Source organism: Mauremys mutica, chromosome 6 (genome assembly GCF_020497125.1).
Source record: "Mauremys mutica isolate MM-2020 ecotype Southern chromosome 6, ASM2049712v1, whole genome shotgun sequence".
In the NCBI taxonomy this organism is placed as follows: Eukaryota; Metazoa; Chordata; order Testudines; family Geoemydidae; genus Mauremys; species Mauremys mutica.
Window position 1 is genome coordinate 116,557,015 of NC_059077.1, and position 144,179 is coordinate 116,701,193.

Consider the following 144,179-nt stretch of genomic DNA (forward strand, 5'->3'; position numbering starts at 1 on the left):
TCCTGTTATCGCTGAAATCAGCAACAAAACTTTCATTTAAGTTAATGGAAGCAGAATCAGGGCCAGCTTTATTACACGAGCTCACCTTTGGCTCGGAATATCCAAACTCACACCACAGTCCATCGTCTCCCAGTAGAGTACTCCAAAGGAGCCATTTCTCATATAAAGGATTCTGGGTCTGAAAATATGAAGGGTTATTAGCTGGGGATGAACAGTTCAACATCTTAGGATTCTTCCTCTGATTAGGAACCATCAAAGACTGATTAGGAACCTTCAAAGGCTGTCTAATGAGCTCTTCCAAGATAAAAAAAGCAGCAGCAGATCTACAGTGGTAGAAAAAATGTCCATGTTAAGATTGAAGCAGAACACCAGCCAGGGCACAATGCTGCTGGGTAGATAGCAACTGATTTTCCACCCTCCAAAGTCATGGTGTGAACTTTATTTCGGTTTATCCAGCAACTGAAGCTTACACCAAAGTAGATTGATTTTCAGTGCAAGATTGAATGTGAGTTCCTTGTAGGTTTCATCTTTAAAAATGGCTTGAAAAGAGGAAAGGCCTTTACTTCAAATATCAAGAATAGATATGGATGTTCAAGGCACAGAACAGCATTTAAGGAAAATGACCCACGTTTTGCTCAGTACATAAAACCACCACCATGAGGAGCATTTACTGCACGGACCTAGCAAATAGGGAGATATTTCAATCGTTCTAATTCATCACAAGAACCTGGCAAGTTCCTACACAGCAACACATGTTTTCAATGCACCACCTCTATAATTAATCTGCAACCAGTGAAGCTGAATGCAGGTTAAGTTGAACAAGTGGAACTTTACTAAACCCTGCAGACATCTCTGTCCATGTGTCAGAGTGCTTCCAGCCTAATGCTCCGTGTTCCCTATTCCTCTGGTGCCTCCTTAATAATAGGCCCTTAGGGGAACATGGGCCCTCTGACTCCAGTTCCACTGACCATGATGCGCTCTATTTGAAAAGCCCTGTAAGTTATAGAAAAGGTGGATAGCGCAGCTTTGGCTAGGCTAAAGGGGCCTGTTGCCTCAGCTGAAAGAGCTGCTGCTGTACTCTGTGGACTGCAGAGGATCGTGGTACAAGTCTCCTTGTGGTAACATGCAGGGTACAGATATCGCAGGCGTGTACACTAAGTCAGGAAACCCACCAAGTGGCTATGATTGCATGAAGCCAGGCGTGGCCAACCTGAGCCTGAGAAGGAGCCAGAATTTACCCATGTACATTGCTCAAGAGCCACAGTAATACGCCAGCAGCCCCCCATCGGCTCCGCACCCTCCCCATCAGCTGTTTAGGGGCATGCAGGAGGCTTGGCGGGGAGCGGGAGGAGCAAGGGCATGGCAGGCTATGGGGAGGGGCGGGAAGGGGTGGAGTGGGAGCAGGGCCTGTGGCAGAGCCAGGGGTTGAGCAGTGAGCATCCCCCGGCACATTGGAAAGTTGGCGCCTGTAGCTCCAGCCCCAGAGTCGGTGCCTATACAAGGAGCCGCATATTAACTTCTGAAGAGCCGCATGTGGCTCCAGAGCCACAGGTTGGCCACCCCTGGCATGAAGTGGTTTGATGCATAACTTGTGCTTGCAATGCTTTAATAAGCCCACGTAGCATCCAGAGACAAAACATCTTGCAAGGACAGTCTTACCAGAGCACTACAGGAACTGTGCGTGAGTGGCCAGCACCTTTACTGACAGCAGTGGCTTTAGGGTAACTTCCACATGTGAGCTATTGCTCTGTGGCACTGGGTGAGGAAGGCCTAATGAAATGATGCAGTTGGAGCACGTGTGGTTTCCTGTTCATCGTTCTAGATTCAATTCATTCAGCCATACCTCACACAAGGTCCAAGTCCCTTTCTATTTAGGCTTATAAATCAGCAGCAACTCCACTGAAGTTCATGGGCCTACACCAGTATAAAATTGGTGTGAGGAGAATCAGGGTCACATTCAGTGATAGCTTTCACTTTTCTGCTGTGCTGGGACAAAACTAAAGATGTAGCCCCCAGCCTGGTCCGTGAGAGGTCAGAAGTAAACGTCTTAAGATCTTCCAGGGTCAAGATATTGGTACTAAATTCAGCCAACAGGCATGAGAATGCACTGGTTGTTGAAAAATAGAAAACAATGTCAGGAAAAATTTTGGAGCTGTTTCTGATTTGCAAGGTACAAAACAGAACAAGTTTCAAAACCGTTTCGTGAAATATTTTGAAATTTTTTCTATATTTGTTTTTTTCCCCTCTTTGCCACTCCCCTCCCCCATTTTGCTGTTGAGTGCAATAAAATGACTTAGGTCCTGGGCCGGAGGAGAAAATTTACAGTGGCAAAAAGAGAAATGGAGGAAAACAAAAGAGCCCACACATCATTCATTTGTTCATCCTACTGCATTCAGTGGCAACACGGGTGAACAGGAGAAGTAAGGAAACAAATATTACATTTCAAACATTCAAATTTAACATTTTGGTTTTCAAAAATTAAAAATGAAACTATTTCAAATGGAAATGAAATCAAGTAAAGTTTGGTTTTGAAATTTCAGGTTGAAAAACTGAACAAGTTAGTCAAGTAATGTTTTGCTACAAAAAACCCAACACTTCATTTCTCAACAAAACCCCACTTTGGGAGGAATAATTAAAAAAAAAAGAAATTTGATCAGCTCTGGCACTGGCCACATACAAATTATACCAAGTGCATTGGAGACACGGGTCATTTGGACTCCATTTCCAGTGTGTCCAGAAAGCCAGGAAATAACAGAACACATGACTAAGTAAAGCACTGAAAACATTTTCTGAGAAAAAAGCCCATGTAGCCCTTATCTCTCTTTTCTTTGACTGCTGGAGGGTGTCGTTCATTTGCTGTTCCTGAGCCATGTCTCATGGCTAAATCTGGCGCTGGACTACCTCTGTTGAAGTCAATAGGAGTTTTGCCACTTACTTCAACAGAGTGAGTATTTCATCTTCTACGTGTGTGATTTTAATAGAAAACTGCCAAACAGTCTGTGGAAGATGCAGGTAAATCAGAGCATGGAGATATCCTTTGACCGGGAAGGAAAGCAGAAAATAGGGCACCAGTTCTGTTATAAATAGTAAGAATATAAATTAAGATTAGGGGGAAATATGCATTTTTAACAGAAACCCCACAGACAGTGATAAAACCCCCTGGAGAGGTATGTCAAATCCTGGGCATTAAAGTCAGGAACAGGAAAACCGCAGAGACCTCGGAGGTTTTGTGAACACCTCGAGCTATTTTGGAAGATTTGCAATGTTCAGAAAATACCACTAAGTCTACTTGGAATAGGCTGCTGCATTGCAGCTCCTCAGAAACCTCCTGGCACAGAGATCTCCCACTGCTTTGATCTCCTCCAAATTACAGTACATCGGCTTTGCTGCTCACTCCACACCATAGGCAACCCGTTTAAGCAGCTTTGGTGGCAGCTGGAGTCCACAAATCTTAATTTTTTTTCTGTAACTGAAACCCTTTTTTTCCACCCCCAAGGCAGATTCAGTTAAGAAACAGACCTGCTTTTTCCCCAGCTAATGGGAAGCCTGCTCTGTGTATTAGGATTAGAAAAACCCCACTAAAGCTGGGCTGCATAATCAGTGCCCTTTGCACAAAATACAAACTGTCATTCTCATTTACACTAAAGCCCCCACTCACCTCTCAGATAATCATAAAATCGTAGGACTGGGAGGGCCCTCGGGAGGTCGTCTAGTCCAGTCCTCTGCACTCATGGCAGGACTAAATATTATCTGGACCATCCCTGACAGGTGTTTGTCTAACCTGCCCTTAAAAATCTCCAAGGACAGAGATTTCACAGCCTCCCTAGACAATTTATTCCAGTGCTTAATGCTAGTGTGAGAGAATCAGGCCCTGTATCTCTCTTTTCCCTGGCAGTCTTCTCAGCTCTTTTTTTTCCAGAGTCTCTATATTTGTTCTTCATTCTGCCCATCCTCTGCCCCCGTCTGGTCCTTCCTCCTCTCCCCTCCCCTCAAGTCGTTCCCAAGCAAATGATGAATCCAGTAACATTCAGGAAGGAGCAAAACTTCACCACCCACAAGGATCAAATGGGATCATCCGTACCCTAATTAAAAGTAAACATGGGGTTCGGCAGCAAAGATTCGGTCCAGATTTAAACATCTCCAAAATTCAGTAGTGGATGGAGCCAAGAAGATTCTGGCTTGTGCCCATGTCCAAGTAATATAAGATGGCACCCATCTCTGTACTAATTCAAACCCCTACGATAAAACATTTCAGAACTTTCCCAGAGGGAAGGATCAGCAGCTGTGGACCAGTATCTACGTCTTCGCTACATCAAAGCAATTTAAAAGGGTGGGCTTGATTCACACCTAATAGCAAGGGGATTGCCATTGCACTTCTGAGCTCTGTGTGGTTTGCCATGTCCCTTGCGGGATTCACTCCAGGGGAGGCCAACCTTCACCTGGTGTCCTGCGGGGGCGTTGTGCTGTATGCTGGGGCCTTTAAATTGTGGTTGGAGGCTATCCTGGCTACACACATTGCTCACGGACCAGAACTGTCCCCTCAATCGGCGATAGTTCAGCTACAGGTTCCCTTGAACCCACCACAACCTATCCTCAGGGCAGATTGGATGCTACCAGGGTCCCTCTGCTTCAAGTTGTGTGGCATAATCCAGGGCTAAATCTAGCCCTAGATGAGTACCCTTGTGCCTGGTGTTCCAAAGGATACATCACCAAGCATGTCACTACTCTACATTTTATATGTTACTGGCCTGGTCTTGGACCTCTACCTGTTTATACATGGATCTTTCAGGCATAAGAGAAGCAGAATAAATCAATGCTGAGAAACTCTGTGCCTGGCAGAGCAGGAAGGGGAAAATGTCTGAGTAACACATCAAGAAAGAGGCAAAGAGGTCACCTTATTGATCACTGCACAGCGGAAGCCAACCTTGTATTCTCATCAGGGCCAGCTGGAGGCCGTGAAAAGCACTGGATTGCTGAAGCGGGGCACAATGGAAGGTCATGGGAGCACCGAGGGGGCCAGGTGCGGGAGGTTAGTAATTAGGTGCAAAAAGGGGAGGGGTCATTAGCCTCACTGCTAGAGAGAGGTTAGGGATGGACGACCTCGGACCATTGGGGCAATTTAGTTTCTATAACCCAGGCTCCTGGTGTTTCCAGCCAAGTCTGCTGTAATTTCTGTCGGGAACTATACTCACAAAGTTAATGAGGAGTCAGATTTCAACCCCATTAGGAAGGAATTTATTCATGCCATTAAAGAAACAGCACTGATATTGCGGGTTTCTTGTTGACTCAGCCACACTTAAAGATCAAACATGAATTTCAGGTCCACATCGTATTCTTTCATTTCTCTTCCCCAGTTTTATGCTCCAGGCAGCTCTTTGATTTGGTGAGCTATTTACAGATGATCATTTAAAGGTTTATATAAGAAGGATGATGTAACAGGACTAGCGTATACCTGACCATCTCAGGTTTTCTTGGCAAGTTCACGCCATCTGAACCTGACCGTTCTTTAATTACAAAGTATTTCCATGGTTAATTTTCACCTGTGACAATGTCACACTGTTAACCTCAGTCAAATGAAGACTGCACATAGATCCCTTTCCTCTTTCCCAAGACACTTTGATTTTCTCCCTTCTCTCTTTTAAATGGGGGAACTTGAAGATGCCTGAACAGAAGTGGAAGACAAAAGGGAAGCCTGAGGTTTTTGCGCTTTGTATGTTTATCCGATTTAGTTTTTAGGTCCTTTTCTCTGGGCCTTTTACTTTCTCATGTTCCTTTGGTCTCTTGGACTGTTTGCTTTTTAGCCCTACACATCAAAGTGTATTTTTTTTTTAGCTCAAAGCACTAGATTCTGTTACATCAAAGCAAATCCACTATCTTCAGATGAGTTACTCCAGATTTTCATAGCCATAACTGAGATCTGTATCTGGCTCTAAATATGGAAGTGCAGCCAATTTGAAATATTCCTTTCATATCAAGCTACATTTAGAGGTAGTACAAATCCTTGATTAGTGTGTCGGTATTTGAATGTTTTCATTATGAGATTGTGCAAAACCTATTATCAAATAAGAGTCAAACATCATTTCTAATTGACTTTGATTCAGTATACTGTGGAAATAGACCACTGTAGGTTTGTTTGGAATATTTACAAGCATACTTTACAGCTACAGACCAAATAAATGAATCTATTTTTAAGTTTCCAGTTAAAGGATTTGCTAACCAAAATAATCTATGGCAGAATGATGTAAAATCTGACTAAACTTTTCAAATTTGGCTAGAATGAACAATTACTAACAAAAGGCCTGAAACTGTCGAATGACATTAAGTAAGCTCTACTCATCAAATTCTTCCATGAGAGTGCAGACTGCCTGAGATTGTCAAAAAAGTGACTAGTAATTTTGGCTGTCTAAGTTGACACACTTTAGAAGGGCCTGATTTTCAGAAAGTGCTTGAGTGTCCACACTCTGAAAATCTGGTCTGCAGTCTGTTGCAAGGCAGACTCAAACTGTGCGCTCTCTCCTGAAGCCTGTACTTTTGTTCTCTCTTATTTTGTTCTTTACCTCAGTGTAGCTAAAAAGCCAATCAGACAGAAAGTCAGATTTTAAAAATCCAAAATATGGTGATGCATTTTCATGGTAGCTAGTGAACAGTTAACAGGGGAGTTTCATGAGGGAGTTCTCCAGGTGAAGGAGGAACAAGTACATGATCCTGGGGATAAGTTTGGCTGTAGTGTGTGTTTGTGGTAGTCTTGCTGCTTGACTGAAATATACCGTGAGGTCTGTTTGTTTGAGGGACGGTGTGCAGACCATGTGTGCTGAGCCTAGCGGCTAACAGGGGAGTTTCGCAAGGGAGTTTACAGGGGGAGTGTGTGTGTGGGGAGAGGGGGATAGATATAATTAATATTCTTTAAACGTAAAGCCAAACATCCACTGATAAAAACAAAACAACAACAAAGGAACGAGCGTCAGGAATAAAAAGAGAATGCAGGCAGAAGTCCAGCAACAGAGTGGGGGCTATCCAGTTTATTGCACACAATGCAGCATGTATGATTAGCTGCCCTGTGGGCAGGTGGCATATGTGTGCATTTGATGCAAGGAGCTCCTGTCCCTCAGAGACTGTGAGCAGGCTTTGAAGATGAGGGTGGCTGAACTGGAGGAGCTAAGGGAGACAGAGAGGTGTATATAAATGAGACTTTCCGGGACACAGTAGAACGGTCCCACCCCTGGTCTGACATCCTCTGTGCTGTTGAGGAGGATGAAAGTTTCAGGGAAAGAGAACATCCAACTGGAGCAGAGGGAAACAATCCGATAGTTCGGACACTCCTTCCAGATGATGTCATGGTATCCGCTTGCACTGAGGATACTTCGCCGGGGTCAGGAACTCCAGTTATTAGGAAGAGACAGGTAATAGTTATGGGAGATTCGATCATTAGAAACATAGATAGCTGGGCTTGCAATGACTGGGAGAACCACATGGTGACTAGCCTGCCCGGTGCAAAGATTGCAGATCTCTCGAAACATCTAGATAGACGTACGTGTAATGCTGGGGAGGTCATGGTACATGTAGATACCAATGTCATAGGGAAGGAAAGGAGAGACATCCTGGAGGCCAAATTTAGGCTGCTAGGTAAGAGATTGAAGTCCAGGACCTTGATAGCATTCTCTGAAATGCTTCCAGTTCCACACGCAGGGCCAGTTAGACAGGCAGAACTGCAGAGTCTCAATGAGTGGATGAGATGATGGGGTAGGGAGGAGGGGTTTAGATTTATTAGCAACTGGGGAAACTTTTGGGAAAGGAGGAGTCTATACAGGAAGGATGGACTCCACCTAAACCAAAATGGAACCAGATTTCTGGCACTTAAAATTGAAAAGGTCATAGAGCAGTTTTTAAACTAAGGGCTGGGGAAAGCCAACAGGTGCAGAGGAGTACATGGTTCAGACAGAGATATTCCTTAGGGGAGGATCTATTAATGGAGATTCTCTATGTCCTAGTAAGGAGGAGATGATGGAAGATGATAAAATACAGGTAGGATCTGATGAGAAACAGTCAAATGAAAAAAACTCCCATTCAATTACATCATGTAATAACAGACAGTTAAAAAGGGACAAGTTTTAAAGTGCTTAAACCAGTGCTAGAAGTCTAAATAATAAGGTGGGTGAACCAGAGTGCCTCATATTAAATGAGGCTATTGATATAATAGGCATCACAGACATTTGGTGGAATGAGCGTAATCAATGGCACACAGTAATACCAAGGTACAAAATATATCAGAAAGACAGAACAGGTCCTGCTGGTGGGGGAGTGGCACTATATGTGAAAGAAAGTGTAGAATCAAATGAAGTAAAAATCTTAAATGAACCAAACTGTACCATAGAATCCCTATGGATAGTAATTCCATGCTCTAATAAGAATATAGCAGTAGGGATATATTACCGACCACCTGACCAGGATTGTGATAGTGACTGTGAAATGCTCAGGGAGATTAGAGAGGCTATTAAAATAAACTCAATAATAATGGGGGATTTCAACTATCCCCATATTGACTGGGTACATGTCACCTCAGGAAGGGATGCAGAGATGAAGTTTCTTGGCACCTTAAAATGGCTGCTTCTTGGAGCAGCTAGTCCTGGAACCCACAAGAGGAAAGGCAATTCCTGATTTAGTCCTAAGTAGAGCAAAGGATCTGATCCAAGAGGTGAATGTAGCTGGACCGCTTGGTAATAGTGACCATAATATAATTAAATTTAACGTCCCTGTGGTGGGGAAAACATCACAGCAGACCAACACTGTAGCATTTAATTTCAGAAAGGGGAACTACATAAAAATGAAGAGGTTAGTTAAACAGAAATTAAAAGCTAAAGCACCAAAAGTGAAACCCTGCAAGCTGCATGGAAACTTTTTAAAGACACCATAATAGAGGCTCAGCTTAAATGTATACCCCAAATTAGAAAACATAGTAAGAGAACCAAAAAGGTGCCACCGAGGCTAAACAACAAAGTAAAAGAAGCAGTGAGAGGCAAAAAGGCATCCTTTAAAAAGTGGAAGTTGAATCCTAATGAGGAAAGGAGCATAAACTCTGGCAAATGAAATGTAAAAATATAATTAGGAAGGCCAAAAAAGAATTTGAAGAACAGCTAGCCAAAGACTCAAAAAGTAATAGCAAGTTTTTTTTAAGTACATCAGAAGCAGGAAGCCTGCTAAGCAACCAGTGGCGCCACTGGACGATCGAGATGCTAAAAGAGCATTGAAGGATGATAAGGCCATTGCAGAGAAATTAAATGAATTCTTTGCATCAGTCTCATGGCTGAGGATGTGAGGGAGATTCCCAAACCTGACCCATTCTTTTTAGGTGACAAATCTGAGGAACTGAAGCAGATTGAGGTGTCATTAGAGGAGGTTTTGGAACAAATTGATAAACTAAACAGTAATAATGCACCAGGACCAGATGGTATTCACCCACGAGTTCTGAAGGAACTCAAATGTGAAATTGCAGAACTACTAACTGCAGTCTGTAACCTATCATTTAAATCAGCTTCTTTACCAGATGACTGGAGGATAGCTAATGCAACGCCAATTTTTAAAAAGGGCTCCAGAGGTGATCCCAGCAATTACAGGCCGGTAAGCCTGACTTCAGTACTGGGCCAACTGGTTGAAACTATAGTAAAGAATAAAATTGTCAGACACGTAGATGAACATAATTTGTTGGGGAAGAGTCAACATGTTTTTTGTAAAGGGAAATCATGCCTCACCAATCTACTAGAATTCTTTGAGGGGGTCAACAAGCATGTGGAAAAAGGAGATACAGTGGATATAGTGTACTTAGATTTTCAGAAAGCCTTTGACAAGGTCCCTCATCAAAGGCTCTTAAGCAAAGTAAGCAGTCATAGGATAAGAGGGAAGGTCCTCTGGGATTGGTAACTTGTTATAAGATAGGAAACAAATGGTTGGAATAAATGGTCAGTTTTCAGAATGGAGAGAAGTAAATAGTGGTGTCCCCAGGGGTCTGTACTGGGCCCAGTCCTATTTAACATATTCATAAATGATCTGGAAAAAGGGGTAAACAGTGAGGTAGCAAAATTTGCAGAGGATACAAAATTGCTCAAGATAGTTAAGTCCCAGGCAGACTAAAAAAAAGAGCGTTGTAGATGGGTTGTAGATCCCTGATGATGCGTTGGAGGGGTTTGAGCTGGGGACTGTATGTGATGGCCAATGGAGTCCTGTTGGTTTCTTTCTTGGGTTTGTCTTGCAGAAGGAGGTTTCTGGGTTTCTGGTCATCACATACAGTCCCCAGCTCAAACCCCTCCAACGCATCATCAGGGATCTACAACCCATCCTGGACAATGATCCCACACTTTCACAGGCCTTGGGTGGCAGGCCAGTCCTCGCCCACAGACAACCTGCCAACCTGAAGCATATTCTCACCAACAACTGCACACCGCACCATAGTAACTCTAGCTCAGGAACCAACCCATGCAACAAACCTCGATGCCAACTCTGCCCACATATCTACACCAGCAACACCATCACAGGACCTAACCAGATCAGCCACACCATCACCGGTTCATTCACCTGTACGTCCACCAATGTAATATATGCCATCATATGCCAGCAATGCCCCTCTGCTATGTACATTGGCCAAACTGGACAGTCTCTAAGGAAAAGGATAAATGGACACAAATCAGACATTAGGAATGGCAATATACAAAAACCTGTAGGAGAACACTTCAACCTCCCTGGCCACACAATAGCAGATTTTAAGGTGGCCATCCTACAACAAAAAAACTTTAGGACCAGACTTCAAAGAGAAACTGCTGAGCTCCAGTTCATCTGCAAATTTAACACCATCAGCTTAGGACTAAACAAAGACTGTGAATGGCTTGCCAATTACAGAACCAGTTTCTCCTCCCTTGGTTTTCACACCTCAGCTGCTGGAACAGGGCCCCATCCTCCCTGATTGATCTAACCTCGTTATCTCTAGCTTGCTTCTTGCTTGCTTATATATACACACCTGTCCCTGGAAATTTCCACTGCTTGCATCCGAAGAAGTGGGTATTCACCCACGAAAGCTCATGCTGCAAAACTTCTGTTAGTCTATAAGGTGCCACAGGATTCTTTGCTGCTTTTACCAATTCAGTTTCAAGAGAGATAATTCACTGCCTGTCTCTCTGCTGCCAGTTACCAGGGATTTCTTACACTAAAGGCAAAACCAGAAGTATGAACAGCATTTTCACAGAGATCAGCTCAGCACTGCAGAAGCAGCCAGTACACAAAACTGTACATAAGGCATCTGCCTCCACATGAAGTATGGGCCAGATTTTCTCGAGAGCTTAGATCCTATTTAGGCACTAAAATAGGTGGCCAGATTTTTATCAGAACTGAACACACTGGGTTCTGAGCTCTTTTGAAAATATGCCCATTAATTGTCGTAATGGGAGCAGCTGGTTGCTAAGCACTTTGGAAAAACCAGGCACTTGTTTAGATACCTAAATGGGCTTTTCTGAAAATCTGGCTCAGCATCTAAACTGATCACAAAATAGCCACAGGCTCCTACGTGGAGCACCAAGAAAACTAAACACATCAGTTACGCTATTTTCACCACAGAAAATTATATACCCTCGAGCCCCGAGAAGAGAGCCCTCCAGACCAGGGTTGAAGCATGTACTTGCAGTGCAGGGTGGAGAAAATCTCATCTGTGCAGGAGACAGAACTTTCTCTGGGGCTGGTCCAAGACTGTGGGGTGAACTTCTCCCGAAACTGAGGACCATGACAAACCTCACCAACTTCCACTCCAAGTGCAAGGCAGATTTCATTGACCTGCCTTCTCTAACATAAACATACAGAAAAGTGCATATTTATTTAAAAACCCTACCAAAACACCTTCCCCTGCACATGCTTCTCCCTAGAGGAGAGGACGAGAGACCAAGCAGCATGTGACAGATGTGTAGTCACGTTTCTTTATGCATTACAAGAAGATACTCAGATACTATGGGAATGAGTGCAATATTAGAACCTATGTATAACAGAATCCCACATTGCAGCTATCCGTGCTAGGCCCAATCTATGGAAAAATAAACCATTTTGGTCTGCAGGGTTGTTAGGCTGACAACTTTCATGAGCACTAAATTGACCAATTTTTTTAAAGACCTACTGAAATGTCCTTTGTTTAGTGCATTAGAAACCAAAAGGACATTTTTAGAACAGTGTAAACAGGAGGCAGGAGTAGAATGAATAAATGCCAAGTTTTCCCCAGTTGATGGTAGCTAAATGCACTTTAAAATGTTGAAGATAGTTTAGAGGGGCCTGGATTCTTACTGAAAGCCGGCAAGCTAGAATTACAGAAACCCTGTCTATAACTTTATTTCTCCTGTCCATTTAACTCCACCACCTCTTTGCCCATCCTCTTCACTACTTCCCCATATCCCTATATAAACCTCACAGAACCATGAGAGACAAAAGAGGAACCAAAATGATTTCAGCCACTTTGCCAAGAGTATACAGTGGGAGAAGAAACTAAACATGAGGGAAAGATGACACTAAACTGGGAGGAGTGGTTGATACGCTGGAGGGTAGGGATAGGATACAGAGGGACCTAGACAAATTAGAGGATTGGGCCAAAAGAAATATGATGAGGTTCAACAAGGACAAGTGCAGAGTCCTGCACTTAGGACGGAAGAATCCCATGCACTGCTACAGACTAGGGACCGAATGGCTGGGCAGCAGTTCTACAGAAAAGGACCTAGGGGTTACGGTGGACGAAAAGCTGAATATGAGTCAACAGTGTGCCCTTGTTGCCAAGAAGGCTAATGGCATTTTGGGTTGTATAAGTAGGGGCATTTCCAGCAGATCAAGGGATGTGATCATTCCCCTCTACTCAGCACTGGTGAGGCCCCATTTGGAGTACTGTGTCCAGTTTTGGGCCCCACACTACAAGAAGAATGTGAACAAATTGGAGAGAGTCCAGCGGAGGGCAACAAAAATGATTAGGGGGCTGGAGCACATGATTTATGAGGAGAGGCTGAGGGAACTGGGATTGTTTAGTCTGCAGAAGAGAAGAATGAGGGGGGATTTGATAGCTGCTTTCAACTACCTGAAAGGGGGTTCCAAAGAGGATGGATCTAGACTGTTCTCAGTGGTAGCAGATGACAGAACAAGGAGTAATGGTCTCAAGTTGCAGAGGGGGAGGTTTAGGTTGGACATTAGGAAAAACTTTTTCACTAGTAGGGTGGTGAAGAACTGGAATGGGTTCCCTAGGGAGGTAGTGGAATCTCCTTCCTTAGAGGTTTTTAAGGTCAGGCTTGACAAAGCCCTGGCTGGGATGATTTAGTTGGGTTTGGTCCTGCTTTGAGCAGGGGGTTGGACTAGATGACCTCCTGAAGTCCCTTCCAACCCTGAGATTCTATGAGGGAAAGTCATTGGGACAGATCCTCAGATGGTGCAAATTGTTGTAGCTCCATGGAGTTGATGTCGGCTGAAGATTGCCCCATGAGGAAGTAACATCATGTCTGATACACTTCTCTTTAAGCTGAATTCCTTTGGGCTCAGCAGCTTCTATTCAGGTGTCCTAAGGATCTTTGGCTCAAAGACACACTGAACATTTATACCCATGCTCTGAAACTGAGCAGTGTCTCTTAAGAAGATGTTCAGAGAGGTAGGGTATTATAGTTAAGAAAAATATAGTATGGCTCATGCAACTGGCTCAGATGGATGGAAAATTCATGCTGTCAGCAAACCCCTCCCCGCCAAACTTGGTTAAATCCACTCAGCTCTATGACCACCAATTGGGAGACAACGTGCCCTTGGGAAATATCCATGGTCATGAATACTTTTCAAATGCGACCTTCTACCTGGTTATGACATACCAGGGTACAATCCAGACCAATTTGTATTACCCCTGCCCTGTAACTTGCCCTGCCCTGCTGCTCACAAACAGCCTCCAGCATGTAAGTTATGTTTGTCTGTGTGCTGCAGCCAGACAGCCTTACAAATCACCCCAACACACTCCCAGATTTTTCCCCAGAAACATATGTCCTATACTGCCCAGCCCTTTCCCAGACAATACAAATATATTAAGTCAATTATTCCCTTAAAGGAATAATATGCACACAACTTGTTATCCTAAATGGAGTTACCCAGACACTTCAACTTGAGCACACTGAATTAGATAAAACAATAAAACAAGGTTTATTAACTACAAAGGAGGTTTTAAGTGAGTACAAGCAATGAGGCATAACAGTCAGAAATGGTTACAAAAATAAAGATAAAACACTTACAGATGCCTAACTTAACAAACTACATTAGATTCAAAGCAAAGTTTTCTTACCCCATGCTTTCAGCAGTCTTACTGAAGATACTCTTTAGGTCAGGACCTCTCCCCAAGAGTCCATGCCTGCTTCCTTTATCTCTTCAGATGAAGTGAATTCAATAGGCAGGGAGATAGAGAGAAGTGCCTTGGGGTGTTGTCATTCCTTTTTATATCTTCAGTTCTCCTCTTGAAAAAAAAACAAAAAAACATTTCCAGCTGAGACCCAGGAGCCAAAGTGTCTATGTGGAAGGATGTTCCCTGCTGGTTTTTTTCACCTGTTTGAACTTCCTTTGTCTTCCCTTCCTGCTATTTACTACTTAAATGCAAATTACACAGAGCATACACTCCTTTGTTTCAGAGAGACCTGTTTGCCAGTTTCTGTTTGGGCAGGACTGTGGGGCTATAAGTTTTACCAGGACAATACTGACCAGCAAATCATGAGCTTTCAAAGGATACCTTACCAGGAATACTAGAAAGATTATTATAATAGTGGAGGGTATGAATATAGGGGTATATTGTGTCACCCTGGTACCAGCACATTAGTATCAGAGGTGTGGAGGGACAAAGGCAGAATATGGTGTAATCCCTACAGGCAATGGAAGGGTGAAACACAGCCAGATGAATAGTTTACAGAGGACCATGGGAATATAACTAAAAAAAAAGTACATATTGGTAAAATATCAGGAGCCTTTTCCTGACTTTGGGTCCATCAGGACTTCTCACATGCTTAATGATAAGCCGGTGGTTTACTAGATCAAGTCTATATCCCCTTACGGGATCTACTGCTTGATAGGAGACAGGAATCTCCATCCGTTCTTCCACTGGGGAGGGGTGCAACTCATTCTCTGTGAAAACAGCTGAGGTTTAGCCCCGCAAGCCCCAAGACTGACACAGATCTTAGGAGATCCCCGGACCTCTCCCCCATGTTTAGCAGAGGTGGGAAAGCAGCTTCCTCTTTCCCCGGCATCCCTTTACTTTAACCCCTGCAGATACATTCTAAACATATGCAATAACACAGTCAAGTCAAAACTGCAGCATGATATTTGTTCATTTATTGTCTAATGGCAGCTACTATAAATAAGGGCTATAGCTTATATATAAAAGTGCCATTAAATATAAGGGCTGCAGAATGGATTTGCAGCAGTTTATATTGAACACAAGCATATTCAACTTGCAGGCACAGAAGGTGTCTGTCATCTTGCTAGGATCAGAGCAGCTTAAGCATGAAGACACACATGTACCAAACATCAGTTGACCTCATTTCTCTTTCCCTGGGTAAGAGAAAGGATGGCCCAGAAATATAATTCTTGAAGACAGGATCAAAGAAATTATACACATACACAAAGAAAGGAAGGAAGCTCAAATGAAAACATTAGCTAGCTAACCATATGGCAAAGCCACAGGCAACTCTGCATTTCAAAGAAATAAAGGTCAGTAAAACTAAAACGGAGCCCTTGAGAACGATGCAGCCCAGACAGCTCGTCAGATGTAGGCACAGGAGAAGAAAAGGTGTTGGATGCAAGTAACATAAATAGTGTCATAATACCCACTCGTTTGGGGGTCAGATCAGCAGCTGGTGTAAAGGCCCTGTACTTAAGCGTGTGCCTAACTTTAAGCACATTGAAGTCAATGGGGTTACTCCTATGAGTAAAGTTAAGCTCACATGTAAATATCTTGCTAGTGTAACAGCTGGCATGAAATGCTGCAAGGGATCTATGGTACTATGCAGGGAAGGAGATGGCTAAGGCACGCCTGCTTACAACTCTGCCTGGGCTACCCATACCCGTGGTAGCAGCAAGTGAAGGAGAGCAGCCCCTGGGGTGCCACTCCATCCTCGCCCGCACATGTGGGTGCAGACCAAACAGCGATTTAGCTTCCCACCCCAATATTCCAGTCAGCATAACTGCACTGGGGAACATACGCTGCACCAGGTACAGACAGTTCAGGATCTGGGAAACTGGGAGGGGCAGCCATCAAGAATCCCTGTTGTTCTAGGTGCAGAACTCACATATAAAGAACATATATTTTCCCCCCAAAGATCTTACAGTTGTAAGTAATTTAAGATTAGCCACAGTTTCATCCTTGTGCATGTGCTGCTAACCAAGTTGCTATCTTATTGGAAATGTGGCATTTTGCAAATACAAAAATGGCTGAAAGAAAGCTGGATAATCGTGCACTCTTTTGTGGACAATTTTGCATTGCCCATCTCCCCTTTTTATGTTGAAATCCTCATCTCTACCTAACCAGAATCACACTGCATTTCTTTAGTATCTACATAGTTCGGAACATTAATATAAAAACATCAGACTAATGGTTTTGTGCCAAAATAACCTTATAGAAATAACTTCAATTAAAGGAAAGACAGATGCTGGCTGGCCTAATGAATTATAAAACTACCCCGACACCTGTGCAACACTAATTTGTCACACTGATAGATCAGATTTTTGTTAACATATGGCTGCAAAATGATTGCAAGGTTCGAAGCTTGTGTATTTGCTCTGGGTGCGATCTACAGTAATATAAATATACTGCGAGAATAGGTGCAATCATTTTAACCCTAGCATGACAGCTGGGGGAAAATACTATGAAATGTTCTTTTTGAGAGCATTACAATTTAAAAGTGAATTAATAATGAGTAGCCATGTCACCGGTTCATTACCAGTGGAGGTACCTGTTATCTTTAGCATGCATCTGGCCCAATAGCACTGTTAACATTAAAATCTAATGAACTGCACATGGACTAGCTGGACAGCTGTGTTTAGAAATTAAATTACAGGAGGAGAATTGAGCAACTGGTGGAATTATGAGTCTCAAAGAGGCAGGAATTATCTGGGAGGTAAGTGGGTTGATTACGATGCATAATTTTTATTTGTGCTTGTACAGAGTTACAAGAACAAATATTAACCATTACTGGGGGAGACTTTCAAAGGCAAACTAGGGGAAATTAGGTACTCAACTACCATTAAAGTCAATGGAAGATGGGTGCCTAATTACCCTTTGTTCCTTTGGAAACTCCCTGTTACCTTCCGAGTTATCTACTATACTATTGAGTGTTGATGCTCTTGAAAGGAAAAGTGAGGCAGGGTAGAGGCACCTTCCCTGGTGATGTTCATTAAGGATTAGATTTACCCTAGTGCGGTCTCTTGCAGAATGGTACAGGCTCAGACAAAGGCAATTCTCATATACATCAAGGCCCCTTTATACCACTCTGGCAATCCTTTCATTCCCATTAAGTAATTTCGGAAGGGATATTACACCCTGTGTTTCAGGGCTCAAGCCAGTCTCTAGTTATTAGAGACCAGGAGGAGACCAATGTGCGGGGGACAGATTATCCCACAGCTGCCTCCTATGGTGTTCTTACACCTTCCTCTGAACTGAAACATCTGGTGCTGGATCGACAAGATACTGGACTACCTGCACTTGGGCTCTGATCCAGGCTGGCAGTTCCTATGGTCAGTACAACAGCTGCTCCTGGCTCATACTGCTAGTGGCTCTAGCAGCAGTGTGAAGGGGAAGGGAAAGATGAGGAAAAGGCTGGCCCATTGTTCTATTCCGTCCTCACACCCGCAGCCAGTGGGGCTGGTTAGCAGTGGAGGGACAGGCATGCTTCACACCCTGACGGGATGTAAAATGGTGCCTCTGTTCCTTCTGCATGCCTGGGACTGCTTCTTCAGAAGGTGCAGCTCAATGGTGCCTCCAGTACAGCCAGGGCCTTAAGGGGGTGTTTGGTGGGTGCTGAAGTGAAAGGTATGCAGTGTGAAAACCAGCCGTTACCTCAGGATGGGATGTGCAATGAAAGGTGTTGCATAACACTGATCATTTGTACAGTTTGGTAAATAATCTGCACGTGTTTGAGACTGCCATGCCGGGAAAAGCACAAGTGGGCAGTAATGGCATGGGTAAATTGTCGGAAACCCTGTTCCATTCCCACGGGAAGGATACATTCCCAGTCCCCCATCTGAGGCAGCTGGTAGAATCCATATCAACAGCTCTACAGGGAACCAATGCTTATACTATCTATCTGAGGTACTTATATGATGCCTGTTACCACAGTGTCCGGTTATCTCAGAGTCTTCAATGTATTTATCATCACCACACCTCTGCGAAGTATTATCACCCCATTTTACAGAGAGGAAACAGACACAAAATGACTTGCCCCAGGTGACGCAAAGAGTGTGTGGCAGAGCTGGGACTTGAATCCCAGTCTCCTACATCCCAGCATAGGGCCCTAACTACAGGACCATCCTTCCTCTGGTAGTGTAGTGCAAGGAGGTTGGCACATTCAACAGAGAGCGGTTGGTTCTTTCACTGATTGTGCATATGTTATGACCAGTTAAGCAATGTATAGAATATCTTGATCAAAAGAAACCTAATTGGATGGGAATAACCTAATTTCATAACCAAATGAGAACCCGAGGGAATCAAATCTCTTCTCTGAACAATGAGGGCCAGATTTTCAGATGGCCTCACTGGGGTCTGCCAGATTCTGAGTTCTTCTAAAATGTTGCCCTGCAGATTCGGACAAAAGAGGGAGTTCTCCCTTTCTCCTTGCCTGAAAGGAGCAGTTAGGAGATACTGGTCTTGATCCAACTGCACTGTTGCAGGGATGATGGAGGAGGAGGAACAGTCAGGAAAGAAGTAGATAAAAACAAACGAATGAAAAGTAGGTAAGATAAAGAGAAGGCGAACTGGTTGTTTAGTTATGAGTGAGAGCAGATGTTGAGTGTTTTCTTATAGATGATATTCTATTGAGATTTTAACGTTAGCTTTGCAATGTGCTTCCATCTTTAAGGCGCCAATCCTCCAAACATGTATAGACATGCTTAATATCACAAAACACACACACATTTGTTGTCAGTGCAATAGCACTGTAACAGTGGAGACCTAATTTTCTGTGTCACGAAGCATTAAAGAGCCCGGCTTCTAGATGTTTCAAACACACAGGCATGGAAGGACTCTCTTTTTTCTGGGTCCATAAATTATAAAACATATAGGTTTACCCAGGGGTGAGAAAATCATAAAATATTCAGCAACATCTGTGTCATGTTATATGACATGCCTCTTCCATGAAAATATGTAACACATGCAGTGGCACTGTCTTGTTTCACTGGAGCCATTAGCCCAGAGTCGGAAACACACTGGATAAGGACAGGGATTGTACATTCCGTGACTCTCTTTAGCACCTGCTCCCTGAATTATCATTCCTTAAGATAGTCATAGCCATTGACAGGTTACCTGGGTTACTTAATGTGTCCTGTCTCTGAAACAGCTTTACAAGTTGGTTTGCACGGCTGGCATGAATTTCTCATGAGAATAATGAAATACTTTAGAGTAGCCAGAAAAGGTTGCTTCCAGACAATAAAAATCACTCAGATGATTTTTAAAATTCTATGTCCTCATTTTAAAAGTTTTCAAATACTGAAAACTTTCCTGCTGTAACTTGCTGCCTCCAGTGAGCACATATTCCTGCTCCACCAATTCAACACCAGCTAGAGTGAGAAAGGGGGTACCAGTGATTAGGACATTAGCCTGTGATTCAGGAGACTCCCGAGTTCAATTCTTTCCTCTGCTACAAGCTTCCTGTATGACCTTGGGCAAGTCACTTAGTCTCTCTGAGCCTCAGTTCCTCGTCCATAAAATGGGGTAACAGACCTGCACTCCCTGTTCTGAGGATAAGGCCATTACACATTGTGAAGTGCTCAGACACTATGAGAATGCGGGCCATGTAAGAACCTGAGATAGATGGATGGTTGAAATGTTGCCTCTTGTGTCCAGTCAGTCACTGGGAATAACAGTTGCTGCAGGATTTGGGGGCTAAAACAAAGAAATAATAATAATTAAAAGCTGGCACACTTGCCATTCGGCAATGTTAGATTTGTACAATGGGAAAAAAAAGTAAGTGTTTCAAAGGTGTCAGAAAATTCAGATAAGAAATGATGCACATGCATATTTTCGTGAGATGACGTCTTGCTTCTCATGAAGAAAGATGTTGAATTTTAGTCTCAGTCCATTTGAAAAGGCAGCGAAAGCTCAGCTACTGGTAGAAGCCTTATTAAAAAAAAATACTACAGTAATTAGCCCCCAACCGGTAGTACCTATAACTGCAGTGTTTTGGGCCAGAGCTTTAGAATAGAGGTATTGAAATAAAGGGAGGTCTTTCGCTATTCCCAGCCAGGATCCATTCTCTTACTGCAAATGCTGTATTATCTAATATAACTTCCTACTAATGTATTTTAGAGTAGGTTTGTTTGATGCAAGTTACTGCAAGGGAACAGAAAAAACAAAGTTTTGAATGGTCCCTTAGTGGCAGCCTAATTTTCGAGAAATTCTCAACAGTAGCTATTCAAACAGAACAAGCTTGTTTTTCCCAATCCACAGGGATCACCCTCTCCACCAAAGCAGCTTGTTTAAATAGCTGGCACAGCGGAGAGAGAGAAATTCTCAGGGTGAAGCAAAACAAATTAAGTTGTCAGCAAGTGATGGGCTTCTGTCTGAAAACTTCCCTGAGTTAAGTGTTTGCTGCAGTCGAAGGTTCATATACAGCTCAGTCCTACTGATGTGACACTCCTAAACCAGAGGGCTGTCTCAACCTGGAGCATTTTATTCACCTTTTTTCCAGAATACACGCACACAAAAACACACACAGTACAGCCACTCTTTGAGCTGGAGGAGACATACCTGCCTTAACTCTGATCAAGCTAGCGCACTGAAAATAGACACCAATTGGCAATGCTAGGTACACACTCTCTGCGGTTAGCCCGTCCGGCTGCCAGGGCCACACGGCTGCCCTCTATTTTTCAGACCGAATGCAATTGTGTCTCCTTGAGCAGGAATTTACAGAACCAGCTCAAAGTATAGCCATAATCACCATCTACACACACCCCGTAGCTGCAATGCTTTTCCCAGGAGCATCAGACTCTGCGGTAAAGACCATACACCGCTTGCCAGAGCGGGGTCTTTCTGACCTCTTCAGCAGGGTTCTAAACCGTAAACCAGTGGCTAGAGGGCTAGCCTGTGCTAGAATAGATGTGGGTTTGATTCCTGCTCTTGTGCGAGGGCGGGAAATCAGTGGGAGGTAAGCACCAAGCTACCTTTGAGGGTCTGAGCCTTAGCGTGTCTGTCCCTTAGTACCAATAGCACTTCCCCACTTTGCATGGATGTTGAGAAGATAACTCCATCAAAAAGATTGAGGCACTCATGAGAGCCCCATCACCGCACAACAGACAGAGACAGTGTGCTAGGAAAATAGCTGTGGCTTTCCATCCAGTTCTGAGTAAAACTGACTCTCTGCACACACACACAAAAAGCTGTGCATGCACTGACCAACATGTTATAACTTTTGAGTGATGCACGGAGAGCCCCCTAAGGATGCTGACCATGTCAGATCAGACACGCAAGTGGTCTTGATCCTGCTGTCAATGAAGTTAGCGAGAAAAAAAATCTCTTGAGCTAATCTAAGATTACAGAACATTTATTAATTCTTCTTCATCAACAAGTTTTATGAATATTTATGGTTTGATCCCTCTATTGACTTCAGACAGAGCAGGATCAGCCCCTTTGTGTTATGTTTTATTTGTTAGCTTCCCTAATAGTCCGATTAGAGACGCAACATCATCCAGCGCATAACTGGGCAGGGACTCATGAGACCTGGGTTCTGTTCCTGGCTCCACTAGCTAGATGACTGTGGGCAAGTCAACTCATAGCATGTATTTCCTCTTTGATCCTTATTTTTGTCATATCTAGTTAGACTATAATAACTTGCAGGTAGGGACTGTGTTGTGTCTTTAGCACAAATGGGCCATGGTATCAGTTAGGGCTCTGGGCATTACTGAAATATTAAATAATGATTTCTGTTGAAATAACAACATGCTAGAAGGGCAATAACACAGATTCCGTAGCCCATTAGTATCGCATTCACGGTATTTGAACTGCTTGGATAGTTTGGGAGCAGCTAACTGTAGTGATTAGCTGAAAATCTATGATTTGCAGTGCCTTGTGGAAAGCTGTCAGGCTGAGGATTTTAATTTTGTTTTGATCTGGAAACTGAACTCAGCTTCGAGGCAAAGGTCATGTCAATGAGAAGTGGACTTAAATACTTGAAAGCCTCAAGATTGCTCATGTTTTACAGCAAGTCAATGAAGCTTAAGACCTGTTCATGAACCTGCTCTTCAGCAGACAGTTCCCATATACTTTCCTCCCAGCATCATGCTAGATGACGACACCTTGCAGTCAAACAAAGAAACAGTCTGTCTGCATTATTATAGTTAGCCTGGGGAGGACTAGATTTTTTGGTAAATGTCAATTTCACTGTACACACAAATGGATTGAAAAAATATTTCCATAGATAACTGAAATTTACAGGTAGTCAAAGTAAGAACAATGCTGCTTAAGAACTTATTAGAGCCTGATGTAAGGATATTTACTCTGTATATTTTGACATGTGATGTTAGCAAATTGTGTTTTAATGGCTATAAACTTTAACTTTTGAGCCCTCTGCAATTGTCTGACCTCCCATAATTTAATGCAGTTATGCAAACTTCAATTGATAAAAAATTTAAATGCTTAAAATAAACTTTGATATTACCTGTTAAAATCCTTACAAAAAATAAAAATTGAATTCTGCCAAATCTAATTGTGTTTGATATCTGCAGGAGAGAGAGCACAAGCTACAAGATCTGCAATCATTAGAAATGGAGTTACTGAGTTCGATAAAATAACTGGAACCTTCTTCTAAAACTCAGAATAAAGCAAACCCACACTGTGGGTGAGGTTAAAATAATAATACTCTCTCGTTATTTTTGGGAACCTCCCCACTGCCGGATTCTGACTGGCAGAGGGAGTGATGAAACATTCTTTGGTCTCATGCTATTCCCAGCTTACTCAGAAACAGGAAGCATTAGAAATCTTGTAAGTAAAACCATTCTGATAGGATTTCAAGGGTGTTTGTTTGTTTTTTAAATAGATTCAGGCCATGTGGATAGTTCAGATAAGGGGACAGGTTCACGCCATAGAGTCTCTTCTAAATTAGGGCTGGGATTTTCAGATGTCCTAGGAGTGTTAGGTGCCCAGCTCCCATTGTGACAATATTGAGGTAGGCACATAACTCCCTTGGGCCCTTTTGCAAATCCTAGCCTAGATTACTGTAATGCATTCTACCTATAAAGAGCATTTGCAACCTACAGCTAATGCAGTGGGTATCTGCCTGCCTCTTAGGTGCAGTTAGCCACGGGGAACATGTTTCACCAGCCCTCCAACGGTTCAAGGTATTGATTAAAGCCTACTGTTGGTTGGCTTTAATCTAGATGGTTTGGGTCCTGGCTACCCAAATGACCACTTCTCCCCTATACAACAATCCCAGCCATTGGACAACTCAGGCACTGGAGCAGCTCAAAGACTTAACATCTGGGGACATGGTGTAGCTAGTGGGATCCCATATACTGTCACATAGACCATGTCTGTTGACCTCAAATGCCTTGCACAAGGGCCACTTCTCTTCTCTGAGTGGATCAGAGTTTCATTTTTTTGGAAGTGTTGTTTCCTTTTTGGTCCGAGAAGTAGTAAAAATTGGAATTTTTATTGCATAGTCATATGCTGAGTAAGTAGATGCATCTTTCAGATTAACAAATAAAGCAGGCATATACACCACTAAAAATAGGATTATGCCCATTTGTGGGAATTTCTGTGCTGGCCCAGTGGCCAGGAACTGCTGAGACCTATGAAAGTACTACTGCAGCTACTAACACTGGCAACCTGTGTGCTCCTGGCCTCCTTCAATGTGCAGCCCTCAGGCAAACCTCCCTCCCTTTAAAGAGGCAGGTTGCCAAGGAGGGATGTGCTGCCAGCATTTGGAGGGCTAGCTGTTCCCAAGGCTCTGCACCTTGCAGGCTGGAAACAGGCTGGGGTCACATTTGCTATTCATTTTATTTGCGGTATGGAGACAGCAGCAAAGGTGCCACTACATAATACTGGATTTGGTAGGGGGACGGGATCACGTGGGCTGGCCATGTTAGCAACCAAATCACTGCTCTTTAGTAACTGAATCTCCCCTCCTATGCACAGCTATCTGCATGGGTATGGTACTTCTGTGTTAGCAGCAGGCAGCACTGCTAGCAAGGAACATCTGTGACTGTTGATACACAGCCAAACCAATGGCCATCAGGACAGAATGTCTCAAATGTTACTTGACCATTTTGGAACCTTAAGAGGTTGAAAGAGCCAGTTTCTGCCATGCTACAGACTGACGTGAGCTTCCAGCCTTATGCTTCTCTAATTAAGAGGCACGGTCTCAACCTAAAAGCTTTGATAAGCCAGAGCCCTTTCAGCAGTAGCAAGCTGAAGCAATTCTTTTTCCTCTCTCTTTCTGGTTTGTAGGTGTCATGCTTGAACAATGCAAAGGGAGCAATGTTTTTCCAATTATCATTAAAACTGGAAGTGCAGCCTGTGACACACACACACAATTCTTTTAGACATCTTACTACCGAAGCAAGCCAGTCAAGATCTAACGGGCATTCCCCCAGTTTATCACTGAATCCACTCAGACAGGCATAACATTCCTTCCTTCTTCTGAAAACAAAAGCTAGCCCAAATCATTTCCAGCCTGGTCCTTACAACCAAACCCCGGGATCATTGTAAGAGAGGGGCAACACACACCAATGTGCACAGGACCTAGCTTTTGGAAAGTAAGCCTCCCGCCCCCAGTCCAGCAAAGCATACAACTTTACAGCACATGATAATCCCATTAAGGTCAGTAAGACTATTCACATGCTTAAAGATAAACATGCACATAAATGTTTTGCTGAGTTGGGTCCTAGGAACAGATCTGTACAGGACTCATCGCTACATGATCAGTAAAGTCAAGTTCCCCTCTATTTTACTAGGAACGAGCATTTTATACATCTCAGAATTGTCCAGAGGAAAGCCACTAACATTCTAAATACCTCCAATAGCCGTGAGACAGGCTCTTGTCCCTTTCACTGAATAGCGTGGTCTCCCTCAGCTATTGGTTTCCTCTCTGCTGCACTGTCAGTCTGTAACTACCAACACAATGTTGACGCGCGATACTGAAAGGAAAGAGACGCGTGCCACATGCTGCAGCCTGAGACAAGGGTAACCAACGTGTCTACAGGATAGATACTGCTGAGTCACAGGGAGGAGAATTAACCAAAATTGATCAGTCCAGTCCACCAGATGACAGGTGGTCATCTGTATGATTTTAACAGGCATACAATATGGATGTTGCCCAAGATGATTTAAATATGTTGCTTTATATTCTAGGCAGATCCGAACAGACTATGAAGCCTGCTTGGCCAACCTCTAGTTCATGAAAACTCCTCCCTACGTATCAAATCTAGGTATCACCTAGACTTTTATCCAGTACTAATGATTGTAACACTATACTGAAGTGCCCTCAATTAAATGCATTTGCTTTTGTCTCACATAGAGCTGAGACAAGACAGTAACCATGCATGCAAATTCCCTTAACGTTCAGGTGTGGGATTAACGGAACTTGGATCCAAACCATGCTCTGGTTTGAGCTTTTGAAACAAACTTGAATCGTAATGTTTTGCACAACCACCAGCAGTTCCCCCCACACAAACTACACCTCATTTTGACCCTCTGTATTAAAAGTGAAACTATATAAAAATGGACTTTTGGAGTTAAATCCTGTTTGAGCTGAAGGATGGTTCAGCAGTTAGGGTTTTAATCCAGGATTGAGGCAATTTAAATTCAACTCCCTACTCCACCGTAGATTTCTTACGGAACCTTGGCCAAATCACTTAGTCTCTCAGCCTCAGTTCCCCATGTGTGAGTGAGATGGGGGAAATAGCACTTCCCTACCTCACAGGGGTGTTGTGAGGACATTGCAGCTTGTGGAGAACTCAAAACTATAATAATGGGAGCCATGAAGTACCATGGACAGCGACTCTGGTCTTTGTTTACCCCTTAAAGACTCCATCAGTAGTTACCAGACTGTAATCTGGATGAGAATGTCACTAACTTCTGTAGAATGAACTTTTGAGGACTCCAAATATCAGATATCTTTTAAATGCAGGCTGGCAGTCTAAAGCAGGCTTGCATTTTCTATATGGTCCTCCAGAACTGGATCCCTGGAGTGCTGTCTTCTCACCGGAGGTGTTTTTCCAACTACTCTTTTCTTCTTGGAATGCAGTCTTTTCAATGTATCAGAGGGGTAGCAGTGTTAGTCTGGATCTGTAAAAGCAGCAAAGAGTCCTGTGGCACCTTATAGACTAACAGACGTATTGGAGCATGAGCGTTCATGGGTGAATACCCACTTTGTCAGATGCATTTCCACTACATGCATCCGACAAAGTGGGTATTCACCCATGAAAGCTCATGCTCCAATACGTCTGTTAGTCTATAAGGTGCCATGGGACTCTTTGCTGCTTTTTGAGTCTTTTCAATGCTTTCTGACTGCAAAACTCCTACTTCCCAGAAGATTGTTTGATGAAACCTTTGGATAAATTGGGTTGAACTGCACTTTAGTGTGTATTAATGCCCTATTGATAAAATTCAATTAAGTGCACTAATGTTTTTAAGCCTGTGTGAATATGTAATCGCTTATATTCTAGATGATTCAATAGCCACTCCACTGAATAATAATACTGCCTTCTTTCCTATCAGGTAGTGGATACCTATCCACTGACATAGGAGATTTTCTAAATCCTAACTGGACTAATGGCAATAAATTGAGACTGTCTGAGTGATGCCAATGCCACCTCAAGCGAGTTCTCTTTTATAAGCAAAATATTTATCACTTGCTCGCCAATCTGTTATTCAGCGACAACTCTCTTCACAAAGCTAGCAAGAAACAAATCAGTGCAGAGAAGCTAAATAGGTCAAATGTCATTCACTGTCTCGAAAAACAGTTCTTCAAAACATCACAGGGATTTTTACCAAGATATTAGCTTAATTACCATACGAATTGCTAGAGCTCAATAAAGTAATGAGTCTGGTAATGAGAGCTGGCCAGAATGTTTCAATTTGGAAATGCTGCCATGATGCCTCCTAAGAGGTGGAGATCAGATGCCTCATAGTCCCAGTTATGCTCTCGAGCTTTGGGTCCCTGTTTGGGCTAAGTCTCCCATGCTGCAATACGGCCTCCCCCCTTGGAAAGGGGAAGCAGTGCATCATGGGAGTCCCTGTGTCATGGGAAACATGGCATCCTGTGACCGCTTTTCCAAAGAGAAATACTTCAGTTTTTGGCTGAAAAAAAATATTTTTGTGGACAAAAAGTCTATTTTTTTCCATGAAAGTAGAGATGTTGAAAAATGTCGTTTAATCAAATACCTAATTCTCCATTGAAAAGATAGCTGATGGTAAGTTTTTGGCCAGCCCTAGTTTCATCGGTGTTTCCATTGGAATCCTTGATTTTCTCAGAAACGTCTATAATTTGACCATAAATATGTTCTCATTTAATTGCCATAAAATGGCCCAGGATGGGTTTTAATTTTAACATACATGCAAATGTTACAGAAGTGGTTGCCAGTTCTTTCAATGTTACCAGAATATTTGGTATTGCTCTTAAAGCACCAGCTCCTGGAGTCATGTGAGAATCTCTGCTTTTATTATAGTAAGTTTCTAGCGCTCATGGTTGTAGAGAAAATATTGGAAATGTGATCTCTAAAGTCACAAAAAAACAGAAGGCAAATAAGAAACCCAAATGTATTAATTTTTTAAGTCTAGTGATTTTGGGGTCTTGACTCACAATTTTGGGTAGGCAATACTGAAACAACTGAACTAGGTGTGACTGGACTTCCAGTGGGTGAAGCGATTCATTTTAGATATATATATATATACAGAGAGAGAGAGAGAGAGAGAGAGAGAGAGAACTGAAGCACGTGGACTTATCTGTAACAAGTCAGGCCACTAGTCCATGCAAAAATCTATGTTCAGTTACTACTGTTGTATGCAACAAACAAACAGTATCTGAGTGGGCACCTAAATAACTATTTACATTTTCAGTTATACACAGATGTAGGCAAAGACCAGCACGCACAAATGGACCTCCATTTATTTTTTAAACGTTCAATAAGTTTCAAAGCACATTGGGATGAAAGGTCTTCTATAAATACAAGCTGTTATAAGAACACTACATTGTCTTATGTTTTACTTCTATGTATGAGTATTAATATTCATACAGTTTTCCCATACACAAAGGCAGTTAAAGGGAGAAGAAGTGTCCTTGTCCCAAATAGGCAGGGGTCAACAGCACTGAATTCTGGCAATATGGAAAAAATGAAATGCCACCAAGTCTCCATACAAATGAACAAATAACTGAGAGAGAAGTGACCTGTTGGCAGCCAAAAACCTGAAACACTCATAGAGGCATTTTGTATCTGGCTAACTTATATAGTCCCCATTTCCATAGCATGAGTGTCCCAACACCCTTCTGAGTGCACCTGATAGTCCAATCACTGCTGCCGCAACATCCTCATGTATTGGGTGCAAGAAAACACATAACATGCAATACCAACTTTGGCTGGTGTGTTATTCATCATAACCATAACCCTCCGTTAGTATGAAATACCTTTATCCCCATTTTACAGATGAGCAATGGAAGCCTGGAGGGACTGGGAAGTCTATAGCAAGCAGAGAACCCAGGTCAAATAAGTGCCAGGCTAGCCTCCTAACCACTAGACAAGCCTTCCTCTCATAGTAGTCTGTCTCAGGTCCTAAATCCATCCACCCTCTGTAGAACCCATCTGCTTCTACTGCCTGGTGTAGGGTGGGGGAGCAGGATGCCATGATTACTTATGATTACTGGGCAGCAGTTCTGCAGAAAAGGACCTAGGGGTTACGGTGGACGAAAAGCTGAATATGAGTCAACAGTGTGCCCTTGTAGCCAAGAAGGCTAATGGCATTTTGGGTTGTATAAGTAGGGGCATTTCCAGCAGATTGAGGGATGTGATCATTCCCCTCTATTCAGCACTGGTGAGGCCTCATCTGGAGTACTGTGTCCAGTTTTGGGCCCCACACTACAAGAAGGATGTGGATAAATTAGAGAGAGTCCAGCGGAGGGCAACAACAATGATTAGGGGGCTGGAACACATGACTTATGAGGAGAGGCTGAGGGAACTGGGATTGTTTAGCCTGCAGAAGAGAAGAATGAGGGGGGATTTGATAGCTGCTTTCAACTGCCTGAAAGGGGCTTCCAAAGAGGATGGATCTAGACTGTTCTCAGTGGTAGAAGATGACAGAACAAGGAGTAATGGTCTCAAGTTGCAGAGGGGGAGGTTTAGGTTGGATATTAGGAAAAACTTTTTCACCAGTAGAGTGGTGAAGAACTGGAATGGGTTACCTAGGGAGGTGGTGGAATCTCCTTCCTTAGAGGTTTTTAAGGTCAGGCTTGACAAAGCCCTGGCTGGGATGATTTAGTTGGGTTTGGTCCTGCTTTGAGCAGGGGGTTGGACTAGATGACCTCCTGAGGTCCCTTCCAACCCTGAGATTCTATGATTACTGTTATGCTAATCCCAACTGCAAAAGGAGATTCATCCTACCTCCCACCCTTTCCTCTCCTGCACTGTCCCTCCCCCTTAACAAGTCTCAGACAAAGGTCCTCTCCCAACAGGAAGACACCTTCTGCTCCCTGCCACTGCACCTCTTTCTTTTCTATTAGGGTTCCCCTCCCACCCTTTTGTCAGCTTCGCAGGGCAGGGACTGTCTCTCACTAGGTATATGTGCAGCATAATGAGACCCCAGCTCAGTTAGGCTTCTATGCATGATCACAACCACCACCACCTTCAGGACTGGCCAGTCCTTGGGCAGAAAAGGGTTAGGTAAAGGGGTAAGGGGTCGTCTGTGTCTCTGTGCGGCTCCCTAAAACGGGATTGTCCTGTCCCAGTGCTACTGCAACATGCTGATGCATCAGGTCAAGAAAACTTATATCATGCAGTTCCACTTTTGTATGGTGCATTATTCATAATAGCCATGACCTCTAGTTTGCGTATTCCATTGCATCAGCGTGATTTGACAACTGTTGTTTGTTCCTCCGGGGAGCTCAATGCTTTAGTTCTACTTAAGCCATCTGAGCGAAGCTGTCCCCAGGCTTGTTTTTTCCTGTAACCTGTGGCCTTATGCAATGGTGCATGGCATAAATCTCTCCTAAAATGCCTGCACAGTTTGACTTTACAGAGGGGAAAAATCGTAAATACATGAATTTTCTCATATCTTTGTTGTGCTGAATGCTGGGGCTGCTTCTGCAGAACTAAGCTGTCGCTATCGGGCAAACAGAAGATGGGCTGGTCCTTCCTGGTAATATGTGCCCATGGCATGCCCACGACTAGGAGAATGATGGAGAGAAATGAATGACAGTTACAAAACATGCAATTGAATAGTGACGTATGGAGATTTTTGCCAGGATTCAATTAAATATCCATAGCAACCATACAATATGTCATTTAGATAAAGTACAAGACATACAGAGGAAAATGGGTAGAGACGGTGTCTTAAAAAAAGGCATTTCCCGGCTAAGCATTAAATTTATATTTACAAGCTTATAAACTATCTAGGCTGAACAGCTGGAAAAGCTTCCTAACAGCAAGATCTAACCTAATATGGAACAGTCTCCTCTGGGAAGCAGTAGATGCTCCCTACTTCAAGGGATGCACTCTCAAGTTTTCGACTCTTGTGCCTTCAAACACATGAGTTCATTAGGCCCAAAAGATTACCATTTGCATGCGCAGTTCCTGGAATCCTGGGTACTAATACTCTCCAACCGTGATCTTGTGAATACAGGCTTTTGCATACATCCATAAAAAATTTACCCTCCCTACCGTTTCAGATATGTAAGCCCTACATTGTATGGGTAAACACCACCCTTATAAATGAGATTAGCCTAGAAAACCGGACTGGAGAAATCAGTAAACCATATTCTGTAGAGAACAACACTTAATTGTCCAAGGACACAGGGGCTGGACTAGATGACTTAAGGAGGCAGTGTGATCTAGGCAGTGTGCGTGGGGGCTCCACACTGGCAGAGAAGCAGGGTGTGATGTACTCGTGGAGGAGGGTGGAGGAGGACAGGGGGTATCAGGAGGGTTGTGGGAGAAGAGGTGCAGGGGAAGGGGGAGGCGAGGGAGGAGAGGACTGGGGGAGGGTACAAGGGGAGAGGTGCGGGTGAAGGGAGGGTACAAGGGGAAGGGGTGTGACAAAGGAGCGATGGGGGGAGGTACAAGTGAAGAGGCTGGGAGCGGGATGGGGGGTGCAAGGGCTGAGAGGGGCAGGCGCTGACAGCTGCTTCCCCAGCCCCGTGCAGGCAGAGCCGAGAGGACGGACACTGACCCCCAGGTGCCCGAGCCGCGGGGGTCCCCTGGCAGAGCAGTAATCCTGCTGCCCCACTCGGAGCCGGGCTCTGCCTCTCCCCACCCCGGGCACTGTGGGGGCTCGGGGCAGGCAGCGCAGGGCTGAGGCGGGGGAGGTGCGCAGCAGGCTGGGTCTGGGGGCAGGAGGGGGCAGCTCCCTGGCAGCTCGGGCTGCCCAGCCACTCGCCCTGTCAGCGCGCGAGCCGGGATCCGCGCCCCCTGCCCAGCCCGGCGGCGCCCAGCACAGCCCCCTCAGGCAGGGAAACGCCGTGCCGCCCTGGGGAGACTCAGAGCAGCCGCGGTGGTGGCAGCAGGACCCCTCCTCCCTCCCTGCATCCCAGGCCCCGCTTCCCTCCCTCCCTGTCTCCTCACACACTCCGGGAGCCCCTCTCGCTGCCACAGCCTGGGCTTGGCTCCAGGGGACGATGCTCTTGCTCTCCAGAGGCAGGGCTCTGGCCAGGGCCAGCTCCCGGCTTTTTGCCACCCCAAGCACAAAAAAAAAGGGGGGGGGCAGAGTGTCACCCCAAGCACATGCTTGGAGCGCTGGTGCCTAGAGTCAGCCCTGTGTACACACCTAGTGCTGTGGAGCCCTGTCCTTACAAATTAATGTCTGACTGTGTTACAATACAATTAATAAGCCTTCTCCAACTAACTTCTAGAATGTTATAACGCTATGATACTTTTCTCAGTTGATAATATATTGCCTGCATTCCAGTCTAATGGACACAGGTTGGTAGCCTCTTAGTTATGAAGTGTTTAGTATTAAAAACAAAGTAACACATAATTAGCTCATTGTTGCTCCAGCAACAAGAATCAAAGGCAAAAGTCTACTAACACATTTCTAACAGATTTGTAGGAGGCGATTTGCTGTACCAGGATGATCAGGGAGTTCCACGCTGCCCTTACGCATGAAGTTCTTGTGAGAAGGGAAGTTAGAAGAGAGACTCCTACAAGGGAGTGATATGGTCTGACAGGTGGGCAGGGATGGTGATTTTGACACCACCATGTTGGAATGACCCAAGAGAAGCACGATGGGAAGCAGGAAGCCAGAGTGAAAGAACAAACAGTAGTTGAGATAGAGAAGCATAAAAAAAGACCGCTGTGTTCCCTGATATGCAGTAAGCATTACCACACAAACTATTTATTAGTGTAAATATCGAAGATTCAAAGAGGAAATATTAAAAGGTTACTTGCCCTCGGGAGACATAAGGATATTTGCCAAACGTAAATAGACTACTGAACTGCAACCAAATGCTATGATGAAGCTTTCTATTGAATCTTTTGGCAGTTTCATTCCTGTAATGGCCAGATGCCCAAGCAAAACATGCTGCACAGTCATATTTCTCCCAGAAGCCCTGTCATTTAATATTACAAAGTGACCAGTGGTCTCATAAAAATCGTCAAGAAGTGCTGATTCTTTAAAAAAAGATGGTTGATGCTTCCAGCAGCCACTTTGTTATGGCTCTACATAAAATGTTAATGCCATGACACCTGGAGAAGGCTTAAATCATTATAATGAAATAGCAACAATTATTCAACCAGTTCATCTAAGTGTCTTCTATCACAGAAGCTTTTATCGGTAGTTTTAATAAGATTAAATTATTGAAATAAAAATGTATAATTTTCCCCCAGACTTAATCATATCCTGTTACATCTCTCTGTCTAGAAACTCAGATCGTTCTCATCATGTTTTATCGGCACACCTCCCAGATATTAAAAAATAGAAATAAGAATTACTTTCTCTCACACTTTCCTTTTCTTCCTGTAAGAGAAACACTTCAAAGAGATTCTGCTCCCACTGAAATCAATCAGCACTATCAGTCCCTCAAACTATCCAAAACATCACTCCTTAACAACTAGAGCAAGTCTAAAAGAAAGGACAAAATTGTGGAAAATTCTGGCATTGTTTTCATTTCACAAAGCTAAAAATTGAACCAGTTTTTCAGAATTTTTTGCAAAACACATTTTAATCAAAATGTATTGTTTGCCAGATGCCTCATTAGGAAGCAAAATTTTAATCATTATTTTAATACCATTTCAAGTAAAAGATTTCAAATAAATTTCAAAGGGTTTAAAAATAAAGATTTTACAAACACACACAGAACTGAAGAAAGGCTTTGTTTCAAGTATAAAATGCATCTTTAAAAAATTGACCAACTAATATTTTTGCTTACATTTCTTCAAAAAATAATTTCTTAAAATGTAGTTGGCAGTTAGTTTAAGGAGATTGGGCTATGTGAAAATGGTAGCAACCCACATGGGACCAAGAAGAAAAGTATAGGTTGCAGATAGGAAGACTTTGGAGAGGCACCAGGTGGTGTAAATAGGTTCCCAAGAGGAAATGTGAAAGTATGATTATGTATCAGAAGTTAGAGAATTCCACAGTCAGGAAACGATTGGTAGGAGAGTACCACATTTACAGAGAAAGGAAAAAAGCCTGACAGTTTCACTGTCTCTCTTTATGATCACACCCAGAACATCAGAAGTCAATCACATGACAAGCTACAGTGGAAACAGCCCTGTAAATAGTTGCTTTAATATAGAGACAGCTTGTCTTGTAATTACATTGAGTTATCATGTAATTACACAGGTATGCAGTACCGAAAAAGGTAACAAGCTCCTCTTTAGCTGGAGAGAGGCAAAGGGCTTGCCTACACAAACAGATCATTCACAGCAAACTGGGATGTGAATCTACCTCACTGCAGGCTAACTGCCTGCGTGGACCCTGGTGATGTTCGTGAACAGTTAATGAGCTTTGATCTGGTCCTTTTTGAACCAGGATTAAATCAAAGCATGTTAACAAACCGTTAACCTCCATCACCAGGGTTCACACAGGCAGTTAGTCCATGGTGGGATAATGTATGGTAGATTCACAGCCCACCTTGTCATGAACTAATTGTTCATGTAGACAAGCCCAAAGAAAAATTAGGGACAAAACTCAGGGTAATGTCAGGCCAAGTTTACACTACAGAATTACTTTGGTACAACTATGTTGCTCAGGAGTGTGAAACATCCACACCCCTGAATGTTGTAGTTATACTGACCAAAGAACTGGTGTAGACAGGCAGGAGCTTCTCCCATCCACACAGCTACACTGCCTCTCACAGAGGTGGATTAACCAGTGACAGGAGAGCTCTCTACCATTGCTGTCGTGTCTCTTCACTAAAGCGCTACAGCTGCGCCAGTGCAGTATTTTAAGTATAGACCTGCCCTTAGTGATCCATTTTTTTTTCAGATGTCACAACAAAAAACCCACCCACTTTTGCTTTCAAAGTAAATCTAGCAAAAAATAATGTTCCAAGTCAGAGTAAAAGGGAGACTAAAATAGGACTTTGTAGAGAAAACTGGTTGCAACCATTAGTACCTTTTAAGTATTCTTCCACGACTGGGAATGAGGCATTTCTATAGGCCCCCACACTTTAAATTCCCTCGTCCCCTCATTCATTGCTGGAGAAGTTCTAACACTATTTGGATGTTCAGCAGTTAAATCGCTGCTCCCATGAAAGCTTGGGAAATCCTTCCAGCAGGGTCACTATTTAGAAAAAGACAATTATGATGATAAAAGTTCTTGTCAGGCTCCTTAATCTGAGAAGATCTTATCTGAAAACCATAGAGATTTTCAAAGAGAAAACAGATGCAGGCCTTAAGAAATAAGATGGTAAAAAAGCCCAGCGCTTACAATGAAAGCAGCAGTATTAGCACTTTGGGCAACAAACTTTGTGCTATCAAATAGGTTAGAGAGAGATTTAGATGCAGTCATCAGCTACATTGCAGCAATCAGCCAGGTGTCCTAGCCACTGCCAATGGACTCTCAATTCTTCTGCTTGTTGCATTTAGCTATTTAGTCATCCTTTGCAGGAACTTAGCATAACTAAGGCAAGCCGGGAGGGGTAGGCAGCTATCGCATGAGGTGAGTTTGCCTCTACGCCCTCTCCGAAACGCTGGGGTAAGTGTCCGTGAAAATGAACTTTTGGGTGTGGAACTCGAGACCAGGAGGTGGAAGGCACCGCCCCACGCACTCTGAGGTGGATGTCCGGCTCACGGCTTTATGATTGTGAATCCCACTTCTGGCATTTTCCCTAATTGACGTTGGTTCTGTGTTGTGTCGATGGAAAGGAACCCCTAGATATTGAACCCAGCCCTGGTTGCTGTTGGCTCCACCCGACAGAAGGGTTATGCTCAGATAACCCCTTCAAACAAACACATGGGCTGGGGCGTGGCGGAGGAGGAACGCAATATTTTAGGGAAGTTGAATGTCATTAGAGATGCCCCCTCTCCCTTCCAGGGGCATGGAGGAGTTCCCACTTGGCAATGGCACCACCGCCAGTGTGGTTTTCCTGCTGCCACTGGCCCCTGGGCCATGACTTTATGATACGACCCTTTTGATGGGACTATCAACTGTGGATGATGAGCTCTGATTGCTACAGTGACATTAATCTACATACAATACGGAAGGGCACCCTGCTGCACCAAGCACTTGCTTCCCGTCACTTTCTCCCTGGCTACTCCCCCTGTTTTAACACAACCTGTTAGCTAAGCTCAGTCATTGTGGGGTAAACAGCAATGGCTGCATAAAGCAGAGCAGAGCAGGAGGCGGAGGGGGTGGGGCAGGGGTGAAAGTAACAAAGCACTTACCGATACGGGGGCCGGCTCCAGCCCCCAGAAGGGGCGGGGCCTTGGGTGGAAGGGGCGGGGCTGGGGGTCAGCCTCTGCCAGTCAGCCCATCCGCCCTGCCTGGCCCGCACCGCCCGGGGCTCCAGCGGCGATTTAAAGGTCCCAGGGCTCTGGCTGCGGCAGCGGTGGCTGGAACCCCAGGACCTTTTAAATCGTGGCCCCAGGGCAGCTGCTCCTTTTGCCTCCGCCCACGTCGGCGGCCCTGCCGACGGGGGGCACAAAAGGGGCAGCAATGCTGAAGTGCTGCCATGGCAGCACTTTGACGTCAGCTGAGTACGGGCCGGTACCCGCGGCCACTTTTTTACCAGTACGCTGTACCAGTCCGTACCGGCTTACTTTCCCCTCTGGTGCGGGGGAATTCACATTTCCTTCCGTGTTACCCCTGCACCATCATTAGGACATTCTGGGCTGACTCTTCAGCTACTACAAATCAGCATAACCCCATTGAAGTCAATGGAGCAGCACCAATTTACACAGGCTCAGGATCTGGCTCATTGTACCTCTTCAATCCACACAAGGAAAGAGAAAAAGAGGGAGAAAACATATGGGACTGTCAATTTTTCCCAGTTTGTCTCACTTAGAAAGTGACATTTCAAAATTATTCTTAAACCTGGGGCCAAGTACGATGTCTTTCTGACAGGAACATTCATGATGGAAGCTGTCAGAATAAGTTGCTGCCTGTGCCCACCTACTTCCCATTGCCACATTTTTCCTGTTGATTTCCATTCTGTAGTGCTGCTCTGAAAACAGAGTATTTTACTGCTCACTTGCTTGGTTTTCACCCAGTTCACCTATGGCCTCTCAGAAAGTGGCATATAGTTGACTTTCGTAAGAGGATTTCATAAAGCCCAGCAGCAACTAGAACTGGGTGAAGCTTTTCCTGCAAATATTTTTTTCCACAACCCTCCCCCCCCCAAAACAACAGAGATTCAAGTCCACCAAAATGATCCACAAATTTGTGTCACATTCAGTAAATAGTTTCAGCTGAAAAAAAAAGTTTTGGAAAAACTTTTCATTTAAGAAAGACATTTCAGAATTTACCTAAATGTCATTAAAAAACACATTTAAAGTGTTTTAAAAACCCTTAGAATGAAACAAAGCAAAACAAAATGTTTAGTTTGATCCAAAACAAAATTTGGGGGGAAAGAGGTTCATTTTGTACTGAAAAACTGAGCAGTCTTATTTTTGGTTAGATCCGAAACAAAATATTTGTGATTTTTTTATTTGAACACCAAAATGAAAAATCTGTTATTCTCCCAGCCCTAGTAATAACAGGGTTACATTCGCTATTATGTTACGCTGGTGTCATAAGGTAACTCCATGGATGCCAACAGAATTATACCAGCATCAGATCAGAGCAATACAATGGTGAATCAGGGTCAAAAGTCTCTTTGCCCATTGTCTATATGAACTCTTGTGAGTCCACCCATGACTTCTGTACTACATTGCTGTGTGGATCTCTTGAGCACGTGGGAGCTGCAGCTCTATCAAGTTTGAACTTCTTGTTTTAATTTGCACCTAGATTGTTGCTGTCCTGTGGCCTTGTAAGAATTCCAGAGGCTTTCAGAGAGTAACTCAGTGAGTGCAAATGTCAGCAATTGCCCTAGAGACATGAAATAATGTCATCACTCAAGCAATCCATACGCCAGCAACTCCAGTCAGTGGCTAAAGTTAAAGGCACCTGTGTGAATTTGCTACCACAGCGCAACTACACCATTTTTGCTATTGTAGCAGTTAGTAAAATGGAGAGGTAACCTTTGGAGGTGACAGGCTATCCAGTTACTAGTGTTACAAGCTCTGTTAGCACATTCCCTGCCATGTGGTTTTTGTGAAGCCCAGATTCCATGGACAGCCCATTTGTGAGTGTCACCCCAGTGCCAGGAACTAGTGCTTGTAAAATGACACCCAGTGAGCTCTGCAACTTGTGTAGTTAGGCACCTGCCTAGTTTTAGACATATCAGTCATGGGAATAGGCTTGTACTTGCACTATGTACATGGGCACCTCACACTAGTGGCTTTATTCAATCAGGTTTTGTGTTGTACAGATAAGACATTGTGCAGGCTGCAGCTTCTGTGTTTAGACTGCTGTGTTAAACCTGGGCAGGAGTAGGGGAGATTGATTTATAGTGACAAGACTGGCCTCATGACTAAGACAGACACTGCGTACCCTGATGAGTAGGGCACTCATCTGGAAGTTGGGAGACCCAGGTTCCAGCACCCCTGCTCTAATCACATTGTTTATCCACAGCAGAACAGCTTCAGCAGAAGAGACTGAGGGAGGCCCCTGTTAGAAAATCCCATAGTTCAATGGCTAGAGCTGTCTTCTGAGAAACAGGAGATCCCTGTTGATATCCCATCTCCCCATCAGGCAGAGAGGGGAATTGAACCTGTCTCTCCCAAATCTCAGGTAAGTGCTCTATCCAGTGGACTAAAAGTTAAAAGGTGTGTAGCAATAGTGGAACCATGTCGTCTTCTGGCCAGATTTCACATGGGCCCACACTCAGTAGGTGATCTTTGAGCACACCTACGAGATCAGGCCCCGTATGTGAGAGAGATGCCTATCCTCCAGTTCATGGATTGCTTTGAGTCTTAGACAATAGACACTTAAGAGGGAAGCAGAAGTACACATACCCAGAGGCAGAAACTCAGGCAGGAAGGAACTTTTACCCTGAGAATTTAGGCACAAAGGGTGTTCAAGAGCCTAGAGGGTTTGGCGGGATTTCTGCGGATCGCAATGGAGCCTAAAAGCGGGACTTAGGCACCAAAGTCTGGGTTTTAGTAAAAACTCTTGTTGATTTTGGGAAGTTCTGTTGGGTGCAGGGAGAGGTACCCTGAGTACTGTCCATCTCTGATTAATTCTGTTTCAGCTGGGTTGAGCTTGACTACAAGCATTTCTCTTTCAGTGAATGAAAGGGAAAATCAAAGGACCTGTATTTCAGTTTGTACAATTTAGGGAGTCTTGCTCTATGAGCACATTAGCCAGGCAGGCAACACTGAGAACTGTCTATCACTGATTTTATTGCACTAAACTACAAGCTGTTCCAGCACCGCCGTATGTAACCCAGCCTGCAGCTCTTCCAGCATTCTTGACAATTCCACACTCGTACATTCTGTGGCTGAGAGATTTTCTTCTCTATCTTAGTAAAGATTCATCTCACCTGTGTCTGGCACAGGGTAATAGTCAGTAGTAAATCTCCATCACAGATACCAAAATAACGAGAAAGTGAAGCTCAGAAAAGAAAATTGGCCTTATACCTTCGGCTGGATTCCAGTCTCACTATCTCTGAAGAGTCTTTTTTACCAATCAACTAAACTGCTGTAAGAAAGACAAGGTGGATGAGGTAATATCTCTTATTAGACCAATTTCTGTTGGTGAGAGAGACAAGCTTCTGAGCTACATAGAGCTCTTCCTCAGGGCTGCTAAAGGTACTCAGAGTGTCACAGCTAAATACAAGGTCGAACAGACAGAATATATGCTAGCTACTTATGCCAAACTAAGGGACCATTCAAGCTGAAGTGCCCCATAAACACCCCCGTAGTCATAGGGCAAAAACGGGGGTTAGTGGGTTACAGATGGTTGTAATAAGCCATAAATCCAGTATCTTCATTAAGACCATGATTTTTAGTGTCTAGCAATATTATGATTTTAAGCTGCTTGGCTCACCTTTGGAAGTATCGCGCAGGTTTCCATTCAGGATGAGGATTGAATGGTCAGATAGAGTGATCGCTTTGTGAAAAGTGTTCCGCCCCAGGAGATCGGGTGTTTTTGTCTTCTGTCATGTTACTAGGTGAGTTCATTAGAGCATGGAGTGATTGTCTGGTTTCACCCACGTAATTGCTATTGGGGCATTTAGTGCACTGGATGAGGTTCAATTACATGTTGTGATAGGCAGGTGTAGGACCCATAGATCTTCAAAGGTGTGTTTGGAGGGGGTGGGATTTGATCATGGTAGCAGTGGAGAGATGTAAGGTCTGGATTGCAGCATCCAAAGAACACATCATGTGAGAGAGGACAGAGTCAGGGCTGACTAGCAGCTTGAGAAGCCTGAGCTTTGAAAACCACGAGGTCCTGGAAAGCAGCTCCTTTCTCTTCATTCAATGTACCACTATGACCCCACTTCAGCAAAGCAGTTAGATTTAAGCACATGTTTATTCCTAGTCAGCAAAGCACTTCACCATGTTCTTATAGTCAATGGGATGCAAACACATGCTGAAGTATTTTGCTAACTAGAAGGGACTGCTGAATCAGGGCCTGCTTAATCAGAGCCCAAAGAAGCAAAAACCTTTGAATTCTTCCTCGGAGCCAGTTGGGGCTGAAGGTTGGTGCCGTGTGTCTTTAAAAAGGACATTTTCCCTCCATTTGCAACATGGTTTGAGATTTGGGTTATGATCTTCTTGTCACTGCTAATAGTCACCATAGGTAGAATATATGTGTAACCCACTGGTGAGTGTATGTTGCCGGTCCCACTCTCTGCGCAATCTGCAGCCGATATGAGCCTATTACAGCTCTAGGCACAGAGGCTTGGCTCTTTAGCTCAAGCCATTGCAACTTATGCTTTTAGCTCCTGTTTCATCCCATGTATAACCACCATCACAGACAGAAAATAATTCTATACATTTACAGGCAAGTGGAGTCCAGGACGCATGCCAGCTTGCGAGCTGCAGACCTCAATGATTATGCAAAATTATTTGCAAATATCTACAACACCTAAGAAGCCAGAATGAACAATTAAAAGGAAACCTAACTAAATATTAAGCAGCAGGTTTTCAGCAGTGTAGCTCCCGTTGAAGTGAATTATTTTGAGTTTAGGAGTTACTATCTGAAGAACCGGGGCGGCTCCAGGCCCCAGCACACCAATCACATGCTTGGGGTGGAAAGCCGCGGGGGGTGCTCAGCGATTGTATCCAGACATCATTTTACTTCAATCCAACCTGATGTCTGGGACTCGCCCTATTCCGCCTAGAGCTTTTGTCAATAAAGGGACCCATGTCATTCTTAGCATCCTGTACCTTATTATCTAACAAGGCTAGAAAGGAACTCTGTGTACCACTGGAAGGCTAGGATTCTGGAACTCATTTTTAGTCCTCATAGGTCATGAGAGCAGGGCCGCCCAGAGGATTCTGGGGGCCCGGGGTCTTCGGCGGCGGGGGCCCCCCACTTCGGTGGTAAGTCGGTGGCGGGGGGGTCCTTCCGTTCCGGGACCCGCCGCCAAAGTGCCCCAAAGACCCACAGCGGGGACCCCCCGCCGCCGAATTACCGCCAAAGCGGGACCCACTGCCGAAGTGCAGCCCCCACCGCGGGTCTTCGGGGCACTTCGGCGGTGGGTCCCGGAACGGAAGGACCCCCCCACTGCCGCCGAATTACCGCCGAAGACCCGGCTGCACTCCGGCGGCGGGTCCCGCTTTGGCTGTAATTCGGCGGTGGGGGGGGGTCATTCTATCCCGGAGCGGAAGGACCCCCCGCCAGCGAAGACCGGGAGTGAAGAAGCTCCGGGGATCCGGGCCCCACGAGAGTTTTCCCGGGGCCCCCGGAGCGAGTGAAGGACCTTGAAAAACTCTCATGGGGGCCCCTGCTGGGCCCAGGGCCTGGGTCAAATTGCCCCACTTGCCCCCCCCCTCTGGGCGGCCCTGCATGAGAGATTGACCATTAATCACTTGCTGCTGCTCCCATTGAAGTCAATGGCAACTGACCTCCCATTGACTTCAGTTGTCTGAGATGAGGACTATGAAGTTATCATTCTGGTTACTAGCTTGCTTTTTAATCACCACTATCCACCACTTAATTCTGACACGATTTTAGCACCTGAAAGCTTACCACTTGCTTAATGCTTTATTTCATCTGAAACCATTTGTTCACAGACTATGTAAAATGTGGTTTCTCATTCTGACTCTTCATGAAACAGCAGTGGCTAAGATCAAGACAGGAAAAAGGAAACAAAAACCAGGGACCATCTGAATTTTGTATTTGTAAAGTCTTACAACGCACCAAAGCTCAAAGTGATGTAGCAGACAAGTACAAATAACCATGCAAAGAAATTCACAGTGCTAGCAGCAGCAGCAACCAAATCATTTTTGTGCATAACTGCAAAAAAAAGCATAGTACGTTTTTGTTTCACATCCCTGGCAAAAATGAAAGGCACAATGTCAGAAGGAGGGGAAGTAGCCTTTCCCCCCATACAAACGAATTCATTTGACAAGAATACATTTCTCTTTTGGGAATATTTACGAAAATTCATGGTGGTTGCTTAGAGAATGGAATTGCAGGGGCAAATCCTCCTCTGGTGTAAATCACCATTAATATGTTGACTTTAACAGATCTACATTGATAGACAAGCAGAAGATTTGGCCTGGACCTTTTCATTAGAAAACAGCATAAGCCTAAAATGAGTGATTCTATGCAGACTTTTCTGCTGCTGGAGATGGACTCCTGACACTTTCTTCCCTACTGGGTGTAGGTTCTATGATTTCTTGCATGGAGGAGGCAGGCTTTAAATCTATCCTTTATTACACCAGCGAGAGCAAGACAGCACATCAAGGAGAGTCATCCAACAGCTAAACTGAGATATCAAATTATAACTAACTGCCTAAAAACTGGAATACTGTCTCTCTTGTACATTATAGTAACCAGTTAGTAACATGGGATCTGATCCACAGTCTTGGAAACCAATGGGAATACTTCCATTGACCCCCCAGGGGCTTTGGATCAGGTTCATGACGTGTAGAAGTACTGCAGGCAAGTGGTCACCCCACTCATAAATATCTGCTTTCATCTATGCTCAGCTACCAAGGGTTTATGAACAGAGGCAGGAGGCATAAAAAGTATGAAGATTTTAGAAATCAGGTCAAAATGAACCAGATTTCAGAGTGTGGGGGGGAGGGTGTATAGAAATCTCCCTTGTGCTGAATTGTCTCATTAAGATGTTTCCTTTTCATTTTGCTCATTAGTTTTCCTTTAATTTCTGGTTTTTTTCTAAATAGGTTAACTACTGAAGCCCCTGACAACTGAATGGGTTATTAATCAGGATAGCTGTTGTGCTCTTGCATATTAAATATTTTGAAGAATGACATGATAATATTTTTGTTTTGGTGGGGAAAGCCTAATAACAAGCCACACTGAAGTAAATGAGAGTCTTTCCATTTACTTCCACTGAAGCTGGATCAGACCCAATATAAGACACATGGCAAAGAGTTGATTATTGGATGATTTTCTATGATCTAACTTTTGAACCATTAACAGGCTTCTCAAAGAGCATTCACTGTGTAGAAGTACTGCAGGGAACTGGTCTGCCCACTCATAAATATCTGCTTTTATTCATGTTCCTCTACCAACGGATATGCCCCTAAAGCTTCTCAAACAAAAAGCATGGGTTCCCCACCAGGCTCTGCTGCCAATGGTAGCATATGCACAGGAGGGCTGAGAGCCTGGCCAACCTCCCAGCCTACAGACCAAATACCCTAGAGGCTGTTGACCATCAGTAGGCTACCTTATCTCCCAGTACTCGTGCAACAGCAAAAATCTGATAATAGAATATCAGGGTTGGACGGGACCTCAGGAGGTCATCTAGTTCAACCCCCTGTTCAAATCAGGACCAATCCCCAATATCTGTATCTAGTTCTCTTGAGTGCAAAAAGGTGTCTTCTTGCTTCTCCCCGAACTGCACCTGTACACCACAGAGCAGGATTTAATATTTGGCTATGCTAGCATTAAACAAAATCCCATCTGCATTTAGTGACACAAGCTTTCTCCAATTGACTTGCTCTGCTTGGTGTCCCTTTATGTTCCTAGTCGCACACCGTTACCAAAAGGTAGGAAGTCTATGGATCACTCCGATTGGAAGAAGCAAATATAAAATAAAAGGATGAACCAGTGCTTTGAAATGAAAGGAACACTGAGAAAGTGATAAGATGTGAACTGAATGCCCTGGTTGATGCAGAGAGACCATTCAGAGGTTCTCTTATCGGGCCATTTGCAAGAAAAATTGTTATGATTTTTATTTTGCTTACTGTGATTGGTTCAAACATTGCAATTGGGCATAGAAACACTAAAAAATGCTTTCCTCTGTGTGTATGTGTGAGATTATATTTCCAGGGGTAATTCAAGGATTTAATTTTGAGTTATTTGAGTGAGTCTAAAGTGAGGTGCTCCTATGCAATTTTTCCTTGTTCTTTTATTTTGGAGCAAGGCTTAAAGCGATACAAATGAATACTTTGTCTGATTGCCCAGTTGGCCTGGGTAATTTCTTTTCTGCATGGAAAATAATATGTCTGCTTGCTAAACGGGTCATGGAGCGATCTAAATATGTACATTGATGCTGAAGGGTACACCACTCAGACATTCTTAGGTCATTCTGATTTGCTTTACTATAATTTTTTTAAAGCTCCCTGTACATTCACACCAATATGTACATAATTTTAATACAAATAAGGATGTAGCACAAGGAAGAATTTCCATCTAGGTTTTAGACCAGGTGACAGGGACTCTTGGGATCAGTTCCCAGTTCTGACACTCACTCACGCTGAGCAGATCACTTAGGGTCCTGTGCTGCAAAATGCTGAGCTCTGTCTGGGAAGTTCTGAGCATCTTCACCTTTTAGAGGAACAGAGGAATTGCCAGACTGGATCAGACCATGGTCCATCCAGTCAGGGCCGACTCCAGGGTGTTTGCCGTCCCAAGCAGCAAAAAAAAAAAAAAAAAAAAAAGCTGCAGTCGCAATCAGCTCTGCCGCCGCTTTAGTCTTTGGTGGCAATTCAGCAGCAGGTCCTTCCCTCCAAGAGGGAGTGAGGGACCCGCCGCCGAAGAGCCAGACCTGCCTCTCCTCTCCGTTGACTGCCCCAAGCACCTACTTGCTGGGTTGCAGCCTGGAGCTGGCCCTGCATCCAGTCCAATATCACATCTTGAACAGCAGCCAGTCCCAGCCACACCAGAGGACGGTGTAAGAAGGCCACTGTAGGATAATTTGCCCCTCACAGTAGGTCTCAGCCAGGTCTCTAGTAGTTACAGATTGTATTATGAGTATGAGGTTTAATATCACTTTGAACATATCAGTTGTAACTCTGGATATTCTTGGTATCCATATAAATGTCCAATCCCTTCTTGAATCTTGCCAAGTTCTTAGCCTCAATGAATCCTGTAGCAGCGAGTTCCAAAGTGTAGTTATGCATTGTGTGAAGAAAGTTATTTCCTTTTATGTTTTGAATTTGCCACTTTTCAATTTCATTTGATGTTGGCTTGTACTTGTTGCATGAGACTGAGAACAGAAACTCCTGAGCTACCATCTCTAGACTGTTCATTGATTTATAAACTATTATGTCCCGTCTTATTCATCTCCTCACTAAGGTAAACTACCCCAAACTTTTCATTCTCTCTTCCTATAAGATTTTTTCCAGGCCTATGAACATTCTTGTTGCCCTTCTCCAAATACCCTCTAATTCTGCAATATCCTTTTTGAGATGGGATGACCAGTAGAGTTAGCCAGAACATTTCTTACCAAAATGGTTCTGTCAGAAAAAGGCAGTTAACTGGACCCAAAATGTCTCATGAAACTGAGTCAGGTACAATGAACTTTAGACTAATCACAGGCAGGGTGCCAAGAGCAACTTCTAATACGCATTACCACCCAGAAATAACTGAGAAGTATCTTTGCTTCCTAATTGCCCAAAGAATGGGAGACAATAGAAATCAAGACTTCAAGAAAGAGTTAAAAAGCAAATCTTAATGCTCAGAGTTAAGCAACAAAGTCATTAATGATGCATTCTGATATATAATGACATTCCTGTTGACATTTGATGAACCCCTAAACAACTCACCCACTTCTGCTCAGAAAAGAGAAATACCACATATATCATGGTTTATGTCCTTGTTATCTTCCTCATGAGAACTTCACATCATCTGTTTAGTTTACACCTGCCACAAACGCTGTAGTCTGGCAATAAATTAATTCTCTCATTTACACTTTGAATTTAGATAAATAAGATAGCAATGTAAAGGATTTTTTCCCAGGTAATCGGACAGGGAGCTAACGTAAGCTCTGGAGCAGTGTGTTTCTGTCCTAACATTTCCTAGCTATATGATTTATATAAGAATAAGAATCCTGCTGCTTCCAGGTAACTAATAACAAGGCATGGGAGAATGGCATGCTCGTCTGTGTTTGTGATTAAGGTCAGCTTCCCTGTGCCTATTCCATGTGAATGGCTTGCGAGAAGAGTCCTTTCATCATCCAAAAATAGGTTTGCACGTAGTCATGCATCATCAGTAAATATGGTATACAACACTCTTGAATCTAAAATCCCCAAATCCAGATCATTAGAACACCATCTTTTCATTTTCAAGGGGTTTAGCAATATATTCAGACATCAAAACTTAAACGAAAGTCTCGCTCAGCTCTTGACATAAGTAGGCCAACTTTAATGACATGATATAGTGAACGTCTGGCTCAGTGCCAAAGTGTGGAGTTGAAAGGCTAAAAATTTAAACTACTTCTTCTCTCTCCGAGCGTTGTAATTTCATACTTGCACTTATATCTAAGCCAAGTCTGTTTCTTTGTTAACATTCACTAAAATTCAATTAATAGGCTAACCAAACTTAAAGAGAGAGAGCTATTGAATGAGCATACATTATTATAGTTAGGGTATGTCTTCACTGCAAAAAATGGTGTGTACTTACAGGGGCTTGGCTAACCCACATTAGTTAACTCGGGTTGAAATAGCAGTGAAGACATCACAACACTGCTTTTAACTCAGGTTAGCCATTTGAGTTTAAGCCTACAGGGGAGCCTGGGATTAAACTCAAGCTGTTAACCCAAGTACAAAATGGCAGTGAAGACTTGGCAACTCTGCTTTTGACTTGGGTTCAACCACAGGTTTCTCTATAGGCTTTGACTCGAGCTGCTAACCATAGTTAAAACCTGAGCTGTCGTGTCTTAACTGCGATTTTAACCCATGTTAGCTAACTCGAGTTAAGACCACATCATTCTTTTGTGGTGAAAATATCCCCCAAGTGATATTCCAGCCACAACGAGGCTTTTCTAAGGTCTCATCTTACGACCCCTGAAGTCAATGGCAGAATTTCCATTTATTTCAATGGAAGCAGGATCAAGGACCTTGCGACAGGGTGTGTCAGCCCCACACTGGTACAGTTGGAGTTAACCCTTTCTTCTTGGCTGAGGAGGCCACCCCACAGCTCTACTGGGCGTGCTCCAGCTGGAGCCAGGATATAAAAGGCAGCAGAGCAGCTCAGTCTGGGCTGACTGCCGGTGGGGAAGGAGGTGCATTGATAGCCTCTGTGAGAGGACCACCTGCACTCCAAAGAGCAGAGGCCAGCAGCTGGAGATAGACCCCGACACACAGGCTTGTGATGTAGCGGAGAGTGGAGAGACTGGAGAGTCCCAGAGACGGCGAACTCCAGAGACTCAGATAGGAAGTGACTCAGGGAAGCTTTGTGGAGAAATGATTACAGAACCGGACCAGAGCTCAGTGTGGTTTGGTAGAACCCCCACCACACTGGTGGCGGGTAACCCCACCACTGACAGGGCCCTGGGTTGGGATCCAGTGGAGGGGGCGGGCCCAGATCCCCCTATCCTGGCCATCCCCCACCCCTGGGTGGTGGCCCAGCTCACCAATCGCAGTGATTCTGGCCATTAGGCCGCACCGCCCTGACTGCAAGGACTGTAATCTTGACTCTGGCCACTAGGTCACACTGCCCTGTGAATAGGGGCTGTACCACTAACTGGACATTAGGCTGCACTATCCTGACAGCAAGGGCGGCAGTATTGAGTCTGGCCACTAGGCCATACTGCCTTGATAGCAAGGGTGGGGATACTGACTAAGGCCATGGGGCAGCCCTATGGACTCAACTGCGAGGCTGTAATGCATCTCCTCCCTGCCCCCAAGGGGTGACTGGGCGCATCAGCCCCGTGACAGACCTACAGAGCAAACTGCACTAGCCCTGACCCTGACCCTGGCACTGGCACCCGCTGCAATGCAGCAACACAGAATGCTGCCCCGGGAGGGGGCTTGGAATCCGCCCAAAGGAGAAAGGTGGAGAAAAACATTTAGAGAAAGAAGAATCTAGATACTGGCCTAGAGGATGAACTGAAGCTGGGGTAAGAGGTGAGGTGACAGAACAAAAGAAGAACAGGAGACTGAACGTAGGGGACTGGGAAGTGAGAAGGAGACTAGGAAAGGTTTCAGGCCAGGAGAAGCAAGAAAAAAAAAATGGACCCGAGTACGTTAGCAGCCCCTATTAGAGAAGGGAAGTAGAGAGAAGTAAAATCTACAGACCCACCAGAGAGAGAGCGAGAACCATGGGGAAAACTGGAAGGAAATATAATTGATAGAAAAGGGACTTGATCAAAAAGCTATGTTAGTTGAAAACAGAGGTACACGTCTGGGAACAAAGAACGCAGGCCATCCTTACAGGATGGGGGACTCTACCCAGGGAAGTAGAGACTCTGTAACAGATTTGGGGGTCATGGTGGATAATCAGCTGAATGTGAGCTCAGAGGCTGAGCCTTTTCCCTGGAGAAAGGCTCCAGCAGCAGAGAGGCAACAGTAGAAATATGCTGCTAAGGACAGTAGCGTAGATGGGAGGCATGGCTTGTGTGAGCAGCGAGCCATGCAAAGTATGTACTCTGGTACATATCCAAACCCAATGCTTGCCTGAGTTGTGCCTCACTGTCTATACTGCTATTTAGACCCATGCTAGGGGAGGTTCATGGGTAAACACTACATGCCACCAAAAGAAGGGTGCAGTGTAAAACACACTAGATCTCTGCCCTAGCCTCAACACGCTTAGAACAGCCTGAGGGGTGCTCTAATTTGTGCCACTTCGCTACGGTCTCCAAGGGCACATCATGGTCTGGCCACTCCTCTGACATGTTCCTCCCTCACTAACCCAGGAAAGAGCCAGTGCCACACCACAATCTTTTTCAGACCCTTACCTCGGGGCACAGTCCATTACACATACCAAAGCTATTATCCTGACCAAAGCAGGCTGCGAGGGCCCAGAGACCTCTCTCTCCACCCTGGAGAAAGGACATCCCTTCCTTTAAGCTCCTGTGGCAGGCAGCCCTTAACCATTTCCTTGCTGCTCCTCCGTGCTCCACACTTTTGCACTACCAACTTAGGGAGGGACCCGTAGGTGCTGTTCTGCCTGTTCTACACCCACGGAGAGACTGATGCCAAGGAACACCCAGCCGGGGACTTATGGAGATGCCTGATCAGTAAAAGGAAAATGTGCCCTATTCTATGTGCTAAGAATGCATTATGTGTGCTCTCAAAGAAACTCCTACTAAGCATTATTATGGCATAAATCAAAGATTTTACAGCCTGATGTTAAGGTTTCAGATGAGATTCCCTGTAATCACTCCAACACCTTCAATCTAGTTCTATAGCTAGCAGACAATAACTTTAAGAAAAATTCATTAAGAACTGAAGAATCATGTCATGTTGACAGCAGTGAAGATAAAAGATTTAATAAGTATTTTTGAAATAAATCATCCAATTTATTTAAGCAGTGATCTTAACAAACTGACCTCTTTTCTGAGGTTAACAAATAATTAATACACAGGTTTGGATGTAGCCTTGGGCAAGAACTCTAATAAACTGTCCCCCCCCCCCCCACAGTTAACATCTAAACTCTGTTTCAGAGTTATTAATAGCATGGGAATTCAATGCTGCAGATATTGGTTGATTTCAGATTAGCAGCTTTTAAAAAAAACAAAACACAAATTAAATGTTATGTACTAAGAAACTAGGTGATATAGGGGATTGATAAGGACAAAGCCTTTCATCTCTAAGGCCAATGCTGCAAAGTCTCAGGCACATGTTAGTGCCTAAGAACTTCTCACAGTTGTAAACTTAAGCACAGTATTTCCAACCCAAACATTCCAAAATAATGAGTTAGGCCTCAAGAAATCATGTGACTGGCTTAAAAATAAGAATAGTTTAAAATATATATGAAGGTTCTTAATTCACCTGCTAGCTTTTGAGCCTTTAGGGGTACACTTGGATAATGCTGAAATTTCTCCCCACATCTATTGAAATTTAGAAATGTCCTTTAAAAAAATGAAAACAGATTCTCACAATCCCTTGACCCTAAAGTCGAGGCTTTGATTTTTTTTTTTGATGATGATAGACAGACAGACTCATGATAAAGTCATGAGAGTTGTAAACACTACAATAACTTTTTGCAGGATTGGGACCTAAATCATCTGCTTGACTTTGTTGTGGTAGTAAGTGATCAGGTGTTACCATGCAGTGGCTGTTGGTGGCTTATTTGAATTGAGGTGGTATCAGAGTGTCTCCTAGGGCTGGTCAAGTTCTTTCTTCCCCCTCCAAATTTCCAAACATTTAGACCAGCTCTGTAGAGGACTGAAAAGCAGATTAAAAATTCCAGAAATTCAACATTCCTCTCACCCATTTTTAAAAATTGGAATTCAAAATTCCAGTGAACTTTTTCAAACATTTGAAAAATGTTCATAAAATCCTAGAATATCAGGGTTGGAAGGGACCTCAGGAGGTCATCTAGTCCAACCCCCTGCTCAAAGCAGGACCAATTCCCAACTAAATCATCCCAGATGTTGACTTGTTCTGGTCAAGAGATGCCATCACTGTGAGCATACTTGACTGCAATCCCAGAACAGGGACTGAATGGCTAATGGAGACTGAACTGTCACTCCATCTCTTCATGGTGCCCTTCTGTTTCAGAGAGACACTTGCACTGTTGCTCCCCAACCTGTTCTTATTCTGTGGATCGACAAAACTCCAGGCTCCCCTGGTGTCCATCTAGTACCTTTCACTAGTGATAAATCCACTTTAAAAAGAAAAATCAAACACTGGATAATAAATAGAGAACATCTATATGGGAATAGTTCATAAAGAAATGTACACTTGGCAGGAGGAATGTTAAAAAGACAAATCTGATTCCCTAAGAGATTCACATGGTAGCCTACCCTGCATAAAATCTCACCTCCTATTAGATGTAACTAATGGGTCATGTCCTTATCTTGCTCAAAACTGTTTGTCAGAGGGTGGAGATGGATGGCAGGAGAGAGATCACTTGATCATTACCTGTTAGGTTCACTGTCTCTGGGACACCTGGAATTGGTCATTGTTGGTAGACAGGATACTGGGCTGGATGGACCTTTGGTCTGACCCAGTATGGCCATTCTTATGTTCTTATGTTAACTGCCTTTGAAGACTGATTTTTCTCCCCCACTGAGTAGAATTTGACCTTAAAATTAGCTCTCAATAATAATAATACAACCTGTTATAAACAGGTAATTCATAGCACTTTTGTTTACAACTGGACATCCTCAGCTGTGAAACCACATTTTTAAAGACTGATGAAGGTAGAGAGCGCCAAAATATGCATATTTAAAAAAAAACAACCAAACAATCATGACAGGAATCTATACAGACTTCATCCATGCATTCATTCTGCATGAAGCAGTTCACTTCTTTTAAACGTGCTTGTTGGATTAATACTATACCACACTACAGAAAGGTCAGTGTCCATCTGTGCATCATATATTTTAGACTGTCTAAGATTCTATCCATAGGAGATCAAATTCCTGGACTGCCATAACATTACATGGAGTCACCTTGTTTCCAATAGATGTGATGTGACCCTACATAATATGATGTGAAGCAGACTGTAAAACCATTACCCACTTCTGGCATAATCTAATTAAGGGTAATGGTTTGTCTGCACTGTCCACAAACCAGAAGGTAGCCTTAATGTATGTTAGCCAGTAACTATATTAGTCAAGTATTGGCTTTCCTTGGGAGTTTCATTCTCATGTACGCAGGAACCCCACTGCAGATAAAGTCCAACAATCTTTAAGGAAGGTGAACTTGGTGTATTTATACCAGGGCTCACTAGAAACAAAATTTCACTATATTTAAGTGGGATGTTACTGCTGATGACAGAACAGACCAAATGGGTTTTATTTATTTATATATAAATTGTCATTTGGTTTTGTCCAGTAAAAAAAGCCATCCACCCCCATTCCCCAATAAAAAACAAAAGACACACTACTTCGAATATGAAGTTGCCATACATTTAATCTTTACTTTGAGCTGATGGTATTGGGCACTTACATTTTTAAAATTTGTCCAAGTTATTAACATGTAGACTTCTCCAAAGTGTTTTTAACTAGGATTTTGGATTATTAGAAATCAATTAATATTATCATTATTTATATTATACCACGATATCATCATCAAGTGACAAGGCATTATGCCCAACTACAAAATGTGGACTAACTGGTTAGTTGGTAGTACTTCTGACAAGGATCTAGGGATCACAAATTGAATGAGTCAACAATGTAATGCAGTTGTGAAAAAGGCTAATACTATTTTGGGGTATATTAACTGGAATATCATCTGTAACACATGGAAGGTAATTGGGCCACTCTGTTCAGCACCGGTGAGGCCTCAGCTGGAGTACTGTGTCTAATTCCAGGCACCGCTCCTTAGGAAAGATATGGTCAAACTGGAGATAGTCCAGAGGAGAACAACCAACAACAAGAAGAGATGTAGAAAACATGACCTATGAGGAAAGTTTAAAAAGAAACAAAACCAGGGCGTGTTTAGTCTTGAGAAAAGAAGACTATGGGGGGACGTGATAACATTCTTCAAATCCATTAAGAGCTGCTATAAAGGGGATGGTGATCAATTGTTCTCCATGGCCACTGAAAATAGGAAAAGTAGCAATGGGCTTAATCTGCAGCAAGGGAGATTTAGGTGAGATAGTGAGGAAAAGCTTTCTGACTAGAAGGGTAGTTAAGCTCTGGAATAGGCTTACAAGGGAGGTCATGGAACCCCCCTCGTCGGAGGTTTTTAAGAACAGATTGGGCAAATCTGTCAGGAATGGTCTCAGTTTATTGCATCAGCACAAGGGCTGGACCTGATGACCTCTCATGATCCCTTCCAGCCTGATATTTCTAAGATTCTATGACGTTACAATGTAATATATCCATGTATTGAAATCAGATAGAACACTAGCACCTCCAGAGGACATTTAGGGTCAGATTCTACCACGCTTATGCATGCCAAGGAGTACCTAATGTCACCAATGGGCCGGGTCAGATTAAGACAATTCTTGGACCTAGGTACACCCCAATCCACCCGTCATGCCAGGGCCCTGCCCCTCTTTGCAGTTGTAGTTGCAAGGGCCACCCATACAAGTGCTGTCTGCCGGGCGCCTGCAAACATTCATCTTTGGGCTGGGCCTCACCCTCCCTGCGCAATCACAATTTAAGGCAGGCTGAAGCCTGTTCTGGAGGAGAGAAGGCTCAGTCCCCACCCACCTGAGCACAGGACTATGCACCTGGGGACCCTTGCCAACGCCACCTCAGCTGAGCCATGATGGGGTCACAGCAGCAATGGTCCCACACATGCAGAATTCTCTGATGGGATGATGCCCCTACTACAGGAGCAGGTGATTATGGAGCAAACCACCCAACCAGAGTTATTGCTGCACACTGTTGGCAGACTTGGATGGGGATCACGGCATTGTTTATAGTGGGGTCACATTTTCAAGTTCATCTTTGCAACCACAAGGTCTAGAAAGATAATTTTGTTTTAAAATGCAAGCTGAAATTCTGACCGCATCACGTGACTCCGGGAGCTGGGGTCCTAGATGACTATATATATCATCTGTGCCTTAATCCAGCTCTGCTAAAGAAATTTACAGAAACCAGTGGAACTGCTTGTGGAGTAAGGCACAGCTCAGCATGGGAAAGCATGGCAGAATCTGGCCCATGAATGGTTTGTTTAAATAAAATTAAATGTTCTGCAAGTCCTTTAGTTAGCTTTTTTTGGAAAGAAGTGAAAGTAGAAAACGCCTGGGACACAGCTGCTGGGAAGTGCTATTCCAAGCCAAGCAGGGCCAATGCCGCTACAGTTTTGAACCCAGTTGTGGGAAGCACAGAGGCATCCAGGAAACCTGACGATTAAGCCATTGTGTTACCAAAAAGCAACCCAATCTACACATACTATACAAATTTCTCCTTCTTAGCACTTTGCTTTCAGGGTTTACAAAGTCATAGCACTGAATGAACAAAAGCCTTATTATGCATGGCTTGGTGTACGTTGCTTTAGCAATGAGACATGACAGGCAATGAATTTCTGGGAGATTATTAGCACACCGTGGATGGTGTGATAATGCAGAAAGCTGAAGGGCCAAAAGGCAAAAACTGAGACTTTAATCACCCAGAAAGTAGAATAATTGCTCTGAAATGCATTTCCCGGAATGTCTAGTGGCTGTTATGAAGTGGAATGAATTCATACAAATAAGGAAGAGAGTTTGACCTGGGTATTTACTGGGCACCAGAGACATGACATTACTGACAGCCAATCAGCAAGCCCCAATTAGGTGCAGCATTCCAAAGCTGCTTCATAATTAGTATTACATACAAGTTAACCCTGAGAAGATTCAAGTCCATGTGAACGTGACCACCATGAATAGCTGGAATTCTCATACATTTTCTTTTATGTAGCGGAATAACCTATTCCATGGTAACATCCTCTGTTACCTCTACAACAGAAATATCACTAACAAACAATGGCATATACATGAAGGGCTGGATTCACAAAGCAATTAAAGAGTGGTGATACTGAGCGTCACCAGGCCTAACTTCTAGGTGCCTAGAAAGTCACACCAGGAAAAGGGTGTAACCCAAGTTCTGCCCCTCCTGGGGAGATCAACACCTAAATCCGGGCTGGAGGTAGGTACCTCCCTCTGCTTGGGATTCTCAGCTGTGAACCCACTCTTGTTGTTAGGCATCTACACGGTTTTTCAAAGAAGCCAGGGGAGGGAGGGAGGAACCACCCACATAACTTTTATCCTAGAGAGTAGGGTGCTCAGCTGAGATATGCAAAACCTCTAATTTAAGTCCCCATTCCTTTTAAGGGGGAAAAAGAGATTTGAACAAGGCCCTGCCACTTCTCAGGTGACAGCTCTGGCCCATAGGATATTCTGATATAGATTTCCCTCGGTCTGTCTCTTGTTGAAGCTGTTCCACTGTAGACAAAGAATGTAAAGCCATTGGAGCTGGGGGACTGGGTTGCCAAGGTGAATGCTCTGACTCTGGAGTGGTGGTTATTTTCTCGGATTCTTTCATTGTTTATGCAACAGCTTCCAAAAGAGACTGAAGGTGTTTCACATCGAAATATCCCACAGCCCCTATGGTTAGGGCACTCCCATGAGAGGATTTCAACAGCCATCTGCCGCCTTTCTCCCTTCTCCCAGGCAGAGGAGGGACTCAAACCAGATTTCTTGCACATCCCAGGCGAGTACCCTAACCACGGGGCTAGAGGGATGGCCTCCTTCTCCCCAACAATGGAGGGTTTGGGGTTTTTTTGGTCAGGTCACCTACAGGGGCCTGATCTAGTGGGTGAGCTCTGACCCAACTGGTCTCCACAGGCAAGTTAGGTAAAAGAATGCCCATCATTCTGGGGCATAGGCATCTGGACACCTTGTCTGGGAGAGTAATGCACATGCTCAGAGGCAGAAATATAGGCACTCAGGGAGCTTTTACAGCAGAAACAATTTAGGCTTGTTCTACACTGGAAAATTAAGGCAGCTTAACTGTCTCACTCAGTGGTATGAAAAATCCACACCCCTGAGCAGCGTAGTTAAGCCGACCTAACCCCCAGTGTAGACAGCACTAGGTTGAAGAATCCTTCCATCTTCTGTCCACCTAGCTACCACCTCTCAGGGAGGTGGATTACCTATGCTGATGGGAGAACTCCTCCTGTTGGCATAGGTAGCATCTACACTGGAAGACTACAGTGGTGCAGCTACAGCATTTCAAGCTTAGACACTTACAGGGTTCAGCCACAGCTGAGCAAGGGTTTTGCGAATCCCAGTGGGGCCTTCTTCTGAGATTTAGGTGTCTAAAGTGGCAGTTGGGTGCCTAAATGCTTTTGTAAATCTGTGGGATACCAACAAATCCACAACCCTGGATGATGTGTGATAACATCTTAAAATATACCTGTTGACAAGGACTCAAGTGTATGCCTAGATAGATTGATCTGCACTTAAAGGAGTGTAACAAAAACTTCATTGTCATCACCATTACTGCACACTGGCCCCTTGGCACTTCTAACCCTGTTACTGCTGTGGACTCTGATCCTCTGGCTCCAGAAGAACAGGCCTCTCTTACTTGAACTAAAATGTACTGCCTCCATGCATCATGTGATGGCACCGACAACAGTGGCTAGAGGAGACATTCTGATTCATTCCAGTAGACAGCAATGGCACCTGGACACACTCACTAGCAGAGGTAGGTTGTGCAAATGTATGTTTGGGGATTCTTTGGCCAGCTCTACTAATCACTCTGTTACAGTATCTTCCAAGAGAGACCTTTGAGAGAGCCAGCTATGCAGCAAACAGGATGGGTTGTGGGTAAGGCAGTGGTTTCATTTCAGGTGAAGGTGCACCAACATTCATAGCAACCCGAGGTTATAACTGGAGCTGGGGCAACAGCTCTAAGAGAAGGCTGCCCACGCGTTTCCATTCTAAGGATCAGTTTCCAGTTGATCATCAATGTCTGAAGACTTTACCTTTCAGGAGGACATTTTCCAGGTTTAGTCTCTAATGAAAGGTAATTTTTTAAAAGTCTGATCAGCCGCATTTAAGAAAAAAAATATACCCTTGTACTCCACTAAAATAATAAAGTTGCAACATTCTCTGATCAGCCCCAGAATTGAAATGGCTTAGAGTAGAGATGTGAAATCGCAGAGGGAAACATCCCCTTATTGAGGGGGAAATGCCATTGGGCGTTCAAGTACCAATTATTTTTGCATTAGCTGAGTGATATGCAAAAGGTGGCATCCAAAACTCAAGTGTAGTGGATTGGGTACAAATGGTTAGGACTTTTGACAATTTTTCAGATGCTGATAGATTGCTCTGTGTATGCACCCACACCCATGCACACACAACTTGGGAATCCCCTCAGTCTTACAAGGAGCGACTTCTAAATTATTCTAGTATTTCAGGATCTGGTAAAATGGAACCACCACCTCTCCTCATCAAAGTCTAAGGGGACTCATGTGATGCCAGCACGCCAAGTGCCAGCTCATGCCAAGGTCCCCATGCCTTAGTGGAATACTGGCAAATATATAGTTAAAGTCAGTCTGGCTCACCTGTGTGTTAGAATTCTAACACCTCTTTTAACAATACTAAGAATGTGTTTAGATTTTATTGAATGCTTGTGAGTTGCTGCATGCGTTGATCTCACTTATAACAGCTGTAGCATATATTGCAAGGCAATATTTGAGTGGTTGTATTGTAAACCTCTGTGACTAGGTAAATCACCAGATAGGAGAGAGAGACATTAACTAGTGTGAAGTGCCTATCTGCAACAAGAGGTGTTACATCCTGCCCAACAGGAAAGATCCATCAACTCTGGACAGACTATTGTAGGACAATAAAGACAACAAAAGACATGTGGTCTTCCGCCCTCCCCTGAAGATGAGTCATGGAAGTGGATTCCTCCCATCACCTGAGTTGGCAGCTTAGAAGACAAGGCAGGAGAGGGATAAAACCCCCTACACAATGCAACTGATTATCTCTATGCTGCTTGGGCTCCTGGGGGCAAGGTTACTAGGCATAAACAAGAGGTCCCCAGTGCTTAGCCTGAATTAGCCCTAAAGGTCATATAGGGCTTGTGTCTTGTAGAAGCTTCTATTACTTTTTGAAACTTAATAACTAATTTCTTTATCTCTGTTTTAACCTTGTAAATAACTCTCTAGTTTCCTTGTCCTCTTTAGTAAATCTTTATATAGTTGATTATAGGATTGGATACAAGCATTGTCTTTGCTGTGAGATCTAAAATGCAATTGCCCTGGGGTAAGGGACTGGTCCTCTGAGCCTGGGAGTAACCTGAATGTTGCTATGATACGCTCACCTGGATGGCAGGATAAATCACAGCACACCAGGGAACTGTCTGTGATTCCATGGTTAGGTCATAGTGCCTGAGGAGTTTACACTTGGTAATTGGTTGGTGAAATCTAAATATCGTCAATTTGGAGTTCGTGCCCTGGTTCTTAAGAATCTGCCCGGAGGTTGGTACTCACCAGGGGTGAAAGTAGAAACAGGGACTTACCGGTACGGGGCTGGGTTGGGGCCGGCTCTGGCCCCTGGTTGGCGGGGGAGTCAGAGCCAGTCCCGGCCCATCCTGTACCAGTAAGTGCCCTGCCCTCCGGGAGCAGTTTAAAGGGCCCAGGGCGCAGCCACTGCTACGGCCCCGGCCCTTTAAATAGCCGCCGGAGCCTGCCAGAGCCCTGGGGTACCAGCAGCAGCCGGGGACTCCAGCAGCGGTTTAAAGGGCTGGGGCCATAGAGGCAGCTTGGCCTTTTAAATAGCCCCCAGAGCCCTGGAGTAGCAGCAGGGCTCCAGCAGCTATTTAAAGGGCCCAGAGCAGTAGAGGCAGCGGGAGCCCCGGCCCTTTAAATAACCCCGGAGCCCCGCCGCTGCTACTCCAGGGCTCCAGCGGCAGGGCTCTGGCAGCAATTTAAAGGGCCTGGGGAAGCCAGGCCGCCCCAGTAGAGCGCACCGGCTTACTTTCACCTCTGGTACTCACTCTCTCGAATCACTGCAGACAGCCTGACAACTTGTACAGCAGGAGGGGGAGGAGATCCTGAGTTCTAGGCCTTACTTCTTCCACTGAGTGGCCTTAATTTTTCTGCGCACTTTAAAAACATTTGGCAAAATATAATTCCTCCATTTGTAGCACATACAGGATAGATGAGGCCCAGGGAAATTACTTGGTTTGGCTATTCTCACAGGTGTCTCTGATCGCCAAAAAGTAATAAACTCATTTATTTTCCACTAAACCAAAGGGAAATCACGTTTGAGATCTATGTACTTGGTTATGCTGTCTGTAAAACAGAACTGCTAACACAAGCCACAGTAGCAGGGGCGGCTCTAGGCATTTTGCCGCCCCAAGCACGGCAGGCAGGCTGCCTTCAGCGGCTTGCCTGCGGAGGGTCCGCTGGTCCCGTGGCTTCGGTGCCCGGAGCCGCCCCTGCTCAGTACTTATGTTCCTTGGGATCTGAAGACTGAAGTGCTATTTTGTTATTAAGTCTATATTACAGCTAGTAAAATGGAAACACAGCCAAGGCTAAAGAATTTCCATGAGTTGCACTCGGTGATCATTTGTTAGGTCACTGAACTAAGAGACCTCTGTTTAATTTGAGGATTTTCCATTACAAAATCAACCCCAGTTTGTTCCTTCACTGTTACCTAACTATAATATTTTCCAATTAACGTACCTGGTTCAGAAATGGTCTGCAATTCCCAAGATCATACTTAGCTACAAGACTGACTATCTACATTGTGGTAGCCAATTAATTTAGCCTCAGATGTCTTGGAGGAACGTCAGCCAGCCCTTCTAATTTGTTACAGTTTGATATAGCACTTTCTTTGAACATCTCCTCTTTTGAGACCACAATCTCTTGCAGCACCTCATCTTTATTATCTGAAAAGTATAGATACGTCCCCCACCTTGTCTGTGGTTAGCTATGAATAATAAGTCGGCATGCTACTTTTCTTTTCATTAAAAATGTAAGAGAAATGATTAAGTGATCTGTGGTGTTTTTCACATTCGATGAAAGCACTGCATTCAGAACTTGGCTCTCCCACTATAAATTTAGCATATTTCAGATCAGAAAGCGAAACTGAAGGCGAGAAGCATGGTCAAGCTGAAGTTCTTTCCAAAGGAAAAAGAAGCAAGCTACCAGAGTGCAGAGGGTTTGTCTAAGATGTCTTGGCCTGAGCGAAAGGATACCATTTGAAACACTGGATTCTAGAACCAGGTGTGGACATGTATTTGAGCTCTGGGGAAATTAAGAGCTGAACATGTTGCTGGGTCACTCTTGTGAAGTGCTCTCCTGTAATTAGGGTGAAATTATGCAGAGAGCAGCAAGCGCTTCCATACTAGACAACTTCCTTTGTTCTGTCGACTCAGTACACCTAAGACCAGAGTAAACCACCAAGCAACCACCACAGGACTTATGGTGTTGTGCACCACCTCCTCTGGAGTCTCAACTATTTAGCGCCACCAGGCCAGAGATCACTGGACAGCAGTGAACATACTTAGCAATAATCCTTTCTTTTAATGGAGCCAGCTCTTCAGATCCTCTCTGATCTACCATTCCTGCTTTCCCTTAGGCCCGCCACTTTACTCCTGCTCACTGACATGCTGCTCCACCACCATGCGGCTCCAATTTTCCATTCTGTGCTGGCTTAGCTGCAGCTGTTAAACATGCTAGCCAACCAGCTGGTCATCTGACATCCCCTCCTCACCAAGATTCCTCACCCCACCAGTACAGCTGCATCTCCAAAATGGCAACCTAGATTCAGGCCTCAGGAGCCTACCGGTGATCATAGCCCTGCCTGCACCAGTCAGATACAGTTCCTAAGATCAACTGTCCCCCAGCCCACCCCCAAGCCTAGCCCTGGAGAGACTGTTCACTCTAAAGAATAAGTAAATAAATACTTCCCATTATGATAGATACTATGTTATTAGGTAGCATTGTAGCTTATGTTACCTAATAGTTTAGCAGTACTAACCACCTTACCCTCCCTATCTCCCAGGTGACTTATGTTGGGGAGCAAAGCATTAACCCTCTTTTGAAAAGCACTGATGTTGTTGCTCACTTGCTATTGCAATACAGGATCAGAGGCAGTGAAATTGCAGACTCATTTCTCTCCCTACAATAGCGTTTAAAGACAAGTTCATTTTGTTTACTTTAGAAAGAAAACCAGAGATACAGAATTTTAAAAACCACTCAGAGCCAAATTCAGCTCTGGAGTATATGGGTTAAACTTCCATTGCAGTCAGCACAGCTGTACCAATTTCCACCAGGGCTAGAATCACCCCTCTCTGTGCCAAAGTTTTCAAATAACTCAAACTTTAATGAGGTCAATAGCAGCATCCTGGTGTCATGCTAATGGGCCAGCGTCATGTTGCTTACACACTCATCCTTCTAAGTGATTATAATTCATTCTAGCTGAGCTGTAAATAATAGATTTGCTTTTCACCATTTTCTAATATAGCATTTTAGCTATTCCAAGATATGAAAATATTCTTAGAATCTCTCCATTAAGATGTGCTAAGAGACATGAACCTGTGGTTTAGAAATCAGTGCCGCAACTGGTCTATGAGAACAGTAAGTACCTAAAGGATCTATGTATGAAAAGCAAGGGATGGAATAGATGCCATTCAGGAAATCTGTAACCCATTCTAATCAGCCAGTTTAGATATGGAACCTTTCCAGGTTTGAAGTATGTTATAAATGCTGTCTCCTCAATGGTTATTTGGCATGGTGCAGGATGGGGAAGATGAGAGGAGAGGCACAGATCATATACACCAATCACCAAGCATATTTACATATAGCGTTTTTCATTAGTAGATGTCTAATTTGCCAAATCTAAGTGCTTGGCTATGCTATCTGTAATCCCAGCTCTAATCAGCAGACCACATTCACTTCCCAGAGCCAACAGCAGACTCTAAGAATCCTGATATCCGGCATTCCCCTGATGTCTCAAAAATAGTTATGTTACTCACTGGCAAAACCTTCTGCTCTCTCTCCTTTAGGGGCTGGTCCACAGAGGATAACGTACACCTGATTGCTTGAGGTACAGGAGCAGCTGAGAGTTGTATTATGGAGCAGAATATCCTGGGTTCAAACCTTGATGAATACCCTGTGTGGAGAAGAAACAGGTGTTCATGCAGTCAGAGACTATCATAATTAAGTCAGTCACCGAGGTCATGGATTCTGAGATTTTACGAGACCTTCATGACTTTCTGAAAATTCCAATAATTTAGTCCTGTAGAGCCAGGGCTCCTGCTTCTATAAATCTGAGATTTATTGTTTACTGCCCACGTCCTGCCCATGACTGAATAAAAATACTAAGGCTATCGATTAGTCACAGCTAACTTCCGCAATTAACTCAAAAAAATTAATCACGATTAATCACACTGTTCAACAACAGATTACCAATTGAAATGTATTAACTATTTTTGGATGTTTTTCCACATTTTCAAATATGTTGATTTCTATTACAACACAGAATACTAAATGCACAGTGCTCACTTTATATTATTTTATAACAAATATTTGCACTGTAAAAATTATAAAAGAAATAGCACTTTTCAATTCACCTCACACAAGTACTGTAGTGCCATCTCTTTACCGTGAAAGAAAATTTGCTGGCCTTTCTATGAGAGGAATGTGGTGGGGTTCCGGTTCCAGTTCCCACATCAAACTCATCACCATGCTTTGCACTAATTGTCAGAGGTGTGAGGTTATTGAACCTAAAAAGTTGCCCCAATTGTAAAATTAAGTGTCAAAGGTATATGCAGGTTCATAGAACATCACAATAACCTATAACTTCTTACCTACTTGGAAATTAACCACAGAAAATAGGTCAAGTGGTTTTTAATAATTAAAAATATATAAACGGGTGCAAAAAAGACAAACTAGATTAGGTCAAATGAAAAGGGGCTACTGATATGTTTCAAGGATTTTATTGAAATTCTGCTTGTTAAAAAACAAGATGTGGAGCTGGAAGTTAAATGAACCAAAATTGGGTGTGTCAGATATCAGGTCTAATCAGCAGACAAAATAGTGAAGATGAACATGCTGCCATTTTCCCCTTTGGGGGTTTCTTAAAAAAGGACTAAAAAACCCAGCTCTTTCCATCTCCTGTCCCACTTCGCATCCCAGCTCATCTTTTCTCCTTTTCCCTGACTCCAAAATAGAAGAAGCAGACCAGACTGAAAGACTTCTGTCCAGAGAAGAAAGTCACCTGGCCTTGTTCAAAGAATTTTTTCCCCTACCTGTGAGTCCTGCATACCATCATGACGTCCAGTCCTCAGCCCATCAGTGTTGATACCTAACTGCCAACGCTGCAAAACCATGCAAGATCCAGTTCTGTTCCCTTCCTTTTGTGTTTCTTTCCATCCCTTCCTTCCTCCCTCCTACCCTTGGTTTTCATCAGATCCTGGAATCAACTGCACTGCATCAGCACAGTGAGAAAGAGGTGGTCACAGTCCTACCCTATCTAAGGAGAAAAGGCCTAACCTGATGATGTCCCTTACTGGAATGTGAATCTGGTACCATGATCACCCTGCCAATCAAAGTATCCATTTGTGACTAATCAACTGTTCAGTGTTCTAAAGACATCAACAAAAGCCCCTACCTTTTCTGTCCTCTCTCTCCTCCACATTGTGTCCATTTGTGCAAAAGGTCCTCAGTTCTGTGTTTAACATCAGGACTGGAAGTAAAATTAACCTTTTCCTTTGCAAAGAAGGGTTGTTTTGTTTTCAAGGAAAGGTTGTTCTGGAAGAAAAAAAAAAAAAAGAGAGAGCAACATTTTACCCTCAAAATGAGAAAGACTAAAGGTTTTGATGGTTTGTTTTGCGTTATCACTCAAATTAGGTCTCAATATAAATGCTTGTTGTTAACTTGTTTTTCCTTGTGTTCAATCAATAAAACTTTCAATCTGGGAATGAATGCTTTTTGATGTGTGCCAAGAAATCAAGCGAACAAAGATCTCTGTAGAGAAAAGCATCCAAAGAAGTGGGCATTCACCCACGAAAGCTCATGCTGCAAAACGTCTGTTAGTCTATAAGGTGCCACAGGATTCTTTGCTACTTCTACAGAACCAGACTAACACGGCTACCCCTCTGATACTTGACAGGATCTCTTTGTAGCACTGTTTATATGTTGAACAGTGAAAGAGTTTAAGCACCTTTCTGTCTTTTGTCCCTTGAGACTAATCCAACAGAGGCCAAGGGCTGCATAGGCTATGGAGACTGAACTGCCTCTGTTGTTACACAGAGGAAGTCCCTTCCCCAATCAGGACTCAGGTATGCTAGCCGGGGAGTGTGCGCAGGAAGACTGACCTGCTGCTTCTCTGTAAATAAATGGAGGACTGATCACCAGAGCTGCCAAGCCAATGCCTTTCACCAACACTAAATCTATGCCACGTTAAAGCTGAAGCTTATGGTTGCGTGCAAATAAACTCATTAAGTATTTTGCATAAAAATGTCCTATGGGGGCTGCACACAATTTGGCAGCGAGAGACAAGTTTTGTGTTTTTTTAAAAATACAACAATCCATTCATATCAACCTACAAGTTTTTCTTCCTCTCTCCAGTGTGGGCTACCATAAGGGCTTCCCATCTTTGTAACTGCAGGGCTCTTTCTGATTGTTCCTGGGTAGAAGATTAGATAAAGGTGCATGCTGCAAGGGACAGAGGGGCACGGCCCAGCAGCAACCTTTAGAGGAGGTCACAGGGCAGGGCTCCCTCACCCTGAACCCCTCTCTGCAAACAGTCCGCAGCAGGCTCACTGGTGGTAAGCTCAACACCAAGTGATTTATTCACAGTGTGCTACACAAATCCGTGTCCCTCCACAACAGATGTTTTTATCTTCTCCTGAGGCACGGAGGGGGTGGAAATCTCACTCCGGAGATCCTGGGCTTCACTGGCCCTTCCTTTCTCTCCTCCTTCCTCTTCCTGTCTCTTAACTGTCCTCAGCTGACAACCAAGTAACAAGGTGATCAGTTTAACTATCCAGTCCTTAACCAGTTATCACCTCACGTTGGCCCACGTGGGGATGCTTGTCAAGTGCACAGAGCAGGGAGTCACAGTCTTGGGCTACTCACACGGTCACAAAGAAATAGAATCACGGTACACAGAAATTGCCATGAGCATCAATATGCTCAGACAGGTTGGATGACATTCATCCCCACTTTAAGAAGAGGAGTTCAACTTACCAATCTAAATGGCTATATTGGTTACCAGCCATTAAAAAAAAAAAAAAAAAGAATCACAGCCTAGATAACTGTCCCCCCTCTGTCATTATTCTTATTGGAGCCTCACTCTTGAAAATAATTCTAGTAAAGGGCATTCTGCTGTAAATGTCAGCTGTACTGTCACCTCCCATTCCAGTCACACACTCAATGCCTGGGCTGATCTCTCTTTACATAACAGAAGAGAGGTGAAACAGGAGACAGGGCCCATGGAACATAAAAGAGGCCCACAACCCTTGCGGAGCAGAGGGCACATAAAATGAATCCTGTGGGAGATGCGAAAGCATTTGGGTTGGTTTTTAATCTTCATTTCAAAAGATTTTCTGTAGAAGTCCAAAAAAACTAGAGTTATGTTTTCAGAATTGTTAGCACTATGCAAGATGACCTCCTCATCCGAGGAAGTTATTCAGAGGGCCTGATCACAACCCATGAAAGGGTTTCTGCATCTGATTCATCAGTTCCACTAACAAAGTAAATGAATATTTGGCAAAACAAAACCATTTTGCTTAGAATCTTTTTCCTTCCGCCATTAAGTCTCTCAGAGATTAGCCAAATTCACTTTCTTCACACTCACTAGATACCAGATGCTAACCTGGAAATTCTATAAGAGAAAAAAAAAAAACAGTTACTAATCCAGATATTAAGACACTGCTCAATGTCTGAAAAAAAATTTTAAAAAATTATTGCAGTGCTTTAAAAGCTAGATAAATCAATTAAGCCACACTATTGTGCTGTGTAAGCTAAAAGCAACACACAGTGTATATATCAATTTGAGATAAAAATAGAACAGACAAAGTATACTTGTAGCACTGAAAGCCAAAATGATAAATCTTGCATATTTCATGTCAGATGCAAACAGTGTCAATAGAAAGTAAGATCAGGTGTAAGTTCTCATGCTGTGAAAATAACCACAGCATAAAACTTGTCAGTATTTTCTGATTAAACTCTTTGTCAGAAAACGCTGCTGACTAGTCTAAACTGAAACTGTTCAGAAGTTAAGATCAGTTTCAACGAATCTCCCAATTTGAAGAAACAAAAAAAGGTGTTGGCAATTTCAGAAAATGTTTCAAAGTGCCGTTTTGACTTTTTCAAAATGAAATAAAACAACTGTTTTACATGATAGTTAATTTATTCTAAAACAGATTAAGAAAGTCAAAATAAAAAACAAACACACATTTTGATTGACTCAATCCAAGATTTTTTGGGATGATTAATTTGTGAAATTTGAAACTGGGGTTGTGTTCCAGTTTGGGATGGGAAAATTTTTTCTGTTTTTTAGACATCTCACAAGTTCTCTGGGGATGGGAAAACCATTTCCTGCCCAACTCTACCATAGAATTTCAGGAGTGTCCGAGCTGAAGTCTCGAGCTCTCAACTGACAGTTATAGGACGTGAACAACTCAAACTCAGTTGACATGGAGTCAGAGACAACATTTAGGGCTAGATTCACAGAGAAAACTCAGGCACGTCGCCATGTCTAATTTTCAAGCACCTAGAAAGTCATTGGGATTCTCAGAACCCGAGTCTGGTGCCTGGGCCCGCTAAACAATGAATGAGGAGAGACAGGCACCTCACAAAAGCCAGCACGCTACGTAGGCCCTTGCCTAAACTAGCCAAGCTAAACCCTACCCATCTCTCAGAGATGGATGCCCAAATCCAGGGTGCTGGGAGGCACCTCCCCCGGCTTGGGATTCGCAGCTGCAAATCCTCTCTTGGCATCAGGCACCTATGCCAGTTTTGCAAGAGACTGCAGGGGAAGGAGGAACAGCTCCCTCATAACATTTAACCCAGTGGTTAGGGTACTCACCTACAATGTAAGAGGTACCCAGTTCACCCCCCTACCCCCCCCCCATCTGTTAGGGAGAAAGGATTTGAATAGAGATCTGCCACCTCTAACCTCTCGGCCATGGGACATTCTGATGTGGGGCTCCCTCAGTCTTTCCCATTGAAGCTGTTTAGACGCCTAAAGTGGCAATTAAGTGTGTTAGCCCTTTTGTGGTTCCTGCCTACAGATCCTCTGAACATGTTACCATCATATGTTGACAATTAAGCTCAAACAGCTCATGGGATCTTGAATAAAGCAGTGCAAGAACCTGGCCTAGTTTTCTTTGCAATGTGTGTGGCTTGGAAACAGGAAAAGGAATGCTTAAAAAGGCCAGCCAGCTTCCAACTAACCGTGACCTAGTTTCATGTTAATGGCAGTGCTAGCACTGTATCCAAGTTGACACAGTTATGTCATGAAGCAGCCAAAGCTGCTCAGATTAGTATCATTTCAAGCTGTAGTGATATCTTCAGTGTCTCTAGGTGCTCACCATTTCTGAGGAAGTGGAAATCTCTGCCAGTTTGCCCGTAAAAAACACGATGACGCACAACTGCCTAGCCAGTGAGTTATTAGCCCCAGAAGCAACTGTTTGCTGTTACTACAGATGTGGGAAGACAACGAATAATATTTACAAATATTAATCTGAATTTTAAAATCAGCCTGATCACAAATTGTTGGTGAACTTTATAAATATTAGAGATAACACGGTTAGCAAGAGAGGTGCAGGAGGAGAGCTGGGATCAAAAACTATAGTAATTTTATGACTAAACCAGAGTATACTATCGCATTTTTCTGTAATGGCGGGGGGGGGGGGGAGTTTCTGCGCCAGCATCAGCTGCATAATGTCCCATGCATAATGTCCCTGAGGCTGGAAGGTTATTCTAAGGACCTCTTGCTCTCTGACCCTTTGCATAGTGTCTTGCCTTTCCTTAGAAGAGTATCTGATTGTACATGCCTAGCCATGGCTGATGAGTAGCCTGAATCCGAGTTGCCCCTAGAGACTGGGGGTCGGCACATTGTAGCATTGCTTTTGCAGGATTAGAGTCTCCAACCAGGAGACGAACTCCCAGACAATTCTGTGTCTCATTTACAAAGGAAAAAAATCAATCAATCAGAGGCCCTTGTGCCTAAGCCAGTCCTGTTCACCTTGCAGTATTCTAGTGAGGTCAAGGAATATGCCAAATAGATCACTCGCCAGATTTAAAAAAACGCTACTGCAAAGGGACTCCCAACACTACTGTAATCAGTAGATTTGTGCACAAATCAAAACATGAACTTGGTATCCATCCCATCCCTAGTCTCACTGTATAATGCAATCTATTGTTCATGAGCGTTGGCTTAATGGTATTCACTGACACGGCAGGGACCCTTTTTTCCCCCACCGCAGAATACGAGTAACTCCCATTGAAATAAATGGGGAGTATTTATATTCTGCAGGAGCAGAATCAGACCCAGGAGACCATCTTTGATGATTAAGTAAGAATCTGCTTCCTATGATCTGATCTGCATTAGGTGAATGCAGTGGAAACCTTTATGGGGAGGATGAAAAACAATCCTTGGTTGAACTATGAAGAATTCTTAGCCAGGAGATTGATATAATGAAACCAGTGCTGTGGAGTGCGCCCAGACTGCCTTTCACCTGTCTGCTTAAACAGGCCTGATGCTCTTCTCACTTCAGCCAGTTTTACACTCATGTGACTGCGTCAGGCTAGGGGACTCCTGATTTACACCAACATAAATTGGGCTCCTCGATCCTTACCAAATACACATAATTAAACTCACTAGTATGGCATTACTTTGCCTAAATTATAACGTTAGAGTCATTGAACAGGCATTTCTGTTAGATAGCATTGCCACTTCATCCATTCATCATCGCCTTTTACTAGCCTAATCAGAACATACAAGCTTGTTACCATGGTATTCAAGTTCCTTCAGAAGTTCTGAGAAAGGAAAGCGAAGAAAATGAATGAAATAACCTATCTGAAGAACCTTAATCGGTTGCCACACTTCTTTGCTGAGCACTCCTGCAGTTTCTGTTTTGTACTGATAGATTTACTCCTGTTACCCACTCGGTGAAATTCTGCCTACAAACACAGCTGCTGCTGAACAATCTGCCTTGTAGAGAGGCACTGTGGTTCAGTGGCTAGTGCACTGGACTTGGCCATCACAAGATGCAAGCTCTATTCAGACCTTTGCTATGTGACCATGGAAAACTATGTCACTACCGTTTCCCATTCTTTATTTCAGTTGTAAGCTGTTAAGGGCAGAGGTTGTCTTGCACCAGTCTCCGTTGAGGAACTGTCCTATAACAGTCCAGTTTGTTTGGGTCAGCCTTGGAGACATTCTGCAAGTAGTTTCTTGGCTTCTGCACTTGGTTGAAATGTTGTGATATTGGTTGTTTGATAGTGGGGTGAAGATTGGGAGGAGGGGAGGAGAATGATCAAACCTTCAGAATACTGACCCAATTTATATGTCCTATCCTCAACACTGACTTAGGCCTTGTCTACACTACAGGACTATTTCGAATCTACTTAATTCAAATTTGTGGATTCGACCTTATGAAGTCGAATTTGTGTATCCATACTAAATACACTAATTCGAACTTCTGAGTCCACATTCACGGGGCCGGCGTCGACTTTCGAAGCGGTGCACTGTGGGAAGCTATCCCACAGTTCCCGCAGTCCCCGCTGCCCATTTGAATTCTGGGATTTCCCCCCAATGCATGCTGGGGGAAAAAATGTGTCGAGGGTGGTTTTGGGTAACTGTCGTCATTGAACCGTCAATCACGCCCTCCCTCCCTCCCTCCCTCCCTCCCTGAAAGCGCCTGCGGGCAATCTGTTCGTGCACTTTTCTGGTCAGTGACAGCGTGGACGCCACAGCACTGCAAGCATGGAGCCCGCTGCGATCCTCGCCGTTTTCTCCTCCTCGCACTTTATCGTCCACCTCTTCCACATTCAGCTGCTGAGAAATTGGGCTACTTTTCAATGGTTCTGCAAGCACTGGGGGACCATAGGGGACGTTTTACCAACATGAACGTCGGATGGCCGGGCAAGGTTCCTGATGCATGTGTTCTCAGGAACTGTGGGCTGCTCAGACGCCTGCTGGAAGGTAGTTTCTTCCCGTACCACGAAATAACTGTTGTGGATGTGCATTTGCCTATAGTGATCCTCGGGGACCCAGCCTGCCCGCTAATGCACTTGCTCATGAAGCCCTATACAGGCGCCTGGGACAGCGACAAGGAACTCTTCAAATACCAGCGAGCAGCGAGCAGCGTGACCTGTGACTGTTCAGTTTCTTTACAGAGAAGCTGAACCTGCCCCTGTTTCTTTACCCAGTTACTGTTGACTCTCCTCTTCGGTTAAATACCCCGTTCTCCCCGTTTCCCCCACTTCCAAGACACGTGTAAAAATAAAATACATGTCACACTGTTACTGAGGAGAGGTTTCTTTATTCATGACTTTTCGTTAAAGGGTCGAAACTGGAACGCAGACTGCGGTGGGTAGGGTGTGCGCTGATGTAAAGACCGCCTCTAAACTTAAGGAATGACAGGCTCCTGCTCCTACAGCGGTCCGCATTGCCGGACTGCTTGTTTCAACGGAGCCTGCCATCCCTCCTTTTTGGGATTCTGTGTGCGGGCGGCTATGTGGCCTTGTGGCGGAGGAGGACGGATACAGATTCCTCTGCTGCGTGACTCAGCGGTCCACAACAAGGACCGCTGTATAAGATCTGTACCCGACCTCCCCCGCTAAAAAGTCACATCCCCACCGCCCACACAGAACCTGGAAACCACCTCCCATACCGACCACGGTGCCTGCTGACTGCACTGTGTGTGTTACCCGCTGCTGATCCGGCCCCCGTGTCTGTACCCTGCGAAAGGTGCCTGTCCTATGCAATTAGCAACGCACTTCACCACGCACCCCATTCAAACACAGTCTTCAGTGAGGAAACATGACGGAAACAGTACTTAACAGCAAAGTATTTTTATTACTTAAGTACACAGTTATGGGATGGGACTGGGATTGGGACTTGTTTGAGTCCAGAAGAGAAGGACTTATGCAAACGTAGGGTATGAGAGCTTTTGGTTACTTGAGCACTCTGCTGGGGTGCAGTGACAGTATTCACGGCCCAGGGCGGGCATCCTCCTGGTTATTTAGGGTGAGGGGGGTATGTGACTTTGTGGCGGGGGAGGGCGGTTGCAGAGATACTGCCGGGGGCTCTGTCCTGCAGCGGACCTGCAGAACATACACAAGTCGCCGGAGCGTGTCCGTTTGCTCCCTCAGTAGTACAAGCATTGCTTGAGTCGCCTGCTTGTGTTCCTCACGCCACCTCTCCTCCCATTCGCTGTGTGAGCGCTGGTACAGAGAGACTTTCTCCCTCCACTGCCTCTGCTGGTCCGCCTCGGCTAGGTAGCAGCCCACACATTCATCGAAAATCGTGTCCCTTGTCTTTTTCTTTCGCCGCCTAATCTTCGCCAGCCTCTGCGAGGTGGATGCTGTGGAAGGTCTGGAGACAGTGGAAGCTGTGAGATGGGAAACAGTTAGTTAATTCCTTGCAATGATACTTTTTTGCGAACAATTAACTGAGTCTAGGCTGTCTCTGTGAATTTTTTGTTGAGACCCCTGTGCCTGCTGTTGCACAAATCATTTGCGCGGTGGATTCTGGGTAAATGTCGCCAGTCATTCCTTCCTCCGGGAAAGCAAGGGCAGACAATCATTTCGATCACGTTTTCCATGAAATGCCCTGGCACACGCCATAGCGTGGCAACAATGGACCCTATTTTGCCTTTTGTGTATGTCACCGTATGTGTACTGTATGCCACTGATAGAGGCGGACCAGCAGCGCTACACAGCAGCATGCTTATGCTTTTGCATGACAACAGCGATGGTTACCAGGCATACTGCACCGTCTACCATACCATGAACTGGTAAGAAGACGGTAATAAGATGGTCATGGTTACCTGTCCTTTTGCACTGCGCCATTTGGTGCTGTCATAAGTGCCCCTGGTCGATCAGCCAGGGGCGCAAAAGCAAAATTTGGGAATGACTCCCCGAGTCAATCCCTCCTTTTTGGGTATCTAAAAATAGAATCAGTCCTGCCTAGATTATGGGCAAGTGTACTAGAGAACCACTGTATCATACAACCAGAGACCACAGCTGCTCTCTGTCCAATCCTGCATAAATTTTGAGCTGAACGCTATTCACAGGGTGTGCTCCTGAAACAACCCCAGCTGTTCATTCCGTTCTTCCCCCAGCCTTCCTGGGTTCCAATACCATTGTCCCCCCACTTGTGTGATGAAGTAATATAGAATGCATGAATAAGACACAGGTAGTCGTTTGTGAGAAATGAGTGGAAGGAAGCCTCCAGCTGCAATGATAGTCCAGAGATGACATTAAGGGGTGTGGAGGAGGGAGCCACTCATCCCTCTGCTAGTCCAGGGGCAACTGAATCTTTTCTTTACAATGAAGGGTGGGGGCTGATGGATCTCAGCCCCCTGTTGCAATGATGAGGACGGTTACCAGCCATACTGCACCATCTACCATGAAAAATTAGCAACAGGCGGCCTTGACCGACCGGTCCCAAGCAAGTTGGTACGGTTGTCATGGTTACCAGCCCTTTTGCACTGCCCCATGTGCCAATAGGCTGATGATGAGGATGGATTTCCATCGTTTTGTACCATCAGCCATCCATAGCGTGGGGGGAGCAAGGATGTTGGTGTTGAGTGCTGCACCATCGCGTCTATCTGCAGCATTCAGTACAGATACGGTGACATGTAAAAGAGTCAACAGAGGATTGTTTTCCCTTTTACTTCTGGGGGTCGGGGGGGTGCGTAAATTGCCGAGCTATGCCCCGTCCCACCGCGGACACTGTGTTTGACCCTAGAAGCATTTGGAGATCAGCCAAGAATGCAAATGCTTTTCGGAGACAGCAGGAACTGTGGGATACCTTGCGTCCTCGTTCCCCCCTCCCTCCATGAGCGTCCATTTGATTCTTTGGCTTTCCGTTACGCTCGTCACGCAGCTGCGTGGTGAGTCTGTGCTATGCCGTCTGTCCGTTTTGTGGCAAAGTCCCGTCTCAGTCTCCCCAGCCTCTGCTGTTTTTAGCTCTGGTGAGACCGGCTAGGGTAATGCAGTCCCCCTTAGGGCTCAGGGGAAGTCTGTTCCCTGTCTTCTCACCAGTCTTAATTAAAGTATTTTTTACCCTGCCTTGTAGGAGAGCGTCCTGCCGCTCTGCCTGGGGAGGCTTGCTGCTTCAACACTCCTGGTAGCCAGGCTCCTTCTCTCTCTCTGCTTTCCCCCCTTCGCTTCCTTCCTCCCAGGAAGGGGTTTAAAAAGGTCTCAGGCAGCTCCAAGTTGGAACCAGCTGATCCTAATTACCCTCAGGTAGCTCCCCTCAGCTAATTCTAATTTGCTACCTTGGTAACCCTTTCTCAGCTGAACCTGCTTGACCTGTAGTTGCCTCTCAGTTGATAAGGAGGAGGGTCTTTTAACCCTCTGGGACTGACTCCTCCCCCCCCCCTCCGGCAACTGTCTGTCCTGAGTTTATCACACATCCCCCCCCCCCCTGCTCAACACTACAGGGTTGGGCTACTTGGGTCGGCAAAACAGTGTACCCTTGAAAGGCCATCCGCGTTGCCATGCTTGATTCCAGATCTATGTTGCACTCTGAAGTGGAAGGGTTGTAGCGACAGGAACCACCTGGTCACTCTCGCATTTTTCTCTTTGTTTTGGTGCATCCACTTCAGGGGAGCATGGTCCGTGACAAGGGTAAACTTCCGTCCGAGTAGGTAATAGCGAAGACTTTCAATGGCCCACTTTACGGCCAGGCATTCCTTTTCAACTACGGCATATTTCCGTTCCCTGGGCAGGAGTTTCCTACTGAGGAACAGGACGGGGTGTTCTTCCGCTCCAACCAGTTGTGAAAGCACCGCTCCCAACCCAACTTCTGAGGCATCCGTTTGCAAGATAAACTCCTTCTCCCAGTCTGGAGCTACCAGCACTGGGTCAGTGCAGAGCGCAGTCCGCAGATCTGCAAATGCCTCCTCAGCAGCGCTAGACCATTTCACTATATCTGGGCCACGGGCTTTCGTTAGGTCAGTTAGCGGGCATGCCCTGGTGGCGAAGTGGGGGATGAACCGCCTGTAGTACCCCACCAGCCCCAGGAATGCTCTGACCTGTTTCTTCCGGACAGGTCGGGGCCAATTCTGTATTGCCTCTAACTTGTTGAGTTGGGGCTTTACCACACCTCTCCCCACTATATATCCAAGGTATTTGGCTTCTGCTAGCCCAATTGCGCATTTGGAGGGATTTGCAGTCAGCCCTGCCTTCCTCAAGGTGTCCAGGACTGCTTCCACCTTCCCCAAGTGCATCTCCCAATCCGGACTATGTATAATGACGTCATCAAGATAGGCGGCCGCATACCTGCCATGTGGGCGTAACAGTTTGTCCATGAGTCGTTGGAAGGTGGCAGGAGCCCCATGTAAACCGAACGGGAGGACAGTGTATTGATACAGTCCCTCTGGAGTTGAAAAGGCCGTCTTCTCTTTGTCGGCCCTGGCCAAGGGAATTTGCCAATAACCCTTAGTCAGGTCAAGGGTGGACAAAAATCGTGCTTTCCCCAGTCGGTCAATTAGCTCATCTATCCGGGGTATAGGGTACGCATCAAATTGGGACACCTCATTCAGTTTCCGGAAGTCATTGCAAAACCTCATACTGCCATCCGGCTTAGGTACTAGGACCACTGGGCTTGACCATTGGCTATGGGACTCTTCAATGACCCCTAACTTCAACATTTTCCTGACTTCTGACTTGATCTCTTCTCTTTTCGCCTCTGGGATCCGGTATGGCTTTACATTCACCTTCACTCCAGGCTCTGTGAGGATGTGATGGTGAACCTCAGTAGTCCTGCCTGGCTTTTCTGAGAACACGTCCTGGTTGCGTTCAATCATGTGGATCACCTCCGCTCGTTGGTCAGAGGTCAATTCTGGGGATATTCCCACTTGGCCAGGCAGGTTGCTCTCGGGAGGGGGTGACCCTATAGTGACCACATGCGCTTCTCTGTCTTGCCAAGGTTTCAACAGGTTCACATGATAGATTTGTTCCAGCTTCCGGCGTCCGGGCTGTCGGACTTTGTAATCGACCTCTCCAACGGCTTCTATTACCTCGTATGGCCCCTGCCATCTGGCCAGGAGCTTGCTCTCTGCTGTGGGTACGAGTACCATCACCCGATCTCCCACCTGGAATTTTCGGGTCATCGCCTGGCGATTGTAATATGTTTGTTGGGCCCCTTGTGCTCTCTCCATGTGTTCCCGCACTATGGGAGTGACTTGGGCTATCCTGTCTTTCATCTGCAACACATGCTCGATGACGTTTCTCCCTGGGTTCGGCTGTTCTTCCCAATTTTCTTTGGCAATGTCCAGTATGCCGCGGGGGTGGCGACCATATAACAGTTCGAATGGGGAAAACCCAGTCGAAGTCTGAGGCACCTCCCTGATCGCAAACATTAGATACGGTAGCAGGGTGTCCCAGTTCCTCCCATCCCGGCTCACCACCTTTCGTATCATGTTCTTCAACGTCCTATTAAAACGCTCGACGAGGCCATCAGTCTGCGGATGATAGACTGATGTCCTTAGGGTCCTTATGTGGAGCATTGCACATAGATCCTTCATTAATTTAGACACAAAGGGAGTTCCTTGATCTGTCAGGATCTCTTTGGGTATTCCCACTCTAGCGAAAATTTGGATTAATTCTTTAGCTATGGTCTTGGACGTAGTGTTCCGTAGGGGAATAGCCTCGGGGTATCGGGTGGCGTAATCTAGCACCACCAGTATGTGCTGATGGCCCCGGGCTGATCTTTCTAACGGCCCTACTAGGTCCATAGCTATCCGCTCAAAGGGGACTTCAATAATCGGGAGAGGAACCAAAGGTGCCCTTAAGCGGGGTCGGGGCCCGTGTAACTGGCATTCTGGGCAGGAGGCACAATATCGTTGGACCGCTGCATATATTCCAGGCCAAAAAAACCTCTGTAGAATTCGGTCCAGGGTTTTATCTACCCCTAGATGTCCCCCGAACAAATGGCTGTGAGCTAGCTCCATCACGCCCCTCTGATGTTTCTGTGGTACTAGGAGCTGTTCCACGACTTGCTCTTGGATACGGACAACACGGTACAGCAGATCCTTCTTGATCATATAATACGGCCCTGGGCCCTTGGCTCTCCCTTCCACAGGGACCCCATTCACCTCCACGACTTCTTTGCGAATGTTCTGGTATACTGGATCATTGGCCTGATCCTGTCCAAAATTCTCTAGTGAAGTTCCAAGTTGCCCCAACTCAGAGGGTTCTATCTCCCCCTCCCCTTCAAGGGAGGTCCCTGGGGAACTGGGCCCGGCTACTGGCTCCCCAACCTCCTGCCTAGTCCCCTCGTCCGTTGGGCCAACTCTCTCCCCTACGAGTATAGGCTTCTGATTCTGGGCCAAGATGCTCGTTCCCTTCCTCTTATCTGCCCTCCTTTCTCGCCGAGTCTTCCTGGTTTTCCCAGGGGGCGAGAATAAGTCCTGGGCAAATTCTTGGAAGGCTGGGGGGTTGCTAACTACTGAGGCCACCCCATTACTCTCTGGGGTGTTATCTTCTTCTGACTCCTCTCCAGGAAGTAGACTGCCAAACCCTGGGAAGTCTCGTCCTATGAGGACTGGGTAGGGGAGTTTCGGGACCACCCCCGCCATCACCTTCGTGGGGTTTCCTTGGACCTCTATCTTCACTCGGATGGTCGGATAGTAATTTACATCCCCGTGGACACAGGATATCCCTGTGCGCTTGGCCCGGGATAGTTGATCATACCCGACCAGCTTTCCCGAGACCAGCGTGACTGCACTTCCTGAGTCTACTAACGCGGTGGTCTTTATACCGTTCATTTTAACTTGCCTAGTATATCTATGAGGGACCATCGCTACTCCCACTAGGCTTATCAGGTCACATGACTCTTCTAGATTTCCCAGGTCGCATTGCATGGGCTCCTCTAGGTTTGGGCATTGGGCAGCTATATGCCCTATCTCCCCACATGCATAGCATCGGTACCCTCCTCGGGGCAGCCCCTTAATTTTTGGGCTGTGGGGCCTTACCCCCCGAGTCTCTCTCTCCCAGTCCCCAGGTCCCTCCGAGTACTTTGGCTGCTCTTCGTCCTCCTTCTTCCCTGCCATAGTTCGGCCTGGAGCTATGGCAACTCGGGCCCTTGGTGCGTAGCCTTGCCTCCTATCCTGGCGCCTCGCTTCCCCAATGGTCCGAGAGAGTTCCTGTGCTGCTAGACGTCTCTCTACAAGGGCAACTATCTCATCATAGGAGGAGGGATCATTTTGACTGACCCATCCTCGTATGTCCGGCGGTAGCCCTCTCATGTACCTGTCCACAACTATGGTTTCCACGACTTCCTCCGGCCGGCGGGTCTCGGGGCACAGCCACTTCCGGGCCAGATGGATCAGGTCAAACAGCTGGGACCTCGGGGCTTTGTTGGCTCGGTATTTCCACTCATGGAACCTCTGCGCCCTTATAGCTGTCGTCACGCCAGACCTTGCCAGGATCTCCGCCTTTAGCTGGGAGTAATCGGAAGCTGCTTCTGTTGCCATATCAAAATACGCTTTCTGTGCCTCCCCACACAGAAAAGGTGCCAGGATACTGGCCCACTGGTCTTGGGGCCAGGCCTCCCGCCGGGCCGTCCTCTCAAACGCAAGGAGATACGCCTCCACGTCATCATCCACTGTCATCTTCTGTAAGTAGCGGCTGGCGTGCAGGGGCCGAGTCCCATGGGGGCCGTGTGTGAGGGTGGTCAGGGCCTTTAGCTGGTTCACAACCTCATGCAAGGTGGCTCGATCCTGAGCCGCCTGGCTCATCAGGAGTTGATTTGTCTCCTGCTGCATTCGTACCGCCTCCTGCTGGGCAGCCATCTGCACCCTGGTAGCTTCTTGCTGGGCCGCAGTGGCCTGCACCAATGCCTTCACTACATCTTCCATTTTTTTTTCCTCTTTTTTTTTTTTTTTTTTTTTTTTTTGGGGTGCTTTTACCCTGCCCCGAGACGGTTTGCCGCAAAGTGTCACTCAAATCCCACTCCTGACACCACGTGTGGCAAAGTCCCGTCTCAGTCTCCCCAGCCTCTGCTGTTTTTAGCTCTGGTGAGACCGGCTAGGGTAATGCAGTCCCCCTTAGGGCTCAGGGGAAGTCTGTTCCCTGTCTTCTCACCAGTCTTAATTAAAGTATTTTTTACCCTGCCTTGTAGGAGAGCGTCCTGCCGCTCTGCCTGGGGAGGCTTGCTGCTTCAACACTCCTGGTAGCCAGGCTCCTTCTCTCTCTCTGCTTTCCCCCCTTCGCTTCCTTCCTCCCAGGAAGGGGTTTAAAAAGGTCTCAGGCAGCTCCAAGTTGGAACCAGCTGATCCTAATTACCCTCAGGTAGCTCCCCTCAGCTAATTCTAATTTGCTACCTTGGTAACCCTTTCTCAGCTGAACCTGCTTGACCTGTAGTTGCCTCTCAGTTGATAAGGAGGAGGGTCTTTTAACCCTCTGGGACTGACTCCTCCCCCCCCCTCCGGCAACTGTCTGTCCTGAGTTTATCACAGTTTATTTATTAAAAATACTTTGGACCAGGCGTAACGTAACATTTCTTCCCCTACTTAGATGCAGGAGTCTCCGAGCGAGATCACCGTGAGGACAGGCACTGAAGGAGATAGAGAGCGCATGCTGCGTGAAATCTAGCACGAACCACGGACCTATGCAGCCGTGCTCTGGGAGGCAGTGCTCCCTGAATACCGCATGAAAGCCTCGCGCGGAAAAGTGTGCTATCACGGAGCACCCAATAAGGCAGCTCTCCCCAGGAACCTCCTGCTGATACTTATCGATTAACGGCAGGAGAGCTTCGTGGCGTTCTCCCAGGAGGATTTCTGTTCTATCACCATATATACAGAGACCTCCTTTTCACACACTTCAGATTCCTGTTATATTAAGAATAAAAGTTAACATGGTTAAAGCACTTACCGACTGCTCCTACCCCTGATTCAGGATCCGGGTTCCTGGCCGGGGAGGGTTGGTAGGGGATCTCCGTGAGGGTGATGAATAGATCCTGGCTGTCGGGGAAACCAGCGTTGTAAGCGCTGTCGCCTGCCTCGTCCTCCACAAACCCTTCCTCATCTTCCCCGTCCGTGAACATCGTCGAGGAACTGTCCGTCGACACTGTCCCATCATCAGAGTCCATGGTCACTGGTGGGGCAGTGGTGGCAGGCTCCGTAGCGTCCGTTGGCCGCTTTGATTTTTTGGTAGCCTTGTCTGGGGTCCTTGATTTTCACGCGGCGCTGCGTTGCATGACGGCTGTATCCTCAGTCTGTATCATGGCTTTGGAGACCTTCTCGTAGGTCTTTGCATTCCGTTCGTTGGAGCGCAGCTCCGAAAGCACAGACTCCTCGCCCCACACACCGATCAGATCCAAGAGTTCCCGGTCAGTCTATGCCGGGTCCCTCTTTCTATTCAGAGATTACATGAACTCCTCTGCTGGAGAGCTCTGCATTGCTGCCGGTGCTGCGGAGCTCGCCCCGATGTGCAACCAGAACGTCAGATTCAAACCGCCCAGACAGGAAAATGAATTCAAATTTTCGCGGGTCATTTCCTGTGTGGCTGGGCAGAGAATCCAAGCTCGGGCTGCTGTCCAGAGCGTCAACAGAGTGGTGCAGTGTGGGATAGCTCCCGGAGCTACTAAGTTCGATTTCCATCCACACCTAGCCTAATTCGAACTAGCCATGTCGAATTTAGCGTTACTCCACCTGCCGGGGTGGAGTACCAAATTCGAACTAAAGAGCCCTCTAGTTCGAATTAAATGGCTTCCTGGTGTGGACGGTTGAGCGGTTAGTTCGAATTAACGCTGCTAAATTCGAATTAAAGTCCTAGTGTAGACCAGGCCATAGAGGGATTACCTTCTTTTTAAACTGTTTACATCCCTTGACACGAGCAATGTAGAACAGTCAAGCCATCCTGCTGTATTGGAACATCCCAGGGAGAATGAAGATAGACATTATCCCTGGATACTGTAAAACAATGCTTCTCAAATTGTTGAAAGTTGAACTGTTTCAGGAAAATGAACCAAAACACAAGCTTTCCCCTCAGTCCTGCCACATGGTGAAGGCCTACCCATAATGAGCAGCCACTCAAATCTGATTGACACAGCTACATCTCTCAAGGGTGTGAACAAGGAAGTGTTATTTCATGTAACAGAAGAGCCAGGGGTCACCCAATGAAATTAATGGGCAGCAGGTTTAAAACAAACCAACAAGTACTTTGTCACACAACGTACAGCCATCCTTTGGGATTTGTTGCCAGGAGATGTTGTGAAGGCAAAAAGTATAATTGGTTTCATAAGAGAATTAGCTTCATTCATGGAGGATAGGTCCATCAATGGCTATTGGCCAAGATGGTTAAGGATGCAACCCTCCCTCCCTCACTCCATGCTCCGGGTGTCCCTTGCCTCTGACTGCCAGAAGCTGGGAGTGGATGACAGAGGATGGATCACCTGATAATTGCCCTGTTCTTTTCATTCCCTCTGAAGCACCTGGCAGTGGCCACTGTCAGAAGACAGGACACTGGGGTAGATGGACCATTGGTCTGACCCAGTGTGACCATTCTTATGTAAAACAATATGCCATGTGGGACCCCAACTAACAAAGCTGGCCTTTTAACTCAAACAGAGGCTCCTGAACTCAGCTGTAGAAGTCCAGGGTTCAATCTCTGCGGACAACACGACCATGGGTATTGTTACACAATGAGATGACCTAGCTCTTATATAGAGCTTTTCATCAGTATATCTCAAAGTGCTTTACAAAGAAGGTATAATTATCCCCATTTTGCAGATGGGGAAACTGAGATTCAAAGCAATGAAGTGACTTGTCCAAGGTTACTGATCAGCCCAGTAGCAGAGCTGGAAATACCACCCAGGTGTCTTGAGTCTTAAAGGCCACACTACACAAGCACTACAAGTTAGGCACCAGCCCAAATCTTCCCCTCTACATCTGGCTAGACAAGGTAAAACAATCATTAATCAGCTAATCATCCCCTCCATCTGTCCACGGCGCCACAAAACTCTAGGTCACATCTGAAAGGTGAGACAACCTTGGTTTAGTTTTACAGTCTCCTGGCCAGCAGAGGCGGGACATTGTGTGGAGGTCGGCGCTAGGGTTCCCAGGGGAAGTGCCCCACCCCTGCTTCCTGGCTGGGGGGATGGTGGCTGTGATATAAGCCTTAAGGGGGAGGAAGTATAGGAATCCTTAGGGCTTCTTCCAGGTGAAGAGAGAAAACACAAAAGGAACCACAACAATACACTTCACTTCCTTCCCCCACCATACGAAAAGCCCTTTTAGAAAGTGACCTGTGCGGCAGCTCTATTAACATGACCCACAGGGAATGCGGAGATCAGCCAAGATGAAAAAATCCATTTTTATTTGCAAAGACATCTGAATACGTATTTACTTAAAGTGTACTGGCTGCAAAAGGATTTCCTTCAGTTAGTGACTTCTGATGGAAGTGCAGCTGCCCCCCTGCCCAGTAATGGCTAATGATTTTTTCTCTCAGCCTTCTAGAGATCTTCTAGTAGCTTCTAGCTTTTATCCTGCGATGTGTTCTATTACACCGGAGAGGAGGTATGTCGTCTTGAAATAAAAGTTATTTTCTATTACTCTTACACCTCTACCTCAGTATAACGCTGTGCTTGGGAGCCAAAAAGTCTTACCGCATTATAGGTGAAACGGTGTTATATTGAACTTGCTTTGATCCACCGGAGTGTGCAGCCCCGCCCGCCCCACAGAGCACAGCTTTACCGCGTTATATCCAAATTTGTGTTATATCGGGTGGCGTTATATCGAGGTAGCGGTGTATTTAAAATTCCTTTCATGTTATACATGGGTGCCATTATTGGAAGCATGATTGTCCAATAACAAGCTATTACCCCCATTTCACTGTACAGTAACTTTGCTGTTAGCAATTAAAGTAGTGCGGGAAGCAGTGCCATCTTCTCCTTGTAGACGGTAGAGCTGTGCAAAGAATGGATCTTTTTCCCATTTGCAGAAAGTTTGACAAAATACAAAAAAATTGAGTTGACCTGAAAGTAAATTTTTGGCGAACCAAAGAGGAAAAAAAGGCAAATTTGGGTTGAACAAAAAGATGGGTTTGTTTAGATTTTGAGCTCTCTCTCTCTCTCACACACACACACACACACACACATTTTTAAAAATAAAATTGAAGGAAATTCTGCATTCATTTAGACTCCCAAAATTGAAACCTTGTTTCAAAAATGTCAGTGAAACATTTTTATTTTTGGATTTCCCCTTTCCCCCCCAGGATGAACAATTTGGCAAAAAAAAGTGACATGAAGGCACAAACTATTTTGATGTCACTGAATCTGCATTTTTTCATCCAAATAAAGTTTCAGCTGAAAAGTTTCTAGTAGATAGTGTATGTATCCTATTGGTAAAAAGTAATTTTCCTACAAACATTTTCTATTATGCAATGTGTTCATGGACATATGTTGTTGCTAGGTAAAGAAGAGTTCCAGAAATTTACATTCGCTGTTTTCATCCCCCTCTTTTTTATTATTGGCCTTTGCTCGAAGCCAGCATCTTTGGCCTTCCACCCTACAGAGTCATTCGTACCAATGCAAAGTGAATATGAAATACCACTATTCCCACTTGGGATCATTTGCACCCATTTCGCACTGGCATGAATGCTTACACTATGTGCAGGGCAATGATGAGTTGGTCCATCTGTTTCTCTAGCAGTTCTCTATAGTTGTCACATGAAGTCATGTTTAAGATCTTCACCACGTAGGGCACTTGGCATCAGGGGTCAGATTCAGGCCTTCTGTGAACACCTGCATCTTTAGGGATTTTACGAAAGTTCCACGGACATCAATAGGAGTAAAGATATCCAGGGTAGTGACTCTGTGCATCACCAGGCTGTGTTGCCCTGACGCTGATCATGTCTTCCAGTGAAACTAACTAAATGGTTCCATGATACTGACAAAGATAAATACATAGCCTGTGTGCAACTTGGGATATTGCTATAATGCTTGCCCCCGCAGCATGGCTCAATCATTTCATTATCAGCAACACTGCAGTTCCATGACTTATTGCAAGGAAACAAAAAAGTTGCCATAAAACTCCAGTGCAAATGCACTGTGGGGGCAAAATTCACCCAGTGCAGGGGGTGAGTAAGAGGCCTACATAACACTTAAACCTTCAAAATAGGACTCACATTGGCCTGGTGCAGTTCCTCTGCATGAACAGGCTGAATGAATATACAACATGGAGCAGAGGGCAAAACTAAGGTCTAATTTACATTTTTTTTTGAAATAATAAAGCAGACTTTGAAGTTTTTGCTTCAAAATATATAATAAAGAGTTATCTGGATAGATCCAAGAAGTTTGCATTTGATGGATTGTCAAGGAAATGGGTTATTTAAAAAGCTGTGTCTTTTTTCGTTTCACTTGAAAGATTTGGCTGGTGTTTCAAGTTCTCATGAGACACCTCAGAAATACTAATAGGATCGTTTGATTGTTGTTCATTAAAGGTATATTGAAACCCTAGTGAAGAGGGAGGATGTTTAAATAGCTTCAGAAACATGCAATGTACAATGTAGGGAATTTAAAGGCTCTCAAGTCACTTAAATGTGGGCCACCTCCAAAAAATAAGTCATGCATATGAAAAACAAATCTTTCATTTGCATTAAATCATCATCCATAAAGCCTGACACTGGCGGCAGGCAGCACACTCGGCACCTCAGTGCAGACAGCACACTCAGTGCAGAGAGTTAATGGAGTAGTGCGTAGCAATTTTGCAGCAGCCTATTACTTTTATCTTTCACAGGTGCATTTGGGTACTTAACTTCAGTTGGAAATTACATTATTAAGCATCTTGCCGAGTGCATCAAAAAGGGATTCACTCATTTTGAAAGCCTGTTTGTTTTGCGTAGCAATTTCCTTTCTGACTCTCACTAATGGTTGTTGATATTACTGTAATCTCAACCACTTACTCAGCTGATAGTATAAAAAAATTGGAAAAGCCTCATCAAGGATGCATTTCATTTTACAGACCAATATCCTGGTGCAGCCACTTTTAGGGTAAAGGAACAGAGACTTACATAAGGATCAGTTGGTTCCTAAGGTCATTCCCAAAGTAATTGGCCACCAGCAGCATAATACCCTCTACAGGATCTGCATGACACACATTGCAAGATACCCTCTGGACAGAAGAAATGACTGGCGCAGAGAGTATAATTTCATTACCGCCTACCGGGTAATTCAAGCCATGTGCACACAGATTGACTTCCTGGCATCTCCTCCAAATTCTTCCCTCCTTCAACCTGTGCTCCTCCCGCCAAATTGCATGCAGGGTATTACAAGTATTACTGGGCATTTATGGCACGTTCTATTTTCAGAGCACTTTAAAATATTACCAAGTTATTCTTCATAACACTTGTAATGTAGAAAGGTATCATCCCTGTTTTACAGACGGGAAAACTGAGGCAGAGGGGTTCAATGACTTGCTCATAGACACAGATGGAATCCACATCAACCCCAGGATAAGGAATTCTGAAAGTGTTTCCGAATCCCAGTGCTCCTCTGACAAGCCACATCCATGTGCCATCCCACCATACGTCATGTACACAGTAACTTCAGTCAGTTTCAGTCTTTGCACACACCTGAGCCTGAGGCATCCCTGGAGAGACACTAGCCACTGCAAAGAGGGAGACAGGGTTATGACCATGACTACATCCCACTTAGGGCCAACCAGCAGAATTAGCTAGCCATGGTGAGGACATCTCTTTAATGGGGGAGAAACGAGGGATTTATCACCCCTCTGTGCATGGGAACTCTAGGAGGTGCGGCTCAGACTAATGGGTATGTCTGAATTATGACCTCCAAAGAACTGATATTTGCATTCCCCTTGGGGATCTACAAGAGCTTTCTTCTCACCCCGTGCACCCAGCCCTCCCACCAGCACACATTCCATGCCATGGCTTATGAGGCTGGGCTACACAGAGGAGCCTATGATTCCCCAACACAGTACCTGTGCCAGGAGAACAGCCTGGTCAGCTGAGATTTTAAGACCCCTATACACTGCTGCAGTGGTGTACAGGGGCCATAGCAGAGAGGAGAATTCCCTCCTATGTCCTTATGCTGCAGCCGAATTGTGGCCACTTCTGAGAAGGTGGCAGTCATTTGCACAGCATGGTGCACAGCACTAGTGTGAGGGGACAGAGGGATACATTGTTTGCATGCCTTCCCACGTGAAGCCTGTGAACCTGCAAGTACACCCATCATCACTAGCCATCCTACCCTTGCACTTCACTGCTTCAAAGAGGTGCCACCGATCCAATCTTTTGCATGCCACGTTAGTGTCATAAATCTCAAGGCCAAAAGCGACAGCCACATCATTTAGGCTGACTTCCTGTATATCACAGGCCACCAGCACCATACAGCACCTGCACACTGAACCCAACCACCAAAATGAGACCAAAGTATTACAGCCCACTGGAGAGTGCACTATCAGTTGCCTCAAGCAGAGAATAGGCGGGACCAAGGTGCACCAGTGGCTGAGGCCCCTGCAATAGCAGGGGATTGATTACGTGAGATACACAAAGATAATCCCAACAAGTGACCTGCAGTCCACGCTGCAGAAGAACACACCACAACCAAGGTCACTGCCTGTTTGACCCATGGGGAAGATTCCCGGCAATCAGTTAAACCCTGAGCATGCGAGTAAGAACCAACCAGACAAACACTTGAGAGAGAATGCTCGGTGGTGCCACCTCAGCACCCTGGCTCAACCCACCCAGTGTCCCATCTCCAGCTGTGGCCATCCCCGATGCTTCAGAGGAAGGAGACCTAACACCAAAAAAATCCACACAAAACTACATTGGGGAGGGGAAAAGTTCCCTTCCTCAGCCCTGCAGGTGACAGTCTGAAGCATGATCTTTAGGAACATAGGGAATTGGAAGAGAGCCCCAGGGTTGCTGAGCATCATCCCAAGCAAGCCAGTCATTCAATCCTACTGACATTTGGCCAACTCTCTCTGAAAACAAATTCAGTGGTTTGCCCCCAACAACTCCTACTGGGAGGCTGTTTCAGAACCTCGCTCCTCTGACTGCTAGAAAGGTTCTAGTTTCCAGCCTGAAGATGTTCATGGCCAGTGTATAGCTGTTTGTTCTTGTGCCAGCATGGTCCTATAGCTTAAATAGCTCTTCACCCTCACTGGTATTCACATCTTAATGTATTTAGAGAGCACCAAATCCCCTCTGGCTCCTCCAGTCTCATAAGTTAAGCCCATTCCTTTGACCGTTCTAGTAGCTCTTCTCTGCACCTGTTCCAGTTGGAGTTCATCTTGGTTGAACAGTGGGGACCAACATTCTACACAGTATTGCGAATGAGGTCTTACCAGTGTCTGACTCCACTGGGAGTGCTTCACCTGATACAGCCTACCGTGAAACAGCCCCCAGCGACGGGGGGGGGGAGGAGGGGCAAAATGCAGGACAAATATCTGACAACCTGCCCCCGCGTCCTGGCCGGCAGTGCAGCAGGGCTCAGGCAGGTAGGCTGCCTGCATGCTGTGGCCGGTGGCCCCACACCACTCCCAGAAGAAGCCAACTCCTGGCACATCTCTGTGCGCCCCAGCGGGGGTGGAGGCTCCATGCACTGCCCCCACCACGAGCAGTGCATAGAGACCCACTGCCCCCCTCCCCACAAGGGATGAGCAGAGACTGCCAGCAGCAGGGCTAAGGTGGCTCTCTGCCCCCCTTCCTCCACGCCACTTCACTCCCAGAAGCAGGCAGTATGTCCTTGCAGCCCCGGGGGGTGGGGGGAGAAGAGGTCTCAACGCACTGCCCCCGGCCCGAGCGCAGACTCTACATCTCCCGTTGGTCAGGATCCAAGTTCAAGTCTATCCCTCCCCGTCAGAGGATGGATGTGATGCCCAAACTGCTAGCAGATCTTCGTTGAAATGTTACTTTCAAAACTCATGATCTTTCATTTGTAAGATATGTTTACATAAAAGATAAAGATAAAAACAGCCTTCTTTGCAATACAAGCCTGTCATCTTGTTTTGTGTATCCCATATTTAACCTAGGTGTTTGAGAGATTGGCACCCACAACACACAGCATCAATAGGGCCTTCCATCTCATGGTCTTGCAAATTAACAGAGTCAATGAAGCACCCCAGGAAGTTGGGTAAGAATTCTGTGTTTTACAGAAAGCTCAGGCACAGAGTACTAAGTTACTTGCTTATGGTTCCACAAATCAGTCTGCTGCCAAGATGCCTACAGAACAGTGCCTGTTGATAACACTCAGGCACATGGTGAGCTGAACTGTGAGTTATTTTTATTTGAGCTGCAGTAGCTATTCAGAACCCCAAGATCAGTGGCTTATGGGACTAGGCCCCGTGCAAACATCGTAAGAGGCAGTCCTTACATTCTAAATTGGGACGATAACACTGGGAAGGGGAAGCAGAAGCACAGAAAGTTGATTTGTCCAGGGTCACTCAGCTGGTCAGTGGCAGAGCCAGGAGTTGAAGCCAGGTCCCCAAAGTCCCAATCCAGTGCCCTACCTACCAGATCATACTGTCTCCTTTTGCAAAGCCATGTTCTCATCCTTCCCTCATCCTCCCTCCCTCATCCACGCATTTGTTTGTTCATCCACCCATTGCATCTTGTTACTAACCAAGCTCTTTAGAGCAGGAGGCGTCTTTTTACTACTTGTTCATACAGTAGTAAGGCCGGGGGAGGGGGGAGCTTTTGGTGCTGCTGAAATACAAACAAGACCCAGGAGAGAGCAAATAAAACAACAGAGGTCTCCTGACTAACCACAAGACCCTCTGTCTTCCCATATATGTGCAGTAAATGCAAAGTGGACAGAACTTCATGCAAGTTGAATTCAGCATTGCAATTTTTGCTAGTCTAGCTGAATTGAAAAAGGAAAAGTGAACTAAGCTGCCTCATTACTGTGACATGTGGTGACAGCTCCTCCATTGGAATTCTAGTAATACAGCTTGGCTGTAGATTTCTTTTCATGCCTAAATTTTAATATAGAAATTGTTCCTGTAGCTCTGGGCTGCCTGAATTACATCTGTGCCACCTGTCCACACTCCCCACCCTATACACACACTCCACACCCGTGGGTCACAAGTCTGGTGTATTAAAAACTATTCTTAAAATTGGGATTTATCACTTTAAATTCTCAGGGGTTATCTTGCAGGCAGGGGATGCTGCAGGGAAGTTTGAAATCGGAGTCATTCTGCAGGCAGACAGTGAGTAATGTGGGGAGAGTTGTGCCTCTGTTTTGGGGAGCAGCCTGCTTTGACTCTCTATTCTGCGGTTCTTGTGTGATATTCTGAATGCTAAGAAATAAATTAGTGTTACAATGCAACCGCTCAGCAAGCATTTTTATCTAGCTTATGGATGAATACACAACAATCTCAACCGCAATTTGCTTTGGAATGAAAAAAGCAGCTGAGTTTTTACTAGCGGTCACTCATTCAAATACTGATCCAGCCCCAGTCCGTTTGGCTTACGAGATAGGTAATGCCTCCTCCTGCTGTTAGACTATTATTAGGGCCATACCAAATTCACGCCCATAAAAAAAACATGTCATGAACCGTGAAATCTGGTCTCCCCCTGTGAAATCTGGTTTTGGGGGTTTCTTTTACCCTATACTATGCAGATTTCATGGCAGAGACCAGCATTTCTCAAACTGGGAGTCCTGACCCAAAAGGAAGTTACAGGGTGGGGGTCACAAGGATATTTTAGAGGGGGGGTCATGATATTGCCACCCTCACTTCTGTGCTGCCTTCAGAGCTGGGTGTGAAAGCTGTTGGCTGGGTGCCAAGCTCTGAAGGCAGCATCCCCCGCAGCAGCAGCTCAGAAGCAAGGGTGGCAATACCATACCATGGCATCCCTACTTCTACGCTGCTGCTGGCAGCGGCTCTGCCTTTACAGCTAGGCTCCCGGCCAGCAGCCACCGCTCTCCAGCTGCCCTATTCTGAAGGCAGCTCCACCTCCACCCACAGCACAGAAGGAAGCAATACTGCAGTACCCCCCCTACCATAACCTTGCGACCCCTCTCCCCCACAACTCCTTTTTGGGTCAGGATCCCTACAGTTACAACACCCGTGAAATTTCAGATTTAAATAGCATAAACTTCATGATTTCAGGTTTTTTAAATCCTATGACCGTGACATTGACCAAAATGGACCGTGAATTTGGTAGGGCCCTAACTATGATGCTAATAAATTTTGAATGAATCACTGTAAAAGACCCCACTCTTCACCCACATTTCAGGGGCTCCCACCTGTGTAACGGTGCAGCTCAAAACAATCTCGCTGGAGTCTGCCTTTAATTAATCATGCTACATTGCAAAACAAATGACTGTTTGTGTTCTATGTGCCTGCTAATTGGTGCTCCGAGATTATTTGTTTGTGTGGTAAAGGCTCTTTCAGGTCAACAATGAAAGATGCAGCGTATTAAAAAAAAATGGTTTTGAGTACAGATTTAAAAAGAGAGAGAGGCATGAACACATTCCTCACCACTTTCCCTTTGTACAGTGCAAGCCTAGCCACATTTTGTTCCTTGACACTTGTTTGCTTTAGGCATCTGTGCTGTATTTTCCTTTACAAGCAGAGAGAAGATGGAAATTTGAAATTAGGTGGGGATTTTTTTTTTTAAAACGGCTTTATATAGAACACGCCGACAGGCATGAGAAAAATTAAAGGCTATAAAAATAATCCAGTTCTCTTCTTTTGCTATGTAAATGCTGGATGTTTAAAGATTTGCCATCACTGAATGTCAGAAGAACATTCTGCATGAAACCGCTATCATTTATCTGCAGCACAAATAATCAGCTTCAACCAAAGGCAAAATAAGATTTCATCAAGAGATTTTTTTATTCACTGACTTGATTAGTATTAACTTCCACCACTAAAGGATTTATTCACAGTTTGTTTACCGTGTTGTGGAGACTTTCTTGTCATGATAGTCCTAGAGGACAGCAAGCTGTGCACGCGCTCTATACCCAATATGAGATCCAACCTGACACGACTGCTAAAAATAGACGTTTCCAATTTGGAAATTTTAGTAAAGTCAGAAAAATTAGTTGATTAAAGAAATGAACTGGCCTGACTCTCAACCCCCGCAATGAAACTAAAAAAATCTATTGAAGGTTTTAATCCATTTAGATAACCAGAGACACATTTCACGCGCGCAGTCCAGAGTTTATTCTGCCCCCTACCTCTGATACAGTCCTTAATCTACCTATTCTGCAGGGGAAATTCCACTGAATGCCACGGATTTCCTATTAAAAGAAAGATACCCTTCCTGGTGGGCAGGGGGAATTTTAGCATTAAGCATCTAAGTGGTGTCTTTCGATTGCTCTAAGACTCCTTTGCAGCCCCAGAGCCCTGTCGTTATGAATACAAGGGAGGTATTTAGTGTGGAACACAATGGCTTATGGGCAATATTAACTCAGAACTTCTCATAGGAAACAGAAATAACGTAGGACACAAGTCATGGTTATTCGTGAAGGGATTCCATTATGAGACACCTTCTCTTCTCTACTCCCTACTTTTGTTTTGCACCATTCTCCTCTTGGTCCCTTATCACAATCTCACCACTGCTGGAGCAAGGCATTTCTTCTCTGCCAATGAGAACGGCCTCCCATAACTTTCTGCCTCATTCTCCTCCTCTTCCCACCCCATTTAAATTCTCAGGTCACATCTGTTCTCCCTTGCACATACAGGTCTGTCGCATCTTACGCGCATTTAACATGCGCAAATTCAGCTTTACGCAGTCGGCAAAAAACAAAAAAAGAGAAAAATAATTTAAATACTGTACCTGCCTGGTTTTTGTCTGTTTGTTTCGCTGATGGCTTTCAGTGCACCACTGTAGGGGGCGGAGGAGGGGAGCGGCTGTGCTCTGCTGGAAGCAGGCTGCGCGCTCCGTCTGCCCCAGCTTGTGCCCGCGTCTTTCCCTCCCCGCTGACCAACTTTCTATTCACCTGCAGGCGGGAGCGGCGCGGAGCCCTCCCGGTAGGCAGCGTGGCAGGCGGGGCCGAGTGGCGAGCGCCCCGGCTGAAGGAAGCGCTGGCTGCCTCCCTTCTCTCCCCCCCTCCCCCACTAGCCGGGGCGCGCACTCCGCTGCCTGGGGCATGTCTGCAGCGCAGGGAGTCCCGCTAGCCAGAGTGCAGCCGCCACCTGCCCAGAGGCTCGCCAGCGTGGCCGGGGAAGCAGCCGTGAGCTGCAAAGTAAGTGGCACTGACAGTTTGCACCCTGGCTTGTTGGTTTTTTTGGTTTGCCGCTCCGGCCACTCTGCACCCTGGTTTTTTTGTTGTTGTTGCTTCGTTGCTCCGGCTGCCCCCCCCCTTTTTTTTTTGCACTTGGGGCAGCAAAACAGCCAGAGCCGGCCTGCCTGTAGTGCGGGCGATTCCACCCACCATTACACTCAATGTAATTTTGATTATACCCGATTTTCGCTTTACGTGCTGACTGCGGAACGTAACCCCAGCGTAAGATGAGACAGACCTGTAGCTCTTAACTTCTCTCCCCCTCTGGTATGGAAGCCCAATACCCTTGTTCATACTGATTACTCTACATGTCGTTCTATTACAGTGAATGGTGTAGCATGAGTAAAGGCACCAGATTCTGACTTACTATTTAAGGGTCTGCTCCTGTAACCCTAACTCCTGCATGTAGTTAGAGGGAAGCCAATGAGAGTGCTCATTTACGGCCTTATTCTACCACTTTTATTCCAGGGTATTCCCACCAAGGTACCACTTTACATGAGTAGGAAGGGGGAGTTTGGCTTAACAACTCACATGAACTGCAGGATCAAGTTCATAATCTCTACTGCATTATGTAACCGCAAATTATTCTGGGAGGCAGCTTGTATGGAAGAATGATTGAAAATAAAGTTGTATCGTCTCTTATTTAATGTCTTGAAGGAAAAGTCACTGATGCAATTCCAGGCTGCATATATACACAATTTAATTTAACCAAACCCTGATTTCCAGGCCAATGAGCACTTTAAGAAAACAAGGCCACAGAGGAATTGAGTTTTGATGCTCATATTTCATTCATTTTCTTACCGCATTTCTCAATTTTAACATAATGGAAGTGTGGTTTGTAATCTCATTGACACAGTGTGAAATTCTTGCTAGCCTGCCAATAACTAAAGCAGGCAGGGAACTACAATAAGCATTGGGCATTATAGGCCACGATTCATGAAACAGCCCTGCACTGCAGACTCAGATATTGGAAACCAAACCTGACTGAAACCTATCCATTTAAAAACCCGCCTGAGGCTTTTAAAGATACCTAAAGTGGCTTTTGGAATGCCTGCGTGTATACAGCATCTCCATGCTCATGATGAGAAGGACAGGGAAGGGACATACTAAAGCCATGCTGTTGGTCTTCAGAGCATGGATTGAGGAAGATCCATCTCTCCTCACTCCCGTGGGTGAGAGGCAGGACTGGCATGGTCCCAAGCACTCTCTGCGTCCTTTTTTGTGGTCTAAGGGTCATAAGGATCAATGGAAAGGCTCCCATTGACTTAACTGGGCTTTGGAGCAGGTTCTGTGACTGCAGGAAGGAAAGCCAAGTGGTGAGTAGAGGCGGTTTGCGATTCTCACGCAGCTCTGTGAGAGAAGCAGGGAGATCAGTACCAGACAATCCCTTCAGCAGTCTCCCTCTGCTCTCCTCCTCGAGGCTAGCTTTGCTATCTCCCATACACACAGCGAGAGGAGCACTCCTACCTACTCCCTCTGCTGCTGGACCATGTGCTCCTCTTACCCGCTCCTACGCTGATCTTCTAAGGGACAGGCAGCCACCCACCCTGAACTTCATCTTACCTTCAGAAGCCTGGGTTGTCTGCCCCCTACTAAAGGAAGTATCATGGGCCCTTGGATGGAAGGTCTGAGTGAGTCAAGGGCCACTCTGACTACCGAGACCGCCGTAAGTTAAACACACCTGCCTTCACCATTACCTTGTCTTGTGCCCACTCTTTTATTCTCTTGTTGTGTATTGTCTAAGTCCTAGATTCCAAGCCCTCTGGAGCAGGACCAGCTCAGTTTGTACCATGTCTTGCACAAGGGGGTCACGATCCTTGTTTGGCATCCTCATGGTTACCGAAATAAGCAACATGTATTACACAAGCAACAGTGAGCTCCCTTACCCTGACCCAAGCATTTAATCCAATGCTAGTTGGTTCAAATTGTGATATCAATTGCATGGGATACAGCTTCCTATGTGTACTAAGCTTCCTATGTGCACTAAGCAAACAGTTCTACACAGTAGAATGAACCATAGAAGTCAGACTCATGCTTAGACGCAGCACCAAGAGGAAAACGCACCATCTTCTGGAGCAGTGAAATGGCCATAGGCGGCTGCAGATAATGGATGCAAGCATCATGCTTGGCAAACTGGTTAACTTGTTCATCAGTGACTTCCTACATGCTAAGGCAAGCACTGAAAACTCATCATTAGGAGTGGTGTATATACAGTATGTGGTCTCTTAATTAGCCATTGCATTGAGGTTAAAAGAGTCCTGATTAAGCAGCAAGAAAAAAATATTTGCTGCTAACATGAGCTGATTCAAGATATTCCGACTCAGTGGAACTCAGCTAACTGTAAACTCATTTAGTCCCCCCTGCTGCAGCTGAGATCTACCATACGTAGCCAGGGGAAGACAAGGGGAGGACAGCAGGAAGACAATCACATGGCGGATTTTGTATGTACCTACACTGACAGTCTGGTTAGGGTTGCCAATGTTAGTTGGACTTATTTCTGGAGGTTTCAGCAGATGACAATCTTTAATTTCTTGAGACTCCATGACAATCCTGGTGGGTTGGCAACCCTAGATCTGCTTGACATTTTCCACTGTGGAGATTATCAGTGCATCAGGTCAATCAGCATCAAGGAAGTGTTACAAAGAGGCATAACCATTATGTCCTTTATGTTGTTTGGACTGGTGACGGGGTACGACTCAGCACTGCGGCGCCTCCTACTGGCTGTCTTGGGAATTAGCTCTGCACCCTCTTCTGGTGGTGTCTTGCCCACCGTAACCTCTGTTCCTGGACCCACATCACTCCCAGGCCTGCGGCGTCCTCTTCATGACACTGCCCTCCAACTGTGCCGTATTCTCCCCTTCCGGGGGACCTCCAATCTCTGCCCAGCCACTCCCTCTGTGGTAACTGCAGTCCATTGTCCTGGGGCCACTTCCCATGCAGCTCCAGCACCCTCTTCTGTGCTTACCTCAGGGTCTCAGCCCGCTGGCCCTAGCAGCCAGCCAGAAGCTCTCTCTTGCTCTCCAGTCCCTGCTCGCAGCACTGCATTGTCCCAGGTGCTGGGGCTTCTTCACCCTGCTAGAAGCCTGGTCTCCACCCTTCAAGTTCCAGTCAGCTACTCAACTCTCCTCGGCCCTGCAGCCCTTCTTATATGGGCCTGCTGGGCCATGATTGGCTACTCCTCTCAGCCCCTTTCTAATTGGCTGCCTCCAGTGCAGCCTCACTAGGGCTGCTTTTAACCCCTTTTCTGCCAGTGAAGGGCAGCTGCCCCATCACAGGACCTGACAGCACATTCTGAGAAGGCCAAGACATCCTTCCTGATTACTGTTAAAATGTAATGATGGCCATCAGCCACCAAGGAGTTTGGGAACAGGAACCTTTACCCTGAAGTGACAACCTTGAGCAAAGAAGTTGGGAAGAGCTTACAGGCACAATTCACCATTGTTCTGCACTTTGTGATTTCACTTACACCAGTACAGAGCAGGGTATAAACTGCTGCCTCATCAGAATGGTGTAAACAGTGCATGGCCTTTGCAGCACTTACTGTAAAATTAGAGTTAGTAGAAATCCTTTGTTGCAACATGGATTATTAAAGTAATTTTTATTAAAACGGAGTTTACATGAGCAAGTGAGACTATATTGGTGATGTACATTCAACTACCAGTAAGTGTGGAGTAAGTGTCCAAAGCAACAGGCTTTCAATCATAGAATCATAGAATATTAGGGTTGGAAGAGACCTCAGGAGGTCATCTAGTCCAACCCCCTGCTCAAAGCAGGACCAATCCCAGTTAAATCATCCCAGCCAGGGCTTTGTCAAGCCAGCCCTTAAAAACCTTTAAGGGTGGCGATTCCACCACCTCCCTAGGTAACCTATTCCAGTGTTTCACCACCCTCCTAGTGAAATAGGGTTTCCTAATATCCAACCTAGACCTCCCCCACTGCAACTTGAGACCACTGCTTCTTGTTCTGTCACCTGCCACCACTGAGAAGAGCTGAGCTCCATCCTCTTTGGAACCCCCCTTCAGGTAGTTGAAGGCTGCTATCAAATCCCCTCTCACTCTTCTCTTCTGCAGACTAAATAACCCCAGCCTCTCCTCATAAGTCATGTGCGGCCCCCTAATAATTTTTGTTGCCCTCCGCTGGAGTCTCTCCAATTTGTCTAAATCCCTTCTGTAGTGGGGGGGACCAAAACTAGACGCAGTACTTCAGGTGTGGCCTCACCAGTGCCGAATAGAGGGGGATAATCACTTCCCTCGACCTGCTGGCAACACTCCTACTAATGCAGCCCAATATGCCATTGGCCTTCTTGGCAACAAGGGCACACTGCTGACTCATATCCAGCTCCTCATCCACTGTAATCCCCAGATCCTTTTCTGCAGGACTGCCGCTTAGCCAGTTGGTCCCCAGCCTGTAACAGTGCATGGGATTCTTCCCTCCTAAGCGCAGAACTCTGCACTTGTCCTTGTTGAACCTCATCAGATTTCTTTTGACCCAATCCTCCAATTTGTCTAGATCACTCTGGACCATATCCCTACCCTTCAGGGTATCTACCTCTCCCCCCAGCTTAGTGTCATCCACGAACTTGCTGAAGGTGCAATTAAGCCCATCGTCCAGATCATTAATAAAGATGTTGAACAAAACCAGCCCCAGGACCAACCCCGGGGCACTTTGCTTGATACCGGCTGCCAACTAGACATCGAGCTGTTGATCACTACCTGTTGAGCCCGACGATATAGCCAGCTTTCTAGCCACCTTATAGTCCATTCATCCAATCCATACTTTAACTTGCTGGCAAGAATACCTCCATACCTCAGCTTGTAAGGAATCAGGTTTAACTCCTGCAGATTGAAGTACATTGCATGTACACCTCTTTAGGGCTCTGTCAGAACCATTTAAAGTGGTCTTAGTGTGAGATTCAGGCTCTTCCTTTACTTGCCATAGGCGACATTATGCCAAAGCTCTAAAAGAGCTCATTAGAGACCAGGTGAAAGACACAACCTGTTAGCTAGCTAGTGATCAAATGGTTATAAGGACTGCAAGGAACATTTCATGTGTGCCAGCAGCAAAATACAGCTTTATTACAGCCCTTGTTGCAAAATCTAATTGTCACTCTAATACTGAATGCAAAACACTTATTTTCTGGCAGCTAATTCCTGGCAGATGGAGGTTGCATGTTTGTAATGGTTCATAGTTCCTTATAAATAGGCAGTTTTGTGCTTCAGTGGCACTTTATCACATTGGTTGGTTGTTCGGCCTTTGAAGTACCACACAAACTCAATTAACATTGTGTTAACCGCACAGCACTGAACTGATGAATACCAGAGTGGCTGGATACACAGAGTAATTACAGTAGCCACCTTCTCAATATTTCACTTGAAAAAGAAAAGCGAGAGAGAGGACAAAAGTCAGTCAGTCTCTGTCATAGTTTCCTTAATTCAGGACATGGGAGAACCAATTACCCTCGGAGTAGATATTGCTCTGTATTGTTAGCACAGGGTTCTACATAAAATTTTAAGAAATGCTTCCACAAATATAGGCATGTTTTGGGTCATTTAAAAAATTACTAATATGTACATTTTGCAACGAAAATGAACAGTACATGAGTGCTGGCATCGCAATAGAATGTCTACCATTGATTATACTAGTAATTAGTGTTTACAGAAAAGAATAAAAGAACGGCAAGATTCCACACACATACTTTTTTTTAAAACCACACACACAAAACCTGAATACGTTGTATTCTTCTAAAGATGTAATTGTGTGATTAAAGAGGCAGAATCTCAGACAAAGGCCCCTTGACTCCATTTTGGCAGTGTCAAATAGTTTTAGCGTGGGAATAAATAGAACTGACATCCACTTTAAAGCCCCTTTATACTGCAAGAGTGATGTAAAGGGGCCTTTGCATATATGAGAATCAGGCTCAAAAACTGTAACAATTAGAGGTGCTCAAAAGTATTAGTTTTTTTGCTGCAGGTTTAAATTCCCCCTCCCCCATAAATCATCTGGAAAAAGGGGTAAGTAGTGAGGTTGCAAAATCTGCAGAGGATACAAAACTATTCAAGATACTTAAGTCCCAGCCAGACTGCGAAGAGCTACAAAAGGTTCTCACAAAACTGAGTGACTGGGCAAAAAAATGGCAGATGAAATTCAGTGTTGATAAATGCAAAGTAATGCACATTGGAAAACCTGATCCCAGCTATACATATAAAACGATGGGGTCTAAATTAGCTGTTACCACTCAAGAAAGATCTTGGCGTCATTGTGGATAGTTCTCTGAAACTATCCACTCAATGTGCAGCGGCAGTCAAAAAAGCAACCAGAATGTTGGGAATCGTTAAGAAAGGGATAAATAGCAAGACAGGAAATATTATATTGCATCTATATAAATCCATGTTATGCCCACATCTTGAATACTGTGTGCAGATGTGGTCACCCCATCTCAAAAGAGATATATTGGACTTGGAGTAAATAACACTTCCTTATCTACTTTCTCTACACCAGTCATGATTTTCTAGATCTCAATCATATCTCCCCTTAGCCATCTCTTTTCCAAGCTTAAAAAGTCCCAGTTTTATTAATCTCTCCTCATATGGCAGCCATTCCATACCCCAATCATTTCTGTTGCCCTTTTCTGAACCTATTCCTTCTCATCACACAAGAACTAGGGGCCACCAAATGAAATTAATAGGCAGCAGGTTTAAAAACAAACAAAAGGAAGTATTTTTTCCACACAATGCACAGTCAACCAGTGGAACTCCTTGCCAGAGGATGTTGTGAAGGCCAAGACTATAACAGGGCTTTAAAAAAAAGAACTAGATAAGTTCATGGTCCATCAATGGCTATTAGTTGGGAAGGACAGGGATGGTGTCCCTAGCCTCTGTTTGCCAGAAGCTGGGAATGGGTGACAGGGGATGGATCACTTGATGATTACCTGTTCTGTTGATTCCCTCTGGGGCACCTGGCAGTGGCCACCGTAGAAGACAGGACACTGGGCTAGATGGACCTTTGGTCTGACCTGGTATGACCATTCTTATGTTCTGAACTGTGGTAGTTCCTAGTGCTAATTCACTGACATTAAGGGTGTTTCATTCCCTGACTCTTCAGTGCTTAGACATGCAACCTCAGTTTAAACAAACAAAAAACCAACAAGTGGCTGAGTAATGGTTGAGCTTGTAAGAAGAATTGAAAAAAATCCCTCGTTTGCTCTGAACACAGAGTTGTGCCAATGCTCAGACGTACAGGAAGGAAAGTAGACTCCTGAGGCTGCTCCATCCCCTTCCCTGCACACAAGTAACGATGGGCAGAGCCCTGACTCAGTCTCCTCAAAGTGCCAGCTCACATATTTATATCAACTTGCTGGAGAGAGTGCGCTACTGCCCCATCTGACACCAGCCCCTCTGCCAAATGTTAGCAGTTGTCTGGGGCCGTGCAGTCAGCTTCCCAGTGGCAGAGTCTGGGCATACTGCAAGTATACATCAAGTTACATATACACTGGTCCTGAAAGGAGAGGATTAGACAGCATGGAGGGCAATCCCTTCTTCCAGGGATCTCAACCAACACCACCATCCAGTTCCTAGGGAGCAATTCTGCCTCAGTCAACTGGTCAGAGCCCAAGGCACAGAGTCAACTCTCCTTCTGCTCACAGGGTTCCTTCTCCCTCACCGCTGTCTGTACCCAAAGCTTTGCAGACTCTGTGAACAAAAACACAGCCTGTCCTGCCTAGATTCAAAACTTGTTCACACAGTAAGACTACACCGCACCTGGGAGCATGCTTCTCAGCACAGGGAGTCAGACACGCTAACACAAGCGTGTATTTAGCACACTAAATATAGCAGTGGGAATGTCTACACTGCCGTTAAAAACCCACAGCTGGCCCACGCCAACTGACAGGCTCAGGCTAAGGGGCTGTAGAGTAGATGTTCTGGCTCGGGAAAGATCCTGGGCTCCGGGAAACTCCCACCTCACCTGGTAACTGCCACTGCTAAGCCTATACTAAGCATACTATGAAGTTAGCGTAGGGAGATTATGAATGAGAGATTCTCCTTCATAATCTGCCTTACACCACCACAAAGCCACAACTGAGCTCCAAGAATGAAAGTTGAAGTCTGAATTCTATTTCATTTCACAGTTTGTTCCCTTCTGTGCCACAAATCCATTCTCTCTTAGAAAAGGAATGTTTCCTGAGATTAATTTGAGATCTGTAAGCACAATTGGGTCACAGGAAAGAAAGGGGGAGGGATAGCTCAGTGGTTTGAGCATTGGCCTGCTAAACCCACACTTGTGAGTTCAATCCTTGAGGGGGCCACTTAGGGATCTGGGGCAAAATCAATACTTGGTCCTGCTAGCAAAGGCAGAGGGCTGGACTCAATGACCTTTCAGGGTCCCTGCCAGTTCTAGGAGATAGGTATATCTCCATATTTTTTTTTATTTTTAAAGAATTAACCAACTGAGACCTGCAGATAATTCTATTGTTTTTGCATTATTATTGGAAAACAATCAGGGCTTGATGAAGAAATAAGCAGAGGGAGATAAAACTGTGAGGGCACAGGAGCTAGGAACAAACTAACACCCTACTGGAATTAATTATATACACATTAGCCCCACTCCAACCTGTGAAACATATTCAGCTCTCACATCTAGAAATCAGGACTGACTCCATTGTAATTAATGGTGCAAGATCAGACTAAGACCTTCGGGGATCATTTGTTGCTTAACCTAAACCACCATATACCACAAATGTAACAGCAGTATTTCGAAAGGAGATCGCAGCTGTTGCTGACAGCAAAACAGCTATATCAGTGGTGCAGTGGGCAAATCCCCCATTTATCATTGTGATTGAGGTCAATGGTTATTGGTTTCATATATTTCTGCTATGGACATTGTCATTGTGTTAATTGTTGCTTAGAGACTTACTAACAACTTTTCCTGTAACTGTTTACCAATATTTATTTATTTAATTTATAATCCACCCATCTTATTGTCTCCAGGGGCACATACCAAAATCAGAGTATAATATTCAGTGAACACAATAATGAACTCCCAGCATGCAGGGTAAGCTGCACACACAGCCCATAATCACTCCTGGAGACAGGAGCATGAGACAATAGAGAGCTTCATGCCCTGAAGGTCAATAAACTCAGGCTCTGTTGAAGCAATGGAGGGAAGCAAATTTCAAAGCCAGTGGCTTGTCCCCTGAGAACTCTGGTCCTGGCCTGAAGATGATCAGAGCCAGGGACTCCTAGCAAGAATGCATACTCCTAGGGAATGGCAGCAACCAGCTACTGATTCTCTTCACGTAGACCCATTTTACACTGGGGTCACTCCACTAACTTAATGGGGCAACTCCAATTTACTCCTGGGTAATGTGATAGGAGACAGCCCCCCCAAGAACTTCACGTTAGCAGTTTCCTCAGTGCTATATTTTGAACGAAGCAAGCAAGCAGGCAGCAGAGCAAAGCAAACAAATGCAGAGTGCCTACGCTTTGGCTTTTTCCTCTTCTCGCAGTTGGGACTGGATTAAGGCAATTCAGAGCCCCCCCCCCCCCCGCACCATCCTTGAGTCAGCCCTAGTGTGAACGAGTTGATGCACCCTGCCTCATCCCCAACAGCGGAGTGAGCAGCAAGAGGGGCTCCCCAGACACACACAGAAAGGGGCCAGCTCTTCTCTGGAGGGGGCTGTGGGGCTAAGCAGCTTCCTTCCTGGCCCTCATGGCTGTCTGCAGGTAGGGGTTACAGATAGGTCATGTCTTCAAGCTTCCCTTTGCAACTTTCAGAATGTCCACTTCTGTTCTTCCATTGCTTGACTCAGAACTAGAGATCTAGGCATGTGACTGTTGGCCCTATGACTTAACGGGCCCTGCTCTTGACAGCTGCCGTAAGCTCCTGCTAGCATCCTGTAAACGCTGTACATGCCATGCACTCCTCCTCTAGTGCCTTGACACCAAGCCAACACTCTGAGCACAGCAGGGAAGAGGGCTGGCAGCCTTTCCACACTTTGCCGGCCTGGGGTGGCAAGAGAGATTATAGCCCTGTTAGCCAGGCCCCCCATTCCGCACTGAACTTACCCCAGCCTTGCACAGAGTGTGAAATCAGTCACACACACCTGGCCCTGGCTCAATCCTTCGCCTACTGGAAATGGCAACACTCCAGAGGACTTCAGTGAGAGCAGGACCTGCAGATGTCAGACTTTTTATAGTAACCAGGATTGCTTTGATGTCTTGTTGCCATGCTCCAAAATTTACAGCGTCTCTTAGCTTTAATTCAGTATTAGCATAATAAGTTGTCTAACTCAGTTCAGATAATGCACGGTACCGGATCTGGAGAGATGGGAAGAGCTAACCCAGGAGACAAATATAATTCTGAAAACCAGAGAGACACCGTAGTGCCTGTATCTGTGGTCACAGAATGTTTCCTAGCCTGGTTTTGAGAGCACGGTTTGTTATGGATTGGTGACGCATCCGCTTAATGCTAAATTCCACCACCATTTTACCCTTCACTCACAAGTGTTGCCATAGCAACATCTGTGGCTAAGAAAATTGGGAAAGCCCAGCTGTAGGGCTAGAGAATACACAATCAATAACAGGGAAATAAATCAGAAAATTAAGATGGTAGATCTGTAATAAGCAAGGGGATTCAGACGTGTCCCCTTTCACCTGTGCTGTATCACAGAGGCACTGGGGTGAGAGAAATCTCATCATAAAACGAACCAGGAATCTAAGCTAGGAGAGGCAAATTAATTTAGAGGCTGCTAGACTGAAATCCTCTCAAATTGGGTTTTGTTGCAGGGACCATCCCCATCTGACCCTGGATTCCCCCAGGCCTTGCCTGACCTTTGAATGAGAAGGTGAGCTGGGGGAACTCCCAGTGTTTGAGTGCTTTCTTCTGGGCCCCCTTATTTTCCCTCCCCCTCTAAACAGTTGTCAACGCAGATGTATCGCTGTGCTGGAGAATTCACCGCCACAAATGCCTGTTCACGGGCTCACGCTGATTGTCTGGCTGGGCTGGGGTAGGCGTCCTCCTTGGAAGAGCTGGAGAATGAAGCTTGTCTCTGTAGGCCAAGCTTCCCATCTGCAAGGCACAGCCAGAGTCTCCCAGAGTGGGCAGCTGAGCACCAATCCAACTGCTAGTATAGTCAGAGATTCCCTTTGACCTCAGGCCCCAGGGATTTTCAGAGGCTTTCTGCATTGAATGCAGGGGTGGCTCTAGGAATTGCGCCGCCCCGAGCACGGTGGCACGCCGCGGGGGGCGCTCTGGCGGTCGCCGGTCCCGCGGCTCCGGTGGACCTCCCGCAGACGTGCCTGCGGATGCTCCACCGAAGCCGTGGGACCAGCAGACCCTCCTCAGGCATCCCTGCGGGAGGTCCACCGGAGCCGCCTGCCGCCCTCCCGCGGCACACCGCCCCAAGCACGCGCTTGGCGCGCTGGGGTCTGGAGCCGGCCCTGATTGAATGGGAGCAGAGTCATGCCATTTTCAAACACTTTTGAGAATCCCACCCTTGGGCTTTCCTCCGCAGCTCAGCCTTCAGCAGCACAGCACATAGTCCTTTCCTCTGAGATATTAGGCTGGCCCTATTGTTTGGAGAGTTGTGAGCTTCCGAAAGCACTATAGAAATAGGGTGAGATTCTGGAAGGCGACAAGAAAGAGTCTGATCCTTCTTCAGCTGGGGAGCCCTTATTTCTGCAAGTGGCTTTATTGACGTCAGCAGGTAAAGACAGATTTAGCATGTGCCAGGTAGTTGCAGAGGGTGGAGAGAACATGAACTGGTGACAAAACCTATAGCTATTCTAAACAGAAGACAAAAACCCATGCTACAGCCATGAAACATTAACCTGTACAGTACAGGTCAGGAGCATACATTTTATTATGGAAAGTGTTTTCCCACCAAACCCGTTCTATATCTTAAGGTTTTAAGCACAGCACTTCCCACCGGACCTGCCTAAACTAGGCAAATGAGATGGGTCTAGCAGCCTGTTGTTAACATGTGCTGAGGAACATTCTATAACAATACCGTTTACTTAGTGTAGATAGTAGCCTTTAAAAACATGGTAGCAGGTGTTGAACAGCCTTAGGCAAGCAGGTGCTTGGGGCAGCCAAGAGGAAGGGGTGGCATGTCGGGCTCTTCGGCGGCAAGTCCCTCAGTCCCTCTCGGAGGGAAGGACCTGCCACCAAAGAAGAAAGCGGCACGGTGTAGCTGCTACCAAAGCACTGCCGATCACAGCTCCCCCCCACCCTCTTTTTTCCCCTGCCACTTGGGAGTGGCAAAAACCCTGGAGCCAGCCCTGCCTTTAGGCCATGGCTACACCACAACTTATGTTGGCAAAACTTTTGTCACTCAGGAATGTGAAAAAAACCCACCTCTCAAGCAACATAAGTTTTGCTGGCATAGGCGCTTATGTGCACAGCACTGTGTCAGTGGGAGACAGTCTCCGGCTGACATAGCTACCGCCACTCATTGAGCTGGTTTTATTATGTTGACAGGAGAGCTCTCTCCCATCGGCATAGAGCAGCTACACAAGTGATCTTACAGTGGCACAGCTGTATGTCAGGTTTCCAGTATCTTAGAGAGTATCTTGCTGTGGACAGCACAAAGTCCAATAAACGCCGGATTTCCCCAATTGTCCAAACAGTTCTTCTCTCTCTTGCTAGGTTCAGATCCAGACACAGTTTAATTATTCCCTTACTGGGTAGTTTACAAATTAAATGCAGAGTCACAGAAGGGTTTAACTTTTTCATGTCTCCAAAAAACATCCCACATTTTTAAGCAGGAAACAGCTATTCTGTATACATCTATTGACCTGGAGTTTAATGAAATCAGACAATCTTCATAATTTGATACAGTGTGTATGCACAGATGGAGGGCAGGGGTGCTCATAATGATGTAGACATTTATTTAGGGGAGAAAAAGACGCTTGTATTTTATGACAGGAGGGTAGTACTAATATTAGAACAGAACAATTGAAAGGATCCCTTCCTTTATACAAGAGAAAAATGGAGGTGACTTGGTAAATTGAGAGGTGTTCATCTTTTTCTACTGTTTATCTCCAAACCTTATCTTTCTCCCTTTGTGAATTTTGATTTCTTCCACTACAGTATAGGAGTGTATGAGGCCTTATCTGGTTTTGTTTTCATTATTTCATTGATCCAAGTAAGACAGGGTTTAGGTAACACTAAGCATAGGTTCCTTTCTTCTCCACCCTTTATACACTAGGGTCTAAAGTACTGCATCTCCAGCTGCCCTTCCTACCATCTGGCTGTATTGTAATTGCATACCCACAATAGCAGCTTTATCAAATCACTCTCAATACTAGATTGTGAGAATTCTCACAATCTATTGCTTTTGAAGAGGATCTTTCCTTTCTTCCCCTACATTATCTTCACAAAAGCTTAGTCTGTCTCCTTAAGTAGTGAATCCAATTCTTGCCAAATTCTAGTCCCTTTCTAACAGTGCCCACTCGGACACTCCCACACTTTTACTCAGGAAGAATGCAGCGAGATACTATGCAACACATTTTGTTTTCAAGGCTGTCACACCATCCGGGATTACTTTTTCTAGAGTACAACACGCACAGCCTGGCAGGAGACAAATAACAAGCAGTTACTTCTGCTGGAAAGCTAAGCCTTTAGATCTACCTTGCTGCCTAATAAGCGGTTATTGAAGGGTCTCCCCTGTGGCAAAGTCATACTTGCTACCATTTCATCACTTTTTTCCTACAAGAGTCTGCGCCTTCTCCACATTCAGTCTCAGGTCCCCAGATGTTGCTGGTGTTAAATGTCTTTTAGGGTGGTTAACACCTCCACGCACCATTGCTTTACTGAAACCCATCTGGGTGAGAACTGCACGAGTAGCTGATCTCCCCCCTGCTGCATACAGCTGAGAGATAGAAACTGAACTTACAAGCCAATAAGATGGATTTCTTGTGCTTCAGAAGACCCAATAAGTTGTTAAAAATTGTATTGGACATGTGATAGGGGCAGGGTTTCATGGTATTACTGTTTTGCTCATTGAAGGAATGTTTGGGCCCCACTGACAGGAACGGAACACCTACAACTGTAGTTGAACTGTGCAGGAGCTTCATGTGCTCAGTACTTCTGGAGGTTAGGTCTGAACTGGCAACCCCTCTCAGAGCGGGGGCTTTTTTACCCCATTCTCAGCCCCAGAGGTTAGAGATGGGCCTCCCCAGCTGATGTCACCCAGCGGTACTTCATGCCCTCAATAATGGAGCCACCATTGGCCACCAACGTGGCTGCAGCAGCAGGCCCACAGAGAAAAAACATCTCACCCTGCACCAACTCCACTCCCTCAGAAGCGGGGTGAAGTCCTATTCCCCATTTAGTTTCCATTTTTATTCCCATTTCAGAGACCTTTGTGGCACTATCTAGAAACGCCTGAACCCAGAAGCACCTTCAGATGACAAGAGAATCTCAGTGTCAGATGATTTCCTTTTTTGTCTTGCTAATTCCCACTCCTCGTTTTCCTCACATGATTCACCCTTAGGGGAAAAGGGATTTTACCACACATTTACCAAGAGCTAAAGGCCCCAAGAAAGCAGCAGTCAGTTAAATCCTATTACCTAAAACCATTATGCTTTAGCTACCTAATAATGTAATGCTTATCCCTAAACATCATTACAAGTGTCCCGGCAGTTCATTAGGAGGCCAGAGCAACAATGGAGATGAAGAAATAAGTCACTTCATTCTCATTTACAATACAGTTGCTATTCAGCCCTCCAGTAGCATAAAGAGGCCTTTGTGGAAAGCGAGGAGCAGGCCCCATATTATGTTGTGCTTTGTAGTTTGAGTTTTGTGCCTCTGCCTGCCATGGCCAGATTCAAATTACACTGGGGCCTACGTAGGGTGACCAGACCTCCCATTTTTAAAGGGACAGTCCCAGATTAAGGCCCCTCTGCAGGTGTCCTGAGTTTTTCTTAAAAACCAGGCAAATTGTTCTGTATTTTCTGTCTCCCCACCCCCAATCAGTACTGGAAGGTCCTGCTGCTGGCGGGATCCCTACTCGCCAGCCGCCCGCCCCCCAGCAGCGAGGGTGGGGTGGGTCCAGTGGCCGACAGTGGGGATGGGTGTGCAAGGCTGGTGGTGGAGCGAAACTGCAGTCCATGGGGACGGTCACTCCCCATGCTGGTCCATCAGCACAGCCCCACCGTGTGCCAACTCTCAGCCAGCAGGGCCTCGCCCCCCGTCCTGTTTCTGGCCGGCACTGGCTGCGCACTGCAAGCTACGGTGGCTGGTGAGTGTTGGCAGGCACCAGGCGGCAGCCGGTTACGTGTCGCCTGTACTGCCCACCCATCCGCCCTTTAACATGCTTCCCCCTTGCTGTCCTCTTCCTGCTTTGCCCTGCCCCATCCTCAGCCCCGCTGCTCCTCCATATCCCGCTGGTGGGGCACATCCGGCTCCCAGTGCTGTGCGGAGAACCAGCCCCCGGTCAGAGCGCTCAGCTCACCAACAGCCTGGCCAGCCGCCTCCTTCCTTCCCCCACCGCCTCTGGCTGGACCAGCAGCCTGGGAAAGCCCAAGACCCTCTGGCCCGGGACGCATGTGCCAAAGCCCCGCACAGTGCTGACACGGGGAGGCCTCTCTGCCCCTCAGCTAAGCTCTGGAGTGGGGGCAGGGGAAGCGATTTTGAGCCTGTTTGTGCCTTGACCCTGCAGGCTCCACAGCAGCCCCCCAGGCAGGGGCTTAGCACCCTCTCCCCCCCGGATCCTGCCCCCAGGAAGCATGGGGATGCTCCGTCTCCTAGGCATCCTCCCTTGCTGAGCCATCTCTCTGGCAGGGTTCCCTGAAGCCTCCATCTGCAATCAGGTTCCCTGGATCCCGGTGCACAAAGCATACTTAGGGCTTAACTCCTTCCTGCCTATGCTGTAGCCAAAGGACAGGAGGCGGTTGGGTTAGGTCAGTGGCCAGCAGCAGCCTGGAGGTGTTAGCTGCCTTTCGACACTGTGTGGGCAAAAAGGAGCAAGCTGCTTCCAGCCATGGCGTGGGGAGAGGGGGAAAAGAGAAAGAAGAGATGAGCTCTGCAAAGACACAGGCCAGGTCATCTCCCACCCCCGGAAGCAGCTCCCATCCCATCCCTCCTACACAGTGTCAAAAGGCTGCTGCCGGCCACATATGGTACGAACCCTGGCAGAAATCTGGGCAGGTGGGGGAACATGTGACCTTAAATGGCCCCCCCATGTTGCCTCAGGAAGATGCAGTGCCAGGTACCAGGAGAGGCGGCTCTGTCCCAGGGACCCAGCCAGGCATGGAGAGCAGAAAGTGCCAGGCAGGAAGGGTCAGGTCCGTCAGTAACTCCGCCACACCGTGGGGGGAGAAGTGGGTGGGTGTGGGTGTGACCTCTCCCCATGTGAACCCTAAAGCCTTAAAGACAAGAAGGTAAATAAAAAGAATCCAACTATGCAGTATTTCTTTTTAACAGGGGCTCAGTCAACTTGATGTTAATTTGAATAGTAGAAGATTAGGGTTGGAAGGGACCTCAGGAGGCATCTAATCCAACCCCTGCTCAAAGCAGGACCAACCCCAACTAAATCATCCCAGCCAGGGCTTTGTCAATGTTTGTACTGCATCGTTCTTATTGATTGCCATTGAACTCGCTCGAATACAAGTAATTTTACCAGGTGTCCCGTATTCAGCATAGCAAAATATGGTCACCCTAGGCCTAAGGAAACATCCCTTTTTTCAGATTAGCTATCTTATTCCCTATTGAGAGAACAAAAAGGGAAGGAGAGTACTCCCTGGTAAAGGGTTTATCACTTAAGTGATGGTCATGACCAAATGACAGGCTGCATTGGAATGGACACTGAGGGCCCAGCCCTGTGTTTGCTTCCACTCAATAGCTACTTGGAAGTGGCCTCTCTCTCAACCTTGGGTTCATTGTTTCTGGCTTTTACTGTCTTTTCTTGGGGTTATGTTTTCCTGTTTATTTCAACTCAGTACAGAAGTGACATCTGTTCTAGCACCCCTAATACATAGACATGCTTTGGGTTTTTTTTAAACTTACAGTCCAAATGTGCAGCACACCTGAAATGTGCTATGCTGCTTCTTGATAGTGGCTTATGGTGACATACTGGGAAGGGAATCTATGCAATAGACATTAGTACAAAATTGTACTTCATGTGCTACTATGCTTCCCCTAGCATTTTCTGAGTAACTACGCCGATACTACTCTCATGCACAAGTGTTTGGTGTCTTAGGCCCTGGATCCTTTGGAATCCAAGCTTAGTGAGTTATAAAAGAGTCTACACCTCTGCAAGACGACTGGTTTTGGGGGAAAAGGGTCTGGGGTTGGAGATGACTGGTATTTTACAGAGGTGGTAGAGAGTTTAATCAATAAAAGATGGGGGAAAACATCACCATTTTCCCCCTCTGTTGAGCAGCTCTAGTATTTTCCTATCCCCATTGCTTTGGGAGGGAACCCTGGCTATTCAGCCACCTGGAGAACAGGACTGGAAATCAGGAACTCAGAGTTCTAATCCCAGCTCTCACACCCACTGCCTCGGTGGCTTTGAGCAAATCAGTTAAGTCATCTGTGCCTCCATTTAGAAGGCTGGGGGTAACAGTACTTTCCTCCCTCACAAAGGGTTGTGAGCCTGTAAGCTCTTCAAAAGCAGCAGTGGGCTGTATGTTGGTATCATGCCTGAAACAGTAGCTCAATTGACAATGTGCCATAACACCTTCTGAAGGTGCGGATCATTAGAGATATTTAATTATCTCTTGAGCAGGCAACAGCCATTTAGTATGAAGGCTATCTATACTCATTCAGCTGTGTAAACTGGAGTAGCTCTCTTGGAGCAAACCGAGCTAGAGCAGCCAATGATCTGGCCCCTGGGTGTTAAATATGGAGTTTTCCCTACATTAATTATAAAGAAGGGCAAATGCCCATTATAACTGATAATGGATAATTGCCCATGGGTCTGTATGCAACAAGCACAGCCATAAAAACCTCATAATCCAGAGGGCCAGCAAACAATACAAGTATGTCTTGAGAGACTCAGGTGTCATGCTAATAGTTGGCTATAATTTAAGTATGTGGTTTTAGAGGAAGTATAGTGAACAAGGTGTGTGTGTGTGTGTGTATATATATATATATATATATATATATATATATATATAGATATAGATATAGATATATAGATAGAGAGAGAGAGAGAGAGCGCGCGCGGGGGGGGAGGCTCAAGGTTTCTTTCTCCAGGTATACCAAGTCTCTTCTCCAGCATAACTTTGGGGGGTGCATTCTCATCGCACAAGAGTCACTGCCAAGAATATTAACTGAAGCAGAGGCATGTAGGAGCCAATCCTTCAAGGTTCTGGACAGGTCTAGTGAGTAGGAGCAGAAGTTGCTCATCCTCTTCCAGGAACCAGCACCACATAGGATGGGGCCATCAAGACAACAAGGGCAGCTGATGGAAGTGTATGTTCACAAGAAGCTATTTTCAGAGTCACTTGTCTATACAGGAGTTTTCACCTCAAAGATATCTACCTTTCTACCTGTAAAGAGAGCTATGGTGCACTTGGATCATTGCAATGGCAGTCTTTTCTGCACTAAGGCCTGGTCTACACTAGGGGGCGGGGTCGATGTAAGATACGCAACTTCAGCTACGTGAATAGCGTAGCTGAAGTCAAAGTATCTTATTTCGACTTACCTCCCGTCCTCACGGCACGGGATCGACGGCTGCGGCTTCCCCTGTTGACTCCGCTACCACCGCTCGCCCTGGTGCAGTTCCAGAGTCGACAGGAGCGCATTCGGGGATCTGTATACCGTGTCTAGATGAGACGCGATATATCGATCCCCGATAAACTGATCGCTACGTGCCGATCTGGCGGGTAGTGTAGACATACCCTGAGAACGGCACAGTGCAAGCAGACCCCATGCAGACTAATATTTGTTTTCCCCTCAAGTTTAAGGGCACAAGATATTCCAAAAAAATCCCTAATCCATTTAACTTGAGACTTTTCTTTATGATTCTACTTCTGAGAGTTTCAGAGGCTTAGTAGCTTTTTTGCAGCCCTCCTCCTGATTAAAGCAACTCTGCTGCCTGGCTGAAGCCATATAAGCAGCCCCATCACTAAACCATAGCAAACAACTTGAATTCTGAATGTGTTGAACCAGATCTCACCTACCTTCACACGCAGGAACCTTACATAAGCCTTAAGTGAGTAGATGAATATTCCCCCTGTGTGGGGAGCTGGTATAAAGCTGGCTATGCAGCAGGCAAGGAGACATATCTAGTGCCATGGGGTAGGGGAGGGGGTCTAGGTACGTCAGGACAGGACTGTACAGCACAATGTGTCCTGGTGAGCCTCAGCTGGCACTTTGGTCCCTGAGGGACCATTCCAGCTGGCAATAGCCTCAGTCGCCTGAAGACTTCTGTAACTTGAATTAGGGGATGGTTCAGTCTCTGTGCATTCCTGGATCCAGTGAGATGGAAAGGTGGCTTGAGCCACTTTTGACTCCTGATGTCTGCTATGCTGAGCAAGGGTTACAGGATTCAGCCTTTAATGGCTGACAAGGTGGCCAACAAAGGCGTTTGTACTGACTTGGAGCTGATTGGGTGACCTAATGGGTCTTCTTCCCCCAGCCCCCCACCACTAGAATTTCTCTGTTTTAAAACCACTATCACCAAAGCAAATGAATTTGAGCAGAGTGTGAGCAAACAATCTTGGTAAGTCAGAAAACTACTGTACACATTGTATAAAACCAGATTCTAAGAAATAGATACAAGAAGTGCAGGGATCACCACTGGACACACCATCTTTTTCAATTAAAACAGAAAAACAAAAGAGTTTTTAAATCAGCTCCTAGGAGATCAAGCATCACGAATTCACTCATTCAATTAACAGTTACTACGTAAGTGTAGTTACTTTGTGCAGGAATTGCTAATTGCAAGGATTTCTATTTAATTATGCACTTTATCACTCCTTACAAGAGGTGAGAAGCAGTGGGAGTGTGTTTCTCATCTAATGCTTTGACATGTTCCACTATTGTTCCTGTATTATCTACTTTAAGCTGTATTCCATTTGTAGAAATGAGGCAATTTCGATGTAAAGGCAATGGGTCATGCCCAGTATATTGTCTGCAGATGAGATGTTACATCTTTATGAGTGGCTTTTATATGAAGATATGTTTTGATCTTGACTGTTCACATTTGTTTATACAATCTCTTTTTTGTTGTCTGTTCCTGGGGTTTTTAACCTTTTGATTGTTTTCTGCATGTTTGAAATGCAAGATACCAGCCTTCTTATTTTTAATCCCAGAGCTTTTCCAAGATGCAAAGGGGTTGTGTGTGTTTGTTTTCAGAGAAAAAAAAACCATACTGTTGGGAAAAACATACCAAGATAAAAGTTATGAGTGGATAAGCACCAGTTCCAGGAGGTTACAGCAAACAAAACCAGAAAATTAGCTCATATCACCTTCCAAAAAAAAATTAGAGATGGATTCCACACCCCTTCAATATCCTCACTGAGGTAAAAAGGAGGATGGTTTGGACTAGAATCAGGTAATATTTTTTGTTCCTGATCAAAACCAGAAAGATTCTAAATAGGACTAAAGCAAATTCTGTTTTGGATACAGCCACCATTTGGGGGCTGAAATGTCACAAGATTAACTGTTCGCCTTCTTAAGAACATCCCACCATTCTTGAGGACAAATATCTTTCAATAAGTTCATAAATTTCTCATTTTGGGGCCAAAACAGCAGATGGGATCTCACAGTCCAATTCAAAGCCCTTAAAGGTTAAAGGAAAGATTCCTTATTGAACCCTTAACCCAAAAACCTAGTCTTAATTCAGGCTCAAACCTGAAATCTGTCTGTTACCCTAAACTCAATTCTGAACCAGATATGAATAATTCTCCAAAGTCCATTAATATATCCATTGCTGAGAAAATACTAAAAAGTATTCCCGATATTTTGCTGAAGTTAATTGAACATAAAACACTAATGACATTTATTTGGAAAAAAAATGATGCCAGTAAAATTTCTTACTTAATTTAAACAGATTCTGCCAGCATGTTATACTTCTAACTTGTCACCAATAATTCATGCATATAGAATGGGAATACCATCCCCTACCTACATTCTATGAAAGTTGGCAGATTTTCCTCTATTATTTGGAAGTGACTAAATCTCTGAAATGCTGCACTCACATTTGAAGTGTACCACAGTTCAGAGAGTGAAAGTTAAACTAGGTGGGAGAGGGAAAGCAGAACTGGAAATGCAAATGGATTATGGACACCATTGGAGACAAAAAAACACTTTTGTATTTAAAAACCCCACCATATACATAATGCTGTTAGGCCCTCATTCCACAGAGGACCTAAACACATGCTTAACTTTAAAACACAAACAGTCCCATTGACAATGTTAAGCCTGGTCTACACTACGCGTTTAAACCGGTTTTAGGAGCATAAAACCGATTTAACGCCACACCCGTCCACACTGAGAGGCCCTTTATATCGGTATAAAGGGCTCTTTAAACCGGTTTCTGTACTCCTCCCTAACGAGAGGAGTAGCGCTAATATCGGTATTACCATATCGGATTGGGGTTAGTGTGGCCGCAGATCGACGGTATTGGCCTCCGGGCAGTATCCCACAGTGCACCACTGACCGCTCTGGACAGCAATCTGAACTCGGATGCAGTGGCCAGGTAGACAGGAAAAGCCCCGCGAACTTTTGAATATTTCCTGTTTGCCCAGCCTGGAGCTCCGATCAGCACGTGTGGCGATGCAGTTAAAAATCAAAATAAAGAAAGAGCTCCCGCATGGACCATGCAGATGTGATCGCTGTAAGGGCAGGCAAATCTGTTCTATCAGCGCTCCGTTACAGAAGACGAAATTCAAAATCATTTTTTAAAAATCTCCAGACAGACGCCATAGCAGGGGCTCAGCGCACTGCTGCGTGACAAGCATAACGGAAAGCCAAAGAATCAAATGGACACTCATGGACTGGAGGACTCAAGCTATCCCACAGTTCCTGCAGTCTCCGAAAAGTATTTGCATTCTTGGCTGAGCTCCAAATACTTCTAGGGTCAAACACAGTGTCCGCGGTGGGTCAGGGCATAGCTAGGCAATTTACGCACCCCCCCACTCGCCCCCAGAAGTGAAAGGGAAAACAATCCTCTCTTGACTCTTTTACATGTCACCCTATCTTTACTGAATGCTGCAGATAGACACGATGCTGCAGCACTCAATGCCAATATCCTTGCTCCCCCCACCCGCCATGGGTGGCTGATGGTACAAAACGACTGGTACCCGTCCTCATCATCAGCCTATTGGCACATGGGGCAGTGCAAAAGGACTGGTAACCATGCCGACTAGCATCGGCAAGGTCAATCAAGGGCGCCTGGTCCTAATTTTTCCTGCTAGATGGTATAGTATGGCTGGTAACCATCGTCATCATAGCAACAGGGGGCTGAGCTCCATCAGCCCCCACCCTTCATGTGTAAAGAAAAATTCAATTGCCCCTGGACTAGCAGAGGGATGCTGGGCTCCTCTCCTCCACACTCCTTACTGTCCTGTCTGGACTATCATAGCAGCTGGAGGCTGCCTTCCACTCATTTCTCACTAACAAGTCACTGTGTCTTATTCCTGCATTCTTTATTACTTCATCACACAAGTGGGGGGACAATGCTACAGTAGCCCAGGAAGGCTGGGGGAAGAATGGAATCAACAGGTGGGGTTGTTGCAGGAGCACCCCCTGTGAATAGCATACAGCTCATAATTTCTGCTGGATCTGACACAGAGCAGCTGTGCTCTCTGGTTCTATGATACAGTGGTTCTCTAGTACACTTGCCCAAATTCTAGACAGGACTGATTCTATTTTTAGATACCAAAAAGGAGGGATTGACTCAGGGAGTCATTCCCAATTTTGGCTTTTGCACCCCTGGCTGATCTCAGCCAGGGGCACTTATGACAGCAACAGATGGTGCAGTGCAAAAGGACTGGTAACCATGATCATCTTTTTACCAATTTATGGATTGGTAGATGGTACAGTATGGCTGGTAACCATCTCTGCTGTCATGCAAAAGCAAAAGCATGCTGCTGTGTAGCGCTGCTGAATCGCCTCTGTCAGCGGCATCTAGTACACATACGGTGACAGTCACAAAAGGCAAAACAGGCTCCATGATTGCCATGCTATGGCATCTGCCAGGGCAATCCAGGGAAAAAAGCCACGAAATGCTTGTCTGCCGTTGCTTTCCCAGAGGAAGGAGTGACTGACGACATTTACCCAGAACCACCCGCGACAATGATTTTTGCCCCATCAGGCACTGGGATCTCAACCCGGAAATTCCAAGGGGCGGGGGAGGCTGCGGGAACTATGGGATAGCTACCGGAATAGCTACCCACAGTGCAACGCTCCAGAAGTCGACGCTAGCCTCGGACCGTGGACGCACACCACCGATTTAATGTGTTTAGTGTGGCCGCGCGCACTCGATTTTATACAATCTGTTTTACAAAACCAGTTTATGCAAATTCAGAATAGTCCCGTAGTGTAGACGTAGCCTTAGGCTGCATTAAGGCATGATCTGAAGTCCACTGGAATCAGTGAAGAAAGATTCATGGACCCCAGTAGACTTCGGATCAGTTCATAAGGGCTGAGTCCTACAAAGTGCTGAGCACTATGGCCCCAGTCATGCAAAGCACTTGGGCCTGCACTGAACTTTAAGCCTAGGCTTAAGTCCTTCGCTATTACATAATGTACTTAAGCATATGCCATGAGTGATCCAGTTTTATAGGACTGGGGCCAGAGTTCAGCACCTTGAAAGACTGAACTCCTTAAAAAACTAACCCTTTCCCACCCTGTAAGAGTTCCATAAAAAATGTGCGGCCTTTTTATCATTTGAATTATGCCTCTGAATTTAGACATTACTTTCTGTAGGTTTTGACTCGTGCCTTTGTAGGAGGGATAGGAGAGATTGCTATCCTTAAAATCTATACTTTTTAAGAGTAATTTCCATGGAACCCTACTACATTTCCATAGAGAACTATTGGCTTTATCCCTCTTAAGTTCTATAGGGCTTCTCCTCAAGGGACAGCCAAGTTCACCTTTACTCACAGTGGTGTAAACCCAGAGACACTTCATTGAAATTGTGTCTTTTCACAGGTGTAACCAAATGCAGAAACTGTCCTAGTGCTTTGATTTTGTTTCCCCTTTTGGCAGACAGGTTTCCCTTTCTTCCTCACCTGTGCACAATGTTATACAGAGCTGAAAAAAACCCCAATCCTATCTACTAGAATCCAGAAAAAATATTCTTCAAAATGAGGAATATGATGGATTATAATAGGTTATTAACCACAGTGGGAGTGGTCCCTGTTAGCTTGACATTCTCTTTAAAATAAATAAATAAATAATAATTAGAACAAGTAACTAAGACTTCCATTGACTGGTCACCAACTCATAATATGCAGGCAATCATAAGAGCAGATCAGAGGTGCTGGAACAATTTTTCTAGTGGGGGTGCTGAGAGTCATTGAACCAAACTGTAAACCCTGCATTTGATGGAAACCACTTCAAGCCAGGGGGTGCTGCAGCACCCCCCATAGCCCTAGCTCCAGCACCTATGGAGCAGATTGTTTGAGGATGAGATGCATATATCCATATGCCTACTTCATAACTGGATATGAAGCAGTATCATTACAGAAACACAGAAGTGACTCTATAGCCAAAACTACATCCAGATTTGCTATAATCAATTCTGTTTTCTAACCTCTAACACTTTCTTTGGGCATCCACTTTTTCTGTGAATTAGAATGTTTGAAATGGATTAAGAGGAGAGGATTTGGGGATAGGTCACTGAAGTGGAAGTCAGAGCTGGGTTTTATACCTAGTCTTGCCACTGACTCCTTTTCCATCCTTTTCTGTCTTAGCTATTTGGACTGTAAACTTGCCATAGCAGGGCTATTTTGTGTGTGTTTGCACAGCACCTAACACAATGCATCCTGAGTCTCATTTGGGGTCTGTACATGCTACAGTACAATAAATACAAGCATTTAGGAGAGTAACATACAACAAAGTCAAGATTCGCCTGCATTTTCAAAGTATACCAATTCAAAATAATGGCAACCTGTCATTAAATGTTAATCCACCTTTTGTCATTTGTCAGCACAGAGATGGTTTTGAAACTCTAGATATCACATTTATACAGCTCTGTAGATACTTGAGCATCAGGTACTTATGATAAGAACATTTGAAAACATAAGATTAATTCTTTGTTACAAACAGAATCTGCACTACTTAAAGAGTAGCGCTATCAGTGGAAGGGTCATTGATCATTTCTCCCTAGTATTGATAGTGTCACAAAACACACCTTACCTCCCTAGGCTTCACACATGCACTTGCCTCAGTTTCCCCACTCTGGTCAGCTTGCTGTCTGCTAGCAGGGTCTGTTTCACTGAGGTGACTTCACTAAGTCACAAGAGTCCACTATAACAGAGGCCCAGCAACTTTACTTTGGGTCTTCAGTAGCAGGCTCGCTACCTCTTCTGCTGTTCATATCAGGGGAGTTTCCCATCACTTTCCCAGTACTGCCCACCCCAAGAACCCAAAAGTCATGAACCAGCCCCTGACTTATGACTTTTAAGCTACTTCTTGTCATTTTCAGAAGTTTAATTGTGCTCTTTTTAATTTGCCTTCTGGTCTCCAAGCCTTTTGGGTGCACTTACTTCACATTTTCAAGCTCTTCCCCCTCAACAATGGGGGCTAAAAACTTTTTTTTTAAATGACAGCTGAGAGTCTCATTCAATCTCACATGAAGAATTAAGCACTAAAAATCACAGGACAACAACAAGCTCACCAGAGTTAGCAGCACTGACACCCTCTGTCCTAAGGACCCCTCATACCCTTCAGCTCCCTGGATAACTTCATACCTCAGCCTGTCTCATACCCCTTTCCCAGGCTCACAATGCATCCATGTTTCTGCCCACTGCAGAGAGTCTCCAGCACTTCCTGCCACCAGCTGCCTACCTGTAAAAGAATACCTACAGGAAGGCTTTTTCTGACCCCAAACTTCCTACCAAAGCCCACCAGCTAGCTCCCTGCAGCTCTCTTCCCTTCAGCTGAGGTGCATATAGCTTTGAGGCAGATAGAAGGGAGCCTAACAAGGCACAGGTGAGCAGAGGCCACACAGAACTGTTGATGGGGGAAGGCACATGACTGCTCCACCCATTGCCTAGAGATCTAGAACAGAAATTTTCAAACTGTGGGGCATGCTGCCCCTGGGGGGCGGGGCCAAGGAGCATTCCCAGGCTCTGGCTCACTTTAGAAGCTGCTGCTGCTAAACAGCAGGCAGGGTAAGCCCCATTACTGTGTGAGGGGAGCAGTTTCCCCAGGGCAGAGCTGTGCTTTAGGAGTGGGGGAGCAGCCTCTGCCCTGGAAACAGGTCCGGAGCATTCACCCAGGAGAGTCTGCAAACCAGGCCAGGGCTGCTTAGAGGATTCCGGGAGCCTGGGGTCTTCGGCGGTGGGGGGGCCCTTCCGTTCCGGGACCTGCCGCCGAAGTGCCCCGAAGACCCGCGGCAGGGGCCCCCCGCCGGCGAATTACCGCCGAAGCGGGACCCGCTGCCAAAGTGCAGCCGGGTCTTCGGCGGTAATTCGGCGGCGGGGGCCCCCACCGTGGGTCTTCGGGGCACTTCGGCGGCGGGTCCCGCTTCGGCGGTAATTCGCCGGCGAGGGGTTCTTCCGCCCCGGAGTGGACGGACTCCCCGCCGGCGAAGACCAGGAGCGGAAGAAGCTCCTGGGCCCGGCCCCGCAAGAGTTTTCCAGCCCCCCCGGAGCGAGTGTAGGACCCCGCTCCAGGAGCCCCAAAAACTCTCATGGGGGCCCCAGCAGGACCCGGGGCCTGGGGCAAATTGCCCCTCTTGCCCCCCCCCTCTGGGCAGCCCTGAACCAGGCAAGGGGAAAGCACTGGGGCTCCAGCAACAGGGAATGAGAAGCAGTCCCATGTAGTGGGGGGGGGTATCAGCTTGCAGCCTGCCACCCTGCTGCTTCCTCCCTCCCTACCTGTGCTGCATGGACACATGGTGAGTGTGGCCATCAGGGGAGATGCTGCCACCTCACTGATGGGTGTCCCAGCAAGAAGCAGCCAGGGACCCTGCCCACTCCCACTGCCCTGTGGGGCAGAGTCTGCAGCAGCGCCTCTGGATGGGTCCCCTTGGAACATTTAGCCATTCCTAAATGGAAGGCAGAAGTCTGGGGTGGCCCATCTCTCCCCCCCACACACACACACACACATCACGTCTAGTCTTTGCTGCAGTGGTAGCTTGAGTTATCTACATTCCAGGTAGCCTAGCTCAAGAGAGAACAGTCACAAGGCAAAACACCCCTTGAGCGACACAGAATTGGATTAGTACCACAGCTTAGCTGCAGCCCCCCTGCATTACTTACTAAAGCATCAGGAGTACTTGAGCTTCCGCCCACAGGCCATGAGATGGTCGAGTTCAGAAGCCTGACACAAAGAAGAAAGGAGAACAGCAAAATACAGACCCTGGACTTCAGAAAAGCAGACTTTGACTTCCTTAGGCAGGGTTTCTCAAACAGAGGTCGCCGCTTGTGTAGGGAAAGCCCCTAGCAGCTCCCATTGGCCCGGAGCAGCGATCAGTGGCCAGTAGGAGCCGTGATTGGCCAGACCTGAGGATGGGACAGGTAAACACACGGTCCAGGTTTCAGAGTAGCAGGGTCCAGGGTCTGTATTCTGCTGCTCCCCTTTCTTCTTTGTGTCAGGATCTTGAACTCAACCATCTCATGGTCACTGCCTCCCAGGTTCCCATCCACTTTTGCTTCCCCTACTATTTCTTCCCGGTTTGTGAGCAGCAGGTCAAGAAGAGCTCTGCCCCTATTTGGTTCCTCTAGCACTTGCACCATGAAATTGTCCCCTATGCTTTCCAAAAACTTCCTGGATTGTCTGTGCACCGCTGTATTGCTCTCCCAGCAGATATCAGGGTGATTTGAAGTCTCCCATGAGAACCAGGGCCTGCGATCTAGTAACTTCTGTTAGTTGCTGGAAGAAAGCCTCATCCCCCTAGTCTGGTGGTCTGTAGCAGACTCCCACCACGACATCACCCTTGTTGCTTACACTTCTAAACTTAATCCAGAGACTCTCAGGTTTTTCTGCAGTTTCATACCAGAGCTCTGAGCAGTCATACTGCTCTCTTACATACAGTGCAACTCCCCCACCTTTTCTGCCCTGCCTGTCCTTCCTGAACAGTTTATATCCATCCATGACAGTACTCCAGTCATGTGAATTATCCCACCAAGTCTCAGTTATTCCAATCACATCATAATTCCTTGACTGTGCCCAGACTTCCAATTCTTCCTGCTTGTTTTCCAGGCTTCTTGCATTTGTGTATAGGCACTTAAGATAACTCACTGATCATCCTGCTTTCTCAGTATGAGACAGGAGTCCTCTCCTCTTGCGTTCTCCTGCCTAGTGGTCAGAGCAGCAACAGTCAGCACTAGGACCAGGAGTCACGCAGGAACAGGCTGGAACAAAGCAGGCACTGGAATAATCACAGCTGCAGGCAGAAGCAATGAGCAGCTACCAGCCTAGTCCTGCTGCGAACCCTAAGAGCCGGTCACCCATCTGGGTGGTTTGCTCAACCATGGTGGTCAGCTGCAGGGCTTGATAGCTCTTCCCCAACTCATCTGCAGGCTTTGATTGCTGACAGCGTGTGAACAAGTTTCACTTTGGGGAAGACTGAGAGGGGAGCTGATGGGAGAAGTTGCTGTGTGAGCAGCAGGAGCATTTGCTTTTGGTTTGGGACTTTGATTAGCGATAACTCCTGAGGATGCATTGCTCCCTAGGAACCGGGCACTGGTGTTGGACTGAGATACCTGGAAGAAGGGATTTCCGTCCATGCTGTTTGACCATCTCACTTCAGGGCGAGGGCTTGTCTTCACTCCAGCATTTGCTTCAGGTGCAGCATGAGTGCTAACCTGACTCCAATCCATACACTGTCTAGCTCGAGTTAGGTGGTGCTTTAACTCAAGCTAGCTGTCCTGTGGGCGGAAGCTCAAGTACTCCTGGTGCTTTAGTAAGTAATGCAGGAGGGCTGCAGCTAAGCTGTGGTACTAATCCAATTCTGTGTGGCTCAAGGGGTGTTTTGCCTTGTGACTGTTCTCTCTTAAGCTAGGCTACCTGAACTGTAGATAACTCAAGTTACTACTGCAGCAAAGACCAGAAGTGATGTGTCGGGGGTGGGGGGAGAGAGGGGGGATGTGTCTGACGAAGTGGGCATTCACCCATGAAAGCTGATGCTCCAATACATCTGTTAGTCTTTAAGGTGCCACAGGACTCTTTGTTGCTTTTTACAGATCCAGACTAACACAGCTACCCCTCTGATACTTGGTATCAAGCAGCGTGTCCCAAGGGTCGGTCCTGGGACCGGTTTTGTTCAATATCTTCATTAATGATCTGGAGGAGGGCATGGACTCAGGGCCGGTGCAAGGATGTTTCACGCCCTAGGCGAAACTTCCACCTTGCGCCCTCCCCCCCACGGCGCCCCCGCCCCGAAGCACCTCCCGCCCCACGGCAGCTCCCCCCTCCGGCCTGAGGCACGCCCCTGCCCCGTGGCAGCTCCCCACCCCCATCCTCTGCCCTGAGGCACCCCCCAGCTCACCCCTGCTCCGCGCACAAACACGAGCACCCCGAGCACCCCATCGCTGCTTCACTTCTCCTGCCTCCCAGGCTTGCAATGCCAATCAGCTTAGGCACCGCAAGCCTGAGAGGCGGGAGAAGTGAAGCAGCCACAGCGTGCTTGAGGAGGAGACAGGGAAGGGGAGAGCTGGAGCGGGGAGTTCCCCTGTGTGACGCCCCCCCCTCTTACTTGCTGCAGGTGGCCCTCCCCACGCTCCCCTGCCCCAGCTCCCTCCGCCTAAATGCCGGTGGCGACTGGGGCAGCCGAAGATCTGGCCGCCGCGGTCGCTGCCGAAGGAAATGGTGCTCCCCAAATCCTAGTGCCCTAGGCAACCGCCTAGGTCGGCCTAAATGGTTGCACCAGCCCTGCGCGGACTGCACCCTCAGCAAGTTTGCAGATGACACTAAACTGGGAGGAGTGGTAGATACGCTGGAGGGTAGGGATAAGATACAGAGGGACCTAGACAAATTAGAAGATTGGGCCAAAAGAAACCTGATGAGGTTCAACAAGGACAAATGCAGAGTCGGGCACTTAGGATGGAAGAATCCCATGTACTGCTACAAACTAGGGACCGAATGGCTAGGTAGCAGTTCTGCAGAAAAGGACCTAGGGGTTACGGTGAATGAGAAGCTGGATAGGAGTCAACAGTGTACCCTTGTTGCCAAGAAGGCTAAGTACATTTTGGGCTGTATAAGTAGGGGCATTGCCAGCAGATCGAGATACATGATTATTCCCCTGTATTTGACATTGGTGAGGCCTCATCTGGAGTACTGTGTCCAGTTTTGGGCCCCACACTACAGGAAGGATGTGGAAAAATTGGAAAGAGTCCAGCAGAGGGCAACAAAAATGATGATTAGGGGGCTGGAGCACATGACTTATGAGGAGAGGCTGAGGGAACTGGGATTGTTTAGTCTGCAGAAGAAAAGAGTGAGGCGGGATTTGATAGCTGCTTTCAATTACCTGAAGGGGGTTCCAAAGAGGATGGTTCTAGACTGTTCTCAGTGGTAACAGATGACAGAACAAGGAGCATTGGTCTCAAGTTGCAATGGGGGAGGTTTAGGTTGGATATTAGGAAAAACTTTTTCACTAGGAGGATGGAATGGGTTCCCTAGGGAGGTGGTGGAATCTCCTTCCTTAGAGGTTTTTAAGGTCAGGCTTGACAAAGCCCTGGCTGGGATGATTTAGTTGGGTTTGGTCCTGCTTTGAGCAGGGGGTGGGACTAGATGACCTCCTGAGGTCCCTTCCAACCCTGAGATTCTATGACTCTATGATACATCAATAACTGTTTGTCTATAGAGCATTTTAGAACATTAGTCATAGTGTCCCAACATTGTGCCTAGTCACACATTCTGCCATTTTCTTTGGCAGACCATTTCACATTTTAAACACATCACTGCTAACAGTCTGTCCTGATATTCAACGATACTCTTCCTAAATATGCCTTTCACTAAATTCCACTAATCTGTTCCAGTTGTTTCTAATTCCTCTCCATCCTGGGGGTTTATACCATTGAAATATTGTACATTAGCCATGTTCTAAAAAACACTGCTACCCTTTTAAATAGCAAAATGCTAGAAAATAGATGGAAAGTGGCTTCAATATTCTCATTATTTCGCACAAAGAAAAGTAACTCAAGCAGTTCAGCAAATGAAATATCAAAGTTTCCACAGATGCTGCTTGAATTTGCCCTGTATCCCCAGATAGGCAGAGAGTAAAATATACCAGAATTTGGATTTTTATGTTCTCCATTTTTTATTTTAGGAAAAACAAACAAATCTTTCCTTCTGAATCAGAGACAGCGATAAAGACCAATAGAATTGTGCTGGAGGGTGTGTCTTCCAGAGCCAGAGTTCGGGATAGCAGCTGCATGTACATCAGCATTGTGGCCAGGGATGTTCCAGCCACAGAGTGCTGAGGTCAGCAAAATGCCTCCACTGAGAGAGCATATGTTGAATATCCATTTCTTAAAGATGCAGCACCCTCTCCCAGTGCTAGCTATGGCCCAGTCCTTGTGGGGATGGACCCTGGCCCTGATTCCCCTTGCGCATGGCCCGATCATGCCTCTTGGGGTTGTCCTATTTGTGCTCAGGAGGTCCTGATCCAAACTCCACTGAAGTCAAAGGGAGTCTTTCCCCTTACATCACTGCATTGGATCAGGCCCAGGGAGCGCTCACAGCTGTACCCTGCATGGATGCACAAAGGCAGGGGAGGGGTGGGTGCGGTAAGAGTATCCTTCTGCTGAAGGAGACAAAATCCAGCCCTAAGAATCAAGACATTTAATTAGGTTTTCCTCTACGCTGCTTCTGATGTACAGTCCTCAGTTTCCTTCCCAGACAGACATTTCTCTTTCCTTCTGGAGGGCACTGTATGTAGTGCACGACTATAAATAACCAAGCCTAGCTATGTTGTAGTAACCATGGTAACTGGCAGGCTTCAAACACTGCTGCGTGTAAGGCTTACAGGAGGCTGTCCTAGCGTTTATAGTAGCACGAGACGTCCCTCTTAAAATTATATCGCTTGGAATTTGTACATCTCCGCTGACAATAATTCTCTCTTCTACACAAAGCACGTCAGGAGACTCTTCTCCCCCCCCACCCCTTTCTTTTTTGACAGAAATGACAAGAGTGTTTGAAAAATGGATAGATTTTGTTCCTTTTGACTCTGGTTTCAATTGCATTTCCAAGCTTCCCAGTGCAAGGTGAAAGGAGCAGCCATTCTTGCCCCCACTCCAGCATAACCACTGCGTCTTATTTGTCAGTGGGTGGATAATTTAATTTACTGGAACACTGAGAATCATAGATTCCCAGGCCAAAAGGGCAACTGTAATCATCGAATCTGACCTCCTGTGTAACAGGTCATAGGACTCTCCTAAAATAATTCCTAGCGCAGATCTTTTACTAATACATCCAATCTTGATTTAAAAATCGCCAGTGAGAGAATTCACCACAACCCTTGGTTAAAAATTTACACCTTACTTCTGAATTTGTCTAGCTTCAAATTCCAGCCATTGGATCATATTATACCTTTGCCCAATTGAAGAGCCTATCATTAAATATTTGTTCCCCGTTGTAGACAGGTAATCAAATCACTCCTTCACCTTCTATTTGTTAAACTAAATATGCTCAAAGAAGTCACTATAAGGTGTTTTCCAATTCTTTAATCAGTCTAATGGCTCTTCTCTAGGCAGAGCATTTATCCAGTTTTAAAGAGGACCGGTCCTGTTTTTCTAAGGTTTGTTCCCCATCCAGTACTGAGACAAAACTGGATGTGTTTTTGTCAAATATTAGATGAGGAACACCATTTTGATGAGTGAGCCACTCTGCCCCTGCCAGCATGAACCCACGTACATCAAACAGGCGAGATCACACCGGCAGAGGTGGGGTCACAACATTCCCAGAAGTACAAGCATGTCTGGAATTGCGGGGATGTTGAGTAACCGCCCTACTCTTTTCTGAGCCCGCTCCAATTTATCAACATATTTCTGGAAGAGGAGACAGCAAAACTGGACGGTGTATTCCAGCAGCAGTCACACTGGTGCCAAATACAGATACAAATAACCTCTCTACTCCTACTCAATATTCCTTGTTCCATGGAATCACCAAGGATCACCCTAGCCCTTTGGCCAAAAGTGTGGCATGGGGAGCGATTAATCAGCTGACTATCCACCACAAATCCCAAATCTTTTTTCCTGAGTCACTGCTTCCCAGGATACAGCCCCCCATTTTGTAAGCATAGCCGATGTTCTTTGTTCCTAGATGTGTGCCGTACTAAAACGCACTGTTTGGTTGCACACAGCTTACCGAGTGAGCCAGAATGCTCTGCATCAGTGACCTGTCCTCTTCCCCCCCATTTTGGGGTCAGTTCAGATCTTTTTATTGCTATTGTAACCCCCACCCCTCCAGGGTGTGGTGTTTTGTCCCATCTAGTGGCACCAAGACCACTCGAGAGAAATTAATGAGTCTGCCCTACAACCTTAGCTAAGAGCCATATGGCTTTTAGCTCATGCAGAGGTCCCAGGTTTGATCCTGCCCGCCGACAACCGGGGTCTGTCAGTGTTATACTATCACTATACATTATATGTAATGGAAATATAGACACCTGCCTCTCCATCTCCATTCCCACAAAGTCAATACAAATCAATTTTTAAAATGAGATTGAAAGAAAATTCAATCGTGAGCTATAAATAGCTCAGACAGGGATCTTCAGGGCAAGATTCATTCACATTACATGGAAGTATAATCATGATTTACAAAGCAGATGAGGCCTAAGTTGAATAGCCTTAGGAGCATCTTTCCACATAGGCTTTTATTACTATGAAAGCTCTTACAAAAGCCTTTGTACTGTATTCTACAGTAATAGCCTGAACTACTGCAAATTTCCCATTGCAAACTGTACTCCTTGGGACCATTATTGTTAAATACTATCACTTTTGTTTAAAGAAAGGAGTCTCACCTCAGCAATAATTATGGTAGGTAATCTGAAGCAATTTCAGTTGAGTGTGATGGGATGCTCCACTCACTGCTAGGATGGTGCCAGCTCCTGGATATTCTGGGGAATAACTTGTGAGATCAACACTCCTTCCCAGGGTTGCACACTGTTGCTCTCTGGGTTTGCAGCCCCTCTCTCATGCCACAAGCTGCTGCTGCCTCTTCATGACTCAGCTCTCCCCCACCCAGTCCTGGGCAATCTTCCCAATCACTGCCTCAAGTGCTGCTCTAGTGGCTGGTAGGGGAACCAGGCCCACCCTCTACTCTGGATTCCAGCCCAGGGACCCTCAACCCAGCAGTTCTGGGCTTTCATCTAATTGCACTGCCCCTTTCCTGGACTGCTTCCCACTCTTCTGGTTTCCTTCCCCACTTCCCTGGGAGTACCAGCTCCAAACCCGCCTCCTCCAGGAGGGACTACTGCCACCAAACCCATATCCCTCTTCGCAGGCAGGGAGTGACTGCCCTTCTTCTCACAGCACCCCTCTGCCATCAACCTCCTGCCTTTATAAGTCCAGCCCAGCTCATTCCTCCTCAGCTGGGCTCCCTCTCAGTCAGGGGATTACTTAGCCACCCGATTCTCCTCAGCTGTGGCTTGTTGGGTAAATTAGTCCCCGTCTTAGTCTTCATTAAGCCTTTCAGCCTGTTGGGATCCTGGAAGTAAAGGACCTCCCCCAGCCTAAGGGCAGGATCCACAAGGTCCGGAATCTCAATTAATTACAGGGGACAAATAAAGATATAACAGGCACAGGAGTGATGTCAGAGGGCTAAATGAAGGGAATCTGATGGGGACACTGAGTGGAGAACCCCCGACAGCACCCACTGCTCCTCGAAGGTGTCAAGGGAGCCAGAGGATGTGGCTGAAAGGAACTCTGCCTGGATGTGTGAGCAAAGGGAGGAACAGAAATAGGCCCCACAGTCACAGAGCACCTCCCCATCCAGCATCCTCCTCCTCCTCCTCCTGGTTTTATAGATGGCCACTTTGGCAAGAGCATGGAGTAAGTGAGCACAATAAAGCCAGTTGATCCTGGGCACCCAGCCCCAAGGATTCTTCCCCCCCTTTTAGCCTTGCAGGGGCATGTAGTCCAAAGTATGTCTAGATCAAAGCTAGCTTGGGTATGTCTACACACACTGCAGTCACATCTCCGACTGCGGTGTAGACATATGTCAAGTCACAATCTAGCCTATGCTGTACAATCTGGTGCTCTCTGTTCCCTCTGCACTGGATATGACTGAATGATTGGCCCAAGCTGTGACTGGGTTAAGCGAACCTATGGCTCTCCTCAACCACACAATTACTTTTATTCCTGTAAGCTTTAATAAAAGACGTGTTTGCGCCACTAGCTGAGCTCTTTGATAGACCGAAGGCCAGATGCTGCTTACAGGAGAATACCAAGTTTTCATAGTGACATGAAGTGTCCCTAAACCCAGCCTGGACTGCTCAGATACTGATTCTGCAGAACCAGTATAGCACTCCACAGTAATAGTTTGGAACAGCATCTTTAAAAAATAAATATCCCATCACTGCTTCACAGTTTAATTGTGTTTGTTTAGGGGAAAGCTTGTTTAAGGAACAAAATATCAATGCAAAGCACAGATGCTATGGCTATTTTTCAGGAAGAGTGACTTTGCAGCAAATGGCAGTCAGGGTGCAGTACCAATGTGTACATTAACAAGTGCTTAGAAGGTCACCTGAACTTCAGTACACTGTGAAATTAGCTCAAGAATGAAGTGACTGAAATTTCAGATCCAATCCTGAGGGGTCTTTTTATTATTTTTCAGTTTAAGCATTCCTACTCATTTACTTGTCAATTGCAAGCCTTTGTCTTTTGTAAGTATATATGGCTCATTAGCGTGAACTGATGGTCTTTGTCAGATTCTGCAGCGATTCTTCCGTAAAATATACAGCAATACTAGAGGAGATGTGTTTCAGATAACTGTATTTCTCTAAATCCGGACTTGCTGGTGGTTTGAGCTTAGAGAAAGATACAGTTTACCCGTCTGGCTAGCACATGGGTGCATACTTCTGCTTTCAATAAATCCATTGTCTTTGCATCGCTTGCTGTCTTCAGCCAGAAACTGTTCTGTAATGCCCACCTCAAACACATCTGCTCCATATGTCAGCACTGAGTGCTCTTGAGCTGACACAAGTACCACCCGCATTAGTCACAATGCAAAACAAGATGCCTGCTTTGTCAGCGTGGTGACCCATAACAATAGCCATGGATTTTCAATGTGAGTGCACTGGGGTGTTAAAATGGCTGAGGTCTCCCTTGAAAGCAAGGGCATAGTAAGGTGGTGATGGCGCATCAGCTCAATAAGAGGTGCAAATCTGTTCTGCACAGATGGTGGGCCTGATCTGGCAAACAATTGCACCCACGAGAAACATTACACACATCGGTACTCCAGTGGGACTACTGATGTGAGTAAAGTTACTCACGTGCATAAGTGTTTCCACTATGGTATTTGTAAGGCACTGGTTTGGAGGGCCTAAGAGGGGCTAGACTCAAAGAGAAGAAAAATAAATTCCTAATCTCTCCTTATGCCCTAGCTGTCAGATGCATTGCCATTCCTGCCTCTCCCAGACATTTTCATGTAAAACACACACTTTTTTTTGTGTGTTCATTCGAATGCCAATAATGCATACATGATTTGGTGAAAGCATTTAGAATCCGTGTGATAAAATATTTAAGGACCCTACGCTGCAAGAATTTTTGTTAGACTATCATCTCCGGTATACAGAGTTTATCCTGGGATTCACTTTGAAAACAGCTACCGAACAAAAGAACTTAGCTGTTTTATACTCTGAACAACTTCAGGATAAAATTACCATAACCACCTGCTACAGACCTGAATTGATGAACTCCAGGCCGTTGCCCCTGCTTTAAATGCTAGGACCTAATTCTCAGCTGATATAAATTGGCTTCACCCTAGTAAAAATCAATAACACTATACTGATTTACACCTGCTGAGGATAGAATAGCAGTGGAAGCATTAAAAAAATCACGGCGTGTCCATTGCATAGATTACTATGATTCCAGTCAGCCACTATAGTAATTCATGGTATCTTTTCTTGCGTGCATGCACACATTTACCCACACTACAAACTGGTGTTCACTGCAGCTCCTCCAGCTCCTGCATCATTGTGCAATTGGCTGTAATATGTTTTTTAAATGACACTGAAAGTCTGCCTCTTCAAAATGTGTGCCGCTTAAGTCACCATTATGTTTGGCAAAGGTTGGCAGAGAGCAAGCCATCTGCAGCTAATAGTTTGCAAAGGTTTTCAGTTAAAGCAAATATTCCATTTGTCTTTTATTTCAATGCAAGTAGTTAGCAAAAGATCTCCTGTTGCCACAATCAGGGAGTCAGAGTTTGCTCTGCAAATTGGTTGTTTCACTTGATTTCAGCAGAACTCTAATGCTGCGAAGTGACTATGAAGAAAGGGCCACATCAGGGGTCGGCAACCTTTCAGAAGTGCTGTGCCGAGTCTTCATTTATTCATTCTAATTTAAGGTTTTGCGTGCCGGTAATACATTTTAACGTTTTTAGAAGGTCTCTTTCTATAAGTCTACAATATATAACTAAACTATTGTTGTATGTAAAGTAAATAAGGTTTTAAAAATATTTAAGAAGCTTCATTTAAAATTAAATTAAAATGCAGAGCCCCCTGGACCGGGCAGTGGCCAGGACCTGGGCAGTGTGAGTGCCACTGAAAATCAGCTCGCGTACCATCTTCGGCACCCGTGCCATAGGTTGCCTACCCCTGGGCCACATACTGCCCTCAAGCCAGACAAAGCAGCAAAGGACTTCCTTTGATGTTGATGTGAGTTGCATCTATAGACCAATGATAGTCTATGGCTAGTATTCGAGTGCAGAGGGGTGGTATTCCATTTCCCTTCAAGGGGCTGATTGTATGGTCATTGGACTCTTCCTATTATATTTGTTACACCCCACCCTCCCTGGCCATTTTTCTTTTGTTTCATTCTTCTATTAAATGTCTTCTCATAAGCAATTAGTGGCAGGGCCTATCATTTATTAGATGTTTGTGCATTGCCAAGCACAACAGGACTCAACCTGGTTTTGGCCTTTAGGTGCTATCACAATATAAATATTGAATAATCATCAAACTCCATTGCTCCAATAGGAATTGTGGGTATTTAGATGCCTAGAGGGCTTTTGAAGAGGGCCCAAGCAGGCTAGGAACCTAACTCCCAGTTCAATAAGCCTAATTTGCTTCTGAAAATCCCAGTAGGTTCCCATCTGCATCTTTAGGCACCTAAGGAATTTCAAAAATCTGGTCTTATATGCCCTAAAACCACAAGATCTGGCTCCAACTTTGCAGAAGAATAGAAATGTTTCCTTTTTCCTGCCAAAAGTCTCAAACCACTTTCAGGATTAACTGAAATGTGCATTTGTAATATAATGTGCATTTGTAATGAACAATTAACCTAAGGAGTATTTTAATGTAGGGGTTCTTTGGGCCACATTCTGCCTTTGGATTGTATGTCCATAATTCCCCCCAGTCAGCTCTGCAGTGATCTTAGAGGTATTTATGCCTCTAAGTTTATTCCACACTTTTATTCCTGTGCATATATCTCACTTAATCATTTTCCTGCCATTGCAGGGGTCTCAGGCACTGTTGCACCCCAGTCCCTCCTAGTCTCTGCCTGTGACACATAATAACCTAGTCTTCTGTGGGCAGTAATACTTTGGTTTCATTTCAGTTGTTGGGTTAGTGTGCGTTGGTGAGTGATCCATGTGGCCTGTGATAGGCAGAACTTCAGACTAGGTGATCTGGTGCTTCCTTCCGGTCTTAAATAATGACTGACTAATGTCTGTTCATTTCATCAGGAGCTGCACACAAATATTCAAGGCCAGAATATGAGCCCCAGTATCCAGTTTTGTAGTGTATTAGTCCCTGCCTGCACTGATCACCTCCACTTTCAATATTCTCTTGGATTAATACATACTGAATTGTGTCTTATCTGTTCTAAGAATTATTTTCATTATAAATGGTCTTTGAGCTAGGAGGACATAATGGAAGGAAAAGTGAGGCTAGAAAGAAAAAGTCGCAAGTAGATGAAGAGTCAGGAGGGAAGGGGGCAGGCAGATGGCAAGGAAAAAATTATTTTGCAGGACAAATACTGAGGCCTGGTCCACACTAGGACTTTAATTCGAATTTAGCAGCGTTAATTCGAATTAACCGTGCACCCGTCCACACCACAAAGCTATTTAATTCGACATAGAGGGCTCTTTAGTTCGACTTCTGTACTCCTCCCCGACGAGGGGAGTAGCGCTAAATTCGACCTGGCCATGTCGAATTAGGCTAGGTGTGGACGGAAATCGACCTTAGTAGCTCCGGGAGCTATCCCACACTGCACCACTCTGTTGACACTCTGGACAGCAGTCCGAGCTTGGATGTTCTGCTCAGCCACACAGGAAAAGCCACGGGAAAATTTGAATTCCTTTTCCTGTCTGGCCAGTTTGAATCTCATTTCCTGGTTGGACATCGGGGCGAGCTCAGCAGCACTGGCAACGATGCAGAGCTCTCCAGCAGAGGAGTTCATGTAATCTCTGAATAGAAAAAGGGACCCAGCATAGACTGACCGGGAAGTCTTGGATCTGATCGGTGTGTGGGGCGAGGAGTCTGTGCTTTCTGAGCTGCGCTCCAAAAAACGGAATGCAAAGACCTACGAGAAGGTCTCCAAAGCCATGACAGACAGAGGATACAGCCGGGATGCAACGCAGTGCCGCGTGAAAATCAAGGACCTGAGACAAGGCTACCAGAAGACCAAAGCGGCAAACGGACGCTCCGGAGCCTGCCACCACTGCCCCACCAGTGACCGTGGACTCTGACGATGGGACAGTGTCGACGGGCAGTTCCTCGGCGATGTTCGCGGACGGGGAAGATGAGGAAGGGTTTGAGGAGGACGAGGCAGGCGACAGCGTTTACAACGCTGGTTTCCCCGACAGCCAGGATCTCTTCATCACCCTCACGGAGATCCCCTACCAACCCTCCCCGGCCGTTAACTCGGACCCTGAATCAGGGGAAGGATCAGTCGGTAAGTGCTTTAAACAGGTAAACTTTTATTAATAATGGAATAGGAATCTGAACTATGTGAAAACGAGGTCTATATATATGGGGATAAAACAGAAATCCTCCTGGGAGATCTCCACGAAGCTCTCCTGGAGGTAATCGAAAAGCCTCCGCAGGAGGTTCCTGGGGAGAGCTGCCTTATTGGGTGCTCCGTGGTAGCACACCTTTCCGTGCCAGGCTTTCATGAGGTACTCAGGGAGCATTGCCTCCCCGAGCACGGCTGCATAGGCCCCTGGTTTGTGCTGGCTTTCACGCAGCATGAGATCTCTATCTCCTTCAGTGACCGTCCTCAGGGTGATCTCGCTCGGAGACTCCTGCATCTAATTAGGGGAATTACTGTAATGTTACGCCTGGTCCAAAGTATTTTTTAAAAATCTCCAGACAGACGGCGTAGCAGAGACTCAGCATGCTGCTGCGTGACAAGCGTAACGGAAAGCCAAAGAATCAAATGGACGCTCATGGAGGGCGGGGGGACTGAGGACGCAAGCTATCCCACAGTTCCTGCAGTCTCCAAAAAGCATTTGCATTCTTGGCTGAGCTCCAAATGCTTCTAGGGTCAAACACAGTGTCCGCGGTGGGTCAGGGTAAAGCTCGGCAATTTACGCACCCCCCCACCCGCAGAAGTGAAAGGGAAAACAATCCTCTGTTGACTCTTTTACATGTCACCCTATCTTTACTGAATGCTGCAGATAGATGCGATGCTGCAGCACTCAACACCAATATCCTTGCTCCCCCCGCCGCCATGGGTGGTTGATGGTGCAATATGGCTGATATCCATCGTCATCATCAGCCTATTGGCACATGGGGCAGTGCAAAAGGACTGGTAACCATGCCGACTAGCATCAGTGAGGTCGATCAAGGGCGCCTGGTCCTAATTTTTCCTGGTAGATGGTGCAGTATGGCTGGTAACTGTCCTCATCATAGCAACAGGGGGCTGAGCTCCATCAGCCCCCACCCTTCATGTGTAAAGAAAAGATTCAATTGCCCCTGGACTAGCAGAGGGATGCTGGGCTCCTCTCCTCCACACTCCTTAATGTCCTGTCTGGACTATCACAGCAGCTGGAGGCTGCCTTCCACTCATTTCTCACTAACAAGTCACTGTGTCTTATTCCTGCATTCTTTATTACTTCGTCACACAAGTGGGGGGACAATGCTATGGTAGCCCAGGAAGGCTGGGGGAAGAACGGAATGAACAGGTGGGGTTGTTGCAGGAGCACCCCCTGTGAATAGCATACAGCTCATAATTTCTGCAGGATCTGATACAGAGCAGCTGTGCTCTCTGGTTCTATGATACAGTGGTTCTCTAGTACACTTGCCCATATTCTAGGCAGGAATGATTCTATTTTTAGATACCAAAAAGGAGGGATTGACTCAGGGAGTCATTCCCAATTTTGGCTTTTGCACCCCTGGCTGATCTCAGCCAGGGGCACTTATGACAGCAGCAAATGGTGCAGTGCAAAAGGACTGGTAACCATGATCATCTTATTACCAATTTATGGTATGGTAGATGGTACAGTATGGCTGGTAACCATCTCTGCTGTCATGCAAAAGCAAATGAATGCTGCTGTGTAGCGCCGCTGAATCGCCTCTGTCCGCGGCATCTAGTACACATACGGTGACAGTGACAAAAGGCAAAACAGGCTCCATGGTTGCCACGCTATAGCATCTGCCAGGGCAATCCAGGGAAAATGGGCTCGAAATGATTGTCTGCCGTTGCTTTCCCGGAGGAAGGAATGACTGACGACATTTACCCAGAACCACCCGCGACAATGATTTTTGCCCCATCAGGCACTAGGATCTCAACCCAGAATTCACAGAGACAGACTAGACTGTGTTCATTGTTCGCAAAAATGTATCTTTGCAAGGAATTCACTCCCTTTTTCCCCATCACACAGCTTCGACTGTCTCCAGACCTGCCACAGCATCCCCCTCACAGAGGCTGGCAAAGATTAGGCGGCGAAAGAAAAAGACACGGGACGAGATGTTCGCTGAACTTATGGGCTGCTCCCGAGCCGAGGTGGACCAGCAGAGCCAGTGGAGGGAGACCCTCTCTCTGTACCAGCGCTCACACAGCGAACGGGAGGAGAGGTGGCATGAGGAAGACAAGCAGGCGACTCAAATGCTGCTTGGACTAATGAGGGAGCAAACGGACACGCTCCGGCGACTTGTGCATGTTCTGCAGGACCTCAGGCAGGAGGACAGAGCTCCCCTGCAGTGTATCTGCAACCACCCTCCCCCGCCACAAAGTCCCATACCCCCCTCACCCAAAATAACCAGAAGGAGGGGTACCAGGGGGGCGTTAAAACTGTCACTGCACCCCAGCAAAGTGCTCAAGTACCCAAAAGCTCTCACCCTAAATTTTGAGAAGTCCTTCCCTTCCAGACTCACCCAAGCCCCAATCCCAGTTTCATCCCCTAACTGTCTAGTTAATTATTAAAAATACTTTGCTGTTAATTACTGTTTCCGTCATGCTTTTTTACACAACGCTGCGTTTGAAGGGGTGGGTGGGGAAGGGGGTAGGGTATTGCATAGGACGGTCACCTTTACCAGGGTACAGACACGGGGGCAGGATCAGCAGCGGGTCACACACACGGTGCAGTCAGTAGGCACCCTGGTCGGTATGGGAGGTGGTTTCCTGGTTCTGTGTGGGTGGGGGGGGACGTGACTTTGTAGTGGGGGAGGGCGGTTACAGATCTTATGCAGCGGTCCTTGTCCTGGACCACAGAGCCACGCAGCAGAGGAATCTGTATCCGTCCTCCTCCACCACAAGGTCACATAGCCCCCGCACACAGAATCCCAAAAAGGAGGGATGGCAGGCTCCGTTGAAACAACCAGTCCGGCACTGCGGACTGCTCTAGGAGCAGGAGCCTGTCATTCCTCAAGTTTAGAGGCGGTCTTTACATCACCGCACACCCTACCCAGCACAGTCTGCGTCCCAGTTTCAACCCTTTAACGCAAAGTCATTAATAAAGAAACCTTTCTTAAGTAACAATGGAACATGTATTTTATTTTTACATGTGTGTTGGAAGTGGGGGAAACGGGGTGAACGGGGTATGTAACTGCAGAGGATAGTCAACAGTAACTGGGTAAAGAAACAGGGGCAGGTTCAGCTTCTCTGTAAAGAAACTGAACAGTCACAGGTCACGCTGCTCGCTGGTACTTGAAGAGTTCGTTGTCGCTGTCCAAGGCGCCTGTATAGGGCTTCATGAGCCAGGGCATGAGCGGGTAGGCTGGGTCCCCGACGATCACTATAGGCATCTGCACATCCCCAACAGTTATTTTGTGGTCCGGGAAGAAACTACCTTCCTGCAGGTGTCTAAACAGACCACAGTTCCTGAAAACACGCGCGTCATGAACCTTGCCTGGCCACCCGACGTTGATGTTGGTAAAATGTCCCCTATGCTCCACCAGTGCTTGCAGCACCATTGAAAAGTAGCCCGATTTCTCAGCAGCTGACTGTGGAAGAGGTGGACGATAAGGTGCGAGGAGGTGAAAACGGCCATAACTGCAGCGGGCTCCATGATCGCAGTGCTGTGGCGTCCGTGCTGTCACTGACCAGAAAAGTGCACGAACAGATTGCCCGCAGGCGCTTTTGGGGAGGGAGGGAGGGCGTGATTGACGGTTCAATGATGACAGTTACCCAAAACCACCCTCGACACATTTTTTCCCCCAGCAGGCATTGGGGGCTCTACCCAGCATTCCAATGGGCAGTGGGGACTGCGGGAACTGTGGGATAGCTTCCCACAGTGCACCGCTTCCAAAGTCGACGCTGGCCCCATTAGTGTGGAATCACAAAGTCAAATTAGTGTCCTTAGTGTGGATACACAAATTCGACTTCGTAAAGTGGATTCCACAAATTCGAATTAAGTTGAATCGAACTACTCTTGTAGTGTAGACATACCCTGATTCTCTCCTTTCTTTCTAAGCCATGTTTTAATTTCTCACTTCTATTTAGAATACTGCTACGATTGGACTGATGTCTAGGATTGAAGTTGTTACCATTTGTAATACTGTCCTTGGAAGGTACTGAGAATGGGTCTGATTCAGCTTACTTGGAACAATAGTGAAGCGAGAGTCTAATGACCTTGCCAGTTATGTATGTACACCTTAACCTAAGAGGAAACCTGGTGACTGGAAGGAGTATCCTGCAGCCTTTAACCGTACCTTAATTGAAATATATGCACATATTCCTACCTGTTCCAGGAGGCTGGGAACATATAGGTGTACAAAATACTTTGCTTGAATGCCTAAAGTTCAAAGTGCTTGAATAACCTGTCTGTACTTTGGAGGAGTTCAGACAATGGGCAAATAAATAGAATACATGTTGAACAATGATTTAGTCACTCCACCCACAGCTCAAAGATTCTATGAACTGCCAAGCCTAGAGGTGCCAGGGCCAGCCCTGGCAAGCTCTGGCACAAATTAAGCACTGCATGCTAGGGCACAGCAGAGCTGTAGCAGCCAAACAGGTTCCTGAAACAAGTCTCCCTGTTCAAGACAGGCTCACGTAGAGTGAGTTAGTGGCTAGAGGGAATCCCTTCAGCACTGGGCTTCTTACAGCTGCTTTTGAATGCATTAGCATGTATTGCCCGAGCAGGCCCTGGCCATAACTTCAGCCACACTTCAGTCACCTCGTGACACATTGAGGCTAAACAGCAATCAGGAAAACAAGCCAGCTTCAGGAATGTAGGGCCTGATTTAAAAGGCCCATTGAAGTCAATTGAAAGACTCCAGTTGACTTCAGTGGGCTTCAGGTCAGCCCCAGAAAGTTGTTCTATGCATGGACTGATTTGGTGAGTTTCCTATTTGACTAATTAGTCTACATAATTTTATGTGTTTGTGGCCCTGTTAATATTAGGGAAACAATGTTTAACTTGAAAGCTAATTAAGGAACATCGGGCTGCAATCAAGAACTTCAGCAGCCTGAAATGGGTATTCACTAATCACTTAGATATCATCGATTTAAATGGAATAAGATGGGCTCAATAACCATAGAAAATAAAGTGCTGTGCATGAGGCAGGAGCAATGGAAACATAAATTTGGGACTGACATCAATAACGGTGATCCTTGCCATTAAGTAATAGGTGTGTTTCTTCTTTTTTTAGAACTAATTGGAGTTTGAATCTTGTTTAAAAGGTTTTAGAATTTGTGACTCAAGATGTTCAAAGAATTGAAAATAAATGGTAACATATTAACCAACTACATTTTAAATTGGCCATAAAAAGTTGCTCTGGGAGTGTGCTAATTATGTTAGTTGTGATTGCTTTTCCAAATGCTTTGATTAAAAATATATTTTTTTAATGATGATAGGAGCCCTCAGATGAAGAATATACAATTGTACATGCATATGCTCAGATACTTTTAATTCTTCACAACATGCCCAGCCTATAGACTCTAGGTAATTAACTATGGCAATAAATTGTACATGCTACATTGCTTGCCTAGCTCTTAATGTCCATTAAACCAATTATCAAGAGAACGAGGGAGGATGCTTATGCGGCAATTTCTAGAATTTATAGCATCGGGAAGCAAGTAGAGGAAAGTATATATCTATGCACTTCACAAGTAACTTAGTATCTATGCAGTACCATCTGTCAATAGAACAGGGAGATACAGAGCTCTTGTGCTTAGAATTAAAGCCACCAGTTTTCTGTTATTTTAGCAGGAGACGGGACAGTCTCCAAACCAAAAGCCTCGATTCAGACTTGCACACGAATCCTAGTTCACAATTTCAGTCTGGATGAATATGAGCACCCTGAAATGTTAGAAAGCTTGGGGCTGATGTATGAGCCCACAGGACAGAGTGGTCAGACCTGATAGTGTTGTTTCAGATTATTAGAGAAAAGCAGGTCGAGGGAGTTATACTTCAAATTCCTTTCTAATTATAGCTCAGTTCATTGTGATCTTTCCCTCCCTGTCTATGTACACACGTGCCTACATATCAGCTAGAGCCAATTGACAATCGGGGGAGGAGGTAACGCAGAAAAAGATTGGAAAGGTGTTTCCCCTTCTTGTTGAAAAAAACGTGGATGAAGGTATTCCAACCACCTGTTACGTATAGATTCATCTGCACATGAATCATGCTCTATAGACCTTATCAAAGTCAATGGGAGTTTTGCCACTGACTTCACCGAGCACAGGATCAAGCCTTCTGAGTCACAGTCTGATTCCTGTTCCACTGTGGGGGCACTGGAATTACACACCACCCCTTGCTGAGGGTTACTGGGAAAGCCAGTTTGGCCCATATATTGCAGAGTCTATGTATGGGACTCAGCACCACAGTATCTGAGCCCCTAACCATCTCTCAACACCTCTGAGATAAAGAAGGCTCACTATCCTTGGGGGAAACTGAGGCACAATCACCTGTGGTGTGCAGGAAGTCTGTGGCACAGCAGGGATGTGAACCAGATCTCTCCGCACTTCCAGGTTAGCACCCTAGCCAATGGCCCAGTAGCACCCAAAAGGAGCCTAGGCTCAGGGTCTCATTGTACTAGACACTGTGCAAATACACTCCTTGTCCAGAAAGCCTAACCATCCCAGGGGGTAGAGACACAACAGCAGAGTCTAGACTAGAGAATGGTAGGAGGCAAGGGCTGGGGTAACAATTATTGCTGGGAAGGAAATTGTTCTGATCCTGCAAGAGTTTGAGATTTTGGAGTCCCCCCCTCCGCCCCCTCCATCCTGAATTGGGACCAAAAAAATAAAAAGAAAATAAAGGTTAAATTGTCACTAAAATTTCAAAACAAAAAGGTTTAGTACAGGACAAAGTTTTTGTTGCAAAAAAATGTGGAAAAGGGATGTTTTGACAATTTCAATTTTTTTCTTCCAAATCAGGAGATTCATCAAAACAAAGTAGGCCCCCCGGGGGGGGGGAAACAGTTGTGGTTTTGACAAATCAACATTTTCATATACAAAAAGTTGTTGGAAAATTCCTAACCAGCTCTGGTAATAATATCATGTGGTTACATAGATTTATGACAGGCATCACCCAATACTTCTAGATCATTTGGATATTTGCATTCCAAAACCCATCATTTTCATTTTTAGCTTCTTTTTCAAATCTCCCTGTGAGTCAATTCCTTATGCCGTGGGCTGACACCTTCAGTTTGCCATGCCTGAGCTGAACTCTGGGTATCACTAGCTACAAATAGCATTTCAGTCACACTGGCCTTTTCCTTTTCAGATATTCCCGTAAGGTCTTTGACACAAAACTCCCACAGAGCTTAATGGAAGCTACACAGCCAAACCCTACATAGCTCTTTTGTAAGGGCCATCCAGCGTATTCTTAAAAGATTTTCTGAAAGCTTGATTCTGCCTAATGACCTGGCAATCTGGATTGTCCAGGAACTTACCCCATGATTTCCTCTCTGCACAACATCAGCAGACACAATCAAAAAGGGAAGGATTATTTTAGCACACAATACCTGCACAGATAGAAGTTGTGGATTCCCTAGGGAGCAAAAATACTTTTGACTTCAAAGCTAGTGTGTCCTTTGTTATGGCTACAGTATGTGTAGAGTAAGTGACATTAATTAATGGGCCAGGGGAGGCTTAGCTTTGCTGAGCACATTTTTGAAGGTAAGGTGCTTGAAAAAGCAGTACAAACAGATCCTTTAGAAATGCTAGTGACCAAAAGCACCTGAGCGGTCTTTACAAAAAGGAAAGGCAAACTGAATAAACACACAAATGTAGTATACTTTGTTTCTGTCTTAGGAGACATGACCAAACTTTTGCAAACAAAATACATTTGCTAAGATTTTCAAAGCCACCAGGGATTTGGGCACCCACTTTCCATTAAAATCAATAGGAACTGGGCATCAGAATCCCCTATGCGGCTTTGAAAAATCTCAACCTGTTTCTTGCGCTAGGACTAGCGAAAGGCTGACGTTGCCTTCATCCCCCAAAACAGGTATTGTGCAGTTTTCCTTCATCCACACGTCTTGGCAATAAGGGGCAGCTGTACATATATCTTTAGTTAATTTCTTATAAATATCTGCAGAGATGAAGGCTGATAGGCCTGATTATTCATGTGAGATATAGAAAAATAGCTATTTGAGTAGTAAAAGTTGGGGGGAATTTTTAATGTTCCCTGTGTATCACACACACACACACACACACACCTTTCCAAAGTCTTCAGTTAAATCAAATAAAAGCCCAGTGCTTGATTATGGAAGAAACAACTGTTGAGTGTTATCTTGGTTTTGCTCATCAGAAGTTTTTTCCTCTATTAATCTATTATGACTGGGGCTCCGCTGCTCAGCTATCCTTCTAGACACAGGGAGAGACATAATAAAAATGGAAGTGTACAGGTCACATTTCTACACTTCAACTAATGGGGTAATTTACTGGAGTGCTAATGGCTATGGCACTCTCCCATCATCCCTGAACTGTGTTGTTTTAGTGCGGGCTTTGAGGGAATATAGGTGCTAAGATAGTGCTGTTATTTGTGTATACAGGTTATGTTTGCAATGCGGTAAGTAGATAGGACTCTGAAAACCTCACTAATTGGGCTGGCAGGTGTTAGATTTAGATGCTTCCTGGAAGGTTTTTTCAATTGCCTCTCTCCTCACTCACCTCCCCGAATAACTCATTCAGGAGGAGCTGTGTGGAGTTCATGTGTTAATGAGTTGGAGATAAGATTTGCAACAAGATTTGTAAGGTTTGCTGCTTCCTTCTACAACGTTCTCTAGATTATCCCTAAATTATCTCCATTAAACCCGTTATGGGTTTGTATCACCTGACCTGAGGGTGGAATTATAGTAGGAATTTAGGACTCTCCAATCAAAGAATGTGGACCTATTATGTTAGCTGCTGTGCAGACAAATCTGTAGTTCCTGCTCCTGAGAGTTTTTACAATCTGGGTGTCAAATAGGACCCAACCGGTAGACAAAAAGATCAATGGGATGGGGAGGGTGGGAAGATAAGGTCACAAAATGATCAGACAAACAGAAAAATGGAAGCTGCCCCACTTGTCTGAATGTCCATGATGTAGTTTAAACACGCATCCTGCTGAAGTCACAATTTTAACCAAAAAAGCTATTTCCTCATTTAAAACATGTAAAAAAAAAGTGTTAAAACCTTCTCTTTTGCCAAACACTGAAACTAAACAAGTCAAGCAGTTACACTAATGGTTTAATCTTTAAATCAAGGGGAGTTTTGCTATTGATTTCAATGGGACCAGGCCCCAAAATAGGTCCTGATTCAGCATAGTACTTAGTACATGTTTAAGGTGCAAGCATGTGCTTAAGCCCCATTGAAGCTTAAAGTTAAATTTGTGCTCGAGTGCTGTGCTGAATAAAGACAGACTGCGGAGTCAGGGACAAACAGCCAGCAAGTAATAAAATTAAAGACTTTTTCTAATTTGAGAATAAGCATTTCGCTTTAGATCTTCAAGTAATGTAAAATGACAAACTCAGCTCTAATTCCTGCTTCCCTTTTCTACTGCACTAAACAGGAATCCCTTGTCTACATTCTTATTTTTTGGTCTACATTTCCTATGTATATGGACCTGAAATTTAATCAATGGAGTCTCTTTAAAAAGAAAATTACTAGTAGAAAATTTGAATGAACAACAGAAAGGATACATATTTCTGGATCGCTCTTCCTGGGTGCCGAACTCTGGAATTTATCAATCTCCCTTTAGTGAAATGTCAGGCTTGGAGAAGCTTGAAAGAATCCTATGCTACTGAGAATCTGCTCTTGATAAACCAGCATTAAATAATGAGTCAAAATATAGCAGAGGGGAAAGCAATGGGAAATGAGGAAAAGATAAAAATGTAAAGTGCTTGAGCCTTGTCACTCATCCACTGAAGATAAGAACAAGAAAATTAGGAGGCAAAATGAAAGTACTTTGGGGTCTAAAAATGAAAGTAAATTATAAACTTTAATCCCCAGTTACAACAGTATCTGAACATACTAGATTTTAGTAATATTATGGATTGAGAATATAAGCAGATGTCCATTCATGCTCAGATGATTTTAATGTGGATTTAATTTGTGGATCTTGCTTTCTGAAACATGATAAATGGGATGGGGTCAGTAGGACTGTATTCCTGGGGCCAGATCCTCAGCTGATGTAAATAAGCATAGTTCCATCTGGTCCATAGTTCTCTTATTATAAATGGCAGAATCTATGGCAGTGTGAGACTGAGTTTACATATGATGAGCTGTTCTGTAAAAGTGATGATAAAGCAAATAAATCTATCCCACCAGTCACAGAACAGGGCATTGAAATGTACTAAATAGCAATGCAATTGAGAGGTTACCTCTTGCTGTAGAACCTTTGGGCCTGATCCTGCAGGCTTTGTCACATTGATTTCCATGCCAAAGAAAGAATTACATGGCTAGGCTGCATTTGCCAATCAAGAGGCAGCAGCATCAACAGCCCAGAACACACACTTTCTTCCATGCATAGCTGGACGCAGTGCTTACCCTCTGGGATACATTGTGCAGTCCTTCCCCTTGCTTGTACTTGTGGGCTTTTGAAGAAATAAAGTTGAGTCCCTGAAGAAAAAGGGATTGGACTCTTATGGCTAAAGAATGTCCTTTTGGTGTATAGGCTGGTGAGTTAGCCCACTGGTTTACAAGACTTCTCTCTCCCCCTTCATTTTCATCTACCGACTTACAATTCCTAAGGGTAAATCTGCTTCGAAATTCAAAACAGAAAATAAAGAGTCAGAAAACAGAGCTATTATAAGTTAGCATAACTGCATTGACTTCACTAGAGCTAAGCCAGTAGAGAATCTGGTCCAAACCATCAGCATTCCAAATACTATTTGGTCCCGAGAAGCCAGTTACAGAAAAGAAACCTCTTTGATAGTTCACCTTGTATAGATACATGCTTGGACATAGATCTATGCTCCTAATTTATGGCTGGATTCTGCTGACATTACTGAAGCCAACTAATAATCACTCACGGAGTAAGGTACCACATCTTACTCCATGAGTATTGCCATTTTATCCAGTGTAGCTTCTGGAGTAAGGTAATTGTACTGCTCTGGGATTGTCCAAACACTGGGCCAACTTCTGCCCCCATTGAATGAAATGGCAAAGCTTTTTTGACTTCATTGGGAGCGGGATCATGCCAGTATATTACAGATGAAGTCAAGTTACTGCTAGTCTTCTGATGCATTTTTGGGTGTTTAGGTTTTTTTTAAATCCTCAAAGCTATCACGTAGGGCAGATTTTCAGTCTCTGCTACCAAAATCAAACAGCTAATACCAATTGGAACTGAGAATCCACACTACATGTTAATAGGAAACAAAGCCTGGGATCTGGTGAATACCTTCCCAAGCTAGTCACTGAATAGATAAAGTCTTTGTGCATGCTCAAGTGCTTACAACTATATGTTGGGAATTGTTTGTTATGGAGCCAAGCCTCCGCACTAAAACTGGGTTACATTTTTTTGGACAAATAGTTTAAATCAAAAAAGCAGTTTCAGGTTGATGAATGTGCAGAATTGTTCTAGACAAAGAATCCTGGGCTAGAATCACAAGGGGTTGCTATTCACATACCCAGAGACGTCAGCCCTGTGGTCTTCCAATTGTCCTGTGATTAGGGCACATGTAAGATAAAGTCCCAGGTTCAAATCACTGTTGTGGAGATTTATAAATATTAATTGGAGCAGGGGATTGGAATCCATTGCTTTAAGAAAAATATTAAAACTGATAGTAGTACCCAGTTATGAGGGGCGTGTGTCATCATTATGGCCTGATGCCAATTTACTACAGCATTGGAAAATGGCACATTTGTAATTTTTTCAATTCCAATTCCCTGTCCCCAGTCAAATCCAGCAGATCACAATTTCATTATTCCAGCCAAAGCACAGCAGAAAAATCATTTTCTAGCACAAAACAAAAAACAAACCTACACAAAGTTTTTTCACTTTAAAGACAAAGATCAGAGATGGGGTAGGGGGCTTAGCTACATACCTACGAAGTGTTTTCATGGAGACTTGTGTGCATGGTTAAAAATGTGACTGAAAGGATGATGGGTTTTAGTGACAAAAGAGGTCTTTTCATCTGCTGTAGCTTCTAACAATTACTATATTAGAGGGTCAATGGCTCACCAAGAATGTTACGATTTGTTTCCATGGCCCTTTGCCTCAGAATCTCGAAGCTCTGTAGAAGCAGTCAGGGCAGCAGCACAGGTAGGTTGGTACGGTACGCCATACCAACAAGATATGTATAGCCGGTACGGCGTACCAGAATAAGGAGCAGAAGAACATGGAGCTGCTGGGTGGCTCCACACCAGCAGCTCCTCTGGCGCAGCTGCACCTCCCCCCAGCCCTTCCCCGCAGGGGCTCCTCTGGCTCCCAGCAGCCGCCCCACTGGAGGACAGGGCTGGTTAAGTACAGGACAGGACAGAGAAGGAGCTGCCAGCGTTCTGCTCCTTTCCCTGCTGCAGTTCCCAGGAGAGCCCTGCAATGGAGAAAGGAGCAGAACATGGAGTTGCGGGGCAGCCCCATGCCCACAGCTCCTCCATTCTGCCCAGAAGTAGGAGGTGAAACATTTGGACTACATGCCCACGCAAGAATTAGATGAGTAAGAATCCCCCTTAGTTGGGGGGAGGTTCGAGTCGCACAGGTGTAAGTGGATGCGGAATTCCCTCCAGTTCTTCTCCAGAGAAGAAAGGGGAATGGCAGGAGACTTACCCCCTCCTTGTCAACTCACTGGCCAGTA

At 45.5% G+C, this 144,179-nt stretch overlaps 1 long non-coding RNA gene across 3 annotated transcripts; it reads right to left on the reverse strand.

Annotated features, from left to right (window-relative positions):
• Positions 1-14,323: 14,323 nt before the first annotated feature.
• Positions 14,324-117,316, reverse strand: LOC123373185. Of its 3 annotated transcripts, none has more exons than XR_006580602.1 (4): positions 117,154-117,316; positions 63,512-63,651; positions 61,875-62,011; positions 14,324-14,485 (listed from the first exon to the last, which is right to left on the reverse strand). It is a non-coding gene; the product is annotated as an uncharacterized LOC123373185 (long non-coding RNA). The 3 variants fall into 3 exon arrangements; XR_006580600.1 differs by lacking the exon at positions 14,324-14,485 and adding an exon at positions 50,065-50,664; XR_006580601.1 differs by lacking the exons at positions 14,324-14,485; positions 117,154-117,316 and adding exons at positions 50,065-50,664; positions 116,600-116,680.
• Positions 117,317-144,179: the final 26,863 nt, after the last annotated feature.